At 39.0% G+C, this 131,955-nt stretch overlaps 6 protein-coding genes and 1 pseudogene across 10 annotated transcripts; 6 read left to right on the top strand and 1 right to left on the bottom strand.

Annotated features, from left to right (window-relative positions):
- The first annotated feature begins 40,661 nt into the window (after positions 1 to 40,661).
- On the top strand, positions 40,662 to 45,629 carry LOC114309708 (uncharacterized). Of its 4 annotated transcripts, none has more exons than XM_028255499.2 (3): positions 40,662 to 40,886; positions 41,690 to 42,330; positions 45,220 to 45,629. In XM_028255499.2, the coding sequence occupies exons 2-3, from the start codon at positions 41,771 to 41,773 to the stop codon at positions 45,287 to 45,289; spliced, it is 630 nt and encodes a 209-aa protein (XP_028111300.1). In that variant the 5' UTR covers positions 40,662 to 40,886; positions 41,690 to 41,770; the 3' UTR covers positions 45,290 to 45,629. The 4 variants fall into 4 exon arrangements, with proteins under 4 accessions (XP_028111300.1, XP_028111291.1, XP_028111323.1 ...); XM_028255490.2 differs by having other exon boundaries at positions 40,662 to 40,964; XM_028255522.2 differs by having other exon boundaries at positions 40,668 to 40,886; positions 41,680 to 42,330.
- Positions 45,630 to 49,416: 3,787 nt separating this feature from the next.
- Positions 49,417 to 65,133, top strand: LOC145822028 (uncharacterized). Its single transcript, XM_082918599.1, has 3 exons — positions 49,417 to 51,312; positions 51,832 to 54,423; positions 64,990 to 65,133. The coding sequence occupies exons 1-3, from the start codon at positions 49,417 to 49,419 to the stop codon at positions 65,131 to 65,133; spliced, it is 4,632 nt and encodes a 1,543-aa protein (XP_082774725.1).
- A 6,989-nt stretch (positions 65,134 to 72,122) lies between these two features.
- Positions 72,123 to 78,033, top strand: LOC114309701 (light-harvesting complex-like protein OHP2, chloroplastic; annotated as a pseudogene). The gene is made up of 2 exons (XR_014364768.1): positions 72,123 to 72,653; positions 77,677 to 78,033. The product of XR_014364768.1 is annotated as a light-harvesting complex-like protein OHP2, chloroplastic (transcript).
- Positions 78,034 to 82,495: 4,462 nt separating this feature from the next.
- Positions 82,496 to 86,280, top strand: LOC114309691 (putative serine/threonine-protein kinase At1g54610). Its single transcript, XM_082921455.1, has 7 exons — positions 82,496 to 83,151; positions 83,898 to 84,182; positions 84,263 to 84,580; positions 84,691 to 84,912; positions 85,041 to 85,126; positions 85,329 to 85,437; positions 85,821 to 86,280. Exons 1-7 carry the CDS (start codon positions 82,699 to 82,701, stop codon positions 86,190 to 86,192), a joined length of 1,845 nt encoding a protein of 614 aa, XP_082777581.1. The 5' UTR covers positions 82,496 to 82,698; the 3' UTR covers positions 86,193 to 86,280.
- A 13,060-nt stretch (positions 86,281 to 99,340) lies between these two features.
- Positions 99,341 to 102,204, top strand: LOC114309681 (uncharacterized). The gene is made up of 6 exons (XM_082921453.1): positions 99,341 to 99,720; positions 100,039 to 100,075; positions 101,018 to 101,091; positions 101,185 to 101,278; positions 101,449 to 101,531; positions 101,863 to 102,204. The coding sequence occupies exons 1-6, from the start codon at positions 99,649 to 99,651 to the stop codon at positions 102,037 to 102,039; spliced, it is 537 nt and encodes a 178-aa protein (XP_082777579.1). The 5' UTR covers positions 99,341 to 99,648; the 3' UTR covers positions 102,040 to 102,204.
- Positions 102,205 to 102,649: 445 nt separating this feature from the next.
- Positions 102,650 to 105,020, bottom strand: LOC114309672 (peroxidase 12). Its single transcript, XM_028255456.2, has 3 exons — positions 104,460 to 105,020; positions 103,476 to 103,670; positions 102,650 to 103,375 (listed from the first exon to the last, which is right to left on the bottom strand). Exons 1-3 carry the CDS (start codon positions 104,778 to 104,780, stop codon positions 102,755 to 102,757), a joined length of 1,137 nt encoding a protein of 378 aa, XP_028111257.2. The 5' UTR covers positions 104,781 to 105,020; the 3' UTR covers positions 102,650 to 102,754.
- A 19,668-nt stretch (positions 105,021 to 124,688) lies between these two features.
- LOC145822027 (uncharacterized) lies at positions 124,689 to 126,196 on the top strand. Its single transcript, XM_082918598.1, has 2 exons — positions 124,689 to 125,138; positions 125,501 to 126,196. Exons 1-2 carry the CDS (start codon positions 124,689 to 124,691, stop codon positions 126,194 to 126,196), a joined length of 1,146 nt encoding a protein of 381 aa, XP_082774724.1.
- Positions 126,197 to 131,955: the final 5,759 nt, after the last annotated feature.

Below are 131,955 nucleotides of genomic sequence, written 5' to 3'. Positions count from 1 at the left end.
AGTTTTACAAAGCGGTTGGAAATCATACCTGAATTTACCTAACTGTCCTCATCTTCCCCCTTCTTCACCTTTTTTCCTTTGTAACTCTGGCCAGCAGCCCAGCCCCTCCCCCACCCTCTCCCACCACTCCTAACTCCTCCCCCACCCATTCCCTCCACTCTTCCACCCATACACGCCTCACCACCCTTCCCAATCAACGATCTATTAGAGCCAAACCATAGCCACTAGAACCACACAAACCCTCCGCCACAAGCCCACACCCCCTTCCCTATTGTTGTAATTTTTTGTCAGGAGCAAGTGTAATGTGCGTCCAATTTAAGTGAAAACCGTGTAGGATTGTGCACACTTTTGTCACTTGCATGGTGCAAATACTTAGTGGGCGAAGAATGAGTAATGACTACACAATCGAACAAAGAATGAGCAAAACCAAAATAAAAAGCCAAGTGCTGTACCCCAGTTTCACATTAGAGGCTCTACTAAAACACAAACAAGGCCTCCTTGTGCAATTTCAAAACCTGATCTGAGACAACAATGATGGGGGGGTCCAAACCCATATGAATTTAGTCTCTTTCACATGGGCTTGAAATGAAATGAAAATGCAGTTCTACCTACCTGCCATGTCCTCACGATTAGAAGTTTTGCATCATCACATGACATTACTTACATGGTGTTCTAAATCAATCACGTAATAAATTTTTTTTATGTATATGACTTACATTTGTTAGATAGTTGGGTGACAAAACATGATGCAATTAGTATCTTTCTCGTGGGCTTGAAATGAAATGAAAATAAGTTCTACCCACCTACCATGTCCTCACAATTAGTAATTTTGCATCATCAATGATATTACTTATATGGTGCTTTAAATCAATTACGTAATAAAACTTTTTACGTGACGGATATTCTGACTCATTTTTTTGTTAGATAGTTGAATAACAAAAGATGAAGCAATTATTATGTATTGTGATTTTTCATTTGTCGAGAATATTACATAGACAATCAATTTTTAGAGAACCCCATGTAACTAGTTGCCTTTACGGGTCTTAGAAAATAATTGATGTTTTAACCTCTTAGGTTTGTAATTTACAAATCCTAGACTGACTTCCTAATTGACAATGGTGATATTGTAAACTTTACATGACCCCACAAACTCTCTTTTTCCAAGACCCATATATCAAGTTCACTTTAGAAACAATTCACAATCACTTTGATGATCAAGACAAGTATTAGAAAATTGAATAAAGAGTAGCATACCTTTTTGACCAATCAATCATTCACCCAACAGGTGCCCCTTTATAAAACCTTCTAACAACTTCCACTTGCATTTCCAAAAGTAAAGCATATCCATACTAGAGGCTTCATGTTTAAAACTACTGAAATATAACATTAGATCTTTGTATTGAATATATATATATATATATATTAATTTGTCTGTCCTAATGCATCTAAAACTAGTGTGACAACCTTGGGCATGAAATTCTGTATTCAAATTTAGGCGAATATGTTGGAGTAGCCTATTTGCATATCTATTTTTTTGAATCAAAAAAAAAAAAAATTATTTAGTCAAACGATATAGTGAAAATCTCGAAACATTATTATACAACTTGAAATGTCCCTTAACTGCCTTTTAACTTTCAGGTGGAAATGAAAGGCATTTGATTGGGAACTGATAGAAGTTAATGAAAAATATGACTTTCCTTGATCACATCATTAATGAAAAATGTGAAGGGTTTTGTTGCACATTGTTGGAGAGTCAATCTCGTAGTGAGAAAGTTTTAAAGATGAGATGTTAATGCTCATGATTTAATCCTTGGAAAACCAGTAACAACTGTTTAGGTGGCACCCCAAATAAGAAGCCAATTTGACATATCTCAATTCATTGTGGACCTGTATAAGGATATGATATGGTATGATTTTTGTAATAAAACTGCAAAATTATGTAACATAAGAATAAAATAGTATAATTTTTGTCACCACAAAAAACTACAACTTTTACTTTAGGAGAATAGGGAAGAAAAAGTTTTGTAGAGCACATTGATAAGCCTTCAATTCAAGCATGTGCCTACTAAGAAAGCAGTTCATTCACTAGACTAGATCATTCCCTTGATCTTTAGTTTTAGTTGAAAAAATATATAAAGTTTCCTATATGAAAAAGATTTCAAATGAAAAAAAAAATAAAAATAAAAAAATCATGTGTGATTTTTTAATAATTTTAATGCGTGATCATTTTATAGGGAAATTTGCTGGTGTTTACATGGGGTAATATGAACTATTGGCACTCATGTTGAATGTGTTTAGATTATGAATTTTTGAAATAAAAAGAACAAAGAGTGATCAATAAAGTGGGGAAGCTTTTTTATATGAGGTTTCTTATTTCAATTTTTATTTATTTATTTATTTATTTATTTTGAAGAATATTATGGAAAAAGAGTGGCCATAGGCATTCTCCCTTCAATTGAAGAAATTTCTTTAGATTAAGCAGAAATGTGTGGACCAAACCAATACAGAATGTGCACGATCACATTATTCATTCAAACTAAGCATACTTGAGAAAACGACTCTTTTCCTCATACCAAAAAGTTGGCATTGGTAGCCATCAAATCATTGTGTGACCTAAAAAAAAAAAAAAAAAAAAGCAACAAATTTCTCAATTTTTTTTGTAAACATTAGAAATAATAAAAAAAAGTGTTTTATTTTATTTTTAAAATAGGTTCTTGATTTTACATTCTCCCCAATCATCTCCAGCCACCTCTATTGACTACTTTCCATTACCGACAGCAGTCACCATTTTTAGAACTCGTCCAATATATATATATATATATATATTTTGTTTTAATATGTTTTCAAAATATCTACATCAAACAATTTTCGTTTAGAAAATAAGAAACAAAACTATTTTTTTCTTCAAAAAAAAAAAAAAAAACTTTAAGTAGTCTCAATTATGGTAAGAAGAGAAGAGAATTGATATGAATTTTGACAGAGACTCTCTCTAATCACCACTCCATCACTCTATACACACATGACAGGTGATGACTGGAAGACAAAAAAAAAAAAAACCAATAAAAGAGAGTTTTTTTCCAATTGATATACCTGTAGCAAAGAGGATGGCCTCATGTCAGCCTAGAAATCTAGCATGACAAAAGTACACCTTGGATCCTTCTTCAAACTGTCGGTTACACTCACTTTCACATTTAAAAATAAAATATTAAAAGACATTATTTTTTTCACCACATTTTTTATCACTCGCAACAATAGGGTGGCGTCACGCTATAACATAATGATAAATATAGTGACCTTGTTTGGATTGTGTTTTTTAAAAAATTTTGAAATTTTTTTTCTATAAATAAGTTTTTAAAAGTATTAAATTAAACAAATTTTTTAAAATTTTTTTTTCAAAACTTGTTTGGTTTACAAATTTTTCAAGTAAATCTCTCTCTCATATACATCAAATCAATTACTTTTTTCAAAACTTTCTCTCAAAATAATTTTTCAAAATATCTTTTGAAAAAAAATCAAACCAAACAAATTTTCGTACTTTTTATCTTAAAACATGTTTCTCAAATACAAACCAAACAAGGTGTAAGAGTGTTTTCGCCCGAATTGTCATTTTTGAATCCGTGGTGACACTTTTGACACTGAAAATTAGCATGTAATTATATTCTACCTAAATATATAATGTCAAATTTGACATTACAAAAAAAAAAAATTTAATGTCAAAAAAAATTTATTTTTACAAAGAGATATTGTCAAATCATTTTGTTTTTATTATTTTAATGTTAAGTACGTATAAAAGAGTTAAAAATAATAATAAATTTATGTAGAGTTTTTCTTTTTAATGATGTCAAATTTGCACATCAAAATTTGACACATAAAGCCTTCAAAAAAAAAAATTTTGATATACAATTAAAAAAAACAAATCTGAGTGAAAATGCTCTAATCTTTCTTTCTTTCTTTTTTTCCTTTTTTTTATATAAAAAAAAAACACTGATACTATGAAGCTAATTTCTAATTGTTTATTTATTTATTGAAACCTTTCAAGATTTACATTGTATTTTGGGGAATGCACCAATAAATCCCAAATTAATAACTTATACACTGTTTAGTCCTAAAAGTTTTCTTATAGACTGAAAGGTCTCATTACAATATTTCAAACATCAGATTAATGTTTCGAACATTAGATTTTGAACATCAGATTAATGTTTTGAATATTAGATTTCGAACATCAGATTAATGTTTCAAACATTAGATTGATGTGCAAATGGGACTAAATGGAGCATAAGAAAACTTTTAGGACTAAATGGTTCAACTTTTCAAAAACTTGGACTTATGGGTAAATTTTCCTTGAATTTATCCCTACAAAGTAAATCTCAAATATGTAATCACAAGTATTAAGATTAGATCCAATAAAAAGAACCTGGGGGTGCTGCTGTGACTTGGTCACAGCAGCAATTTGTTGTGCTTTAGTGGAGATTTTTTCGAGTCTTTTTTGATAATCTGAATCGTTGATATCGTAAGATTTGTTAAATAGATTATCCATGAAAAAAATCAAATTGATTGGAAACTATAACTTTATAACAAGAATACATTTGTTTTTAAAAAAATAAACGGTTAACATTATTTTGATAATTTTTGTAAAACAATTTGAATCTGATCATAGGGTTACGAATTTCTGATTAACTTGATTTTTTGTATGGATGATATACTCGACGAACCCTACGAACGGTTTGGATTATCCAAAAAGACTCGGAAAAAGGCCCCACGGTCTTGATTAGTCACAGCAGTAGCCCCAGGTCCCAATAAAAAGGGTTTGGCTTCTCTGAAATTGTTATTTCAACTTGAGAGAGTGTTTGAACTTGATAGGTCCATTTTGGAACTGATTTCAATAATTCAAACCGTTCATTTTTTTGAACTTATTCAGTAGAATATTCATGTAAAAAATTAAGATGACTGGATATCGGTAATTATATGTTTGAGAGCCTGTTTGGGAAGAAGATCTTAGGCTAAATTAGCCACATGTGGACAAAAGAGGCTTTTCTAGCCACATGCGGACAAAAACTAAAAATGGTCTTGGCAACAACCAATGCCAAAGTAGATTTACGAAACTACCCCCTGAAAGAGGGGCATGCGTCAGCACCCACAAAAAAGTTAAAAAAAAAAAAAAAAACATTTTCCCAAAAAACACCTTCTCCCAGAAAAAACAAAGAAAGTTGAAAAGAAAAAAATTAATTTTTTTTTGTTAAAATATTTTGTAAAAATAAATTCAAACTCTATTTTATAAAAATAAATTCAAACTCTATTTTATAAAAATAGTTTTAAGTATTTTAATTTTTTTGTTATGTATTTGGTTATGATTTCAGTGTAGAGTTCTGAAAGTAGCATGGAGTTTCAAGTTATGTGTTTGGTTATGAATTTTAAAAATAATTTATTAATTGAGTTTTATTTTATGTGTTTGGTTACGATTTGAGTGTAGAGTTGTTTTTAAATTTAAAATATTAACATTTTAAATTTTTTAAATTTTTTGAATATTTAAATTATTTAAATTTTTTTGTTAAAATAATTTTTTGAATATTTAAATTATTTAAATTTTTACGATTTAATTTTTTTGAATATTTATTTTAATTTTTTACTTATTAAATTTTTTAGATTATTTACATTACTTAAATATTTAAAATAAAATTAAAAGTAAATTTAAAATAAAATTAAAATTAAATTATTTAAAGTACACAGGACATTAAAATAAAACCTCACTTTTTATCACGTCTTTCACAGAAAATGAAAAAAAAAAATTTAAAAATCAAAATAGAAAAACACATGAAAAAACAGACATCATTTTTTATCATATGCCACGGCAATATATGATTTTTGGCATCATTTTAAATAAATGACATGAAAAAATGTTTTTCCAAAAAACCAAACAAAGTAAAAAATAAAGAATAAAAAATTAAAAACATAAAATAGCAGTTGCCACATAATTTAAAAATAATGAAAACACATGAAAATCATTTTTGAAAACAAAAAATAAATTAATGTATACAAATAAAAAAAAATTTGTAAAGCGTAAATGAAGAAAAAAAGAACCACAAAAATAAGTCTCATCACACAAAAAAAACAAAAAAACAAAAAAAAAAATGTCAAACAAATTAATGTATACAAATAAAAAAATTACAGAAACGTAAATTAAAAAAAAAAAAGAACGACAAAAATACGTCTCATCCAAAAAAAAAAGAAAAAAAAAATTAGCATTTTCCACGTAATAAATTAATGTATAAATAAATAAATTAATTAATGTGTACAAATAAAAAAATGACAAAAACGTAAATTAAAAAAAACTCATCCAAAAATACGCCTCATTCAAAAACATTTCAAAAAAAAAAAAACTTAAATTACCATTCGCCACGTAATTTACAAATAAATAAAACACATGAAAACTCATTTTTGAAAAATAAAAGAAGTTATTGTATACCAATAAAAATAAATGAGAGAAAAAACGTAAATTAAATAACAAGAACTAATTAATGTATAAAAAAATAAAAATGACAAAAACATAAATTTCTTAAAAAAAAAAAAGAAAACATCAAAATCGGCCAAATCCAAACCCAAAATAAAAAAAAAGAAAAAAAAAATTATCCAAATTCGGTCCTCCACGGAGGTTGACGTGGAGGACCACTTTCATTGCCTCACAGGTAAAAGTTAAACATGAAGGGCGGTTTGGTAATTTAACAGTAAAACACATAACCAAAAAGTCAAAAAAGTCAAAAAGTCCTTCCCAAACCAGGCTTTTTACCCCTAGGCTAAAATAGCCAAAAAAGTCAAAAAATCAAAAAGTCAACCCACTTCCCAAACGGAGGCTGAATCATATTTGTTTTAAAAAAATAGATGACAAATATAATTTCAAAAATAATCATCCATTTTTTATAATACAAATTTGATTAAAAAAAATAACTACGATATCTGATCATCTTGATTTTTTTTGCATGAATATTCTATTAAGCAAATCTTAAAAAATGAACGGTTCGGATCATCGAAATGAGACATGTGATGGACTCCATGGTCCCTTCAAATTTTTTCATGTTGAGATATGAACATGATAGAAGCCTAATCCCAATAAAAGATATACAAGTTTATAAATCATCTGAAGACAAGTTAATGGTCATCCTGCAACTCTTTATCTTATTAGAGCATCTCTAATGGTTCACTTTTTTTTTCATTAAATCTGAGTAAAAAAAGGACAATTTTCTTAATTTGATATAAGTTGCTTCAATGGTTGTCATCAAAAGGTAGAGGACGTCCGGAGGGACGACCGATTGGTCGACCGAACAAAACAAATAATTTTTTTTCCCCCTGTTTCCCCAATTTGTTGCCTGACCACTGTCTTCTGGGACTTGATCTCTAACTAATCTTGTACTCCAGACATCATCCAATTTCACACAGATTCTCAGTATCCAAACACCAGGGATCTTTTACTTGGGTCTCCTCCAAAACAATCATAATTTTCACCAAATCTTGAACTGAGTAAAAAAAAGATTATTAGTGTGCATCTATATAAAAGATTCATTATAATTTTCACACAGATTGTTTGATATTTCACACAGATTCCCAGCTTTCTTTGTTTTTCACAAAGATCCGACGGTAGAATGATGTCTTGAAAGATTGTTTGATATTTCACACAATTCTCAGATTTTCTTTATATAGATCCATACATATGGTTGTTGAAAAAAAGATTCTCAGTATCCAAACACCAAGGATCCATTTTCTAACAATTTTTCACTTGGGTCTCCTCCAAAAGAATCCACTCAAATCTTGAACTGGGTCATCTCCAAATCAATCAAAAAGTGTCAAACAACGATAAAAAAAACGAATCACCTACACAAGAATTCACCCAGTTAAGAACTTGACCTTTCATCGGCCTTCCACATCTGGTTCTGAAGAAGAAGACGAAGAGGAAAGAAACCCAAAGCGTGAATGAAGCAACCATTGTTGCTGTTCATTTTCTGTGTAATCCGGACAACCAGGGGGACAACCGGCCGGACAACCGGTAGCCCCACACCCAACGGTCACAAACAGTGAACTGGTGAAAGATGAGCTACGTCCTCAGTTTGGTGTAAGATTTGAGTTATTCTCAATTTGATATCGTTTTGCTGAAACCATTGGAGAGCCAAAAACAGTACTTTTTCACCAAATTTAAATTTGGTGATGGATCTGAGTAAACGTTGGAGATGGTATTAATATGGGATATGTTTTACTTTTTGAAAAATATTTCATCCCTACAATTTCTATTTCACAAACCTTCCCAAATGATGTGGCGAAAAAAGAAAAATTAATTACTTATGCTATAGCACTATTCTCTTCTCTCAAAACTTTCTAGCCAATCTTACCACGTCATTCGAAAGGGTTAATGAGAGAGAAATTGTATTATCATTTTGAATTTATAAAAAGGGAGAGGGGTCTCTCCTGGGCCTCTATGCGCTTACCACGAAACTCGTATCGATATTTGAATCGTTCAATATATAGAGCTCATCAAGTATTTCATTCCTGCAAACAATACATTGATTGAATATCGATAAACACATGATCATACCATATTTGTGTCAACAATTTATTTTAAAAATTATACTTACCATTAACACAAATGAGATCTAAATAAGTAGTTATCAATATCTTATCAATGTGATTTTTTACAAAAATAAAGTACTCGACGAGCTCTACATATTGAACGGTTCGAATTATCGATATGAGCTCCGTGGTAAACCCACGGAGGCCCAGGAGAGAACCCTCTCTCTTTTTATAAATTCAAAATGATAATACAATTTCTCCCTCATAAACCTCTCCGAATGATGTGGTAAGATTGGCTAGAAAATTTTGAGATAAGAGAAAAGTGTAGTAGCATGAGTTATTAATTAGCCTTTTTTGCCATATCATTTGGGAAGGTTTGCGAGAAAGAAATTGTGTGTATGAAGTATTTTTCAAAAAGTAAAACATATCCCATATTAACAAGATAAAGAGTTGTGGGATGACCACTAACTTGTCTTCGAATGAATCATAAACTTGAATATCTTTTATTGGGGTTAGACTTCTCTGATGTTCATATCCCATTTCGATGATTTGAACTGTTCACCTTATAAGATTTGTTGAATAGAATATTTATGCAAAAAATCAATATGATTGGATATCAGTAACAGCTATATGTTTGAATCAAGTTTGTATTACAAAAAATAGACGGTTATTCTTGAAATTATATTTGTTATCCATTTTCTTAAAACAAATATGATTCAAACATATAGTTATCAATACCCAATCATCTTGATTTTTTGCATGAATATTTTACTTAATAAATCCAAAAAAGTGAATGGTTAAGATTATCGATGCGAGTTTTGTGGTGGATCTACGAAAGTCCAATAGCACCCTCCAATTCGATTTGGACTGAAGAAGCCTCTCTCATTATAAAAGCTACACTACGCCACTATCTAGTCATTGAAACATTTTCAGTCAAGTCTAGATCAATGTTATTAGTATGTACAGTTTCAAAAGAAAAACGGTACCTACATAGTCCAATTATGTTCCGCCTAAAATACCGGTCAATGCCTGACAGTACCGACCAATACTGGCCAGTTTTGAAAGCATAATACCGAATAAATGCCGAAAAGTACTTAGCCATATATATATATATATAGGAAAATGTCTCGTAACTCAAATTTTGTGGCTCAAAAGTGGCTCAAATGTCGTTTTGGCCATTTTTATGTTGTTCTGTACTCAAAACGACGTCGTTTTGGCCATTTGAGCCACTTTTGAGCCACAAAATTTGAGCTACGTAGCATTGCCGATATATATATATATGTATATTTTCTTGTGTAGTGGTTTGGAATATTAAAATGTTAGAAATTGGTTCCAAACTCTCTTTTGAAGTACACTTTAATTTGTGTTATTTAGCAGAACTAATATATTTTTAAGACTCTTTTACATATATATTTGTGATTCATAATATTTTTAAGACTCTTTTACATATATATTTGTGATTCATAATATATATTGTTAAATTATTTATTATTAAATAATATTTTTAATACATATATAATATTTATGCGATAAATTCGAAACGGCGTCCGGTAACATACCGCTACCAGTAGGTACCATACCCATAAATAAATAAAAAAAGGTACCTAATCCAGTATACTGTTAACAACTTTGGATAAGTTGCTCATCAACTGAGGTCATTAATGGTCTTTCAACCATGAATGCAACGCCTCTACTATTTGAGAAATTATTGGGTGTGTTTGGTTTAATTTTAAGAGATAAATTTTTAATTTTTTTTGGAAGAGAAAGTTTAAAATTTTTTCTGATTTGTTTGATTGTATATTTTAGAAATAGTTTTAGAGTATGAGAGTTTGTGATAATTTGATATTTTATTGTAGTTGAGTAGATGTATATGAGAGAAAAAATGATTAAAGAGAAAAGATGAAAAAAAAAAGTGATTGGTTGATGAGTAGAAGAGAGAAAGTGATTTAAATTTTTTTTTTCTAAAATCACTAAACCAAACAAAATTTAAATTTTTTTAAAAAAAATTACTCTCTCAAAAACAAATTAAACAAGGCCATTATTTTTTTGCTGCTGGAACAACGCCATGGGTTGCTCCAATACGATATTTATTAGTTAAAACTATCATATTTTTGAAGTATAATTTGACAAGCGTCAAAGGTTTTTTTTTTTTTTTTTTTTTTTTTGAACGGGTCAAAGACTTATTTTGACAAATATCCTTCTCCAACCTGCATTTGTCGTTGAACAAGCAAGACAGTCCCTCAGTCAAAGAAACAAGTCCACTCCATCACGCTCACACCAGCGATTGCCAAAGATCCGTCGCACCCTTCACCTTGCAGCACCATCACAGTCGTAGAAAAGTCGTATCTCGACTCGATCGTGTGACATCAGTAACCGATGGCTATCGAACCATCCGTCGCCAAGAACTGCACCACTGCTGACCAGATACACACCACTCCGGCCCGTTTCCCTCCAAAGTACAAGGTAACATCTCTTCCACGCCAATGAATTTTCGCATTTGAACCAATACCATACAAATCCCTTTTTGTCTAGTTAAAAGTTTATTTTTTGATTTCTTTAAAAAAAATTGTGTAAAAAAAATATATATTCTAAAATGTCAAAATATAAAAAAATTGACTTTTAACAAACTTATTCAAAATAAACCAAAATAATAAATGGTGTTGAGCAATAGGGGTGAAGACTACCAGATAATCACCTGCTATTTACTCAAATGTCCACACTCCACACAGATCTCATTCAATGCTTTTAATGCTACTGGTTACTGACTTGAATAGATGCTACACTGGTACAGAAAATTAATAATAAATTAGTAATTAATTTTATATTTTGTTTGGATGGTAATTTTTTATACAAATTTTAAAAGGGTCAAAAATGAAGAAAAGATTTAACTTATATTTTATTTATTTATATTTTCTTCATTTTTTCTTCTTTTATTTTTGAATTGAGAAATGTTACTATTCAAGATTTATGAGCCGTGAAAATTGTCTAGAAGTAAATGTGTGGTGTAGAGATGTTTGATAATATGATTTAACATTTAAAATTGAATTAATTAAGTGATAATGAATTAAGTTCGTTTTATAATCATGATTGATATTACTTAAAAATTTAAATGTCTCTTAAAATGTAAGTTAAAATTTTTTAAAAATTTAAGTCATATAAAATTTACTTAATACTAAACATAAGTATTAATATGCATTATTATAAATCATCACCACCATCACTAGTACCACCACCATAATGCCACCGCCACTAATACCACCACCATAATGCCACCGCCACTATTACCACCACTACCACTACTACTAGGGATGCAACTCGAGGGCGTTTGGTCGGGTTGGGAGGTTATTCAAGTCTAACCCAAGTTGTACAAAGATTTACCCAGGTCCGCCCAAGCTCGAATTGTAACCTGAGGTTGTCTGCCCAAATCTGACACGAGTTAAACCCGAATTGTCCGAGTTACCGAATTGCTCGAATTGTAAATGAATTTTTGTTTGTTTGTTTGTTTATTTGCTTTTTTTTTGGCAGTGAAATTATTAAATTATTAAAATTAGACTTTATTTTATATTTTTTTAATAAAAAATATTAATAACATTAAAATAAATAATTTATATAATGTAAGAGAGATGCCACTATAATAATTTTTACAATTGATGAGTGAGAATAAAAAATGTAAAATTTCATGTTACTTGTATATATAATATATATTCAATATGATTTAATAATTTAAATTAATATCATGTAACGGCTAATATTTTATATGTATAATATTTTTATATATTTACATATGTATAATTCCGGTTTTGGATTGCTCGGGTTGTTTAATGTTTTTGTCCAAGCCCGTCCAAATTTAATTTGGACTTCTGAATTTTTGTCCAAATCCGTACCGAATTTAAAAATAACTTACCTAAGCCTTACAAAAATTCAAACTGAGTTCAGGTTACATGGGCTGACCTCACCTAAGTTGCATCCCTACCTACCACTACCACTATCACTACCACCACCACCACCACTACCACCATCACCATCACCATCACCATGCCACCGCCACTACTACCACCACTATTATAATCACCATTATCATCATGACACCACCACTACTACCATCACTACCACCGCCATGTCATCGCCGCCACCACTACTACCATCATCTTTATTATCATTGTCATTATTGCCATAAACACCACAATCATTTACTACCGCTACCATCACCATCACCATCACCACCACCACCATGCCACTACCATTACTGTTGCTACTACTACCACCATCACCATCACTACTATGTCACTACCACTACCGCTATTACTACCACCACCACTACCACTATGCCACTGGCATCACTATCACTATCACCATCACAATATAAAAATTAAAATATATAATTTAAAAATAATAAATTTTAAATTTGATTGGTGTTCAAAAAAAAAAAATTAAAAATTTGATTTTATTCATATCATATAAAATAACTTATTTTTAATTTAACACTTAAATTTTTATTAAATAGCACCGAAGAATTATTGTGTTGTGGGCCACATCAATAATTAATCACATCCACACACTTTGAACGTGGGTAAATTTTATTATTATTATTATTTTTTATAGTGTGGCTCTTTTAAATCTCTACTCAAAGGACAATTTTAAAGTTTCACACCATTGTTTACCTAATTTGCAAGTACTTGTATCACAAATTAAATGCACATTCTCTTATATATATATATATATATATATTTGAAAGTAACAAATGATTTCAACACTATATAAAAACAATGTGCTACCAAACCGCCAATAAGGATCCTAAAGACAATAAATGATCCGTATTTGCAGAGCAAAATGCTTTTGTTGTGGTTCAAAGGGATTGAGTAACAAAGCAGAGATATATATATATATTGTGGGGATATAATTTTTGAATAACAACACGTGGTTGAGGTGACATTGAAGTGCCAGTCGAGGTGACATCGAAGTGCCAATCGAGGTGCCACGTGTTCTGGTCATGACGCCGAGATAATCTCGGATAGGCCGAGGTTATCTGTAAGGATACCGGATTCTGGAATAAACGGATAAGGGACGAGAGTCCTAGAATAAGAAAAGACTTCAATTTGGATAAAGATAAGACTCTTAGAGAGTTTATACCAATCTAACTGGGAGTCCAGGATTAGCATTGAGCCAGAATCCATTGAAGCTAGGCTTCTATTAGGATTAGGTCAGTGTTGGCTATAAAAGAGAGGCACCCTCGTGGGTCTAAGGTACGCTTTTTGCATTATGAATAGTGAGTTAAGCACTTTTGCTATCTTTGAGAGATAATTGACTTGATCGTCGGAGTGCTGCCGGGTGGGCGGACCACCGCCGGAATCTTATCTTTCTGTGACAGGTTGTTCTGGCTTAATCTATTATGCCAGTGTTTTCCAACTGAGTACCTGCTTGACAGTGTGATCGAAAATTGACACACAATTTGGCGTCGTCTGTGGGAAAGAAATGAGAATAGATGGCCAACGACGGACAAAAAGAAAAGGTTGGGGACGACATCCCTACTGGGAGTGGTAAGCACTTTGATCCCAATGTAGAGGAGGATAATTGCAACGAAAAAACTCGGGATCAGAATCCCAGAGAGAAAGACGTCGGCCAGAAGGGCGACGTACTAAAAAGGCAGACCGAGACGGGTATTGTAACGAGAACGACCTCCAAGTATGGAAAGATAGATGCCTGTGGAGGGACAGAGAGATAAAGGGAATGGCGAACAAATTGGCGAACCTGCAAACGGTCGTCAATTTCATGATGCAGAACAACGTCATGCAGCCACCGTTCCTGTTACAAGATACGCCGATTCCAGCGGCCAAGAAAGATGCCCGAAAAGGAGGGCAGAAAAACAGTTCCTGCAGTTCCACAGCACGACAGGACCAAGGGACATTCTCACCGGCCTTCACGGGAGGACGGGCATGGGGAATCAACGAGAAGAGAATCCTAGAAGACACGTCGAACCAAAGAAACATGCACCAAAGAACATCAGGATGTTCAAGGGAATGAACTCTGTTTTGACACGACCAATGGAGAGAGGTCCAAAAGGACTCATAATGACACTGAAAGTAGCGCACCGAAAAGACTGAAATTCGATGATAGCCGAGCTCCTGGACGGACTAAGGAGGATCTGAGGGATTACCTCCAGAAGCGACAGGATGCCGAGGTAACCTCCTCGGTTAAGCCGAGAACGCCGTTCTCGGTAGAGTTTGACAAATTGGAGGCCCCGAAAAGGTTCAGTATGCTGAGATTCCAGATATATGACGGTAAGTCGGACCCCAACTTTCACGTCGGCTTGTACCTGAACTCGATGGCACTATACACCAGGAACGAGCCGTTGCTTTGCAAGGTGTTCCCCTCGTCCTTTAGGAAAATTGCATCGGACTGGTTTCACAAGTTGCCGAAAGGAACTGCAAAAACTTGGGAAGGCCTAGCCGAGATGTTCGTGACCAAGTTTGTGACAAACAAGATATAACCATTAATGGTGGACTCCCTGATGGCTCTGAGAATCAGTGAGGATGAAAGCCTTAGGGCTTATGCCAAGAGGTACTATGAGGTATTCAACCGGATACCAAGATGTAACCAAGAGGTGGCGGTCGTGCCTTTTAAGAACGGCCTGAAAGATGATTGTTTGCTTCGAAAATCATTGGCAAAGACACTGCCAAAAAGTATGGAGGAGCTGATGGCCAGAATTGAGAAGTATGCGAGGGCTGAGGAAGACACGTCGGGGACAAAGGCGTCAAAACAAGAGAATGGAAACGGCTCGCAGAAGCGAGGCTGAGGTAATGGCCGATACAATAAGCCAGAAACAGGATTAAGGGCTGCGCAGGCTATCACAACCGTATTCCGAATCCCGATTTACAAAGTCTTGGAAAAAATTTGAAATCAGCCCTATTACAAAGCACTAGTAAGGGTTACGAGCGAATTTATGGGAAGAAGCCTTGGCAAGCACTGTGCTTACCACAGTGAAGATGGGCATCTAACTCAGGGGTGTAGAGCCCTAAAGGCACATCTAGAAGACCTAGTAAGACAAGGTCATTTAAGGGACCTTGTAGACGAGGCTAAGACAAGGGAAGAGCAAGCAAGACTGCCTCAGGCACTGGCAGCACCACCTTCTCCAGCACCACAACCGCATGCAGGCGAACCTTGAGTGATCAATGTGATTCACTCGAAGGTCAATGAGAACGAAATATGTGGGAAGACTCAGAAGGTAAAACACTTGCAACATGTGTACTAGGCCAAGCAGAAAAGACCTAGGGCAGACGGGTGCCAGGGACTAGTGGTGTCCTTTACTGAAGACGACCTAGAGATGGTGCAGCATCCACACAACAATGCCTTGGTAATATCCCTCCAGATTGGAGAATGCCAAGTGAAGCGCATCTTAATCGACCAGGGCAGCTTTTGTGACATCATGTATATCAGGTGTTACAAGGAGCTTGGCCTTCACCAAGATGATCTGGAATAATCCAATGGTCCAATGGTCGGGTTCAATGGAACGCCGACGTGGCCCTTAGGGGCAGTAAGTTTGGAGATGTAGGCTGGCACCAAGAAGGTAAAAATTGAGTTCACAGTAATTGACACTCATTCCCCTTACAATGCTATCCTAGGAAGGCCATGGCTGCATGCAATGAGGGCTATTCCCTCAATGTTACACTAGCTGTTGCGGTTCCCAACAGAGCACGGAATTGAGGAGGTTAGAGGGGATCAAGTGCAGGCAAAGAATTGCTCCATAGTAGCAATGAAATCCACCTGCAACATACGAGAAGCAGAAGCCGCAGAGATTGAAGATGAGGACATGGAGGTCCTAGATGATGTCGGCAAAGAGCTAGTTGAGAAGAGTGAGGAAGCCCTAAAGAAAATCCTTGTCCAGCAAGGGGATGAAGAGCGCTTCTTCCTTCTCGGCTCGGGCTTGGCAGAGGAAGAGGAAAAAAAGCTAGAGGCGTTCTTGAGAGCAAACATTAAGGTGTTTGCCTGGACGCCGTACGAAATGCCTGGCATTGACCCCGAGGTCACTTGCCATAGACTAAATGTGGATAGGTCAGCCAAACTTGTCATCCAGCGAGCAAGAAGGCCGACGTTGATGCATGTCGAGGCAGTAGAAGAGGAAGTGGATAAACTTCTGGAGGCCAGGGCCATTCGAGAGGTAAATTACCAGACATGGTTATCAAACACGGTGGTTGTGAAGAAAAAGAATGGGAAGTGGAGGGTCTGTGTGGATTTCATCAGCCTGAACAAGGCTTGTCCCAAAGACAATTTTCCACTATCCAAGATTGACCAATTAGTGGATGCCACTTCAGGGCATGGAAGGATGAGCTTCCTGGATGCATACAGGGGGTACCATCAGATAGCTATGTATCCCCCATATGAGAAGAAGACTGCATTTATCACCTCAAAAGGGCTGTATTGCTACAGAGTGATGCCGTTTGGGTTGAAAAATACAGGAGTAACTTACCAGAGATTGGTGACCAAGATGTTCGAGCATCTAATAGGCAGAATAGTGGAGGTATACATAAATGACATGGTCGTGAAAACCAAGGAACCTGAGGGTCATCTAGAAGACTTAAATGCAGTTTTTGACATCCTTAGAACAATCGGCTCCGACTCAATACATCGAAGTGTGCATTTGGAGTTGGGTCTTGTAAGTACTTAGGATACTTAGTTACCAGAAGGGGCATTGAGGCTAGCCCTGATCAAATCAAGGCCATTTTAGAGTTAGAGAGCCCAACGTCAGCAAAACAAGTGCAGATGTTGACTGGAAGGGCTGCAGCCCTGAATAGATTCATAAGCAGAAGCTCTAAAAAATGTAAACCTTTCTTCAGCTTAGTGAAGAAAGCCACAGACTTCTTATGGACAGCAGAGTGCGAAGTCGCCTTGGCCGACTTGAAGAAGTATTTGACCACAGCTCCAGTTCTCTCAAATCCAGTACCTGGAGAGGAGTTGTTCTTATACTTGGCAGTCTCAGAGCATGCAGTAGTAATCAGAGAAGGAAAAGGAGAGCAAAAGGCAGTTTACTACGTGAGCAAAACCCTAGCTGATGTTGAGACTAGATACCTACCCTTGGAGAAGCTAACACTGGCCTTAGTAATGACTTCTAAAAAGCTGAATCATTACTTTCAAGCCTACAAAATTGTGGTGTTAACTGAGCATCCCTTGAAGTCTTTGTTGCAGCAGGGAGATCTGGCGGGCAGAATAGCCAGATGGGCAGTGGTGTTGGGCCAATATGACCTCGAATTCAGACCCAGAACAGCAATCAAATGCCAAGTATTGGCCGACTTCATGGCTAAGTTCATACCAGGTGTCATCATACATCGGGCTCCGTTGAGCCGAGGTATACGATGTCCAAGTGAACAAGTAGAAACCCAGCTAGGGAGAGCAGAACAAAAGAAGGAAAAGAAACTCAGGCCATGCAGTATTTACATCGGCGACTCTTTCCGGCTGTTTGTTGATGGGAGTTCAAACCGATAAGGAGCGGGGTAGGAGTAGTGCTAGTATCTCCAGATGGGCAGATACTGGAACAATCCATTCGTTTGGGATTTAAAGCCTCAAACAATGAAACAGAGTATGAAACATTGATTGCAGGATTAAAGCTGGCAGTAGCAATGGAAGCTGACGACGTAATAGTCTTCTGTGACTCCCAGTTTATCGTCAACTAGGCAATAGGCGAATACACAGCCCGAGATGAAAGGATGTCGGCCTATGTAAAAGAGGTGGACAGATTGGTAGCCTTATTCCAGAATTGCCGACTACAGCAGGTTAGCCAAGATGACAACAGCCATGCCGATGCTCTGGCCAACCTAGCTAGTGCAATAAAACCTGGAGAGGCAAGGACGATAATGGTGGACTACTTGTCAAGTCCAAGCATAGAACCATTGAACACAGAGCATGGAGCAATGTGTGTGGAAATGGGACCAAGCTAGATGAATGCAATAATAATATTCTTTAAAGAGGGAAAACTGCCAGATGATCATAAAGAAGCATACAAGATCAGACTGAAGTCGGCAAGATTCAAACTGACAGCAGAAGGACATCTCTACAGAAGATCTTTTACTGGACCCCTTTTGAGGTGTGTACATTGTTCACAAGTTGAAGACTTCTTGTATGAGATGCACGAAGAAATGTGTGGAAGCCACGCAGGGGGCATGTCACTTGCTCGTTGGACCATTACTCAGGGGTATTGGTGGCCCTACATACAAAAAGATGCTGAAGTCAAGAAGTATGAGAAGTTCCAGAGGTTTGCACCTTTGATACATCAACCAGCAGCGGACTTAAACCTGGTGTCCAGCCCTTGGACATTTGTCCAATGGGGCATGGATCTTGTTGGACATCTAAGTTGGCGATGTTTCTAATTAAAACATAACTTAGACTTATTATATGACAGAGTTTCTACTTGCATACAATAGAGTTGAACTAAGTTGGCGATGTTTCTAATTGAAACATGATGAATAACTTAGACTTATTATATGACAGAGTTGAATTATACTTGCATATAATAGAGTTAAACTAAGTTGGCGATGTTTCTGATTGAAACATGATGAATAACTTAAACTTATTACATGGCAGAGTTTCTACTTGCATATAATAGAGTTGAATTAAGCTGGCGATGTTTCTGATTGAAACATGACGAATAACTTAGACTTATTATATGACAGAGTTTTTACTTGCATATAATAGAGTTGAACTAAATTGGCGATGTTTCTGATTGAAACATGATGAATAACTTAGACTTATTATATGGCAGAGTTTCTACTTGTATATAATAGAGTTGAACTAAGTTGGCGATGTTTCTGATTGAAACATGACGAATAACTTAGACTTATTATATGGCAGAGTTGAATTATACTTGCATAAAATAAAGTTGAACTAAGTTAACCCATAACTAAGGGCATTTTAATAAGATTAACAGAAGAGCCAAGATTGGTAAACCTCGGCTAGTCTTTGTTTGAATATTACCTCGGCGACGAGGTCAAAGCCACATGTTTCATGAGAACCCAAGTGGAACTTAAATTCACATTAGGGGGCAGAGGGCTGGAGAATGATGCTTGGGAATTGGAATTTATAAGCTAAGATTGGTTTAACACTTGTTGAAATTTTAAGAAAAATTTACAAGTTGAAGTTAAGCCGAGGTTATGATTAAAGGAAGATTGGTTTAACACTTGTTGAAATTTTTGAGAAAAGTTTACAAGTTAAGCCAAGGTTGTATTGAAAGAAATACTTATGTACTTGCCGAGATTACCATGTTGCCAAGACTTGGAAGATATTTGAAGATAGAAGTCCTGTTAAGTAAAAAGTGAAGTGACAAGTTGTAAATAACACTTGTAAAATATTTTCAAGTGTTAAGCCAAGGCCGAGATAAACTGTTAGCGGGTATAACCAAAGTATTCCACATCGAGAAGATTACACAGTCAAGGTGTGCATTGAAGACATGCAAATTATTCTAAGTATAGAATCATACAAGAGTAAAAAGAACACACATGCAATCACATTGAAAGAAGAATTTTGAGAGTGCATTCAGATAAGGAAGGAAGGCATTTCGGCCTGACAATGAAGAATAATTGCTCAGATTACAAAAGTGGAACATCGGCCGAATTAAAGCTTACATTGTTTTAAAAATAAGAAAAAAAGTACAAGGTACAAAGAAAAACATCAAAACAGACTACTAGGCATCAGCGGCGGACTATGTCTCAGCTCCAGAAGGCAGTTGGGAAGACTTTTCGGCAACCTTCTCAGCCTCGAACTCAGCATCGATCTCCTGTAGATTTTGATCGAGGCTCTTCTTAGCGATTGGCACCTCGGAGTTTGTCTTCTGGGAGGAGGCATCCTTTGAGACCTCACCTTTCTCATCATGAGTCAAGTCCAAGACTTGCTCATTCAGAGTTGGGGACTTGGCCCCAGCAGCCTCTTCGTTCTTCTCGGCCTCAACTTCCTCCTCGGACTCAGCCTCCTCCTCGAATTGGCTTGGAGTAGCGGGGAATGGCAGGACGAGGTTGCTGGCGTTCTTGAGGGGAGAGCCATCAGGGATAGCCAACTCCTTCAGAGCAACCATCCAACCAAGGGAGAAACCCTTGTTACATGCCTGCTTCACTTGTTTCTTGTAATCTTCCTTGACGTCGGCTTCCTCCTCGGCATACGCCTTCTCATCCGCCGCTTTGATCTCGGCGTCCTTTGTGGCAAGGGCAGCAATAAGCTCTGCCTGTTCTTCGGCGATCTTTGTCTCGGCCTCTTTCTTTTCGGATTCGAGGACTTTGGCAATGGCTTCAGCAGCCCCAGTCCTCTTCTCGGCCTCATCCTGAGCTTTGTTAGCTTTCTTGGCTTGGTCTATTAGAGTCTTCATCTTAGCCTCAGCCCTATTAATGGTCTTCTGCAAGCTAATAGCCTCCTTGGTCTTGTCGGTCAACTTATTCCTAATGTTAAAGGCTTGCATCCCGAAGGAGTGGCCATGCTGGATCGCCTAGAAGAAACGGAAAAAACAAATGTTAGTAAAAACTCTCTAAGTATGAAAAAACAGAGAGTGGAGAATCAAAGTAAAATTTTCGTACTTGCTCATCTCGGCGTTGCGATTGAGATCTTTGGAAATGAGCAAGGCGGTAAAGAGGGCAACGCCGACTTCAATGTCGTCGGCACTGTCACCAACTCTGACCGGCTTGTCCTCAATTGTAATTGGCGGAGCCCAAGGGGCATCTGATTTCATAGACCCTGAGGTTGTCGCAGACTCTGACCTCAGCTTCTTTGACTGGGTTGATTCAGAGGGAGTAGCCTCAGCAGGCCTCTTTTCGGCGATTGAGGCACTTTTTTTGGCCTCAGCAATTTTGGAGATCGGCAAGGTGTCCTCAGAGTCGATCTGAGTTACCGTTGCCTTAGGTTGGGCTTTTTTCAGTCTTTTCGGCTTTGGCTTTGACTGAGACTGGGATGGTGAAGGTTGTGCGGTGACAGAGTTGGGGATGTCGGCTAGAAGGTCGTCTGCTACAGCCTTCTTACGACCCATCTCGATGGCGGCTGCAGATCGACGTCGGCGTTTGCGTTGAGAATGCGGGATTAGTTGTGGAGCCGAGGTTAATGGCTATTTTGCGGGATCAGAGGTTGATCCCTGATATGGCCGAGGTGATGAAGTGGTAGGGGGAGTTGTGGCGGAAGGAGGAGACTTACTCTTCTTCGGGGCGTTGGGTAAGACGGATTTATAGGTCGGGATATAGTTTAAAAGCAGAGGAGCCTTGCGTTGATTGATAGGCACGTTAAGTAGCTTCTTAAAATCCTTGCTGGGATAGAAGTTTTTGTGGAAGTCCTTTGAAGGTTGAGGAAGAACTGTAGAATAAAACATACAGACATCATAATATTTAGAAGGAACAAAGTATTAAAGACTGGAAAAACAAGTAAAAGTAAACACTTGTCTCTTACCATCTCCCTCTCTGAACAGTGTATGACTAAGTGTGTAGAGGTGAAGGTCGTCATCTGGAAGGAACTCCCAGTTGCCCGAGACGATGAAATAATCGTCTCCGGCGCCCTTGATGGAATCAGGGAGGTCGGCGATGAGTTTGTATTCTATAGACCTCGGCTTAAGATAATAAATGTAGCTTTTTTCTTACTTAAGGCCACACATGCTGTAGCAGTACTGGATGTCGGCTAGAGTTACCTTAGCATTTTCTCGGCTAGCTAAGGCTATAATACCATTGATGACTCTGTAAGAGTTAATGGCTAGCTGCATTGGGTTCAGTTTATAATAATGAAGGACTTCTTGGAAGAGAATATTGAGAGGGAGCCTAGGACCATACTCTACAAAGGCTACGACTGGAAAAGGCATAGAGTCGTCCTTGGGCATGATGGAGTCCTCTTCTCCAGCCAACCTAAGGTGAACATCGACAGGGATGGCGAACTCCTGCCTGAAATATTCTAGCTTAAGTGGGGTGTCTACCTTCCACCTCCACATACCCATGATGTCAGCTTAAGTGGAAAGTGTTGGATTATAAAAGGAAGTGGTTTGTTAGGATTTACAGGACCTCGGCAAAACCTAAACGAATGCTGGGGTAAGGGTTTTTGAAGATCTAAAGGGAGTTTTGTTTCAATTTTTCTTAAAGTTTGTAAGTCTTAGAACAAGTCCCAAACCTAAGGCTACGGAAACAAGGATTGAGGGCAAGAATCTGGAAAAAGACACAGAAAACAAAAACAAGGACATGATTTAGATTTAAGAAGACGAGCAAGAATTCAAATAACACTGGGTAAAATTTGTGCAAGTGAGCAAGGCCAAGAACAGTGGCAAAATGAACAGCATGTGTGTGTGTGTATGCCAACAACAGATTGTACAAGAGTAGAATCGTGAAACAGGTGACAAATGGTTTAAATCAACACACAAGTAACAAATTAAGAGCATGAATAAAAACACCATGGCAGTGTACAAGCACAACGATTTGAAGCAAAACAAGAAATTGAAATAAGAGAAACAGTGGCTTATTGAGGAAAGCAAGGCCGGCGTGAAGAACGCCGGTGTTAGACGGTTGCAATGAGCAAAGAAATGTAGCAAAAGCCTCGCCGAAGAGGAAGAGTGAATGTGGTTACAGAAAGCTTTGCAAAATCAGCAATGGAGGATTTGGGAGAGAAAGTTAGAGAGAGAAAGTTTGAACGAAAACGAAGATGCAAAAGTGAAAAGACGGAGAGAGAGAGAAAGAGATGATTTTGATCAAACACGTATAATGGCGGCAAAATGGCAATTAGTGTGCCTAGGATAACGTGCTTGTCAGATGGCGCACGCACGTGCGATGCGACTTAATAGCGCGTGTCAAGTACGGTTCAATAGGAAAGAGACGCGTGGCAAAAACGGTTGAAATACTGTGCATGATAGCTCATACGCGTGTTGAAACTCTTGGAGTTCTTGATTTATTGGCGCAGGACCTCTACTAGGGGGACGATCTCGGCTGAGAAATTCGGATAAACTTGGTTATTGGTTCTGAAGCATTGATGAAAACAGATTAAGTCTTGGTTGTATTGAGCCGACGAATGATGACCTCGGTAATGAAGGACAAAGCGAGCTTAGCTGACATGCTAGATGGAAGAAACGATATAGGTTCTATCACCTCAGAATGCCGAGGTAATAGAACCTAGGGGGCAGTTGTGGGGACATAATTTTTGAATGACAACACGTGGCCGAGGTGGCACCGAAGTGCCAGCTGAGGTGCCACGTGTTCTGGTCATGACGCCGAGATAATCTCGAATAGGCCGAGGTTATTTGCAAGGATACCGGAATCCAGGATAAGCGGATAAGGGACAAGAGTCCTAGAATAAGAGAGGACTTCAGTTTGGATAAAGATAAGACTCTTAGAGAGTTTATCCCAATCTAACTGGGAGTCCAGGATTAGCATTGAGCTAGAATCCATTGAAGCTAGGCTTCTATTGAGATTAGGTCAGTGTTGGCTATAAAAGAGAGGCACCCTCGTAGGTCTAAGATACGCTTTTTGCATTCTGAATAGTGAGGCCAAGTTTGGCAAGTTGAAAAAAAGTCAAAAAGTTAAAAAGTTATTACTATTCACCAAAAGTCAAAAATTACGATTGCACAACTCTCAATCCTAATTTTCCCCTACACACTAATTTATACAATTTTTTAATACATATTTTTTCACAAAAAGTCAAAAAGTTAACCCAAACATCCATATTTTTTTCTCAATTTTTTAGTCCAAAAAGACAAAAAGTGCACTTATTTAGGACACCTCAAACAACCCCTGAGTTAAGCACTTTTGCTATCTTTGAGAGATAACTGACTTGATCGTCGGAGTGCTGCCGGGTGGACGAACCACCGTCGGAATCTTATCTTTCTGTGACAGGTTGTTCGAGTTTAATCTATTCTGCCGGTATTCTCCAACTGAGTACCTGTTTAGCAGTGTGGTTGGAAATTGACACACACAATATATATTTTATTTGTAAGCAGTGAGTATTCAAAGATCCTTTTTATGTGCTTTTCAATACTTTTTCATTTCATGTGAATTTGTGGAAGATGAATCTCCGCCTAAATGCTGAGTGGAGGTGAACTGGACAAGAGGGAAGGAGGCTTATGATCATTTGTTCAAATTTGACTAGCTACTAAATCATTTATGAATTAATTTTTTTGAAGTCACCATAATTGAATCAATATGAATTTTATTTTATTTTATTTTTTATAAATAATTTATACATAGGAGCTTATAAAATAAACAACTAAAATCCCTTAAATGAGATATGTAATGGGAGTCCAATCCATAAGACTACACATTTTTATTTATTTTTTATTTTTTTATTTTTGTCTTCTTCCTTCCAAAAGCTAATTCATATAAAAAGAGTTTGGTTAATTTTTTTTTTTTTTGATACATCGGAAATAAAAAGAGTTTGATTAATCAGTGCTTTAAGAGTAGTGGTTAACAATGTTGCACACATTTTAATTCATTATCTATAACTATTTTAAGCTTTTTATTGAGTGTCCAAAAAAATTAAGCATATAAAATATTCATTAATTGAAACCATAAATTCTTATTAATTCCATTCATTAATTGAAACCATAAATTATTATTAGTTCCATCGTGTGATGATGTAATGCAAAATCTTGAATTTAACTGTTTAGTTTTCAAATTAATTTTTGACAGTTCAAAATTCAAAATTTGTTTGGTTTATAATTTTTTTAAAATTGTTTTCAATTAATTTTTCTATCTCCTCTCATTCTCTTAAATTCTACATATCTGTACGGGGAGCAAATATTCAGTCAAGCCCGTACTCCTTTCTTCCAAGCTCCTGTCTGTCCGATCGACCTGCGAGGATAACGGCGTTGAGCTACCTGGCGGTGTGTGGCCGGAAAACCCCTCCGACGATCAAGTTAGTACACATACACAGGGATAGATAGAGAGGAGAGAGTTGAGTGTAAGTGTATATCTCACCAAATGTTCATCTGTCAAGCATGGGGCGCGTAGACTCACTTATATACCTTCTGCGCCCCAAATCTACTCCCATTAGTCTCTCGACACATGGTGTTGCTATCCCATCTGTCAGCACAAATCTAGCTGATCATCACCTAACCAAACTGCCAGCCCACACTACCAGGATCTCGGCAACCGGCCTGCATCATCTTGGCTGCCAACGGCCTTGTTGCACAACAAGCTAGAGCGCTCCGCTCGCCGAGCTCAACGACGACCGAGCTCGGTTGCATTCCAGCATAGCCGAGCTGAAAACTGGTCGAGCTGGTAAACCGAAGACCTTTCCAGCCGAGCTGGAAGTGCGAACCATGGGAACAGGACCGGCTTCCATTATCTCGGCCAAATTACCCCAATTAGCTCGGTTCCCATATAAACAAGCCAAGTAGCTTGGTCCTAGCATGGTCCTGGGCCATTACCGAGCACAACCCTCTCCGGCTAAGCCCAAGCTACCACGGCCCACAACATGTTCGGCCCATAATCTGCCCGGTCATTACCACGGCCCAATCTAGCTCATAAATTTCTCTCTCAATTGTCCCTTAATTCCGTCCGCGCAAGCGTGACTGGGATTACCTGTTCTAACCGGGGTAACTCTTCCTCGGTCCTCAGTTTGCAAGACGGTGACCGGGCTAGTTGACATGCATGTTTTCAAAACTTGCCCGGTCGACGCCTCGATTTGCCATCCTGACTTTTCAGTACTGATGCTGCCGTCAATAGGGACACGTGTCGTACCTGGATTGGCCTCGAGCAGCCAACCATCACGTCCCTTCACATTCAAATTTGGGCGGCCTTTTCACCTATATAAACATGCCATATCTCACTTCTTTTCAATCTTACTGACTCTCTTCAAGCTATCGACGTTCCAGAGCTCCAGCACCCTTCCTTTCTTGCCATTCTTGAGTTCGTGTCCGAAGGAGAAGCTTCCTTTCTTGCCGTTCCAAAGCCCCTTTTTGCTATTTTCACTTGGTATTTCACATTCTAGGGCACAAAATTCGTAGGTTTTAGGATATACCCCTCCAAAAACCCTTACTTGCCCCTATTCTCTTCGCTGTTCTTCAATCCCAGTGATGAACACATGAAGATCTGGAGCGGACTGGGCTCCAAGTCTTCTTTTGATCCCAAATAACATTAAGACCAAGCAACTTACAAGTTTGCCAAAACCTTAGTAAAAATCGAGGTAGACAGAGGACTAGGCCGCTCGACCGGGCTAACATCTGGTCCGTTTGAGCTACCGAGCTCCTTGGTTTACCTTTGCGTCCGAGGTGGTCTGGCACTCTTCATGACTGAGCTAAAGTCAAGCTCGTTTTGCGCGACCGCGCTTCCACTTACACTTGCCATCCTTTTCCTACAAAGTCCAAGGGGACCATAGACCAAATACCGAGGCTCTCAAAGACCGAGCAGCCATCAAACACCAGTCTGTGCGAAACCACCTCAGCCGAGCTAAACCAGTCAGCGACACATGGGGTGCTACTGTTTCCTTGTTGACACTCCGGCCGCCTTGGCCGTATTCCGGGAAGAGTATGGTATCCCGGCTGACGTTCAATTAGAGCTCGACGCCTTAGACATCAACCCTTGGGGCAGATTAGACCAATGCCCCTTCACCGTGCTATCCATCATTGAAGGAGGCCTTCGCTTCCCGGTCAACCCATTGATGATCAAATTCTTACGTCACATCGGGCTAGCACCCACACAAGTCTCAACAAACACATACCGAATAATCAACGGGATCCACGAGCTGAACAACCGGCTTGGAACCAACTTAGGTTTAGCCGAGATACTTCGCCAATATACCCTTGGGCATACAAGCGGTGGCCTCGCCTATTACTTAAAGATTAGACCGGGTAAAGAAAAGATAGTGACCGGCACCCCAGACAAGGACTTGCATGACGATGACTTCTTCTGGGTGTCCGGTAACTATGAAACAACCAACGTACCGGGCTGGTTCATTAGCAAGAACTTCGGTTCCACATGCAAGCCATGCTAACTTGCTCGGTCAATTGTCTTTCTTCACTATTCTATACTTACATTTTTCTTCTTTCCTTTGCAGCAATTGAAGCCCAGCAAGCCAACTATCACTACCCCAATGAAGCAGCCATCAGGACCGTGCTCCGTTACCGCAACCGGGACTGCCACGACCTCCTCGGTTACACACTAACATACCGGTATTCAGCTCCACGCCGGAGTAAGGTCACAGACTTTCTTCGCGCTCCATCTCCGCCTCCAGATCTTACACTTCCATTTATCCGTCTGACCGAAGCAGAAGAGATGGCCAAGAGAAGCCGCATCAAGAACCTGATCACCGCCACCTGCATCGAGATACCGAGCGTCACAACCCGCTCTCCTGCTGCCAGGCAATCCAGCGGAACCGTGGTTGCATTAGCGTCTCCTGCCGCCGGGCAATCCAGCCAAAACACCCGCCGGGCTGGCAAAAGGCCACGTGCAGACCCTTCAGCCGAGCTTGTTACGGAGCTCAACACTGAGCAACCTGCCATGATAGCTGACCCAACTCCTCCATGGAGGCCCCAACTCAAGCACCAGGGTAAAGAGATCCCGGCGACAGCTTCTGTTAAAGGCAACAAGGAACATCTGCTCGCCTTTGATCTTAGCAAAGCCCTTCTCCTATTGAGCGACGTGGTCGGCAGCGACCATGTGTCAGACACCTGGTTGATGAAATCCTCGGTCAAGTCCATGACTAGGGTAAGAATCTCGAACTTTTATTCAAATTTCACAAGTGTTTGCTTGGTTTCTAATCAAACTTTCTTCTTGCAGGCCATCCAGAAGCAGCACTTGGTCATGGAGCGCATTCACCGACTCTGGCAGAAGGCGACCGACTCTGCCGGCCAGGTTGAAAGTCTTCAAGTCGAGCTCGGGCGAGCAAAAGCTTCACTGCAGATGGCCAACTCTGACAACTCTAGGCTGCTCGGCCAGCTTGGATCTGCCGAGAAAGAGAGAGACGCGCTCTGGACTAAGCTAGATGCACTCAAACAATCAGGGGAAAAGGAGCTGAAGGCCGCCAACACCGCCGGTTTCCTTGAGGCCGAGGAGAATTACACAAACTAAGTCCGCGCCACCCAAGACATATTCTTCAAGGCAGGGTGGAAGACTGCTTGTGAACAGCTCGGCCAGAGATCGGGAACCGACATGTTCACCTCTCTCCCAGTTGCCTTTTTACCGAGCTACCTTGTGCCCTACGCCAACGACGTCTTCAGCGCGTTGTAGGCTGAAGCCGAGGAAGAGGAAGCTGAAGATGCCGAGGAAAATGCGGAGAGAGAATACCATCAAAAGTAGTCGGCCAAACTGAGATTGGTGCCCAAGACCAAACACCAACGGTCAACCTAGAGGCAAGCGGGGATGAATTCACTGACCTTTCCCCCCTAGCTTAGTTTTCTTTTGTCTTCTTTCTTTTGTGTTTGAACATGTAACCGAGCTATCTGCCCCTCCTCTTGTAGTTATTTTGCACATCAATGAAAAAGTTCATTTTCCATCAAGTGTTTGCACGGTCTTTAAGCTAAATAACTTCAGCCAAACAAAATACCTCGGCAAAACTAATCATCTTGTTTAACTTATTTAACCGAAAAAGACATCTCGGTTTCAAGCATAAAGTTGAGTAAATCATCAACTGTTTTAACCGGAACAATACATCTCGGTTTAAATATAAAAGTTGAGCAAATCATCAACTCAGTCAGCCGGAATAAAGCTCTACGAAAGTGGAATAAATAATCAACCTAGTCAACCGGAGTAAAACATCTCGGTTGAAATCTCAAAGTTGAGCAAAACATAAACTCATTCAACCGGAGTAAACATCTCGGTTGAGAATCTCAAAGTTGAGCAAAACATCAACTCATTCAACCGAAGTAAATATCTCGGTTGAGAATCTCAAAGTTGAGCAAGAAATCAACTCATTCAACCGGAGTAAACATCTCGGTTGAGAATTTCAAAGTTGCGCAAAACATCAACTCATTCAACTGGTGTAAACATCTCGATTGAGAATCTCAAAGTTGCGCAAAACATCAACTCATTCAACCGGTGTAAACATCTCGGCTGAGAATCTCAAAATTAAAAAGTAACAAGCAGAATGCTAAGGCAAAGATGAGACACTTCTATATATTGAAAAAAAGAATATTACATTCTGAAGTGTAAGGCAAAAAATTTCTTTGCACAAAAAGAAAACAAAAGCTAAAAATAGTACAGTTTGAGGTTGGCCGCATTCCATGGTCGGGGTATTCCTCTTCCCTCTAGGTCCGCCAAGTGGTATGCTCCCTTGCTCGCCAGACCGGTGATCTTGTAGGGTCCTTCCCAGTTTGCTTCTAGTTTGCCTTCACCTGGCACCAGGGTATTGCCCATGACCTTCCTCAAGACCCAGTCATTTACTTTGAACGGTTTGGGGTGCACCATTTTGTTGTATTTTCTTGAAAGCTCTTGTTGGTAGGTGGCCACATAGATGAGAGCCTTTTCCTGGCGTTCTTCCACTAGGTCCAATTCTAGGGCAATGGTTTCGGTGTTCAGCTCAGGCTCAAAACTTTCACTTCTGAGGGTGGGCATACCAACTTCCAAAGGGATGACCGCCTCCATGCCATATGCCAAGGCAAAAGGCGTTTCCCTGGTTAATCGGCGCGGGGTCGTTCGGTATGCCCAAAGGACACTTGGGAGTTCCTTGGCCCATTTGTCTTTGGCTTTCTCAAGCCTTTTCTTCAACCCATCAAGAATGGTCTTGTTTGATGCTTCGACTTGACCATTAGACTGCAGGTAAGCCGGGGTAGAATTGTAGAATTCAATCTTCAAGGCTTCACAAAATCCTCTGAAAAGGCAGCCGTCAAATTGGGTGCCGTTATCCAAGATCAGAATTTTGGAGACACCAAACCGCGTTACCACATTCTGCCAGACAAACCGTTTGGCGTCTTTCTCCTTGTTTGTCGCCAAAGGCTCAGCTTCAACCCATTTGGTGAAGCAGTCTGTGGCCGCGATGAAGAACTTCCGGTTGCCTGGCGCTGTTGGGAGTGGCCCCACTATATCTAGCCCCCACATCGCAAAGGGCCAAGGGCTAGTGAGGGAAAGAAGTTCTCTGGTCGGTTGGTAGATTTGGTGGGCAAACTTCTGGCACTTCTCACATTTGCGAACGTACTTCTGCGCGTCTGCTTGCATGCACAGCCACCAATATCCTTGCGATATAGCTCGGTAGGCCAGAGATCTGCCCCCTATGTGACTGCCACAGATGCCTTCGTGAATTTGTACAGGAAGGCTTTCACGCTGCTTGGGTGCACACACTTTAAATAGGGACAGGTGAAAGACTTCTTGTATAAAGCGCCTGATGGAGAGAGCCAAAACCGCTCTGACTTCACCCGGACTTTATATGCTTTCTTCTTGTCGGCTGGAAGGGTCCGTTCTTTGAAAAAGAGAATAATAGGGTCCATCCAAGAAGGACCTAGCTCGGCGCAGAGTACTTCTATCTGCCCGATTTCCTCAATGTTGGGCCTCAGTAGGAACTCAATCAGGAGAGGGCTGGGAGATGTGTTATCAGCCATGGAAGCAAGGCCGACTAATTCGTCTGCGCGGCCGTTTTCCTCACGGCCAATTTGTTGGTCCCTTATCGCTTGGAATCACTTGATGTGGTCTCTGACCAGAGCTTGGTACTTCACCATTCTGTCATCCTTTGTTTCATAAATCCCGGAAACTTGGTTAACCACAAGCTGGGAATCACTGTAAACCATTAGCTTGGATGCTTGCATCTGTAGTGCGCTCTTAAGCTCGGCCAAAAGCGCCTCGTACTCAGCCTCATTGTTTGAAGCAGGAAATTCAAGGGTGATAGAGTGTTCGATGGTCAGTCCATCTGGCAAAATCAGAACGATGCCTAGCCCCGGCACCGTGGCGGTTAGAAGCCCCATCAACAAAACGTTTCCACATTTCCCCCACAAAGAGCTTCTAACATTCTGAAGGGTCCTGGGAGGCCTGAAGATTGATGTTACCATAGTAGCTCGGCTGTTCGGCTTCAGGTTCAATGCTGATCGGTTCCACTTTCTCCCCCCTTGGTGATGCGGCACCGGACAGAGCAAGTTGGTCGGTGATACCCAACTCCGTCGACGCATCACCGAGCAGAAGTGTCGTACTAGCTGAAGCTTCTTCGGCGGGGCGCGTAATGTCCGCATCACCAACTTCGCCAAGCTGTGTTATTTCGGTCGAGCCTGCATTCACCTCCTCAAGTGCCGCGGAAATATCCACCTGACATACCGGATGAGTTCCAGGTGAGAATTCAGCAACGAAGTCGGCCAATGTCTGGCTTTTATGGCAGTGCGTGGCTGAAACTTGACGTCAAACTGTCCCAGTTCGACTGCCCACTCGAGAATTCGACCAGAGAAATCTGCCCGTTCGAACAAAGCTTTGAGGAAGAACTCTGTCAAAACGATGATGGTATGAGCATGAAAATAGTGCGCCAACTTCCTAGAGGCCATCATCAATGCCAATGCAAGTTTTTCCAGCGGCAAGTATCTCGACTCTGTCGGTAGCAAGGTTTTGCTGACGTAGAAGATGGGAAGGTGCTTGATTCCTTCTGACCGGACAAGCACCACACTAACTGCGTGCTGAGAAATGGCCAAATAAAGGTAGAGTTCTTCGCCGGGTTTCGGTGTGACCAATAGGGGCGCTGAAGAAAGATACTCCTTGAGCTCGGCTAAAGCCTGGTCACATTCTTCATCCTATGAGAGCTTTGATTTCAGAGCTTGAAAGAAAGGGTGGCAGCGATCTGATGATCGACTTATAAATCAGTTAAGCGCGGCGGCCATTCCGGCCAGATGCTGCACATCCTTAGCCGAGCTAGGCTGCTTTAATTCTTGTACAGCTCTGATCTGTGTGGGGTCTGCTTCGATGCCTCGGTTTGTGACTAGGAAACCTAAGAATTTTTCAAATCCCACACCAAAGGCACACTTAGACGCATTCAGGTGTAGCTTGTGTTGTTTGAGAATGGCGAACATCTCGGCCAAGTCAGACAAGTGGTTTGCTTGATGTCGGCTCTTAACCACCATATCATCTATATAAGCCTCCATTGTCCAGCGTAGTAGAGGAGCGAACATCTTGGTCACCATCCTTTGAAAAGTTGTCCCGGCATTCTTCAAACCAAAAGGCATGAATCGGTAGCAGAAGAGTCCCCTCGGTGTAGTGAAGGAGGTGATCTCGCGATCGGGGCCATGCATGGCAATCTGATGATAACCGCGGCAGGCATCCAAGAAACTGAGCCTGTTATGTCCAGCCATTAAGTCCACAAGCTGGTCTATTCTGGGCAGTGGAAAGCCGTCTTTAGGGCAAGCTCGGTTGACGGTCTTGTAGTCGACACAAACTCGCCACTTCCCTTTCTTCTTGGGTATAACAACTGTGTTTGAAATCCACCGAGGGTAGTGCACTTCCTGAATAGCTCGTGCCTCAAGCAAGTTCTTCACCTCTTCCGCAACTACCTCGGCGTGATGCAATGCCGATCTCCTCATTCTCTGAATAACCGACTTTGCACTGGGGAAAACATTCAGGTGATGGCAAATGAAACTCGGATCGATGTCGGGCATGTCGTAAGGTGACCATGCGAAGACTTCGATGTTTGCCATCAAGAATTCCACCATATCGGTCCTTTCTTGGGCGGTAAGGCTTGAACCGAGCAAGAAGAACTTGTTTGGACTTTCTGTGTCAATCCGAACTTCCACCAATTCTTCAACGGCCTTGTCCTCAGCCTGGGTGCCCACATCGCTAATGACTCCCCGGTCTTCCGGTCCCTCAATCATTTGAACGAAGCCTTTGGCAGCTCGGCTCCCGTTGATTGCCACGAAACATTGCTTCGACATGACTTGATCGCCCCAAACTTCCTCGATTGCCCTCATAGCCGAAAGGAATCTCATCACCTGGTGGTAGGTTGATGCTACGACCTGCATAGCGTGAAGCCATCCCCTTCCAAGGATCAGTTTGTATGTGGACGACACTTGCAATACCTAGAACTCCACTTGCTTGACCACGGATCCCGCTCTGACCGGCAGAATAATCTTTCCCAAAGGCCACTCAGGTTGTGAGTTGAAACCAACCAGTGGCGAAGTTGCCGGAGCCAAGTCTGTATCCCGGAGCTTGAGCTGTTTGAATGCGTCGTAATACATGATCTCGACTGAGTTTCCCTGATCGATCAAGATACGTTTGACATCGAATTCTTTGACGCGGAGTGTGACCACTAAGGCATCGTTGTGCGGCGTCTGAATGCGCTCTAGGTCCCTTGTGGAGAAACTGATCACGTTTTTTTCTTCGGTCTTGCCCCTTTTGATCATGGGCTGGACCGACAAAACTTTTCTCATGTGCTCCGCTTTTTCGATCATACCTCGGAGTTCACATACACGCGCTGGTTCCATAAATGCCGTGGATCGCATTAACAATGCCCTGAGGGGGTGCCTCCAAGTCATTCGGTCCACGCGGATCAACCGGAGCAGGATTCGCGGCTTTAACACCCCTATCAATGTAAAGGTCTAAGTGTCCAGCTGCAACTAGCTCCTCTAAGTGTTGCTTCAGAGGCAAACAATCCTCTGTCCGGTGTCCGCGCTCCCGGTGAAATGTGCAGCGGTACCGTGGATTGAAACCCTTCTGCGCATCGCCTAACTAAGCAGGAAACCAGACATAATCCTCGTCATGGATTTCACTAAGTATGCGATAAATTGGAATCTTAAAGACCGTGGTGATGCCTATCCTGGCTTTCAACCTTCTGTTCGCATCAGTAACGTCGTTGTGGGGGCATTCATCTCGGTCATTCCGTCGACCCCTACCCCGGTTTCGACGATTTGAACCTTGGTCAGATTCCTCGCCGCGATCATTTGAACGGTTGGTCTCCTGTTCGACTGCGTGCACCTTGCCAGCCGACCTCTTGTCTGTTACTACCGGAGTTGCCTTTGCGGTAGACGCTGCTGTATCATCTTCTACTCGGAGGTGCTCGTTGATGCGCTACATTAATTGGCCCACGGATATCGGCTGGTACATAGTAAGCGAGTCCCGTAGTTTATGTCCGACCGAGAGACCACGCTTATATTGAGTGATTGTAGGTTGACCGGGCAATCCAAGATCTCATTGAAAGTTTCCCAGTATCTGGAGTTGTATGCCTTGCGCGTGTCACTCGGCTCCATCTTGACACTGAGAAGGTGGTCAACTTCCTTTAGCGTTTTGGTGTTGGTCTTGAAATGTGTCATGAAGGCTTTCGCCAACTGTTGCCACCTTTCGATGCTTCCCTTCGACAACCTCTCGAACCATTTCAACCCCAGCTCGCCCAAACTTGACGAGATGATAAGGCACATAAGAGCGTCATTTCGCCTATGTCCGACCATGACCTGTCGGAAGTGGCTTACATGCATATATGGATCAATTTTTTCGTCGTAGAGCGTGAACTTTGGCTGGTGGAAGCCCGTCGGAAACGGTGTTGTTTCTATCTCCAGGGAGAAAGGAGTGACGCTCAGTCTCACCAAGTCTGTGTCTAAAAGGAGAGGCGCAACTAGGTGGGGTGGAGGCATTCCGACCTCTTCAATGGCGAGAACCCCATAGGATAGCTGCTGGAACGCCGGCACCCTCTGAGCCTCCCGCCGGCAAGCCCGTTCCTTCAAGACTACCCGCAAATCCTCTGAACGAGCGGAATAAGAATACCTCGACGTCGTCGCCGGACGTGAGGGTTGATAAGTGCTGTCTTGCGCGCTGGACTTCTCTACGTGCACGTCGGAATCTCTAACCTTGTAACTTCTGGTGATTGAGATGGACGGAGTACGCCGCTGGCTCTGACTGCCTGAACGGCGGGATTGGATGCGCTCACTATGGTCTCCCACTCCAGCTACACCCTTCCCTTTGACATGCCGCTTAAGATCCTCCATCTCCGTCGCCATTTGCCGGATGACGGCATCTTGGTCCTTTAGCTTGTATTCCAGTCGTCTGGCGTGCGATTCTCTCCGTCGTCGGTGACCGTCTGGACTCCATGAATGACCAGAGCTTCTTTCGCGCGTCCCTTGAATGTCCTCCTGGAGAAGTCTCCAGGTCCGCCATTGGAGGAATGGTGGGATGTCCTTCTCTCCGTCTGGCTAACTCCGGGGTAACTCCGTTGATGGCGGACAACGGAATCTCGTCGTTGTTCGCCATAGACGGCGATCAGATGAGCCTAGAAGATAAGGTTTTGTCTATCAACTTCCCACAGACGACGCCAATTGTACAGGGAGCAAATATTCAGGCAAGCTCGTACTCCTTTCTTCCAAGCTCCTGTCTGTCCGATTGACTTGCGAGCATAACGACGGTGAGCTACCCGGCCGTGTGTGGCCGGAAAACTCCTCCGACGATCAAGTTAGGACACATACACAAGGATAGATAGAAAGGAGAGAGTTGAGTGTAAGTGTATATCTCACCAAATGTTCATCTGTTAAGCGTGGGGGGCGCAGACTTGCTTATATACCTTCTGCGCCCCAAATCTACTCCCATTAGTCTCTCGACACGTGGCGTTGCTATCCTATCTATCAGCACAAATCTAGCTGATCATCACCTAACCAAACTGCCAGCCCACACTACCGGGATCTCGGCAACCGGGCTGCATCATCTCGGCTGCCAACGGCCGTGTTGCACAACAAGCTAGAGCGCTCCGCTTGCCAAGCTCAACGATGACCGAGCTCGGTTGCATTCCAGCATAGCCGAGCTGAAAACTGGTTGAGCTGGTAAACCGAAGACCTTTCCTGCCGGGCTGGAAGCACGAACCATGGGAACAGGACCGGCTTCCATTATCTCGGCCAAATTACCCCAATTAGCTCGGTTCCTACATAAACAAGCCAAGTAGCTTGGTCCTAGCATGTTCCTGGGCCATTATCGAGCACAACCCTCTATCATGGCCCACAACATGTTCGACCCATAATCTGCTCGGTCATTACCACAGCACAATCCAGCTCATAAATTTCCCTCTCAATATTAATCAATCACTTTTTATCTTTTCTCTCTCATTTTTTCACATTTTACATATCAATCAATCACTTTTTCTCTAACACTCATCTATTTAATTACAAAAAATAGTACAAATCATTCCAAACTACAAAAACTATAAACTACAAACTTTAACTACAAAATTATTTTCAAAATACAAAACTAAACAAATTTACAGATTTGGAAAATTCTTTTCAAAAAAAAAAAAAAATCATGAATTTTGGGAAACAATTGAATTAATTCAAACCATTTGATTTGTGTGATTTTTTTTTTTTATCGACAAATATTAGTTGTTAGATTAGCACCTATAAGAGAAAATCTCTTCACTCTTGGTAAAGGGCTTAAGTACTTGCACACCCTTAGGTCCCGTTTGTTTAGAGAGTTAGAGGAGGGATTGGGATTGGTAGTGAGGTGTGACCCACTAATATTGTGTTTGTTTTGAGAGATTGGGAGGGGATTGATAGTGAGCTCTGGATTAGGATGGGCCTTCCCAAGGGGATTCGGATGGGCTCCCAGGACTTGGTATTAGAAAAATAGTCCGGCGGACTAGAAATTTTTTATTTTATTTTTTACATGTCGGGCATTTTTTTTTGAACATTAATGTTTAATTTTTTATTTTTTTTGTTAAGTAAAAATTATTATTTTATTTGTTTATTTTTTTTTGGAAATTTTTTATTTTATTTTTATTTTTTTTAAATTTTTTACATGTTGGGTATTTTTTTTAAAACATTAATGTTTAATTTTTTTTGTATTTTTTTTATTATTTTATATTTATTTTATATAAAAATAATTTTACAGTCTGTACACTAACAACTATCATCAAAACAAGTACAATTTTACTTAATCCCTTCACTATCAATCCCCTCCACGGGGCCTTAATTCAATCCCGTAAGGGGAATTGAACCAATGACCTCATTGGGATTAAGCCCTAAAGAAAGTATGGTGGCTAACTGGGCTAGACCTAGTTGGTTGATTTATGTGAATTTATTCTTATAATTACGCAATTATTGTTAAATTTTGTTAACATTGCTTCTTTAAGAATGATTAGAGCATCCCCAACCCTGAACTTCTTTTTTCATCAAATCTGATAAAAAAAGGATACTTTCCTCAATTTGATATCACTGGCTCCAACGCTTCACTTTTTATCAAATCTGCTCCGGGGACAACCGGTAAGAGGAATTTTAATTAATTTTTTTTTCTAAATTGTTTGAACCAATTTTTTTGAACTGTTTAAACCATTTAGTGGTTGACCGGCTGGTCGACCGGTATGGCAAATTTTTTTTTTTTTAAAACTGTTTGAACCTTTTTTTTGGAACTGTTTGAACCATTTGGTGGTTGACCGGTTGGTCTTTCTAACGGCCGTGCACAGTATTTTGGTGAAATGCGAAGCTTGTCCTCATTTTGATGAAACGTTTGGTGAAATCTCGATTTGATATCAATTTGGTGAAACAGTTAGAGTATGAAAAAATACTTCTTTTACTAAATTTTAAATTTGATAGCAGGTTTAATCCAGGATTGGAGATGGCTTATACATTTTTTTTCTAAAATTGTCGAACTTTGAAAGAAAACAAAAGCAAGCTTTACCTTTCAATTGCACCATACATATATACATTACATTATTACATACGTACTTTACCAATACATATATACATTGCCATATTACATACGTACTTTATCAGAAGTGATGAGAGAGATGAGAGAGAACACCAAAAAAACACACTTATCGCTATCATGCGCCAGCGAACCAGTATCCCTGTCCTTCACTAAGCCTTTTAGCTTTTTATTTATTTATTTATTTATTTTGGCTATTTTAAGACTGATTTAAAAAATTATTTAAAAAAAATTTAAAAATTATCACTATTTATTAAAAAAATATTAAAAAATTAATTTTATAAAAAAAATACAGCTCATATGTCACGTAAGTTGTACTTTAGCTGCTCACTGTTTGTACAAAGGCAACAGACGAAAAAGAAAACAAGGTGGTATTGTTTGGCCTGTGGGGGCCCATTACGGGTCCCATTTTGATAATTTGAACCGTTAAATGTGTATAACTCGTCGAGTAATATATGCCTATAAAAAATCACGTTGATCGAATATTGCTAACTATATGATCAAATCAATTTTGTATAAAAAATGGATGGTGTTATAGTTAACGGTTGACAAAAAATTAATCCGATCAGATAGCTATCGATATCCGATTAACGTGATTTTTTATAGATATATATTACTCAACAAGTTCTACACATTGAACGGTTCCGATTAACAAAACGGGACCTGTGGTGGGCCCCAAGAGCCGAACAACACCATTTAATTCAATATCCAAAAAGGAGGCAAGTTTCTACTATACACTACTCTGCCCACCGCACTGCCTACTCTGCTTCTCTTATTTACTAATTTATATAATTTTTTAATACACATTTTTTCGTAAAAAATTAAAAAATTATCCCAAACAACCATCATATTTTTTCCTCTATTTTTTAGTCTAAAAAGTCAAAAAAAATACACTTGTTTAGAATATCCCAAACAACCCCTTAATCTGAGATTAAAAAGTCTCATTTAAGATGTGACTTTTTAGATTTTTGTGAGAGAAAAAAGAAATGATTATGATTTGGATGTGACATTTTGTAAAGTTTTGAAAAGTTGGTAAAATGTTAATTTTTTTGTCTTTTATGTGACTTTTTTTGGTTTGTTTGTGTAAAAAAGTAAAGAGATAAAATGGCCCAATAAAGCCAAAAATATGAAAAGTTAACTTTTTACTAGCTTTTTAAAAAGAATTTTTTTAACTTATTTTATCTTTTTATAACTAAAATAGCTAAAGTAACCTAGGTCAAACATAACCTTATATTAGAAAAAGACAAAAGAAAAAATACAAAAAAAAAAAAAAAAAATTCAAATTTGACTCTCCTAACAAAATAAATGATGGATTTTTAATTTTATCACTCCGACTAACCCTTTCTCCATCTCTGCCCTTTTTTTTTTTTTTTTTTTTTTTTTTTTTCACCTGCAAAACCCTAAACCATCTTTCACATTCTCTCTCTCTCTCCATCATTATCTTCATCTTCAAACCCAATAACTCTTCATTTCGATTTGAACCAAGCCCTAATTGGATCAGAGGGTCATGAACCCTAATCGCAATCCAAAAATTGCGATAAGAAGCTCCGTCATGATTTGAAATGGCGACAAACCCCATCACTAGTGGTGCTCTCAACGATGACGAGGACTGATTGTAACCACCGAACTCGCGATCTCTCGCTTTCTCTTCGTCTTCATCTTCTTCTTCTTTTTCTTTGCACCTCTCTTTGTTTCACACTCTATGTCAGTGATGGTGAGTTGAGAAAAGAGCACGTGAGATCTAGGGTTACGGTTTTTGGTGGTGATGGCAGCGGCGCAGTGGTGGAAAGGAGGAGAGAGTGCTATCGGAGGGGATGGAATTACGTTGGGATTGGGGTTGGGGTTGGGGTTGGGGTTTGGACAATTAGGGTCAGAGAGTTAGGGATGATAATAGAAATGAAATTTTTATCTTTGGATAAAATTGGAATTAAAAAGAATGAAAGAGTGGAAGGTCAAAAAAAAAAAAAAAAAAAAAAAAAAAAAAAAAAAAAAAAAAAAAAGTATAAATAGCAACCTTTTTATTTTGTTATAAGTATTTTTAACTCACCAGGTATATATGCTTGTTAGTTAAAATGTTTAGCATTTATTTTTTTCAACTCCAATGTAATAGATATATGATTAGACATTTTAATTCAATTCATATTCACTAACTACATGCAGCCAGTCTTCAAAGATTAGACAAAATGTATTTAATTATGAAGATTATTTCCAAAATGTATTTAATTATGAAGATTATTTCTCTTCATCTTTATTGTTGATGTGGTATTCTATAAAGTTAATAATATTTAAATGAATAACTAAAATAAAGAGTAAGATTAGAGTAGAAACATAAAACAGCAATGTTAGGGATATTTACAATTTTACTAATATACTCACAAGACTCACCAGTTTTGATAAGATCAACCATCACTTGATATGAGACCCACATCAACTTGTAAGTGTCTTAGTAAGATTGTAAATATTCTTAACATTACTCAACATAAAATAGTCAATAAACAAAATAAAATATATATTTTATAATAATATTTAGATAAGTAAAATATCTAATAACATTGGAGATGCTCTTAAAAGATCAAATTCATATATTACATATATATATTTTTTGTGTGGTAATTATCCATAGAAAAAAATACATATAAATAAACAATTATTAATTCAAATAGCAGCCCCAAATTCTTTCGACTCTGCAATTCCTCGGCGATCACTCGTCCTCACATACTCTTACTCTCTCTCTCTCTCTCTCAGCCTTTTGATTTTCGTCGCGCTCTCTGTTCCGAAGCTTTTAGTTGGATAGGAGATGACGGAGTCGCCGGTCCGACGAGTTGTCGGCGTCGAGTGAGTGAAGTGAGATCCCTGTCTCTCTCTCTCTCTCTCTCTCTCTCTCTCTATCAGATCCGTGAAATCTCTTTCTCTCTCTCTCTGGTAGGTGACCTTTAGCGAGGATAGTAGTGCTGGTTTCAATGGTGGAGTAGGGGTTTTGTGACTTTGTTTCAGCTTTTGTTGCTTCAGATGATGAGATCTTTCACTTCGTTTTACTCTGTTTGATTTACTTGTGTGTATATATATATATATATAATGAACAACTGTTACTTTTTATTCTCTCTCTGTTTTTTTATCATTGCTTTTGTCTCTCTAATTATAAATTTTTGATCCAATTCATGTCCCCCCAATTTGTGATTAAGCTTGAATGATTTCAGTGACTTTAAGGTTAGACAAATGTGGTGGAAAGTTTTTGAATAAATTGTTGATCCTATTATATGTCAAAGCATTGCTGACTATGAATTATTTATCTGTTTTGATTTTTTATTTGGCAATTTTGTTTTCTTGGTATTTTTTGAGGTATCTCAAGGAACTGGGACAATAAAAAAAAAAATGTGTTTTCTATTGTTTCCATCTCAGTGATGTTTCCTGCCATATGTAGTGCCTGCAATGTTCTTGATTTGGGGGTTATGCAACTGAATTTAACACTTCCTTTATTCTTTTTGAATTTTGATTGGGATGAAGAAAATGATAATTTTTTTAAAAAAAACTATGAAGAGGGCAACTTGGGGGATGTAAAATTGCAAATACTTCACTTTGTTTTTCTCTTCTTTGGTTTAGGTGGCACTGTTTTGATGGCTCATCTTGATGAGAGTAGTTTTATGTAGGTACAGGGCAGGCGGTTTTGGTTGTTTGGAGGTGAAGGGATCTGTAAAAGGAGTTCTATGGTGGCCAGATGAGCAAGACTGATGTTATTGGCAGTGGAAGGGGGAGGATTTTTCTCGTCTTCAGCTTCTGGGTATAGCAAGGGCCTGACCCTTCTTCTCTTGGGTCAGAAGAAGGAAGAAAAACCCATGAGAGTTTCTCCGTGGAATCAATACCAGTTGGTGGACCAAGAATCCCACCCTGACCTCCAGCTGGCTTCTACGAAGAACCGGCTTGTCCGCAGGTGCGCCTCCTTTTTCTGCTTTGGTCGCGCTGCCGCTGGACTTGAGAGCCCATCTCCTTTAAAAGTAGGCCCTACACAACAGCAGGACATCCTTCCTGCCCCCCCTGTTACTGACAAGGGCAAGGATCATATCCATACCACTGACCTTGTTGAAGATGATAGTAATACCGGAAAGCTTGCTCTTAAGAGCAACTTGAAGAAGCCTACAAATACCCTTCCAGTTTCTGGTGGGGTTGTTAGTGAATGTGAGGTATTGTGTGAGAATGGAAGTGACATCCCTGGTCATATGGAAAGAAGGAAAGTACAGTGGACGGATGCTTCAGGAGGAGAGATTGCTCAGATCCGGGAATTTGAGCTCAGGTAAGAGAACTCCAGACCTATTCACAACTTTTTTGAGGATGCAACATTCTGTTTTTAGTTTATTTCCAAGTGGTATGTAGGGTTTTGTTATGATGTTTCCATTCTTGTGTGCGCATAAGTGCATGCACACACACTATTAAAAATTGTTCTTGGTATGCTGTTGTGAATTGCAGTTGGTTTTGAATTTCTTTGCCAATATTCTTTCCGTTTCCATGTGTTTAGTGCATGTTCATGGATGGAAAGATGAAATGAGATTATTCAATATTGGAATTTGATTTGATGTCTAAAATTCCTGCTGCTTCACATGTAGAAAAACTTGTGAGTATCTCATTTTGTATGACATTTGTAGTGTCGATGCCAAATTGATTGGCACAGGCGACTAATCCCCAAGGGTGCACAGGAAAACGGTCACCTTTTCACCCTTAAACTAATAAAGTCTTCCACGCAGTGAACCTCCACTAAAAAATTTCTTCAAGAAGCACCAAGCATGAGACACAAATAAGAAACCCAAATAAGAAGAGGGTAATGCACTAACCTAACACCCCAAATTAGTAGCCAAAATCCCGCCCACCAGAATGAGCTCACTCGTTAGTCTTGAAACTACCTCAAAGTAGATCAAAACACACCTCAAATATCTCAACTCTTCCTCACTGAGCTCCACAGAAGATAATACTGATAGTATCATCTGCAAACAACAATTGTGAAATTGAAATCATAGAACCATCCCATTCTCCCACCACGTAGCTACTAAGATAACCACGACTAACTGTTCCTATCATCCGACTTAGAGCTTCCATGACACAAAGAAACAAAAGAGGCAACAAAGGATCCCCTTGCCACAATCCTATAGAGCTGCTAAAGAAACCTTTTGCAACCCCATTCACAAGGGATAGAAAACCTTACCATAGAAATGCAAAAGGGAATCTACCTTCTCTACGTTTCCACAAAACCACCCATCCTCTGTAGGACAAAAACTAAAATCTAAATCAAGCTTGCAATTTTATCCTCAACAAGTTGCTCTTCAATCTAGAATTCACTCATTCATTGGCAGTTGGACTAAGAAGCATGTACATGTGATACCACACGCGACATGCCTACACAAAAATTTAAAAAAATGTAGTAGGACATGACATGTTGAGGACACAATTGTGTCTTTGTTATTGGAAGGGCAAGACGCAGGAACTCTTCCCTTTAATCTGTATCTGCTAAATCAAATCAAGGTTAATTAAGCTCTCTACCTTCTAGTTAACTCCCAATTGTGTCTTTGCTATTTTCTTGGATAACTTATTATGTATAATCATGCTGTTCAGTATTTGCTGATTGAATTTCCTTCCAATCCTGCTTCAGAACTTTGTCTACACTACTCATTTAAAGGTTTGTGAACTTACGAGTAAACTAGTGACAGAATTGTGCTCCTTCCATGGTAGACTACTCCATTAAGACAAATTTGGTATCCTGAGAAACTCAAGTTTTGTAACCAATGGAAGGTAATTGCAAAACAACCATGAAACTGTCCTAGTAGAATAAAACAATTGTCCATGTCCCATTTTATGTGTCCTAGTTGATTATGCCCAAACTTCAAAGAAGCATATCTTTGAATAATGAATTGACAAAGATTTCCTTGGTCTTGTATTAATGAATTTTTGGGAATTCGAATTGTATTTACTAGTGCATATATATATATATATTGGATAAATAAGAAAACTTTATTGAGAAAGCATCTACTAGTGCAGATACAACTTCAAAGGAGGGTAATAAGAGAAAGTGACGGTTAAAAGATCTAACTTTCAAACTAGGACACATAAAATGAGACTTCGAGAAATGGAATGTTGGATACAAATTGGGATGAAGAGAGTAATTACTTGTTCAGTGATCAAAGTCTATAAGGGTTGTAATACAATAGACTCTCTTGTAATTAATAGTCTATAGCTTAGTAAGCTCTATTGATTAATAACTTTTTTGAGAAACCAACCTCGTTCCATTGTGCAATATTAATAATTTATTACCTAATAATTAGTATGTTTCTGTTGATCAAAAAAAAAAAAAAAAATGTTTCTGAAAAAAAAATCCTGGTTGATAATAATTACGGAGTAGACAAGTTCACATGAGCACATGGCCAGACATATTAAAGAGATAATAATATATATATTTTTTTGATAACAAAAAATAATACCGAGTACTTTGGGGAGTAGGAGTTTTGTAAAACCTAGATTTGATATAGGACATATTATTTGTGAAATAAGTTTATTGTCTTCAACAATATGCATGCATATCCTGTTATTATACTGAAAAATGTGTAACTTTGGGCTGTTTTTTTTTTTTTTTTTTCCTCCGTGGAAAATCATTAAGAAGCTTAATATTAATAGTCCTATCAATTAATAGTTTTTTATTCTGCCAACATTATTAATTATTAGATGGTCTATTGTAGATATTATAGATGTTATTCTTTTTTGTCATTTATATATATATATATTTTTAAAAAATAAGAGTAGAACAAAATCTTGTCCAAACTTTATATTTTCCTGTTCAAAAAAGAAAAAAAAAAAAAAAAAAAAACCTTTGTATTTCCTTAGGTGAGTGCTTCCAATCAAATTCTTTTTGGATGTAGTTGAGTGGAACTCGAAAGGGATTTTTTTGTTTTTTTCAAAATATTTATTTCCCTTTAAACTTTTTTTGGGTTCTTCTCTACCAAAACTCCTTTTTAATATTATGCATCTGAGATAGAATAACAAACCTCATCCTTCTTGGAGATATTTTATGGGCAAGTACTCTGTTGTCAGCTTCTCTATTATAATCTGTTTTGATATTTCACTATTGTAAATTTTGTACATATTCCTCATATATAAACTTAATGCCCTTGTGTCAACTATGAATTATGTGTTATGGCAGTGATGTGGGTGGATCGGATGATGAATTTGACAATGGGGATGAAAGGAACTGTTCATGCAGAATAATGTAGCTTTGGATTTACTAGAAGAGTGAGTCCGCTCAACTTCTATTAGAAGGCAATGAATGAAGTAATTGTTGAGTTACAACCAACGGAGCTTGCTTCATTTCTATCATGTTCTGCTAAAGTTTGGATAAAGGAAAAGCGGGATTTGAATCCAGTACATGCGACCATTTTCGAAACTTTTTAATCTGGGATGGCTTCATCAGAATGATCAGTTGTGTCTATATTTTTTTGGGGATTTTCATTTTTTGTCTATCTGGGTTTTGCTTGTTTGTCTTATATTCATGTTCATACACAATGCCTGCATTGGCCATTGTTTGTCGTAATTAATGTGTTATTTTCAGTATTATTTTTTTGTCTGAAGCGTTTAATGAATTATGTGGAGCTTCACTGGAGTCTTCTAGGTGTCGGTCATCAGCAACCGCATAGTGAAAATTTGGCCTAATTAGTGTGCCTTACATCAATGATTGTCAGAGACCTGCCTGTTGAAACTCGGGGCTATGATGAATAGAGTGGAAGGTTTCTCTAATTCATCATAATAAGAATTAGAGTGTAAAGATTGTCAGTAACTCAAAAAATGGAAAATTATAACCGGGCACCTAGCCCTCCAAATGCGGAAAATCTATGCTTCTGTTTATCATCATCTTAGGCAAAGTGAGGGGTAATTATATGTCCACATATCAAAATCTTTATTCCACATCTTCTCTCAATGCATGCCTCAATTAATTTTGAATTTTGTAATTTTACTTAATTCACAAATTTTTTTTCTTAAAATATCTCTCTTTTCAACATTGAAATCCTTAACCAACACCCATTGTTAATGGCATGGCTTTGAGTTGCCCCTTTCTAGGCCCCCTCCACCACCGTTGTGGCTGCCTTCCCTCTACTCCTTTGCGTCCTTCTCTAGCTCTTCTTCCTCTGACAAACCTTTATCAACTCTCCTCCTCTTTCAGTGAACCATCACAACTCTCGTCCCTCTCGAGCAAGCCTCCCATTGCCTTCTTCCTCCACCATCGCAATTTCTACTCCTCGCGAGTCTCAACCGCTACAGTCTCATCTCCGGCCTTATTGCTTGCACTTGATACTCGCACTAATTGAGAGAGAGAGAGAGAGAGAGAGAGAGAGAGAGAGAGAGAGAGAGAGAGAGAAGATGGGCATTTCGTGGCAAATAAGTTGCAGTGGAAGAGGTTGGTGGTGGTGACGATAATAGCAGGGAGGGAGAGAGAGAGAGAGAGAGAGAGAGAGAGATAGGAGCTTTTGTAGAAAAGAAGTTGTAGCGCAGTTGATGTGTGAAAATAGAATTTTTTCGAAGTGAGAATGAATTCAATTTATGGACATGAAATAGTTACATGGTAGGTCTGGGGCAAGAATTTAGGCTTCGTTTGATAATTTTCAATTTTAGTCAACAAGTCAAAAAGTTATTATAAATTGTTATATCACTCTTCTTATTTTTCTGCATATCTTTTTGTAAAAAATCAAAAAAACTACTAAAATAACGTGTTTCCAAACGAGACTTCAATTTCTGGACATAAAAGTACCCTTTTAAGTAGAGGTGGTCGCGGTTCGGTTTTGGATGGTTTGCGGATCGGTTTGAACCTGCCCACAGGTATGCGGTTTGGAGAAAATTCAACCTGCAATCCCCCACAGTGCGGGTTGCGGTTTGTTGCGGATAAAGTTTGTGGATGTGCGGGCGATTGTGAGCGGTTTGCGGATTGAACTTTTTTCTTTAAAAATTTATTTTGGAGCCTTTTTTTCCCCATTTTGTAAATATTTATTTTGGGCAATTTTTTTCACATTTTTTAAAATGCTCTAACATTAATAATTAATTAATCAAAACTTATAAAATTAAAAACATAACAAAATCAATTCTTAACACAAACAAATCATTCAAAATCCTAAACTTTAAACATCTTTCAAAATCCTAAACTAGATTATCAATCTCATTCATTATCTACTACCCAACAATATAATTAAAGTAAAATAATTCAAAATCCTAAGCTTACCTAAAAGTAATTTTTCATTAACTTTTATATTCATCCAAAATGCAATAATAAAACAACAACGGTCCAAGTTTTTTTTTTAATAAAAGGTCTAAGTGCGGACGTATTCTTATAGATGCGGATTAAATCCGCAACCTGCAATCATGTCATATTTCAAACCGTATCCGGTCACATTATATTGCGAAACTGTCTATTTATATGTGAATCGTTTCGGATTGGGCGGGTTGAGTCGTTGAGGTAACCCTACATCCAGCCTTACTTTTAAGCTTGGTTTATGATAGTTGCATGACAGGTCTGGGGCAAAGTGAAAGTGATTGAGTTTCGATTTCCAATTCAAGTGTTGAGTCAATAACTTGTAGGGTTGGACTACTACTTGGATCTTCTTGCTGTATGGATCAAAAAGTTAGTCCTGCAATATTTAGGGTTCTGGAAAGAGAGGCCGTTTAATGGACATACAGTGGGTGCAAAACCTTGACCGAAAGATAATGAAAATCCATGCAACCTAATTGTGATCACAATTGTGATTAAGAGGGAAGATTTGCGCCGTTAGTACGGCTGAGCTAAGATAGGGCGGGTCGTGACAGACCTCACGGCGCCGTGCTATTTCCTCTACTGAGACAGCCGGTGGGTCTGTTTTGCTCGGTCGAAAAGATCGGCTGACCGGGCGTGAACTAAGCCTGGCCAAGCTGCGACTAGCAAACATTTGGCAGGGCACACAGCCAAAAGGCGAGACTGGGCTACGGGTAGCTCGGGCTAAACTATGGACAAGTGAGGGATGGCACTTCTCTGACCGGTTAGTCGAGATGGGCAGATTCCAGATAACCTCGGATGAAGGTAGAACAGACGGAGGCCGGTATGCCACGATAAACCGGTCAATACCAGCCCGGCCCATGGGCATCACCCCTCTGCCCCTTTGCCAAGGGGCAGTCCGGTGGGGCATAGCTCAGTTGAGTGCCTGTGGTAACAGTTCTTCGAAAGAGATAGGCCGGTCATGGTACTCCGGTCAGGTGTGCCACCTGGGCCAATGGCGCGAGGGAGAGGACATCTGCTCCACGCACGCCTCAATACCGTTGGACAGTTCTGCGTGTACTGGTGGAAGGACTAAGCCTTTACACGCGTAAGATGGTGGGAGACGAGCACGGCCACCTGTCCAGGGAAGGACAGCAGAGGTAGTGTGTGCGCAATCTTGAGGCTGCATGGCCAGCCTAGAAATATGGTGGAAGACGAACGTTAGAGGTATGCAACTTCTCCCCCAAAAGAAAATACTCTCTCTCTATCTGTCTTCTCCTTCCTCAAGTGGACTGACTTGATCGTCGGAGGGTCTATCCGGCACACTACCGCTGGGCAGCTCACCGTTTCTGTGTTGCCAGGTAGACACCCTCAAGAGAAGCTTAGAGCACAAGGAGTACGGAAAGCAGAGGATATTTCGCCCCCGTACAATTGGCGCCGTCTGTGGGAAGTCTTTGATACTCAACCCTTGTTCTTAGAGCTTCTTCAACCATTTCCATGGCCAACAACGGCGAAGCCCCACTGTCCGTCGTTGATGGCGTCACACCTGAGTACGTCCGCTTGAGAGAAGGTCCTCCGAATATTCCAGCCATGGCGGGCTTAGAGACCCCTTCGCGAGATGCGCGAGACAAACACGGGAGGAGTACTGATCGCTCGCTGAGTCCGGAGAGCCGCAGACGCCGGGGGGAGTCCCATTCGCAGCGCCTGGAGCACAAACTCAAGGACCGAGACGCCCTCATTCGCAAGATGGCGGCGGAGATGGAGCTGCTGAAACGCCAGATTAAAGGGAAGGGTGTTGTTGGAGAGGGCAACCTCAGTGAGCGCACCCCGTCCCCTTGTAGTAGCAGTCGCCGTCAGGGGAGGACTCACTCTCTCTCCATCACCAGGAACTATGGGGCTGGGGATTTCGACCTAAGAGAGGGCAGGACCCTCTCTCGCGACAGCACCTACCGCCCCTCACGCCCGACGCCGACGTCGGGATCCTCTTTCTCCACACGTTCCAGGGACTTGAGGGATGTATTGGAGGAGAGGGCGCGCCGTCGGGAGGCTCAGAGAGTGCCGGCATTGCAGAGGTTAAGTGCTCCAGTTCGTTGTAGTGAGGAAGTGGCGATGCCAGCCCCCAAAGTGATGGCCCCTGCGCTGGTGAACAAAGAGCTGGCGCGACTTACAGCCACGCTGCTGTCTCCAGAGATTGAGAGTACGCCACTCCCCGCTAGATTCCACCAGCCAAAGTTCACTTTGTACGACGACAAGACAGATCCGTACATGCATGTGAGCCATTACCGGCAAGTAATGGCTGGACACCGGAGCAATGACGTCTTGATGTGCCTCATATTCCCAGCAAGCTTGGGAGAGCTGGATTTGAAATGGTTCGAAAGGCTCCCGGAAGGGAGTATTGAGGGATGGCAGCAACTAGCAGAAGCCTTCGTCACCAGATTCAAAACCAACACACGAACGCCGAAGGAAGTCGACCATCTCCTGGGCGTCAAGATGGAGTCTGGGTGTTCGTTGAAGGCATACAATGCGAAATACTGGGAAACTTACAATGAGATCCTTGACTGCCCCACCAATTTAGCGATCACTCAATACAAACGGGGTCTCCCAGTCGGACATAGGCTGCGAGATTCACTCACGATGCATCAACCCACAACCATGGAGTCATTGATGCAGCGGATCAACGAGCATATTCGCGTGGAGGATGATGCCGCCTCCACGACCGAGAAGGCTAATCCAGTCGCGGCGGACAGAAAGGTGGCGGGGAAAGTTCACTCGGTTAGGCAGGAGGATAACCGCCCAAACAACCGGTCAAAAGATCAGCGCCACGGATCAAACCGTGATGACAGAAACAAGGGCCGCCGAAATGACCGGGCTGACACTCCCCGTGATGCAGCGGAGGATGCCAAAAGAAAATTGAAGGCACGGACTGAAATCACCACGGTCTTTAAAATCCCCATCTACCGCATTTTGAGAGAGATTCGAGGTGAATCCTTCGTCCGTTGGCCGGCCAAGTTGGGGGCTGCGCAGAGGGGCTTCAATCCAAAATATCGCTGCACCTTTCATGAAGAACGGGGGCACCGAACAGAGGACTGCTTGCCGCTCAAACAACACTTAGAGGAGCTGGTGGCCGCGGGGCATCATGACCAATACATAGATGGGGGCATCAAGGCCACGCCAGCAGATCAAGCCGAGCCGAACGGCCTGGCCGCTCTAGAGGTGCCTCCGCAAGGTGTAATCAACGTCATCCACGGCATCATTGAACCGGCCAGGGTCTGCGAACTGAAAGGGATGATCAAGAAGGCCGAGCACATGAGGGAAGTGCTCTCTGTTCAGCCCGCTGTGAAGAAGGGAAAGACTGAAGAGAGGGACATCCTTTCATTCTCAACCAAGGACTTGGAAAGAGTTCAGATGCCGCACAATGATGCTTTAGTAGTCACTCTTCGCGTCAAAGACTTTGACATCAAGAGGATCTTGATCGACCAGGGGAGTTCGGTAGAAATTATGTATTATGACGCGTTTAAACAAATGAAGTTGGAAGACAAGGACTTGGCCCCCGCAACGTCCCTTTTGGTCGGCTTCAACTCACAGCCAGAATGGCCAATCGGAAAGATTATTTTGCTGGTCAAAGCGGGATCGGTCGTAAAGCAAGTAGAGTTCTGGGTGCTCAAAGTTCCATCGACTTATAACTTGATCTTAGGCAGGGGTTGGCTGCACGCCATGCAAGCAGTTACTTCGACCTTCCACCAAGTCATGCGCTTTCCGGCACCAAGCGGACAAATAGAGGAAGTTTGGGGGGACCAGGTGATGGCGAAACAATGCTTCGTTGCGGTAAATGGCAGCCAAGCGGCCAAAGGGTTCGTCCAAATGATTGAAGGGCCCGAGGGTAAAGAGGTCCTTGAAGACGTAGGACAAAAGGCCGAGGAAAAGTCGGTCGAAGATTTGGTGGAAGTGCACATTGACGAGAACGATCCAACTAAATTCTTCCTCTTGGGATCGTCCTTGTCTAGCGCCGAGCGGATGGATTATGTCAACTTCTTGATTTCTAATTTGGAGGCCTTTGCCTGGACGCCTTACGACATGCCTGGCATTGACCCGAGCTTTATTTGTCATCAGTTGAATGTCTTCCCCAATGCACGGCCAGTCATTCAAAGGACGTGCCGCTCAGCCTTGCACCATGCTGAAGTGGTGGCAGAAGAAGTAAAGAATTTGTTGGAAGCTGGGGCCATAGAGGAGGTGCAATACCCTCGGTGGATATCCAACACGGTGGTTGTTCCGAAGAAGAACGGCAAGTGGCGAGTCTGCGTTGACTACAAGACTGTCAACCGAGCTTGCCCCAAGGATAGCTTTCCTCTCCCACGAATTGACCAGCTGGTGGACTTAACCGCTGGCCATCAGAGGTTTAGCTTCCTGGACGCATATCGCGGCTACTACCAGATAGCCATGTATAAACCGGACAGAGAGATCACGTTGTTCACAACCCCCAGAGGCTTATATTGCTACAAAGTCATGCCGTTTGGACTAAAGAACGTCGGGGCGACTTTTCAGAGGATGGTAACGAAGATGTTCGCTCCTCTTCTGGGCCGAACGATGGAGGCCTATATCGACGACATGGTGGTGAAGAGTAGGGAGAAGTCCCAACACCTCGTCGTCCTAGCAGAAATGTTTGCCATCCTAAAGCGCCACAAGCTTCGTCTGAACGCCTCCAAATGCGCCTTCGGAGTTGGCACTGGGAAGTTCTTGGGTTTTCTGGTTACGAACCGGGGAATCGAGGCCGACCCATCACAAATCAAGGCTATACAAGACCTGGAGCATCCCAACTCCATGAAGGACGTGCAACATCTTGCCGGGATGGCAGCCGTGTTGAACAGATTTATCAGCCGGTCTTCTGATCGTTACAGGCCCTTCTTTAAAACTCTGAAATCCAAGTTCTTCTGGGATAACGAGTGCGACCGCGCACTAGCAGACCTGAAAGCATATCTCTCCTCAGCCCCTATTTTGGTCACACCTCAGCCGGGCGAAGAGTTGTACCTCTACTTGGCTGTCTCTCAACACGCAGTCAGCGCGGTATTGGTGCGTGCTGAAGGCATCCAACACCTACCGATCTTCTATGTAAGCAAGACTCTTCTCCCAGCCGAAACGAGATATCTTCCCTTGGAAAAATTGGCGCTGGCCCTAATGATGGCATCAAGAAAGCTGGCACACTATTTTTATGCCCATACAATAGTTGTGTTAACCGAGTTCCCGCTTAAAGTGCTTTTTGAAATGGCGGATTTCACTGGGAGAATTTTGAAATGGGCAGTGGAATTAGGACAATATGACATCGAGTTTCGACCGCGCACCGCAATCAAGGCTCAAGCACTTGCCGACTTTGTGGCGGAATTTGCCCCTGGGATGCATCCAGTATGCCCGGTTGATTTGGTTGGTGCGGATTTAGCACAACCCATGGTTCTGGCAACAGAAACGAGTGTTGGTTCGCAAGTAGGAAAAGGGACAAGCACGACTGGACTAACAAAGTCCGACGATGATGAACCCAACCAAGACAAGGAAAGGGACCAGAATGAACCGATCAGAGACTTGGAATTGAGAAGCTCCCAGAACCCCTTTGATTGCTGGAAGCTGTTTATTGGCGAGATGTGGAGGCTCTTCGTTGATGGGGCATTCAACAGACATGGGGCCGGGCTGGGCATCGTGCTGAACTCACTGGACAGGCTGATCATCGAGCAGGCAATTACACTCGGCTTCCCAGCATCCAATAACGAGGCTGAGTATGAAGCTTTCCTTGCCGGATTAAGAAGCGCGCTGAGAATGAAAGCCACAGCCCTTATTGTATTCAGTGATTCCAAGTTGGTGGTCAATCAGGTCTCAGGGGAGTATGAGGTAAAGGACGAAAGAATGTCCAAGTATCAGGCGCTGGTACGCGCAGAGATCAAGAAGTTCGCTGCAATAAGGATGGAACAAATCGACTGCGAGGAAAACAGTGCAGCTGATGAATTGGCCGGACTTGCTTCTGCCCAGACAACTTTTCCCAACCCCTTGATGATAGAATTTTTACCTCGGCCAAGCATTGAGGAACCAGAATCAGCCGAGGTACTCTTCACCGACTTGGGCTCTTCTTGGATAGATCCTATCATCGCCTTCCTAAAACATAGAATTCTACCAGAAGAAAAGAAGGCGGCACACAAGATCCGAGCAAAGTCAGAGCAGTTTTGGCTCTCCTCATCCGGGGCCTTGTACAAAAAATCTTTCACCGGGCCGTATTTGAAATGTGTCCGCCCCACCAAGGTGGAGGCTTTTCTCTACGAGATACACGAGGGCATCTGTGGCAGCCATACTGGGGGCAGATCCTTGGCTTACCGAGCAATCGCTCAGGGATATTGGTGGCCGCACATGCAGGCAAATGTGCAAAAATATGTTCGCAGGTGCGAGAAGTGTCAAAAGTTCGCCCACCAGATCCACCAGCCGGTTAGAGATTTGCTCCCTCTCACAAGTCCTTGGTTGTTCGCGCTTTGGGGGTTGGATATTGTTGGGCCACTCCCAGCTGCGCCGGGCAATCGCAAGTTCTTCATCACCGCCACCGACTATTTCACCAAGTGGGTTGAGGCCGAGCCACTAGCGACCATAAAGGAAAAGGACGTGAAGAAGTTTGTATGGCAAAACGTCATCACCCATTTCGGTATACCCAAGGCCCTCATCTCAGATAATGGCACTCAATTTGATGGTAAACTCTTTCGCGGGTTTTGCGAAGAGTTGAAGATCGAGTTCTACAACTCCACACCGACTTACCCACAATCCAACGGTCAAGCCGAGGCGTCGAACAAGACCATCCTGGACGGGTTGAAGAAGCGGCTTGAGAAGGCCAAGGGGAAGTGGGCTGAAGAACTCCCTAATGTGCTTTGGGCATACCGCACCACGCCAAGGCGGTCGACCGGAGAGACACCATTTGCCTTGGCCTATGGCATGGAGGTCGTCATCCCGCTGGAAATTGGCATGCCAACCATCCGGTCTGAGAATTTCGAGCCAGATCTGAACAATGAAGCAGTGGCGTTGGAGCTAGACCTGGCCGAGGAAAGAAGGGAGCGGGCTTTAGTCCACATAGCGGCTTATCAACAGGAACTCTCCAAAAAATACAACAAGGCAGTACACCCCTGTCACGACCCAAACCCGGCCCTATGGGTTTAGCACCGTAACCGGCCAGTAATCCGAGATTACCGAAGGCCTGCAGAACAGTAATACAGTAAAACAGAGTACAGGGCCTGGCGGAAGCCAATACAGTAAATAAATAGTGTCCATTGAGCTGTGACAGTCTGTATGCAAAAAGGCTTTTCATACATTCACACATAAACAGTACAGAACAGTATGTACAATATTCACATCCATTCGACCAGGGACTCAACCCTACAGAACAGTACAGAAAACATTCCGTCTGTACAAAACAGTACGGTCTATACAAAACAGTAAAACAGTACAGAAGGGGGAAAAACAGACAAAACACCCCCAAGCCATAGCATGGCAACTCGGAACCTCGCAGTGAGGCACAAAGGCTGGCTTGACAAAACTGGAGTAACCCTGACGCCTCTAGCTGCGGTCTGGTGCCTGTACACCTACATATATATATGAGCAGTGAGCTAAAGCCCAGTGAATAACATAAAGCGTAAAGGGGTTTAGAATGAATGTCCTTACAGTAATGAAAACAGTTCAATTCAATCAGTATTTCGGTCATTCAGTACAGTAAACAGTCATATGTGGTACATCCATTAGCATAACAGTAACAGTAGGTCTTGAAAGACTGAACAGTAATGATGGCCATCAGTCAGTAAACAGTAGTGGTTCCACGAGGGAACCGACAGAGATCTCGGTAACAGTAACAGTAAACAGTAGGTGCTAAGGATGCCACAGTACAGTTCAGAAATAAAGGACATACATTCATTCAGTTAACAGTAATCAGTTCAGAAAACAGTACAGTTCAGTTGTTCAGAAAATAATCATTTGTGAACATATCTTTACACAATCGTTACTCACAGAGTTTGGGCTACAGTAGGCTAGAGCGTGTCTCCCCAGTTGCCAACCCTACACAGTTAACAGATTGAACACACTAAGCTACACAGTTGGGAAATATCATAACTTAATCCCTAATTTGCCTTGGTGTGTTCTACAACGATATCCTCATCTAAATGTCTTAAACTAGGCCTAAGAATGCCTAGGATGGGATGAGGATGCAAAAATGCACATTTAAAAGCATTTTCAGGATTTTCAGAGAAACAGAGTCCCGCTCGAGCGTAGGTTTCCCTGCTCGAGCGTACAGGCAAACGAAGGTACACGCTCGAGCGTAAACTTTCCCGCTCGAGCGTACTGGATGGGTGAAATCCCCGCTCGACGCCCGCTCGAGCTTGAGACATGACTCCGCTCGAGCGCCCAATACTCCGCTCGAGCGGACTGTAAAACAGTGCAAGATGCTGGAAGCTCGATTTTCCCGCTCGAGCGGCACTTCCCCCGCTCGAGCGGACGACTGAAATCTGGAAATCCCAGATTCGAGCTCCAGGTTCAAAACCAAGCTCAAAAGCATCAAAACCAATCCTCTTGGGCCCATTTTCTGGAAAACATTTATAAACGCATAGAATATCATGTTTCAAAGCTCAATTTTTAGAAATCAAAGCCCAAGGGTGTTTAATTCAAACTCAATTTAAACCATTTTTTCCAAGCACAAGATGAACATGCAAACATGCATGAATTCAAACCATTTCAAAGCTTCGATTTGATGCTCTAAAGAGCCAATTCTTTTCAAAACATGATGAAATCATGGACTACACTCAAGACATGAACATGCGTGTAACATTTTGCTATGAACTCAACTCAAAATCCAACAATACTAACATGCATGCAAAGATTGAGCTTCAATCCACCATTAATGAACCAAATCATGACTTAGCTCTACAAATTAACATGAACCATGCAAGAATCAACTCAAAACATGAACAAGAAGACAATGGAGCTACCTTTAGTCTTGTATTTAGGATAGGGAAGCTCAAATGTACAAAAACTCCTTCAATTCTTCAAGATTCTCAAGCTAAAACAACAAGAACAATTCTCTCTCTCTCTAACTCTCTTCTAGGTCGGCAATGGCAAGGGAAATGGCTGATGAATGTGTATGAAATGAGACTCAAATGTGTTATATTGAGTGGACCACTAAAGGTGGCAATTTGGTAATTAAGTCCAACTCTTTAATTAGCTTGTTTTAATCTAATTTAATCATACCTAATCAGTTTTCAGGTAAGTATACCATAAATTCACATTAATTATGTGGATCATAAAACATCAATCAATTTCTAATTCGGCCGCCGATAAGGCCTTCAATTAGCAGTTTAAACATATAAGCATGAACAGATATTCATACAGTCAAACAGATAGAATGCAATTTAACTAGCATATACTCAATCAATTCGGTTTCCAATTTCAGTCAGTCAGTTCAGTACTTTAATCAGTTCAATTATCAGTCAGTTATCAGTCATTATCAGTTCCGTTTAGCAGTAATCGGTGATTATCGGTAATCAATCAGTCCCTAATCAGTAAACAGTATGAGGGTTGTTACAGTCTCCCCTCCTTATAAAGAGTTTAGTCCTCTAAACTCGAGTTACCTTCATTCTGGAAGAAAACAGGATTCAGTGGAAACAGTTCAGGATATCGTTTGGCCATGTCATCTTCCCTTTCCCAAGTGGCATACACGCCACCGTGGTTTTGCCAGTCAACTTTCACTAACGGGATCTCTTTGTTCCTCAGTTTCTTGATTCGTCGGTTTACAATCTGTATAGGCCGTTCCTCGTAAGTGTAGTCATCACCCAACACTATCCGAGTAGGCTCAATCACATGGAAGGGATCCCGGAGATAATCTCTCAACATGGAGATGTGGAAGACGTTATGCATGTGCTCCATTTCAGGAGGAAGCGCAACTTGATACGCCACCGGATTGATTTTCTCAATGATCTCATATGGTCCGACGTATCTCGGTGCTAACTTGCCTTTGACTCCAAAACGAGTCTGGCCTTTCATTGGTGTCACTTTCACAAAAACGTGATCACCCACTTCATACTCTCTGTCCCGTCTTCTGACATCTGCATAACTTTTCTGTCTACTCTGTGCAGTTTTCAGTCTTTGCTGTATCAGTTTCACTTTTTCAGTTGTTTCATACACAATCTCGGGCCCAAGCAAAGGCACATCTCCGACTTCTGCCCAGCAGATTGGAGATCTACATTTTCTGCCATACAATGCCTCAAAAGGCGCCATACCAATACTCGAATGGTAGCTATTGTTGTAGGCGAATTCAACTAATGGCAGATGACTTTCCCAGTCTCCCTGAAAATCAAGGACACACATTCTCAGTAAATCCTCCAGAGTTTGGATGGTCCTTTCTGATTGGCCATCTGTCTGAGGATGATAGGCACTACTCAGTCTCAGTTCAGTACCCAGTGCAGTTTGTAGGCTTTGCCAAAACCTCGATGTAAACTTCGAATCCCTGTCAGAAACAATAGACACAGGCACTCCATGCAGTCTTACAATTTCATCAATATAGATGACAGCCAATTTGTCCGCGTTATAGATTGTCTTGAAAGGTAAGAAGTGAGCAGATTTGGTTAATCTATCAACAATAACCCAAATTGAATCCATACCTTTTCTGGAGCGAGGTAATCCCACAATAAAATCCATGGTGATATGCTCCCATTTCCACTCTGGTATGGGTAGGGGTTGTAATAGTCCGGCAGGTCGTTGATGTTCCGCTTTGACCTGTTGGCAATGAAGACATTTGGATACAAAATCGGCAATTTCTTTCTTCATTCCCGGCCACCAGAAATTCTGTTTCAGATCTTGGTACATTTTCGTATTCCCCGGATGGATAGACAATTTCGAATTGTGGCCTTCTTGCAGAACTCTTCTTTTCAGTTCAGTGTCATTTGGTACACACAGTCTTTCTTGAAATTTCAGTACATTATTCTCAAATTTGAATCCCGGTCTCTGTTTGGATTCTCTTTCCTCGATGATCTTCTTCAAGAAATCATCCAGTTGCTGTTTTTTTTTAACCTCTTCAATCAGTGCCGGTTGAGCAGAAATAGCAGCTAAGATTCCACCTTGTTCTCTCAAAACAATTTCAATTTTAGATTTTTCAAGGTCACAAAGCAACTCTTTCTGTCCTGTAAGCAAACAGGCTAAGTTTCCAATCGATTTCCGGCTCAATGCATCGGCAACGGTATTGGCTTTTCCCGGATGGTACAATATCTGTAGGTCATAGTCTTTAATCAGTTCCAGCCATCTCCGCTGTCTCATATTCAGTTCTTTCTGTGTGAAGAAATACTTTAAACTCTTGTGGTCGGTGTATACTTCACATGTCACCCCGTACAGATAGTGACGCCAGATTTTCAGTGCAAATACTACTGCAGCAAGTTCCAGATCATGGGTCGGGTAGTTCTTTTCATGTGGTCTCAGTTGTCGGGGAGCATACGCAATAACTCTCCCATTCTGCATTAAAACACACCCCAGACCCTTATGAGAAGCATCACTAAATACAGTATAACCATCCGTACCTGAAGGTAAAGTCAGAACAGGTGCAGTCACTAATCGAGTTTTCAACTCCTGGAAGGCAGATTCCCTTTGGTCAGTCCAGTCAAATGATGTCCCCTTTTGTGTTAACTGTGTCAGTGGTAGGGCAATTTTGGAGAAATCTTTGACAAATCTTCTGTAATATCCAGCCAGTCCCAAAAAGCTTCGGACTTCAGTCACATTGGTCGGTCTAGGCCAGTTCACTACGGCTTCAATTTTCTGCGGATCAACAGAAATTCCATTTTTGCTAACAACATGCCCCAAAAACATAACATGGTCAAGCCAAAATTCACATTTAGACAGCTTAGCATACAGTTTCTGTTCTCTTAAGGTTTGTAGGGCAAGTCTCAGATGATGTTCATGCTGTTCTATACTTTTGGAGTAAATCAATATGTCATCGATAAATACTACAATGAAGTCATCAAGGTATGGTTTAAAAATTCTGTTCATGAGGTCCATAAAAGCAGCTGGTGCATTCGTGACTCCAAAAGGCATAACTAAAAATTCATAATGGCCATACCTTGTTCTAAAAGCAGTTTTATCAATGTCTTCTGGTTTAACCTTCAGTTGATGATACCCTGATCTGAGATCAATCTTACAAAACACTTGTGCACCCTGTAGCTGATCAAATAAATCATCAATACGCGGTAATGGGTATTTATTCTTTACAGTTACCTTATTCAGTTCACGGTAGTCAATGCACAGTCTCAGTGAGCCATCTTTCATCTTGACAAACAAAACAGGAGCACCCCATGGCGAAGTGCTAGGTCTGATGAACTTCTTATCCAGTAGTTCCTGTAGTTGCACTTTCAACTCCTTCAGTTCAGTTGGAGCCATTCGGTAAGGAGCTTTAGAAACTGGTTGTGTTCCGGGAATCACATCAACGGTGAATTCAATCTCCCTATCAATCAAATCTCCTGGAAGGTTATCTGGAAAAACGTCTGGAAATTCTCTGACTATAGGAATACAATTCACATCAGTTTTAATACTATCATCAGTAGACACAGTCAGTACAGAACACAGATATCCTTTACACCCCTTTCTAATTAATTTAACAGCTTTCACTGGCGAAATCAAATACGGAGGAGGTACTACTCCACTCCCATTAAACACAAATTCAGGCAAACCAGGTGGACGGAAAACAACTTGCTTGGTCGCACAGTCAATAGTGGCATAATATTTTTGTAACCAATCCATCCCCAATATTACATCAAAATGATCAATGTTCAATGGCAGTAAATCAATAAACAGATGCATATCCCCAACAATGATTTCACATGCGGGGTACATATAAGTACATGTCATGGATCCCCCTACGGGTGATGATACGGCCAGCAGATAGTTCATAGGTTCTAAGGGTCTATTCAATTTCCGTGAAAAAGCATGCGATACATAAGAATGCGTAGACCCCGAATCAATCAATACATATGCATTTTGCGTACAGATAGAAAGGATACCTGACACAACGGTCTCGGTATTCTGCACATCTCCCGGTACTAGTGCGAACACTCGGCCTTGCCTCACAGGCTCTTTCCCGGTAGCTTTAGAGTTAGGCTTTGGTGGAGCATTTGATGCTGCGCCGCTGGCTGCAGCTTTGCTATTGCCTTGAGGAGCAGAAGGGCAATCTTTAACCATGTGGCCCACCTTGCCACACCTGTAACAGGCTCCAGATAATTTGTGACAAACCCCTTTGTGCCTGTTGCCACACTCAGGACAGGGTGGTATGAAACCACTCCCTTGGCTGGGGCTAGTTGTCAACCCCGTATTCTGTTTCTTGTTGGCTGGGTTGTGCTTGCCTTTCTTGAATTTGAAGCCCTGCCTTTTTCCATGCCATTCAGCTGTTGGTGTTTCAGATTGTTTCATTGCCGCAATGTTCGACTCGGCCATCAATGCCCGGTCGAGAACACCCACAAAAGTCGGTAGTTTCAAAACATTTATCCGGTCAAGTATTGCCACATTAAGGCCACCTTCAAATTTTCTGGCCTTCTTATATTCAGTATCCACCATGTGCGGTGCATAACGGGCAAGCTCAGTAAATTTCGTCTCATATTCCGCAACAGTCATTGTGCCCTGCTTCAGCTGTTCAAATTCAGTCACTTTTCTATCCCTAACACACTGAGGGAAATACTTTTCAAAGAAGGACTCCTTGAACTGAGCCCAAGTCATAACAGCATTTGTATCACGGATCAACATCCACCACCTTCTAGCTTCTTCTTGTAAGGTGAAGGTAGCTAACAGTACTTTATTCGCTTCTGAGCACGGAAACACTTCGAATAATTTTTCTGTTTCCAGAACCCAAGCTTCAGCTTTTAACGGTTCAAGGCCTCCCTGAAAGGATGGCGGTTTCATCTTGCTGAATTTATGGGTGAGAGCAATAATATCCCCATCATCCACATTCACATTAGGCTCCGGCTGTACCGGAGGAGGAGGAGGAGGAGGTGGGGGCGGTTGGTTCTGTTGTTGTTCCAGTCTAGCAGTTATCAGTTCTATCATTCTTTCCATTCTTTCCATTCTTGCCTCGGTAGACGAGGATTCAGGTTCATTTGTATTGTCCATTTCACTATAAGTAGTTATAACAGTTTCAAACATAAGCAGTCATTTGTTTAACAGTTTAACACATTAGCAGATATTCAGTCATAACATAACCACACACTTAACATGCTCATGAGATGCCCTAATAACTTTTCTAGGACACCCTATAGCTCATTTGGACACGTGTGTGCGGTATAACTCGTGGTAAGTATCGCTCTGATACCACTCTGTCACGACCCAAACCCGGCCCTATGGGTTTAGCACCGTAACCGGCCAGTAATCCGAGATTACCGAAGGCCTGCAAAACAGTAATACAGTAAAACAGAGTACAGGGCCTGGCGGAAGCCAATACAGTAAATAAATAGTGTCCATTGAGCTGTGACAGTCTGTATGCAAAAAGGCTTTTCATACATTCACACATAAACAGTACAGAACAGTATGTACAATATTCACATCCATTCGACCAGGGACTCAACCCTACAGAACAGTACAGAAAACATTCCGTCTGTACAAAACAGTACGGTCTATACAAAACAGTAAAACAGTACAGAAGGGGGAAAAACAGACAAAACACCCCCAAGCCATAGCATGGCAACTCGGAACCTCGCAGTGAGGCACAAAGGCTGGCTTGACAAAACTGGAGTAACCCTGACGCCTCTAGCTGCGGTCTGGTGCCTGTACACCTACATAGATATATGAGCAGTGAGCTAAAGCCCAGTGAATAACATAAAGCGTAAAGGGGTTTAGAATGAATGTCCTTACAGTAATGAAAACAGTTCAATTCAATCAGTATTTCGGTCATTCAGTACAGTAAACAGTCATATGTGGTACATCCATTAGCATAACAGTAACAGTAGGTCTTGAAAGACCGAACAGTAATGATGGCCATCAGTCAGTAAACAGTAGTGGTTCCACGAGGGAACCGACAGAGATCTCGGTAACAGTAACAGTAAACAGTAGGTGCTAAGGATGCCACAGTACAGTTCAGAAATAAAGGACATACATTCATTCAGTTAACAGTAATCAGTTCAGAAAACAGTACAGTTCAGTTGTTCAGAAAATAATCATTTGTGAACATATCTTTACACAATCGTTACTCACAGAGTTTGGGCTACAGTAGGCTAGAGCGTGTCTCCCCAGTTGCCAACCCTACACAGTTAACAGATTGAACACACTAAGCTACACAGTTGGGAAATATCATAACTTAATCCCTAATTTGCCTTGGTGTGTTCTACAACGATATCCTCATCTAAATGTCTTAAACTAGGCCTAAGAATGCCTAGGATGGGATGAGGATGCAAAAATGCACATTTAAAAGCATTTTCAGGATTTTCAGAGAAACAGAGTCCCGCTCGAGCGTAGGTTTCCCTGCTCGAGCGTACAGGCAAACGAAGGTACACGCTCGAGCGTAAACTTTCCCGCTCGAGCGTACTGGATGGGTGAAATCCCCGCTCGACGCCCGCTCGAGCTTGAGACATGACTCCGCTCGAGCGCCCAATACTCCGCTCGAGCGGACTGTAAAACAGTGCAAGATGCTGGAAGCTCGATTTTCCCGCTCGAGCGGCACTTCCCCCGCTCGAGCGGACGACTGAAATCTGGAAATCCCAGATTCGAGCTCCAGGTTCAAAACCAAGCTCAAAAGCATCAAAACCAATCCTCTTGGGCCCATTTTCTGGAAAACATTTATAAACGCATAGAATATCATGTTTCAAAGCTCAATTTTTAGAAATCAAAGCCCAAGGGTGTTTAATTCAAACTCAATTTAAACCATTTTTTCCAAGCACAAGATGAACATGCAAACATGCATGAATTCAAACCATTTCAAAGCTTCGATTTGATGCTCTAAAGAGCCAATTCTTTTCAAAACATGATGAAATCATGGACTACACTCAAGACATGAACATGCGTGTAACATTTTGCTATGAACTCAACTCAAAATCCAACAATACTAACATGCATGCAAAGATTGAGCTTCAATCCACCATTAATGAACCAAATCATGACTTAGCTCTACAAATTAACATGAACCATGCAAGAATCAACTCAAAACATGAACAAGAAGACAATGGAGCTACCTTTAGTCTTGTATTTAGGATAGGGAAGCTCAAATGTACAAAAACTCCTTCAATTCTTCAAGATTCTCAAGCTAAAACAACAAGAACAATTCTCTCTCTCTCTAACTCTCTTCTAGGTCGGCAATGGCAAGGGAAATGGCTGATGAATGTGTATGAAATGAGACTCAAATGTGTTATATTGAGTGGACCACTAAAGGTGGCAATTTGGTAATTAAGTCCAACTCTTTAATTAGCTTGTTTTAATCTAATTTAATCATACCTAATCAGTTTTCAGGTAAGTATACCATAAATTCACATTAATTATGTGGATCATAAAACATCAATCAATTTCTAATTCGGCCGCCGATAAGGCCTTCAATTAGCAGTTTAAACATATAAGCATGAACAGATATTCATACAGTCAAACAGATAGAATGCAATTTAACTAGCATATACTCAATCAATTCGGTTTCCAATTTCAGTCAGTCAGTTCAGTACTTTAATCAGTTCAATTATCAGTCAGTTATCAGTCATTATCAGTTCCGTTTAGCAGTAATCGGTGATTATCGGTAATCAATCAGTCCCTAATCAGTAAACAGTATGAGGGTTGTTACAACCCCAGGCTATTCAAGATTGGGGACTGGGTCTGAAGAAAGGTGCTTGGCAATACGGTGGTCCCCGGCGAAGGAAAGCTCGGTGCAAATTGGGAAGGACCATACAAGGTGAGTGGTCTTGCTGGTAAAGGGGCATACCATCTGGAAGATTTAGATGGCAAGGTTGTCCCCAGACCATGGAATGCGGCCAACCTTAAGGTCTTTTACTTTTAGGATGTAATCTATTTGTGTTGTTTAGCTTTTCTAGACCTTTACCCTTTTGACACTTGATGTAAATGATAGCAATGTTTTTGTAATGAAAAATAGCCCTTTTGTTGTTTGGTATTACATCTTTGTACAATGACATCGCAAGGACGCAAGGCAATTATGGATGCCAGGGGCAGGGAGACCGACCTGAATGGGACCGGGCTGATTTTCTCTCGCCGAAATGAATGCAGACTGCACAAACAGTTGGTGCATTGTCCGACGATGTAATTGGCGTATGGCCCAATTCGCATTAGGGTCGAGCTGGTTTTGCTCGCCCGGTTGAAATGTTGGCGTCATGACCGACTTAACTGAAACATTGGTGTTTTGCCCAGTGTAAGGGCTGAGCTGATTTTGCTCGGCCTAGTCGACATATTGGTGTCTTGCTTAATATGGAAAACGAGCGGAGTTTGCTCGGCAGAATTTGCAATGTTGGAGTTTTGTCCAACCGATAAGAAGCCGAGTTGAATTTGCTCGGCCTAAAAGAAATGTTGGTGGCTTACCCAACTTAAAAGGCGAGCTGATTTTGCTCGGTCACGTTGAAATTATATGAAGTGTACAAACGAATTAAGGCCGAGCAGATTTTGCTCGGAAGAGTTAAAATGTTAGTTCATTTGAAAGTTCATGGAACCGAACTACTAGTTCTGATTAGAAAACGTTTGAGGTGATTTCAGCTCGGCAAACTGTACGGCACAGCCGACCTGGCAGTTGTGAATTGTCAACAATTGAATCAAGGAATCCATGCAGATGCAAACCGAACAGAAATAGAAGATGAGCGAGCAAAAAGTTGTAAATTTTCATTGATAAAGGAAATTTAAGTACAAGACGGGGGGGCATAGCCCGGTTACATTCCAAAAAAAAAAAAATGGTCAATCCAACTCTACGTCAACCATTTGTTCGGCAACTTGCACAGTTTGCTCGGCCTCCCCCACATTGTGCTCGGGTAGGTTTTCTTCGGCGTCATCGTCAGTGCCTTCCACCACGGCAACATCCCAATCAGCCTTTTCCTCCGCATCTGGAGATGCTTCGGGAGGATTTTGCTCGGCTTGTTTCGCCGCGACGGTTTCTTCCTCGGCCTTTTTCCTTGCCTCCGCGATGAGCCGGTTTTGGGTGGACTTGGAGTACGCCTGCATGTAGATCGGGATATAGGCAGCAGACGGATTGATGAACATGTCAGAATCCTAACCAAGACCAACTTTCTCCACGGCAGCTTTCCAGCCACACTGGAAAAAGATGTCCTTGGTCGCTTGGACCTGCCGTTCGTAGGTCTTCTCGCCCTGCCCGTATCCCTAGTCTTCTGCATCATCTACGGCCTTGTCCTTCTCGGCTTTGTACGCATCGCGCAGTTTCCTCAGCTTGGCGAGATACCGAGCCTTCATCGACTTCACGGCCCAAAGTTTGTCCTCGTTAGCTCGGTCAACCTTTTGGCTCAGGATATCTCGCTCGGCCTCAACTGCTTCCTGCGCAGCTTTAAGCTTCGCTATCTCGGCCTTTTGTGCCTTATTCTCAGCTATGGCATCCCGCAGGCTCTGCCGCACTTTGATCATTCGGTCGTGGGCCAAATAGTTCTTTTGCGCGGCCTGAAAACAAGCGAGAGATCGTCAGTATTCAAAAAACTGAGCAAAAACCGGGCAAACAATTCGAAGCAAAGAATGGAGAACTTACCAACACTATGGATTTTGCCGCCGAGCGGAGGACCTTGAGGTCGGAAAGTTCGTCGTGTTTTTTCATATCAGCGGGCAAGATCAGCCCCTTGGTCAAATTGAAACCAAGTGAGTAGTCCTTGTCCACATAGACCGAGTCTTCAGCAGAAACTGCTCGGCCCTGATATTTGAACTCGGGCGCCCAGACCGGGGGGGTGGTTGGGCCCTTGGATCTACCGGTCTGCGGTTGCTCAGTCTGGTCCCCGAGCTCGGTAGAATCTTCATCTGCCAGACGTGGCCCGGTTTGCTCCTTCCTCTGCCGCTTCTTGGACCGACCAGCCGGTTGCTCGCTGGCAAGTGCCAGTACTGCCCCTTCTTGTTGCCCGGCGGGTGTGGAGGATGTCACCCCAGTTGCCTCCAGTGTTTGGGACTCGGCCTCTTCACCAGTAATCATGGACTTGATTGCCCTAATCTTCGCCATTTCTTGCTCGGCGGTGAGGGGAACAAGCCTGATCAGTGGTAGGTTTGGATCTGGTTCTGGGGATGGCTCACGCAGAAAGTCGGTAACCCGGCTCTTGCGCGGTGCGGTGTAGTGGTAGGTTTGTTCGAAGCCGAGCAGTTTCGAAGCCTCCCTCTCCTCGGTAGGATGGCGCAGCAGGGCTCTGATGGTCCCTTGGTTGGCCTGGTGGTAGTCTGCTGCTAGGTGCTTATCTGCAAAAAGAAGACAAGTGTTAGATCAGCACGGAAAGTAATTGATGCATAAAGAAAATAGCGCGGTCAGCCGAGTAACTCACCGACACTGCCAAAATCCTTTCTAATATACCATCTCGGTATGGGTGCCTCGGTGTCCTCATAGCGACCGGACACCCACAAGAAGTCCTCGTCGTTGGTCTCCTTGTCCGGGTTACCCTCTATTAATTTTGCTCGGCCCTTCTTCACTTTGAGGTTCCAGCAAAGCCCGTTTTTATTTCTACTAAGACTATACTGATAGAAAATTTCAGCCAGACCGAGCCTCCGGTTCAGCTCGGCGACCTCGTTTATTATTTTGTAAGTGTTATTTGAAACTTGGGTCGGACAAAGCCTTGTCTGTCTCAAAAATTCGCAGATCAAGGGCTGGACCGGGAAGTGGAGCCCTCCCTCTACTATTGACACGACCGCAAAGGGGCACCGGTCTAGATCTCCCCAAGGGGTGTTTCCATTTTTGGCGAGCTCTAAGATGACGTCATCTGGGATGTTGTAATCCGTGCGAAACTCGGCCATCGTACCGGGCGAGCTAACCATATAGTGGTACTTCCCCATCTATCTCGGTTTTATTTGATATAGTGTATATCTCGGTCAAAAATGTTGGTGGGTCTGCTCGGACTTTGAGCTCCACCAATTAGTGCTGGACTGGCTTGGTCGGTCCTATTTGTTCTGCATGTTAAAAAATAATTTCAAGGGTTAGCATGGCATAAATTGCGCGGCCCCTATGGGAATTGGCTCAGTGAAGGGATTATTGGTGTCTGGCCGGTTCGACCCCTACCTCGGCTATGCTACTTGGTCGATTTCCTAGTTCGGTTCTAACTCTCCACTTCTAGCTCGGGTAAGGTCCAGAAAGGAGATTCAAAGAAGTTACAGCTCGGTTAAGGTTTGAAGTGGAGATCTCAAGTTTTAGCTCGGCGAGTTCCTACTTACCGATCTAACTAAGTGTCTAACTCGGTTGAGACCTCAGCAATAAGCCACAAACCATTTTTGATCGGTTGAAGGCATAATTACGAATCTAAATGAGCATTTAGCTCGGTCGTGCACAGTGTTCATCCTGTTCATCTTGTTCATCCTGAGTTCAAGGTTCGTTTGTTCGAACCAAGGAGAATCGGGGGCACGATGGCCCCATATACCCATCCAGTTACAGTTTTCCCTATGATATGCCAAGACCCCACATCAAGGAGATATTGGAAGGTTCCAAGCAAAGAAAATAAAGAACGAAAGCACAAAAAATTGAAGAGCCTATAGGAAAAAGTAGTAAAAGGGTAAACAACTCACCAAGAACGGATGCGAAGTGAAGCAGTCCCTGCGAGCTTGAACGCAGCTTCAGGAGTAATAGAAACGGTGAGTGAAATGAGAGGCAGCGGTGACGGTGGTGAAGGAAATGGAGTTTATGAGGTTAGGGTTTAGGCTCAAAGGAGAGATGAACAATTGTAAGAGTCGAATTGACCCTTCGTTTGTGCATAAAAAGGGGGGGAAAACCCAAACGGCTGCGCCGTTTGAATTTTGCGCGTGCGGAACAGCTGGCTGCACGACCCAATGGCGTGAAGCCACGTGGCACTGAGAACGCGTCTGTCAGTACGGTGGTACGGCGCTTGACAAGACTGCAGTGGAAATGACCGACCAAATGATATAGCTCGGCGACAGATATCGCCCCAATCATGCTCGGCCAGGAAAGGATGCAATTCACTAACCGTTGGCTCGGTTACGGAGATAATCCCAATCACGATAACTCGGATGGGATTAAGGGGCAATTGAGAGGGGAGATTTGCGCCGTTAGTACGGCCGAGCTAAGATAGGACGGGTTGTGACAGACCTCACGGCGCCGTGCTATTTCCTCTACTGAGACGGCCGGTGGGTCTGTTTTGCTCGATCGAAAAGATCGGCTGACCGGGCGTGAACTAAGCCTGGCCGAGCTGCGACTAGCAAACATTTGGCAGGGCACACAGCCAAATGGCGAGACCGGGCTACGGGTAGCTCGGGCTAAACAATGGACAAGTGAGGGATGGCACGTCTCTGACCGGTTAGTCGAGATGGGCAGATTCCAGATAACCTCGGATGAAGGTAGAACGGACGGAGGCCGGTATGCCACGATAAACCGGTCAATACCAGCCCGGCCCATGGGCATCACCCCTCTGCCCCTTTGCCAAGGGGCAGTCCGGTGGGGCATAGCTCGGTTGAGTGCTTGTGGTGACAGTTCTTTGCAAGAGATAGGCCGGTCGTGGTACTCCGGTTAGGTGTGCCACCTGGGCCAATGGCGCGAGGGAGAGGACATCTGCTCCACGCACGCCTCAATACCGTTGGACAGTTCTGCATGTACTAGTGGAAGGACTAAGCCTTTACACGCGTAAGGTGGTGGGAGGCGAGCACGACCACCTGTCCAGAGAAGGACAGCGGATGTAGTGCGTGCGCAATCTTGAGGCTGCATGGCCAGCCTAGAAATATGGTGGAAGACTAACGTTAGAGGTATGCAACTTCTCCCCTAAAAGAAAATACTCTCTCTCTATCTGTCTTCTCCTTCCTCAAGTGGACTGACTTGATCGTCGGAGGGTCTATCCGGCACACCACCGTCGGGTAGCTCACCGTTTCTGTGTTGCCAGGTAGACACCCTCAAGAGAAGCTTGGAGCACAAGGAGTACGGAAAGCAGAGGATATTTCGCCCCTGTACAGTGTTAGACTCCAAAAATTTCATAGGATGAATGTAATGTTGTCAGCATTTTAAAAACCAATCTGGAATTTTTTATTATTGTTGTTATTGTGTTCATATATTTATTGTTGAGAATAAAAAGTAAAAAATAAATAAATGCATGTATAGAGAGCTCACAAATGGCCGATGACTGGACGAATGAGACAATTTTCTCCAGTGTCACCGGTAAGTATGAGAATATTTATTATTTTCTTATCATATAATTTGTGATTTTTGTATTTTAAAATCTGTTAAAATATCTTACAATTTTTTTTATTCAACAAAATATCTTTCAATTGACGCATCAGAGAAGCAGATAAGGAATTATGAGAGAATGCTTAACCTATGTCCACCGCAAATTTACCCTATTATTGAAGGTCACTTGCCTCAATTAATGGGTCGTTCAGTGTAATTATTCTATGTTTATATTATTATTATTATTATTTTTTTAAATTTAACAAATTCATGTTAAATTATTTAATATAATTTATACGTAAAAGTTAAGAGAGAATTTTGATTTCAACTTCTAATTATCTGTACTTTAATTTATAAGGGCCTAGGTTGACATAATATAAAAAAGTCAAAAAATTAAAAAATCACTATCCTATTTAAGTTATATCATTTCATTTAAATAACATCGGGTATCTCATTTAAATCACATCGGGTATGTTTGATTTGCATTTGAGAGATGAGTTTTGGAAAAAAATTTCTAAAAAATTGTTTGGTTTGAGTTTTTCTCAAAAAATTTTCAAAATCATTTTCTCTCTCTTACACATCAATCAATCAATTTTTCTCTGTCATCTCTCATTCTCAATCACTTTTTCTCTCACACACATCTACTCAAATTCTTCCAAAATATCAAATTATTCCAAACTCCCAAAAAAACAACTCTTCCAAAATATACAACCAAACAAACTAAAAAAATTTCTAAACTTGTTCCTAAATTTTTTTTCAAAAACAACTCTCCCAAAAACAAACCAAACAAGCCCATCATCTTTCTACCACATCACTTCAAACTCAATCCATTTTTCACGTTTTTTCGTAAAAAATCAAAAAGTACACTTATTTAGATCATTCCAAACAACAAACAAATCCAATAACCATATCTCTTTCATAAATGCAAATTGAGAGTTGATGATCAGTGACAAGAAACTATAAATGATTATTTATTAATTTTTAAATAATTTATTTTAATTCAAAAATTTAAAATAGAAAACAATCTAGTAAAAGTTTAAAAAAATTAAAATTAAAATTAAACAAAAATTTTTTTAGAACATGGAAAATATTTATATTAAAATGACCATATAGAACAAGACTCCAAAGTAGGGGTGCAACTCGGGCGGGTTCGGTCGGGTTGGGGGTCTGCCCAAGCCCGACCCGAATTGTATTTGGCACTGCCCAAGCCCGCCCAAGCCCGACCATGAACCCGAACATTGTTGCCCAAGCCTGGCCCAAGCTCTGTATTTTGAACTCGGGTTGCCCGAATTGCCCGAATTGCCCGAGTTCAGAAACTTGTAGGTAGATCTAAGGGTAGACATAAAAGATGCTAATCTAATGGTAGAAAACTAACCAAAAAAAAATAAAAAATAAAAATTAAGACTAACTCTTTTACTTAATAGAAGACTAACCAAAAAAAAAAATAAAAATAAAAATTAAGACTAACTCTTTTACTTAATTTATATATATTACATAATTTATTAAATTATATATATATTATATATTATATATTATATAATTTATATAATATATTAAATTGAATTCGGGTTCGGGTTGCTCGGGTTGGCCATTGGTTCTGCCCAAGCCCGGCCCGAATTGCAATTCGGGCATCAAAAATCTGCCCAAGCCCGTCCAGATTACAAGATATAGTTGCCCAAGCCCTAAAAAAACTCGGGCTGGGCTTGGGTTGCTCGGGTTGAGCCCGCCCGAGTTGCACCCCTACTCCAAAGGGCCAAACAAATCATACAACAAAAGGAAAAAAAAAAAAAACTGCCAAAAAGATTAGCTACGATTTAGAAACAATCACCAATCTTTTCAAAGATGTGATTTGAAAGTAAGATCTGTAGCAAATCAAGTAAGATTTACTTGAAAGCTCGCTGCCCCTATCGACATCGTTTCCATCGCCGCTACCTAACTCCTTCACCGCCACCGCCACCGCCACCGCCACCATACTTCAAATGTCGTAAGAAGGAAGTACACCCATAGTGATATAGGAGAACGGTTAAGAGAAGAGGGGACACTCGACTCGGGTTGGTCTGTGTCGGGTCGCGCGAGCTCTTGCCAAAATTTAGACCAGGCCAGCTTAGCCCACGGACCAGAAAATTAAGTCTAGGCCCAAGAAATATTCGGGGCTCAGGTGGGCTGGCGGACTTGACTAGACAATTTATTTATAATTTTTTTCTCTATTAAAAATGGCATTAAGCCTCGAGTAGCCTAAAACGAGTTGATCAGCCGAGTTAAGTGAGCCGGATTGAGCTCCAGAACACCTAACTTAGCCTCAAGGTCAAAATTTCAAGATAAGCTTGAACTCAAACTTGACTAAACCTAATCGAATTGAGTCCACTCAGACCGCAGGTGGACTTCGGGGCCTCGGGCTTGCGGGCAAGATTTACCGCCCTAAACCTACTACACCAAAAACTCAACGGAAACTTGGCCACACCATATCCACAGAAACACTTCCAGCTCTCTAGGCCAGGTTCTGATCATCCAAATCTCTCTCTCTCTCTCTCTCTCTCTCTCTCTCTCTCTCTCTCCAACCCAAAAAATCCAAACAAAACCCAAACCTACAAAATAAAAATAAAAATAAAATATAAAATATAAAAAATAAATTAAAGAAAAAAGGTTGCAAAACTAGAGTGAGGAGAAAAAGATGTCAGTGGCATCGTCTTCAATCGGATTCATCAAATTCTCAACTTCATCATCATCAGCATGTACTTGTTCATCTCATTCACCATCATCATCTTCCACCTTCAGATTCTCTGCAACAAAGCCCACATTTGTCACCATTATTAGAAGCTCTCAAACCGAAGGCCCTCTCAGAAGACCCGTTGCTCCTTCTCCTCCTACTACTCCAAAGCCCGCACCACCCTCCTCGCCGGCAGCGCCTCCGAAGCCGGTGGCAGTGGTGGTGGATAAGAGTGATTACAATGGAGTTTCAGAGGCAAAAGGCCAAAGAGCTTCAGGAGTACTTTAAGCAGAAGAAGCTTGATGAAGCTGATCAAGGCCCCTTCTTTGGTTTCATTGCCAAGAATGAAATCTCCAATGGAAGGTAAAATCATACACTAATTTGTATATTTTGTTGAGGATTTTGTAAATGGGTTTTTGAAATTAAAGTTCAATTATGAAAATTTGAACAGTTTAGATGATGCCCTTTTTCCCTCTGTTTGGTTGTTGAGAGAACTCAGGAAATAAGTAGGAAAAGGAGAATTCAATTTTAATGTTGATTGATAATGTTGTCAATCAAAATTCAATGTAATTAAGCAACCAGTTGAATTGGGCAACATGGTGGTGAAATATCTGAAATTCAAAATTTTGTTATTGATCTGAATGGTGGCTCTGTGTTTACACCAGAGGCCAAAGTGATGGCATTTGCAGATTCTTGGCAAGTTTTTGGCTTCAAACTCATTCCAAGTTCAAGTGAAAATGGGTTTTGTAATGGATTCCATCAACTTAGTTCATGAAGGCATCCTCACTAACTTGAATTTAGGTTGCAATGATATATACCTATCTGAATTATTGTATAATGCAATTGACACTAAAGAATGAAAAGCTAGTACTGGTGTGAACTTTTACTAGAATCCCTACTCAAATTAATCTAACACCACCTTTCAAATTCAGATTTCTAAAATGTTCTGAAATTCTTATGGAAGTGTGAGGATCATTTCAGTACTTGCAATTCTGTGGTTGTAAATGTCTTTTGTTAGAATTTACCATCACCTACCACCACTACCACCTCACCTACTCCACTAAACCTAACCCACTACACCACTACCACCTCACCTACTCCACTAAACCTAACCCACTACACCACTATCACCATCCACTACACACCATCCACTACACCTACATCTATATAAGAAACCATTTGTAATAGACATAAATGTATCAAAAAAATCAATCAATAATACAATTCTCTATTTCTTTTTATACATCAATTTTAACATGGTATCAGAGCAAGGTTAACAACTTAGTCATTCTGCTTCACTGGCGGGCGGCAGTCTCGTTTTGGCCGCCCGCCGGACCTCTACTCATACCTTCCATCCGCTGCCACAAATCCCATAACTGAATCATCGGAATAATCGCCGTCGTCCACGGCTTCACCGGCGAGTCGAGCTGGCTCATTCAGCTCACCTCCGTCCTCTTCGCCAAGTCCGGCTTCGCCACTTGCGCCATATTCAGACCCAAATCAACCTCAGCTTCTCTACCATGGCAAGACATGTTCCGATCTGCCTTCGTTCGCAAACCCGACTGCGTGAAGACCTAAGGTTTTGGATTCTGCTTGCTTCATCTTCAACGAAGAGAGCAGCCCTCAAAATCGAAATGCCCAAGCAAATCCATGAGATCAAGGACTTCCTTCTCACTGCCAGAAGGAAGGATGCACGTTCTGTGAAAATCAAAAGGAGCAAAGAAGTTGCGAAGTTCAAGGTTCGTTACTCCAAGTACCTCTACACACTCTGTGTGTTTGACTCAGAGAAGGCTGACAAGTTGAAGCAATCCCTTCCTCCAGGTTTGAGCGTGCAAGACCTGTGAATCAAGTTGAGATGGAGTTGGAAGCGTAATTTGAAGGCCTTGTTTATTTAGAGTTGTGCTTTTGCAACTTATCAGATTTTATTAAAAAAAAAAAAAAAAAGCACTTGTTTGTGATGGTTGCTATCACCCACTCTCTCAAACAGATTCTCTCTCCCATGTGACCCACTCTCCCACCTATCCTCTTTCTTTCTTTTCCTTTGTTTTATATTTATTTTACTCCATTTTTTTTTGAAAAGCAACCGACACCTCCTCTGGTTTGCACACCCCTCCATTATTTTATGTTTCTTTTATTTTTATTCTTAAACACCACCGCAACATTCCACCCACCAGCCTGCTTTCTCCATTAATACATTTTTATTCTTATTATTTTTATTTTTCTTATTATTCCTCCCCCAAAAAAAAAAAAAAAAAAAAAAAAAAAACATCCACCGCCTAAACTTTATGTTTTATTATCACTTTCTTTTTTATTATCACGTTTCATTGGTGCTCTTGCCAAAATTTCAAATTTGCACAACAACCCATATTTTATTCATCTCAGGGATCACTCCCGATCACCATTTTACACAAAAAAAAAAAAAACAAAAAAAAAAAACAAACCATCACAACAAACCAAACCACCACACCAAAAGAGTTGTTTTCTTTTCTGCAGACGGCCGCCAACCGACCTCACTTCTTCGCCTATTCCGCCGGTCTCTTCTTCTTGCCTCCGTCTTGGGCGGCCCTTGACGGTGCTGCCTCCGTGTTTTCCACGCCGCCGAGCACGTTCACTCCCCCATACTCTTCCACTGCAGCATATGGCGGCCCTCCAAATCGGAACATCACGGTGGCCTTCCGCTTCAGTTCCTTATTTTCTGCTTTCAGCACACTTATCTCTGCTCGCGCATCCTTATACATGCGTTGGAGCAGAGCCAGTTGGGCGTTTAAATGCTGCACCTCATTTGTCCTACTCTGCAGCCGGTTCGACAAATTTGTGACCGCCGTCATGCTTTCCACACATGCCTTCAAAGTATACTGATTGGCCTCCACATCTGACTGCACTGCCATTCTTTGCTCCACCGACCGCATCGGAAAGTTCAACGGAGCAAACTCCGGGGCGCTTGGTTGAGTTTCCAGTGCCACCGCACCAGTTCTCTCTCTCGTTGACTCGTTGAGGTCGGGAAAGAGGGTGAGCAGCCCGCGGGAAGACGATGAAGCCATTTTCTAGGCACCAGAGTGTTACACAGTATCTCTTTCAGAATTCTCTCTCAGAAAACAGAGTGTTACAGAATCTCTCTCAGAAATCTCTCTCAGAATATCTCTCGCAGGTTTTTTGCCTCAGCCTCAGCCTCTGTCTTATAGCCGAGGCAGCCACGCGCATCGCGCGCCTCTTACCACCAGCCGACAAACGGGCACGCAAGCCAAGGCGCCCACGTGCCTCGCCATCATGTCCGGCACAACTTTTTATGGATTGGGCACGCCTTTTGATGGCACGCCTTTTGATAAATTGGGCACACCTTTTGAGGGTGCGACTTTTTAAGGGTCCGACAAGACTCTGTAAACTGTCCCGACATAGATTCCGGTTAGTTTCTACAAGGGTCCGACAAGACTCTGTAAACTGTCCCGACATAGATTCCGGTTAGTTTCTACAAGGGTCCGACAAGACTCTGTAAACTGTCCCGACATAGATTCCGGTTAGTTTCTACAAGGGTCCGACAAGACTCAGTAAACTGTCCCGACATTGATTCCGGTTAGCTCCTTCATGGGTCCGACAAGACTCTGTAAACTGTCCCGACATTGATTTCGGTTAGTTTTTACAAGGGTCCAGCAAGACTCCGTAAACTGTCACAACAACTGTCACAACATTGTCTGCTACAACGGTCCGCCATGACCCCATAAACTGTCTTCTACAACGGTCCGACATGACCCCATAAACTGTCTTCTACATCGGTCTGACACCACCATACAGTGTCCTCTACCACGTTATGACACCCCCATACAGTGTCATCTACAAAGTTTTGACACCACCATACAGTGTCCTCTACAACGTTATGACACCACCATACAGTGTCTTCACCAACGGTCTGACACGACCATACAGTGTCTCCTATCCTTTTTTTTTTTTTTTTTTATGTATTTTCTTGTTTTGTTCCTCTCTTCAAACTCAAGTTGGTTAGTTTCTATCCTCCTTGAGTTTGCGGGGGGCTGTTAGAATTTACCATCACCTACCACCACTACCACCTCACCTACTCCACTAAACCTAACCCACTACACCACTACCACCTCACCTACTCCACTAAACCTAACCCACTACACCACTATCACCATCCACTACACACCATCCACTACACCTACATCTATATAAGAAACCATTTGTAATAGACATAAATGTATCAAAAAAATCAATCAATAATACAATTCTTTATTTCTTTTTATACATCAATTTTAACATCTTTCTTGTTTTTGTATGTCTATTTTATTTATTTATTAATATATGTATATATCACAGTCAAATTATCTGTACTCTGTTTCTAACGAAATGAATAAAACCATTTTCAGTATAAGAGAAGTCAGTTTGCTTTCGCCCAACTGGCTACATCGGTTGAAATGATATAATGGAAGTCAGCTATGTTTTGCCACCAAAGAAAATCCATTAACTTCAAGAACTAAATTCATTCACTTCAAAAAGTAAACAAGAAACTATGATTTAATTCATCATGAACAATAATCAAAAATTAAATTAACGTTTCTTAGGCTGTTCAGTGTGAAGTGACCCATGTGATGAAACTATTGGGCTCCCGAAAATTTATGTTTTCATAGTAGTAAAATGAACCCGAGGGTGTGGAGTAATTTGACGGTGGTATCACATTTCTTTTTCTTTTTGGATACATTGGCGTACATAGCCCATGGGATAGGGAGTCTTGCTTGTGGCAAGACTTGAACCTTGACTTCCTAGTGAGGTACATGGGTTTTGGTGTCACATTTCTGTAGTTGTTTTACTTTAATGCTTTCGTGGAGCTAGTTTTTTAACATGTCTCTCTCTCTCTCTCTCTGTTTACATTTTTGCTTTGTTTCCCTCCTGGCTCGTTATTTTGATGCTCGCGGATTCTAATTTATTTGAACCAAAGTTCTTTCTTAGGATGTTGAACTTTTTAAATTTGACCGTGAAAGAATCATAAGCCACAACGATGCATTTTCTTGTATTGCTACTGACCTAACTTCTGGGTTCAAGTAAGCTGCCAATGGCATCATTTTACAAAGGATTCTACAACTTTTTCATGAAGTTCCTTTTTAAATACTTTCAAGGAATCAAAGTCACGAATCATGTGCTATATATACTTTATTGCTTGGTATTATTCGAATAAAAATTGAAATTTTATTGATTTGTTTGAATGGACTTGCCCAAATTTGAGTTCAGTTGCTCTGATCCTTTATAAATTTGCATTTTGCTCCCTTAATCAATTTATATATTTGTAGGGGTAAGGCAATTTCTTGACCTGGTCTTTTCTTCTCTGTTGTTTTTTGTTTGGGATTTATTTGATTTATTTATTATATATTTTGAGTAGATGGGCAATGTTTGGTTTTGCTGTTGGGATGCTTACAGAGTATGCAACAGGCTCCGATTTTGTTGATCAAGTAAAGATTCTTCTCTCCAATTTTGGTATTGTAGACCTGGAATGATTCACCTGTTTGATCTCCAATGCTACAAATACTCTCTGTTTGATGTAATTGCTGTAATTAAATACAATGTCACGTCTGCCACTGTTTTTATTTTTGGATTAAATTGTTCAATTTCATCTTTTTAAATCCACTTGAATGCCTGTATCCTTGCAATTTGCTTGAATTTCACAAGTTTTTGTAATGCAGTTGGACCAAGAATGTCTCTGCCTTTCATTTTCCAAGTCAAAGGATCTTTTTTCTTTAGATCACTCTATTTTCTTGTTCTAATGCACTTCCAAGTTTTGCATCATATGAAAATGTCAGAACTCGTGAATCTCAAGATTTGGTCTAATGGCTAGGAATGCATTAGGACAGGAGGAGAGAGATTTAAGTAGTGTATATTTTTGTACAAAAATACTAGTACTACTATACCTCTAAAACTCCATCCCAGCTTATGGAGGGTTGTTGAGACAAAGGGTTGTCGTGGTGGATGAGGCTTGCAGGTCTGATGTCCGGGTTTGAGTTTTACTGTTGTGTGATGCATCTTTTCCTTTCTCTATTCTCTTCTTACCTCTTGTAAAAAAAAAAAATTGAAAAATAGAAGTTTTTGGGGGATGTTACATGAATAAATTTTTCCCACCATTTTCACAATGTGAGCCAAATCTTGCATTAAATAAAGGAGTGAGGTGGTATGAAACATGGATGATTTTTTTTTTTCCAACATGATTCGTATGCTATAGTTGTATGGTGTATGCTGTATTTTGATCCTATTTACTTCCTAGATAGAGAAGAGATTACTGGTTCTTTGTGAACACAAGCTATATTAGAATTGGATTGTAAATGGAAGTTGGCTTTGAGCTTTTGCTCTTTTCTCTTTGTTCTAAAGCTTGTTTTAGGTCCCAAAAACATGTAACAACCTCTCTATTTGTTACGGTCATGAGTTTACTTTTGGAAAGTGATAAAGATTTTGAATCTTGCCGGCTAATTTTTTCAAAAAATATTTAATAAATAGAATAGAATAATTTATACAACCAAACAACAGAACAAATGAGATGGAAAATTAGTCTGTGTTCTTATTCCATCGCTCCCTAGTCCATGCCAATTCTTCTCTATTCTTATTTCATTGTCTTACTACAGCTCACGTTGGCTTTTTATTTTTATTATTTATTTAAATGATATTACATTGAATTACAATTATAATAATAAAGATCAAATATAGCACAATTAACATAACAATAACGTCGTATTGATCATATACGAACATAGAAATAGAGTCAATCATTTAAAATAATTTCGATTGTACATATCAGATAGTGAGACCAATCATAATATATACACTTTCATTTATGTTAGGTTTTTGTAATTAGCAATCCCGTTTAACTGAACTCTTTTCAGTTGTAATTTTATTTGCCCTTTTTGTTTCAGTGAGAATGTGAGTGTTTAGATGCGAATCCAATCTGAATTGCACATATGTAGAGGAGTTTGTGATCTTGAGCATTACATGTTTGCCACTTCGCTGATTATGAACGGGAATTGAGCTGCCCGGTCAGTTCGCAAGGGTCTAGGGAACAACACCCCATGGCAGGTCAGGGGCAGGGGTCCAGGGAGCAGCGCCCCATGGCAAGTCCAGGGCAGTGCTCAGGTGGGATCGAGGGGTCGTGCCCCTGAAGCCAAAATTGTTTGACAGCTTAAGTGGTCATTTGCTCGCTCGAGCGGTGAAATTGATCATCCAATATCTTTGTCTACAAATTAAACTTTTGGAAAATATGCTTCACCGTTCAACTAATGAAGTGTGCGCTTGAGGGGTCAGGCTATATGTTTCGCACCGTCATTACTCACACCGCTTTAGCGGTGAAGTGTGCACTCGAGTAGTCTTCATGATCCTGTTTATTATAAAATGCGCCGTTTGTTGTTTTTAGGATTTAAGCCGTCTAAATTCTAAGAGAGCAGAACCAAGGCTTTCTATATTAGAGGGTATTTGTATAAGTGTTTTCTTGATGATTTGAGAGTAATCGATGTATCAACGAGTTTCATATTAACATCATTAATGGGTTTGTCTTTATTATCTTATTCACAATGGTGGATTTTGGAGAAATTGGGGTTTGAAACTTTGGTGGATTCCAGAGTGGCTTATTGTCATAAATTTGACATTAGCGTTGTGGATTAAACGTTAGGCAAGACAATTTCGAGATGAAGACGGTGAAGAGGCACATCGGGATCAGTTCAATTTGGGCGTGGATTTGCTAGGTAATTGAGGGTACACATGTGTAATTCTTTTTTGTCTTTTTAGTGTACTTTTTGTGGCTTTGGCACCTGATTTTTTTTTTTTAATCACAATTGGAGGCACTCTAATTATGATTTTTTTCACGTTAAATCGTTGTGTCGATTTGTTATTAATTATTTGATTGAGATTAATATTTACTATTTAAAAAACATAATCACAAATCAATATATCGGGAATTTAAATTTTTTTAACTTAGATTATTTCACTTATATTTATGTGATTGAATTTTTCAGTTCTGTATCTGTAAACTTAATATATTTTTATATCATATTTTGTCATATTTGTTGAATATTGGTAATATTTAAGTGTATTCAACAAGTATGTGTATGCACATATAAAATATGATACAAAGATGTATAAAAATTCAAACCAATGAGTTCCTAATAAAATACAGAGGCCGGGCAAATGGACTAACCCAATTGATTGGGGCTCATGGTTTTAAAAGCGAGATTATTCGAATTCGATACATGCAATTTCACATAAACTATATATCTAAGTTAAGTTTAAATTAGCAAGAGTCCAACATAAAATGTCTGTTGCTTGCTTGCCATTAAAAATTTAATAATTTTTAATCTTACCTATATTGTTTTATGTGAGGAGCACTTTGGTATAAGCCTCTTATAGGGTCTATATTATGTGCAACAGTTTGTGGCTTTTTTTGGGTGGATAACAGTTTGTGGCTCATATAAATGAAGTATTTTTTTTGATGAAAAATGTGTATCATTCCTATAAAATACACGACATTATTATAAAATATGTAATTTCATTTCTAAATCGTAAATTATCGTAATTTTATTTAAAAATTGTGTAATATTTACTACAAAAATACATAATAAATTACATAGTGCTATTTGCAAAAGATGTCCAAAAAATGGAATTATAAATAATGAGAGAATATTCCATGTATATTTTAAGTGCTCCAAAGCCACAACTTATCACCACCAATTAACAGGCTTAATTTTTCTTGATTTCGGCTTGGTATCTCTCTTTTCTATCACACAATATATATCCAAATTCTCAATTAAAAATAATTAGCTTAGCTTTGGTACATCATACCATTGATTGAGAGCGGATTTTGAATGGTGAACAGCAAAATTGGAGACATCGAATTCCTGTCTCTTCGCTACTATGGTAACACAATTTTAACAGTAGATTATACTAGGTATTTTTGCATTTTAAATTAAATTTTAATTAAATTTCTTATTTTTCAATTCTAACAATTAATTCTTTACATTTTCAGTTAAGGTACAATATAATCCTATTAGTTTGGTGTTTAAATTGGTTAACAAAATTGTTAAGTAACCCTAACATGGATTTATAAATTTAGAACCGGACAAAATCACTCAGATTTTTTTGGATGAATGATTATATGGTGGAGATTAAATTGTATAGTATAGGATTTATATTTAAAATAAATTTGAATCATAAAATGATAATTTTAGATAATTAGTATGAATTTATAGTATTACTGATAAATTTATTCCCTTTTCCTTTTTACCGTATTTTCTAAATTCATCGCCGTTATCTTTGTTTTATAATGGTCAAATGACAATTTTAATTATTAGTAATTTAACACTAGATTTATGAAAATGCCACATTAATTATAACTTGATTGAAAGTATAAATAATTAACGGTTACAATTAAAAAAATTTAATTAGTAATTTTGCATAATAAAAAATGAGAAAAATAAAACGTCAATAAAAAAAAGTTACATTATGAAAAATTAATAACATATATATATATATATATTTAAATGTCAAGAGGCCCTAAGTTCATATCTTACTTTAGGCCTCCAAATTTATTAGTTCTTTCATACTCATATGAAAGGATTGTGTGTTATCTGAATTATTTTAACTTGAAAAAAGTTTAGAAATATAAGAATCACACATTCATGTACAACTTTCTCATATGAGGTAAGTTCTATCTTTTTAAAATTTCACATCTGCATGAAAGAATTTTATAATTAATTTATGTGTAAATAAAAAAAACTATAATTTAGTCTCCTTAGAACACCCTGTCTTTCTAGTTTCCCTCGTCAACCCCACTCAAGATTTCATGGAGTTGTTTATTATACATGCAAAGTTTTGTACACAAATACATGTATTTATAAAGATATTAAATCATAATATTGAACCCATTTTTTTTCAAAAAAGTGATGTATGGTATGGATTCTACTTTTGAATTGGACGACTCATATTATGAATAAACCTCAATTACATAATTAAATTTTTAAATCTTTTTAAATAAATTTTTTAAGTATATAATATTGCTGATATATTTATTATATTTCAATGTTGATACATATATAAATTGGAAATTCTATAATATATAGTATATTGTATGCCTGTAAACGGAGGAAGCCAAGACTGTCTTGAAAGGTCACAAAAAACCTTATTTCATCTCTGTATAGACATTGACATTATTCCAAATGGCCGGCCCCGGACGGCCACCTTGTCATCTTCTTCTTCATCTCTTTCTTTTTCTCCTTCTCTCTCTCTTCTCCACATGTCTTCTTCTCCTCCTCGTACTTCTTGTTGATCTCTTCTTCACTATGTCACCCAATATTTGCTTACAAACTCAACACTTACCAAAAACTAAAAGTGCATCATCACAAGCTGCTGGTGGTGCAGCTACTTAGATATCATGGGGTGTACACAAGGCAAGCCCTCGTCGAATTCGCCGCCTTGGAATTTGCAGAAGTTGAAGATGGAAAATGGGTATGCCAAAGGTAAGTATAATAATAATAATAATGTGGAAGCCCGCAGATCTAGGCCCGAGCCTAGGAAGAGCAGTGCTGCCCGGCCCATGCCCAGGATCAGCAGTGCTGGTCATAGTGGTAGTATTGGTAGTGGTACTGGTGGTAGAGAAGAGCCAAAGTTGATTACTAGAGAGGTAATAAAGAAAGATAGTGGTGGTCGTGGCGGCGGTAGCGGTGGTGGTGGGAATATTCCTAAGAGGATGAGTAGATCATTGAATCTGGGGGGAGAGGAGGAGATGGTGGATGGGTGGCCAAAATGGCTGATTGATAATATACCTAAAGAAGTTCTGGCTGGTATAGTACCTAGAAGTGCTGAGTCTTATGACATGCTTGACAAGGTTAGATTTCCAATTTTAATGTTTATTAATTATCGAAATTCAATACTGCTTCACAAATGCTTTGTATTCCAAAAAAAAAAAATATATCAGAAAAAGCCCAGAATTTCAATTTAGGGAGAAATACAAAATGGGAACTTGGCCAAGAAAATGTAAATTGGTGGGAAATATATGAGAATTAGCTTCCCTCCATTCCACTATTTGGACTAGAACATTCAGCGCCCATCTTGGATCCACTTTGTTTATCTGAACCGTTCAATTTGTAGTTCTTCTAATGTTGATGATCCATGAAAAAAATTAAGTTGATTGAATAACATTAGGCATAAGTTTAGATCACATTTGGCTTAATAACATAGAAGGTCTATTTTTGAATTATAATTATCGTCTATTTTTTAAAAGACAAATGTGATCCAAACATGTGGCTACTGATATTTGTTTAACCTGATTTTTTCTCCATAGATGATCTACTCAGGAGGCACTGAATTGCATGGTTCATATCAACAAAATGGACCTATAATGGGATAAATTGGACCCTGGCACATCCTAGTTTTATTACAGTAGAGGTGGGAAAAAAAAAAAAACAGTAAAAATCACCGATTCAATTTAGCATCCAATATTTTCTATTGTTCCACTTTAAGGCAATCTAGCATCCTATTTTTTCCATTGTATATTTATATTTGGTTCACTAAATAATATTTGGTCCACTTTAATGCAATCTGGATTTGTAAAACAATGTTTTATAAAAACAGGTAGGGCAGGGGACCTATAGCAATGTGTATAAAGCAAGAGACAAGGAAACTGGAAAAATTGTAGCCCTCAAGAAGGTCAAATTCGATACAACAGAACCTGAGAGCGTAAAGTTCATGGCACGAGAGATCGTGATCTTGCAGAAGCTAGATCACCCCAATATCGTAAAACTTGAAGGCCTTGCCACATCAAGAATGCAGTACAGTCTCTATCTGGTTTTCGAGTACATGCATTCTGACTTAGCCAGAATCATCTCCCGGCCTGATGTGAATCTCACCGAACCACAGGTTGAAAATTTCTTCGCTCAACTCTGAGAAATTTCACACTTTTTAGGGAGAAAATGTAACAATATTCCGAATTTATGCAGGTCAAGTCTTATATGCATCAATTGCTTTCAGGACTTGAGCACTGCCACAATAGGGGTATTTTGCACCGTGACATTAAGGGGTCCAATTTGTTGATAGATAAAAATGGGATGTTAAAAATTGCTGATTTTGGGCTAGCAAATTATTTTGATCCTACTAGAAAGCGACATTTGACAAGCCGTGTGGTGACACTTTGGTATAGAGCCCCCGAGCTGCTTTTAGGTGTTACAGCGTACGGAGTTGGAATTGATCTTTGGAGTGCTGGATGCCTTATGGCTGAGATGTTCGGGGGGAGGCCAATCATGCCTGGTAGGACTGAGGTATATAATTCTTTTCAATCAAAGATCCCAAAGTTTATTAAATTTTAGTGAAATAATTTGAATTTGTATAAAATGTGAAATGAAGTGATCAATTTCTTTTTGGAATTCAGGTTGAGCAACTTCATAGGATATTCAAGCTATGTGGTACACCTTCAGAGGAATATTGGAAAAGATTGAAGGTGTCTACGACATTCAGACCGCCACGTGAATATAAACCTAGTCTCCGAGAAGTATTTAGAGACTTCCCTCCATCTTCTCCGGGTCTTTTGAACATTCTTCTTTCCCTAGATCCTGCATTACGCGGCTCTGCAGCCTCTGCTCTTGGAAATGAAGTAAGCACAGATCACTAAATAATGTGTTCGGAACAAGTTGTTTTTAAAACATATTTTCTTAGATCAAAAAACCATGTTTTGTGCTCAAAGGGTTTTATTTATTTTATTTTATTTTATTTTTATTGCAGTTTTTTTATACAAGCCCGTTGGCGTGTGACCTTTCTGGTTTGCCTGTAGTCTACAAAGAGGAAGATGAGCCAATACAAGCTAGAAGGTAAGTTCCTTGTCCAGATTGTTAATTTAGTTGCATGAGCAATCAGTTTAGATGCTGACTCAATGATCAAAATTGAAATGAAATTTAGTAATTTGGGCATTTATGAACGTACATGTAACTTATAACCACACAAAACTTGAAGAACTGAAATTAAAGTGCCTTATGATTATACAACTAGAAGTTACTTTTTTCTTTGTTGTAGGCATAAGAATTTGAAAATGAGGCACCGGTCAAAAACACAACGAGAGCGCTCGAAAAAGGATCTTGTAGCCATGGAGAAACCAGAAGGAGATTTTGGTTCTTCTAAAGAGGTACTAATTTTCACATTCAATTTTAAATTATACAAATTGATATGAAATTCTCAACTTCAATGAAAAATATTATCCAACTTTTGTTGTGCCTAGTCACAAACATTGTCTTGCTTCACTATCAAACCCTTGGCATAGGCTCAGCCTAAGCCTCATTCGAGCCAGGCTGGCCCACCCAGAAGTGACCAGGTAGGCCTTTGGATCAAATGATGACCCTTATCTATCTTCTATCTATACTATATATAAGCAAAGGCTGAACTTGGTGTCCTAAAACTTTTGTTTTTCTTGACCTTGAGTCTGATAAAGCATGCCCTTACCACTTGAACGGAACACAGTATGTGTGCCTTCTATAATATATAATGCATGGATATTAATGTGATTTTCAGGATCCAAAGAAGAGGGAAGAGTTGAACCTCCAACAGGGCAGTAGTACTGGAACTAGTACTTCATCAAGCATGAAGCAAAGCAACCAAGAGGGGAGTCCACCACCACCGCCTCGTTTACTCTCCCCATATGTACTATCATCTCAACAACAAAACATGTTCAATAGATCTGATGCCCATCCTAATGCTACCAAGAACATCAAGAACCTCCCTCCCTTACCCAATGCCAAAACAAGACCTATCAAGTACAATTTTGACAACGACGATGATGACAACATGTACAGATTGAATCAAGTCCAGAGGTCCGTGTCCACTAGAGAATTCCGAAAACTGGATCAGAGAAAGCTCTTTAAACTACATGCAGTAGTTGATTAGGTCACGCAAATGAACCATGAATGGCTGAGAGAATTTTTTGTTTTTTGAGTTGTTTTGAATCGTTATTCTATACAAATTTTTATTTTTATTTTTATTTTCAAATTAGTTGATTTAAGCATGCAGAAGTAGTAAATAATTACATATTACATATACTATATATTTCTAGTTCCATAGTCACCATGCAATGCATGTATTGCTGTTGTGTACTATGCTACTGAACTTGAAATTAATTTGGCAAATTACTTTTTAAGTTTAAAAACTTCTGTCATGTTTTTGGTTCTTGCAAGGCAAACTAGAAGACAGATAGAAGAAATAGAAATGTTGGTGTATTTCCTATTGTATATCGATTTCATAATCTGTCTGAGATATGTTGATCAAAATGTATTGATTACTGAGAATGTCTCTAAAGAGAAGTAAATTGAATTTTTGAATCATAATGGTTGGATACAAATCTATCACCTCATTCTATATGAATTTTCTGTATAATTATTTTGTATATTATTGCTCTATAGAAAAAAGCAAGCTCGAGGTCTTGGGAGACTTTGAGGACAACAGGGAACAAAGGAAAACCTAAATATATTTACATGTGTGGGCATTTTAAGTTCCTAGAGTAATTCAATTACATTAATTAGGATCTTGCTTTTGACAAAACACCAAACAAATAGAAACAAAAATACACCCCCTTTTATTGGTTGTCAAAACGCCATTATGTGGCCATTGGCCAACCTTTATAGTCCTGTTTTAGGTTGTTACAAAGATGAGGTGAGGTAAGATGTCTCTTTATTCAAAGATCACATTGGATTTTCCCTTTCCTTTCAGCTTGTCATTTAGGCTTTGGTTTCATCTTTCACTACAAGAAAAGTGGGTTTATGAGACGGAACTATTTGCGACGGCACACTTGCCGTCTCAAAAAGTCACTTTTTGCGACGGCGGAAAATGCCATCTAAAAAAAGCAGAGTATTTGCAACGGCGTTTGGAGTATTTGCGACGGCGTTTTACCGTCGCAAAAAAGCAATTTTTTTGTAGTGTTTCATTATTGCCTTGTCTAATCAATAACACAGTTGTTCTCTAGGGATTTCAAAAATGTTGCCAAATCTTTGCTGGCTTGGTCATTTTGCAAGTTGTATAATTGAGCCAGTCAAAAATAAATTCATTTATATATGTTATCTCTATATTCGTTTCAGAGAGGCCTATTGAAATGTCGCTTGGTCACTATACATACATGATGGTGGAACATAAGACAGCAAGCACACGGTAAAATGTCACATGAAAGTGTTGCAATTTCATTTTAGCGGTGCTTTTGAAACGCTACCAAGGAGCAAATTTTTTTGTAGTGTATATTTACATATTATAAAATATTATACTCAAATTTGAATCACTTTGTTGGAGACGGCCATTACATCATGAAGGGTTGAAAATTGATTTGGTACTTTCTTATATGAAAATTAATTAAAGCTAATTATTTCAATAAGATTGGGGTACCTCCCAAATTTATCCAAATATTTACCAACTGTCCACATGACGGCTTACTTTAAAGTGGAGACTTTTAAAGAAAAAAATAACAGTCCAATTAATTACGTTATCAAAGCAGTGGTAAATTTTTTGGTAAATTAGACAGACTCTAGACTTATTGTAACTTAAATTCCCTAATTCTCTCTTCATTTCATTGCTGCGTCTCTTTATTGACTACCGTGTTCTATTTTCTCTCCGGATTGAGTCCTCTCCATAAATAGCATATGCTCACACTTATCTTCTGTCTAATTTTTAAATTTGTTTAGCAACACTAAGATTGAGTTTAGTCATTGGAGTACCCATGTATGATTTGAGAGGCTAAAGATCACATGTTCCCTTCTTCTTTGTGTCAAATTATTTCTCTATCACTTGATCAGATAAAAATTAATTATATGTTAGAAAAGAGATTAGGCAAAAAAAAAAAAAAAAAAAGTCAAAAAAAATGAAAGGGAAAGGGGATTTGTACTCAATTTCAGAAGCCGAGATCTAATCAATGAAACATTAGGATATAAGATTCAAAAAAAATAAAATAAAAAATAAAAAGAAAGAAAGAGAAACTATTTAATTTTCACCAAAACAAAATAAAACCTATAACCATTCTTAGATGCATGGCATTGCATGTTCTTCCCATGCAACACGGCTAAAAAAAAAAAAACAAATATATATCCAATACCTTGACACACCCTTCTTCACAAAACCATGAAACAAACAGTGCACATGACATATTAATAATGGCTGAGAAAATTTTTGCTTCAAAACAAACTCACAGACCGTAACTGGTATCGGTGAACTTGCTCTTGACCCACTTGAAACTGTCCCTCAGAGATGATTTGAGCTTGCCTTCTGTAGTAAACATGTTGTAAGATGCTATTCTCTTCTTCCTCTTCAGCTCTGGATCGTTTGACGGCGCAAAACCTTCACCCTTGTTGCTCGGCCCGTTGAAAGTATACGAGGAATTTGATCGGTCTCCGAACTCGAACTCGCCGGAGTAGGAGCATGAGTACTCCGGAAATGACCTGCTTTTCTCCATCATCAAAGGTGATCTCAACTTCTCTTCTTTTTTTTAGTGGCTACATTTTCTTTCTTTCAATGGTTTATATACACACGCAAAAATTATTATTATTTTTAATCCGTGTAATGTGAACCTGATATTTTTGTAACAAACTTTATCAAAACAAAATAATGTTACATCTTGTTGTGCAGCAAATTCTATTAAAATAAACTGATGGCATTTTTATAATTAAATTTAATCTATTTCGATTATTTTTTACTTTTTAGAGTAAAAGTTTCAGATTCAAACACAACATTATAAACAAAAATTCTATATTATTTTTTAAAATTTGTTTATGTTAGATACGCAGCACAATTTCTATATGGAAGTATTGCTTTGAAATTAATAATTTAACCATACAAACTACACACTCATCAAATTAGTTGTGGTGTGTATTTTTTTTTTATAATATATATATATATATATATGAGTTGTTCAAATTTTAAATTACATTAATTAAATTAAGTTTTAATGATTACTTATTTGCATAAAATAATACTTTTACCTAATAAATCAAGCTTCAACAGGTATTGATTTATACAAGATTTTCCAATTGAGCAGTGTATATATAGACAAAGAGTGTGTTTGTTTAGAGAGATTATTTCATAGGATTGGACTATTAATCCAACTAATAGTCTATTGCTTGGTTCAATTTTTTTGCTCCAGATTAATAATCCCTTCGGACTATTATTCCCTCATGGGATTAGTATCCTATGGGACTAATGTGTGAAATATCCATTTTACCCTCATGCTATTACTTAATAAACAATTGAAAAAGGGTAAAATAATATTTTGAACATTTATAAATTATTTTTTTAGTGTTGTTAATTTAAAATTATATATTATATATTAAATTTAATTAAAAATAATAAATTAAAAATTGTGGCCTTATAATTTTTTTGTGTTGTTAAAAAATTAAATTTATATATTAAATAAAATTATTTTTTTAGTGTTGTTAATTTAAAATTATATATTAAATAAAAAATATAAATCATAAATTATAAATTATAAATTTAATTTAATTAAAAATAATAAATTAAAAATTATGGTCTTATAAATTAAATTTTTTTAGTGTTGTTAAAAAGTTAAATTTATATATTAAATTAAATTATTTTTTTAGTGTTGTCAATTTAAAATTATATATTAAATAAAAAATATAAATTATAAATTTGATTTAATTGAAAATAATAAATTAAAAATCATGGCCTTATAAATTAAAATTTTTTAGTGTTGTTAAATTATAAATTATAGATTACAAATTTAAAATTATATATTAAATAAAAATTATAAATTACAAGGGTAAAATAGTCTTTTGAACATTTATTTTTATCCCGTCTGTCCAACCAAACATTAGATTCACTAAAAATAGTAATCACATAACTAAACAAACATAGGATACAAATTCAGTCCAACCAAATAATCCGAATACAATGTATCCCATGACTAACAATTCGATGGATTACAATCCCCCTATCCAATCCGTCTAAATAAACACACCCAAAATTAATTATTTAAAAATGAAATAGACAAAAAGATGATAGTTTAGAGAGATAAAAGTAAAATTAACCCTTTTAAGTTTTATTTGTAAATTTCATTAACATACTCATCATAGATCAATATAATATTTGTAAATTTCATTAACATACTTATCTAGGAGAAAATGGGTGTACTATAATACAGTGTGGGAGCAACCGTTCAATGTGAAGTTGGAGAGTTATCCCAAAAAAAAAAAAAAAAAAATTGGAAGTTGGAGGGAAGCATTTTTGTTTTCCAAGTATCACGCTGAGAATCAAGAGAGCCAGTGGTGGGAAAATTATTCAGTGCCCTAGGACATTATGTGATTATATTACTTACTAATCACTAAGTATGATATCTCATATTATTTGTCCTGTTTTAACATAAAATCATGAGTCATATTTGAGAGGGAAGTTTATGCTGAATAAATGGATCCGGCTAAGTGGGCCATGATGTTGGGCCGAGCTAGGAAGGGCTTGGACCATAATCGTGGACCGAGGCAGTGTGGGACCAAACTAGAGCGGGACCTATGCCTTTGCGGTAGGCCGAGCTTGGTTGGGTTTGGATCGTAAGCGTAGACCGAGCTACACTGTGAACCGTGCCTTGGTCATGGGCTAAGTTAAGTTGAGGGTGAGCCCATCACCTCTAACCGAGTAAAAGATTACGGATGTGCTAAACAGCAATCCCATGGCGGGTTTGGCCGAACTAGGAAGCCGATCGGGGTACTAACCTGTGTTAGCTTAGTACGAAGACTTCTGGAGCTAGCATGATTGAGATTGATAGAAATGTTTGTCCAATAAGTGCATTCCACGTGGCCTAATAGAAGATGGAGTGGAATCTACTTAAGATACGCGGTAATACTGTTTGGCGGTTTGGCCGATACTGTTTGGCAGTATTGACATGCACATGTGTAAAGAAGAAAAAGGGCAGTACAACCACACATCCAGTAAAGAAAGACATAAATAGTGTGCACAATCTTAGGCTACAAGGGCTAGCCTAAATAAAGGGCGCGACCAGACTTTGAAAGGGTAGGCAAACTTTAGCTATTCTCTCTCTACATTCCTTCTTCTTCCTCAGTAGGGATGGCAATTTGAAACTGACCCAACAGGGACTTGCCCTTCCGACTCCTGATTTGAGCAGTTGTTTTCCAAAAAATACTCCCAACAGGGCGGAGATGGTATTCGAAAATCAATCCCCGATTAGTTTTGGGCTGGGGACGGTGATAAGTGTCCAAGCCCCGGCTCCGGTCCGGCTCCGGCCCCGAACCTGTCCCCAGTCCCGTTTGTCCCTGAAATAAAATTACTATTTTACCCATCTCTATATATATGTGTGTGTCTTGACTGATTTTAGGGTTAGGGTTCACATTCACACAACATAAACACATCGCCTTCCTCTCTCTCTCTCTCTTCTCTCCACAGCAAGTGACGCAGTCACTGCCGTTGCCTCCTCCACCGCGCCACCTTTACTCTCTCTTCTCTTCGCAGCAATGCCATTGTCAACGCTGTTTCGTTCTTTGACCAGTAGCGGTGGCAATGAAGACGGATCTGAGTTGGACTGGCCGGATCTGAGTTGGACTTGCCTAGATCTGAACTTGAATCCATATATAATGCTCTACTAAAGGCTAACATGGTAAAATAGCTCTACTTTAAGTATTTCTTTTCGTTTTCTCCTTATTTTGAAGATCTGATCTAAAGTTTTAACTCCGATCACCACTGATGTGATCGCTACCATAGAAGTCTTCTACTCTCTCGGTGGGTAGTGATGATGAATCCAGTGGTGGTGGAGAGCATAAGACAGAGCAAGACCCCAGGAAAATAGCAAGAAAGTAAAGTCTTTTTTTGTTATTGTTTTTGTGGTTCATTTGTGTAGTTGTATTTTGTTTTATGGGTTTACTTTGAAATTTGTTTATGTCCAAGTTAGTTTGCTGATTGGATGTTGAGAAAATATAGGAAAATGAAAGAAAATAGAAGTGTAAGTCTCACATTAAAAAAAGAAATTTCTGGGTTTGAATGTTTTATGGGTTAAATCTTTTTTTTTTCCCCTTCTATTTATGGAGCTGTTGAATTTTGTGCTTGACTGTTGGGAAAAAGAAGGAAAATAAATGAAAAGAAAAAGAATTGAATTATGTCCTAACTTGAATCGAGTCGGGGATTTTTTGGGGTCGTCGAAACCAGATCCTCGTTAGGGGACTGGGGCGGAGGGGCTAATGGGTTCTCTGTTGGGGATCGGGGGTGACGGGGATTTTTTTACTTTCGGGGATCGGGGACGGGGAGTGTAATCCCCAGCCCTGGCCCAGCCCGTTGCCATTCCTATTCCTTATGGTGACATTTATTTGGCGGATTAAGTTGAATAAGATTCACCACAAGAAATAACACATTTGCCGACCAAAAAATTGGTCGCTAAAAGTTCATTTTTGGTCGGCAAAAGTTATCCGCGACCAATTTTTTTGGTCGCTACTTTGGTCGCCAATTGAGGGTCGACAAAAGTAATTCGCGACCAAAATTTTGTTTGGTCGGGAAAAGTAGGATTTGCCGACTAAATTTTTGATCGCTAAATATGTCATTACTGCGACTAATCCATTTTGTCGCTAAAACACTTTGGTTGCGGAAAGTGATATTTTCCCGACCAAATATCTTAGTCACCAATTATCACATTCCACGACCAAAAAGTGTGGCTGCCAAAAGTCAAGAAATCGCTGACTAACAATTTAGTCGCCAAAAGGCAATGAATTGCCGACCAATGATTTTAGTCGCAAAAGTGTAGAATTTGGCGACCAATTTTTTAGTCGCCAAATCTCTCTATTTTTTTTTTGAGAACATTCAATTTTTGTTTTTAAACATTCAATCCAATATCGAACAAAATTCATTCAACCCAACCACAATTAAGGAACAATAACATTTAAAAAATTAAAAATTGCTCACAGTTTCGGTACCACAATTAAGGAACAAAATTCATTCAACATAGCCAAAGAATTTAACTAAGAAGAAAACTTGAGAATTTAACATGTATACAAGAGTAATAGTACGTACAATCTGTGATTTGGCAAAAACAATCACTAAAAATTCAATCTCAAACTACACTTTGCTCTTACCAAAAATTAAAAGAACAAAGAAACCAAAGAAAACAGCAAGGTATGAGGCTATTGGCACAGTTCTTCAGCTCTTCCTGTAGTATGCTCATACCACAATGACATCCTATTGCAATTTCATCCAATCTGGACGGGCATACTTAGGATTCAAGCCCAACAACTTGTTGTCTTCATCACTTATACGCTTCAGGACATTTAAAACTTGTAAAAATGTCATATAATGCTCGCTTTGTAAGTCTTGATCAGCTAGAAATTGACAAGAACAAAACATAGAAAATACATAGCTAGAAACATTTCTTCATTGAAGCTACCCTTTCAGCGGAGAGCTATTGTTTCCTTTCAACAAGTTTAGGAAGCTGTTCTGGGTCATCATTTTTCTTCTTCTGAAACTTGTATTCAGCAATCATTTTCATACCTTCAATAGTGAGCTTAGGTTGTTGAGCACCACAACCCCTTCGACTCTTCTTAACTGGTTCATTAGTATCTTGACCTTGGGTGTCAATTTCATCGCCACCTTCACATTTTGTTTTGCTCTTGCTAGCATCTAGGATCTTTTTAAGTCTGTTTTTTGGATTTCTAATTTTCTAAGCTTGCTTAAATTTGTGTTCCTCCTACAAAAGTAACAATTGAATAAGAAATGGAAGCTCCACCAGTATATACTTCAAACAGTGGGGAAGAAAATAAGGGAAATACATCGACTTTAATATGGTGATTAATACAGTCACCAAAGAGACCTTCTCAACCAAATAAGGTAGCTTTGGAAAATAAACAGGTTTTTGAAAAGCAAAGTACAAGCAGTTGTAATAGATTTAGAGTAAATGCAGAGGAGGATTAAGGGTGGTTGATACAAGCATACATGAAAATATAGACCATCAAACATATATATAGATAATTGTGGCAAGATATATGCATTTAGCACGTGTCTAATTCCGCTATATAGCATTTGAAATTCTAGATTTCAAGAAACAAACATGATGGTTTAAACACTGGTAAGATAGAATTTATGCCCTCTGAAGATAATACTAAAAATGATAATTATAATGAACAACTCATTCCATGACTCATCACAGCGAAATCACACTAAAATAGTAAAGTACTAGTATTTCACCCTCTAGGCACTGTTATCTATTCTATGCTAATTAAAATTTCTATTAATTCTGTTCATGCAAAGTAATGATCCTAAACAAGACAACCCGAAGTCAGAACCAAAAGCGATCAATTCCATGACCAGTGTTATCACTTGTCAGAATGCAAATTCAGCATACTGCAGTCATCATCAATTCCACAAGAGCTCAGTATCGAATAAAAGATCCAATTCCCAATCCACCAATCAGAGATTCCCATGTGGGTTTTGGATTTCAATTTGAAGATACCACCTTAACTCATAAGCTTAAGAAAAAACCCAAAAAAACTCCACACAAGTTAGTGATATAAGTGAAGAAATTGAAGCAAAAAAACTACCTCATCGGCCAGAATTTTGGAGCAGTTGAAGCAAACGCATCGCATAATACTAAGTACAGTTTTCAAAAACCCAATATGGAACATGGGTTTGGCAAGCTCGAGGTGCTCAAAATGGCCAGGACACTCAGCCATGTTGGCCATACAGGTCTCACACTTCATCTTTCGATCAATAGTACCCAACCGAGGGTCGCTGAGGCCACCGAGCTTCGGCTTCCCTCGCTCCATCGTCTCACTGTGCTCGATTTGCACCACTGACATTTGCCTCTGCCAGAAATAAACACAACATCAAGAAATTAAAACTCCTTTGAAACCCTAACAACCAAAGAGATGAAGATGAATGGGTCTTTCTTTCGTTTTTTGGAAAATTCTCAATAAAAATACATGGAAAGCATAAATTGATTGAAGATTGAAGAAAAAGATTACGATCTCATCAGGGTTAAGGATGCCAAACTGGACTATCTGGACCTTGGCGACTTCCGCTGGAGATGGAAATCGGATATCCATGGCTACAACAACTACTACTACTACAACAGATCATTGAGGATTTCAATCAAAATCAAAATCAAAACATGATGAAAGTTTGACCAGTGGATGGAACCGACTCTCATAGCCGGAAGCATGTCTTCTCAAAAGCTATTCAAGTCATATTCATATCTTCTAGAGAGGGAGATAGCGAGAAACAGAGAGAGAGAGACAGAGACAGACAGACAGACCGAGAGTGAGAGAGAACCTGTGAGGATATGGCGGCGGCAGTGGCGGTGGCGGTGGCGCCAGTAGTGGCGTGCAACCCTGGTCAGCGATAAGGTGAGATTGGGTGAGAATCCCCCAGAAATGAAGAGTCCATTAGACAGAGGGTGATGGCGATGTGTGACAGACGTGAGCAATGGTGGTAAGGGACTTCGGTGAGCTAGAGAGAGTGGGCACCGATTGAGAGAGAGAACACAGAAAGAGGGAAAGGGCGGATCAACATACTACACAGAGAGCGAGTTGGAGACAGAGGAGATCAGGGCCTTTTTTTAATTTTTTTTTTCTGTTTTCCTAGTACAAAATGACGTCGTTTTATAATTGGTGACCAAATTTTTTTTGTCGCCAAAAAATTTCATTTCCCCCTTCCATGTTTCAAATTTCCCTCCCAAACTTTTGGCGACCAAAACACCATATTAGTTACAGAAAAGGTACCTTCGCCAACAAACTTTTTTAGTCGCCAAATCTCAATCAACGGCGACTAAAATATTAGTCGCTAAAAGTACTAATTTGGCGACTAATTTTTTTTGGTCACCAAAATGTAACCTTCTGCGACCAAATTTGTAGTTGGTCGCCAAAAGCATATCAATTTCTGCGACGAACTCATTTTTGGTCGCCAAAATGTGACCTTCTGCGACCAACTCATATTTGGTCGCCAAAAATATTGATCATTCGCGACTAATTAATATTTGGTTGCCAAAAGATAACTTTTAGCTATTAACTTTTATATTGATCGCAGAAAGTGGTCGCTAAAAGTGCAGATTCTTGTAGTGATTGTTAGTGAGAGGATGGTTAATGAGGAAATTGTTAATGTGAAAATTGTTAGCGAGGGAATTAAATAAAATGTGTTTGTTTTGATAATAGTGTGAGAGATGATTAGTGATGAGATTGTTAAATTATTTTTATATAAAATAAATAAAAAATTATTTCTACATTAAAAAACTAAAACAAATATTAAAACAAACCGGTGCACTTGGTAAAAAAAAAAAAATTATATAAAATAGACTTAATCTCCTCACTATTTTCTTAATTCCACCAAAACCTAACCAAGTTAATCTCCCTACTAAGGGGGATTACGAAGCCCGTTGGACTATTAATTCGCCAACTCATTTTACTACCAATCATGCTATGGATAGGACCCACAACCATGGTAGTCTAATCTGGCCACTCAAACCACGAAACAAACATGACCCAAGTGAACTAACTTGACCGTTGGAGGGTTTTCAGACAAACCACCAGCCGGATAACTCACCATTGTTCTGTTTGCCATAGGCGAGACGTCATTAGGAGAGAAGTAAGCTTGGCAGTAAGGTATACGGGTGAGGACGAATATTTCTCCCGCGCACAATATCCCTTTCATCAGTCACAACACTTTTAGAACATCACATGATCATGGGTGTTTGGTGGGAATTATACAAGCAGATTATAGTTTATTTTAATTTAGAAATTTATATCAGATTATTTAGTATAATTTCTACTTATAATTTATTAGACAAAAATAACTTAAATAAGTTAAAAAAATATAATTTTCTAAAACTTAAAGGAGAGACAATTTTAATTTTTACTTTCTAATTATTAACTTTTAATTTAAAATAATTTTTACCAAACACCCACTCCATATCCTATCAACAATGATTCATCTCAGTAAAAATATCACCACTAATAGCACTAATGCATTAAAAAAATAAAAAAAACAAAAAAAAACACAACTCCAAAACTAAAATATCACATCATTAATGACGAGACCCACTGTCACCTAATTAGTGGGAGCACTAATTAGTGCTCCCAAGCATTTTTCATATCCTATAACTACTGAAGAACTTCTGCAGTGGGGTGATGGTGGTGGGACCTAGCTGTGGAAGATGCTATCAAGGGTGGCTCATGTGGTTTCACAAAGTGGTGGACAAGTGGGGACCCATTACCCATCTAACGTGGTGGCCCCAAATTAGCAAAGTTGTGTCTTCAATAGGATATACCCCCCAATTGCCACTGTCCAGTGTAAGTAGGCTAGACACACTTTAATCAAAACCCCATTCCTTTTTGAAAAAGCACCGTTTTGCTTTTTAATAAAGTGCTTTTCATTGCATTGGCTCGGGGTGGGAGATTCTATTTACACCCAAAAAAAATAAAATAAAATAAATAAATAAATAAATATTTTCAATTTTAAATATATTTTATTTAATTATTTAAAATTTTATTTTACTCTCCTTAGACACTATTATTTTTTTCAAATTAAAAACTAAATTATTTTAAAACTTTTTAATACAAAAAATAATTCTCAAATACAAAAAAAAAAAACTAAACTTATAAGTACATACGCATAATAAAATGACGAAATAAAAATAACTCTAATATATGATATTGTTAATCTAATTACTGGTTTTTTAATTTTTGTCAAAAAAATGATATAAAAAATAATTGATGGTGCTCTACAAAAATTGTAAAACCCCTTTATATGAGTACTTGTCTCATTTTTGATGAGTTACTTTAAAAAATTATTTTGATTATTATTCTCATTCATTATTTGATTTTATTTAAACTTTCTTCTAGGGTTTAGAGTTTCAAAATAATAAAAAAAACAATGATATTGATGATGATGGTGAGTTTTGGTAGGGTGTATTAAAGTTTTGGAGGGAGAATGAAGAAGAAGAAGAAGAAATAACTTTGATCTCTTGAGAAAGAATATACAAAGATTTGAATTGAAATAACTAATCAAGGTATACCATGAAGAAAAAAAAATATTTTAAAATTTAATATATGTTGCCCTTATTAACATATTAAGATTTAATTAAAATTAAAATTTATAAATTAAAATTGAACGTATTGAAATATATTTTGCGTTCAAATAGAATCCCCTAAGGGTGGCGGCTTTTTGGAGTGCTTTGCATTGTATTGGGTCTTATCATCATTCTTCTCTCTAGAATTGATGGAAAATAATTAAATATTATGTGATATTATTCATTAATAAAAAAAATTGTAATATATACTAAGCCTCCGTTTGGCAAGGGCTTTTTCAGGCTTTTTTGGCTATTTTAGCCACAAAAAACAAAATAGGCTATTTTAGCCATAACAAACAAAACATCACATCCAACCCATAATCATTACATTCTTCTCTCACAAAAAAAAGTCAAAAAAACCAAAAAGCCAAAAAGCCCTTCCCAAACCAAGCTTTTTAGCCCAGGCTAAAATAGCCAAAAAAGCCAAAAAGCCAAAAAGCCAACCCACTTCCCAAACGGAGGCTAAGCGGATTATATAATTTTTTTAATTGCTTAGCAAAGGTAAATCAATATTTTTTACTCAATTTTTTTTGTTACACTATTACTTTAGGGCATTACGTTGATAATGTAACAATATTCTAAAATTATTAAATAATTATTTTGAATAAAATACAATAAGATGTAACATGATATGTGTGAGCTACCCCATTCTCACAGATCCTGGGCCCAATTCAATCCAAAAAAAAAAAGAAAAAGACCTTAATTAGGTGGAGGCATGCAAGTGTCATGATAAGTTGAAAGAATAATGTATGATTGTTTAAAACAATAGGAAGTAGGATCATTGTTTTGTTGTGGAGCAATGCTTCACACCATCATCATTAACAATCAATCTCAAAACATTAAAAGTGACACATTCAGCTATATAAGTCAACCACTATTAAGTTAGGCACATCTATTACCAAAAAACAAAAAAGTTAGGCACATCAAGAGTAAGGAATAGTCTTTTTTAGATAAACACTGAACAACTTTTTATAAAGATCTCACCATTGAAAAAAAAAAAAAAAATGTTTCACACTCAAATCATTTCATCCATATTTTCAATAATTGGGCTTGTTGGGCTACCATTTGCGAAATTGGGCTTGTTGAGTTTGCAATCCCAGGCCCAAATCCACTTCAGCACTGGTTTACGGTTTATCGGAATACCCACCCACTCGGCGATTCGATTTTGCAAATCGGACCCTCTCTCTCTCTCTCTCTGAAAACCTAATTCTAGCCCTAGTTTGAATGATCGTTATTTGCAGAATTGTGATAAATAAAGGGGACTAGTTGGTTGGTTGTGATTTCAATGATAAACAGTGTGTGTCTATTATGTTCACCAATAGTCAGAGGCAAGAAGAGCGTACTGGCAAATATGGAACTCCAAGGCTTCAATACCTTCAGGTCCATTACTTCACACACTTAGACCCAGATTGTTATCACATTAATTCTCTCCTTTTATTGTTTATATTAGTGCCCTTATCAATTTTCAGTGTTTTCCCAAAAACCCAATTATTTCAAGTAAATAGTTTTGAATGTTGCTTCTTCAAATCAATTAAAAAAAGAAAAAGAAAAAATTGAATTAAAACTCAGATTTTGTTGCAGAAATAAGTAATTTAGAAATTGGTCAAGTGTTTTGTAAGGATGGAATAGTTAAATGCATGACTAGTGAAGTAGTTTTATGTACGTGGGTGTTGATTAAATTTCACCTTTTGGTTACAGGAGTTAGTGTCTCAGTTTCAGAATGCAACTAGTGAAGGTATATGCTCTGTGTCAACATTGTTGTATTTCTGTGATTTTTCCATTTGTATTCTCTTTTGAAATCTTGAAATTGGCTTTGCCTTTTTTAACACAAATAAGAGTTGATAAGATTGCAATTTCGTGGATGTGAATTTAGTGGCAAGTCTTGAGTCCACCTCCCCTTTTTCCAATCACTAGAAAGGCTCTGAGTAATAACTCAGCATTGCGGATTGTTCACATAAGGGGTCCATTTTAAAACAAAATGGACCATATTTTAATTTTAGTAATTAGTAGTATAGAGGGTAGTTTGGGTTTTGATTACCTAGTGTGGTAGTATATTGAGGTGGATGTTTGGCAATATTAGGAGAAAGAGTTCGGAACGAATGAATTCATGAGACGGTAGAGGTAACACCTTAAATTAGGATAAATTGAGTAAAATGGTTTGGTCGTGTGTTATGAAGACCAATAAGTGCCTCAGTTAGCAAGGGTGACACCATCCATGTTGAGGGTAATGTTAGGAAACAAGGGGAGACCAAAATTAATTTGGGTTGACAGAAAGACATGTTAGCTTGTAGTTTAACTGAAATTCTGACCCTTAATTGAGTGGAATGAAAAAATACAAGTCCTGGGGACATGCGTGCTTTTGAACACATTACCTAAGGTGAAAAGAATTTCCAGATTTTCTCATCCTTCTTGATACTTGTTTTTAGAGTGATATATGAGAGTATTGCATACCTCATTTGAAATAATATGATGATAACTGGTTCAGGATCGGTTCTGGTGGAAAAGTTCCATGAATTAGTAATTCATGCCACTCAGTTCATGTAGTTGTAGAAATTCTTGGTTGAATATTTAAGTGAATGAAGTCAATTGCAGTGTTCCAGTTTCTTTTACTTAATCGTGCTTTCCAAAAACCTAAACCATTACCATTAACATGACTGATTGATGCTTATGTTTGCAGAATCAAAAGAGAGGATCGTTGCTAATTTGGCAAACTTTGCATATGATCCTTACAATTATACCTTCTTGCGTCAGGTTCAGAGTCCTTAAATGAATGGTGAACAGCTTGTAATTTATTTCTTTATCTTGTTTTATTGCATAATAACTTCTATTTGTGATTTTAAACAGCTCAACATTTTGGAACTTTTTCTAGACTGCCTAACAGAACCAAATGAGAAGCTTGTAGAGTTTGGTGTTGCAGGGATTTGCAATTCTTGCGTTGGTAGCCAAAAGATCTAAAACTTTTGCTAGATACTTTTATATTAACTCAAAACATTTCAATTTTCTTGCTCATGTTTTTCGACTTGTTTCAAAGTAATAAGTGCTATTAGTGGGGGGTGTGTGTGTGTGCGGGCACATAATGGTGTCTAACTTATTGAATTATCTCTGCAGATCCAGCAAATACTGCCATTGTCAGTCAGTGTGGTGGGATTCCTCTTATCATTCAATGTTTATCAAGTCCTGTTAGAAACACTGTAAGGCGTAAAACTTTTTCCTGGGTTATTTTAAACTGAATGAATACATCATTTCAATTGTCGTTGCTTCTTCACTTCTTGAAGTTGGGGTCCATCATAGATTGGAAGGAACTCTGAATTAGATATTAAACCACCATGATTTCATAATTTGAAGGAAAACAAAATAATTTACATTTTGTTTGTAGAGAACAACATATTTGAGATAGTTTTTTTTTTTTTTCTTTGTAGATACTAATCAAATTATGTTTATAATTTTTTTTTTTAATTTATACATACGGTGTAGAAATCATATTCATCTATGTTTCTAATTCAAGTAAATTACAATTTGTAGGTAAATTATGCTCTTGGGGCTCTGTATTATCTGTGTAATGCTTCTAACAAGGAAGAGATATTGAAGCCAGAGGTGGTGGATGTCATCAGAAGGTATGCAGCAGCTGGTGCAGTTAGTGTAAGCTTCGGTAATCTAGCTCAGGCATTTCTAGATAAGCACGTTGATGAACACGAGTGACAGATAAATTCTACTCTTTGGTACTAATTCATTCAATGATTACATTCATATTTGGTATAATTTGTGTCACATTAATATCGTAACTTGACTTCTTTGTTGTTTTAAACACCTTGTAAATATGTACTTGCCTTTGTTAATAGTTATTACCTCTGTTTTCATTGAGAATTACTAGTATTGTACTTTTGTAGTGGTTACTAGTTAGGTTATCGTGCACTGAGCCGCCCTTTTTACAGTTCTTTTCTGTTAAATATTTCAACTTGGGGTTTAAAAAATTCCCATCAGTGCACGCCCTTTACAGTTCTTTTCTGCTAAATATTTCAACTTGGGTTTTAAAAAATTCCCATGACTGAATTTAGATAAGAATTTAAAAAGAGAAAGTGTGCAAAACATATGTAAAATATAATTTACATTTTATTCACATTTTACCTATTTTTTCTCTTTCGCTGTCCAAATCCCTCTCCATATCCAACTTTAAAATTCTAGTTAATTTTTTTTGTTTATCTGGGAAACTAGGCTTACTGTATTTTGGTTGCATAGCAAGAATTGCACTATCATGTTGTTTTGCTAAATCAAACAGGTGAAGAGCACTTCATTAGAGAACACAAACTCATTCACAACAAAACCTGCTATTTTATTTCAAAAGTGATCTTACACTAAACACAGGAACAGAACACACTAACAAGCACAAACACAAGTCACTAGTCACAAGCCACTCTCAAAATCCAGACAAGGTCACCACTTCTTGTTCCTGTCCCACCACAGATGCCAGGTATGAATTATCCGAATTCCTCACAGAACAATTCGCCCGAATCTCCCCTTCCGTCCCCGTCAACACTGTCAACTGGCCCATCTTTGTCATCGACAACACAAACTTCTCAAAAAACAGAGTCTCATTCACAGCAAAGCTCTTCACAATGTCCCGAGTCCTTTTATCTGTGTACAAATCTTGGTCCGAGGTAAACAGCCCCTGCCGATTCATGAGATCAACATAGTACTTGTTATCAAATTTGTTGGGACTCCGAATATCCAAAACTGTAGTGTTGTCAGTATCTAGTGCTGGACATGTGACTTTGAGGTTGTTGGCAAATGTTTTGTCCATGGTTGTGTCTTGAGGGTAGAGGCGGTCGGTGAAGGAGGAGCAGTGGCTGATACCGATGGTGTGACCACCCGAGAGTGCCACGACGTCGGTGGCATCGAATTTTTTTGTCGCAAGAGAGGAGAGGAGGGTGGTGGTGTTTGATGATGGTGCGGGGAGGTTGGCCAGTGTTACGTTTGTTGTTGCGAAGGTGAGTCCGTCTCGCCTTCCCAATGGGACATCATAGTCAGGGCCACCTGACTGCAATTGCAAAGAAGTCAAACATTTGTTAGTGTTTTTTTAAAACCACCTATCTGATTAAAAATTGGAGAGGACTCATCAGAGAGCATAAAAAGTTTACCAGAAAAACAGCATCGCGAGCGGCAAGTGCAGTGATGTCGGCACAGGAGACAATCCTCCCGCACTTCTTGTGAACGCGTCGACGCAGGTCATTGATGATCTCGAATGCCTCCGCTCTCAGACTCAGGTTCGGAGGTGCCTCTTGCTCGCTTGGCCCACTAGCTGATCCATCGAGCAGTACTGAACCATCACATCCCTACCACCACCATCACATATATATGCTAAAATGAAATAATTATATATATTAAAGATCACTCAAAATCCATCTCTTGCTCTCTGTGATAAATGAAAAGCCCCGATATGTTTATTTTTACAGTCATGCTAGGTATCATGAAAATAATCATGAAAGGTTTGTGACCTTTGAATTACACTTAGAATGAAGCACCACACACTAATCAAGGTAATCCAATGATCATAATTCTTTCATGATCATTTTCATGAAAAAAATTTCATGATTCCTAACTTTTCTCTTATTTTTAATTTTATTTTAAAATTTTGAAATTTTTTCCCTCTTATTTCTTAATTGTTTACAAATAATTTCTTCTGGATTTTTTTTTTTTTTAAAATCTTAAAACAGATCCTTCATAGGGTCTGATCTCAAATGACAAGGTCTTTCATCTATAGTGTCCTATCAATCTCTTCAGCCAGTGAGTAGTTTTATCAAAACATTTCTCAAAGGGACCTGTAGCTCTCTAATTATTAACCAACCATCTCCTTTAACATTAGTAAGTTTAGAAAGTGAATTTTTACATCATTTTTTCTTTTCTTTTCTTTTTCCGCTATGTTTAGATCCTAGATTTGCCCTCACATTTTCTTTTTTTGTTTTTTTGGGTTCTTCTTTCAAATTCTTATACAACTTCATTATCTAAACACAATCTCATTAAAACTTGCCTGTACGGAAAGTCTAGAAAAGATGAATAACTGAAAAGCTAAAAAGCTTTTAAAGAATGAGAATGCTATATATGAAACGTGAAATTGTATGAACCTGAACAAAGCAGTCATGGAAGTGAAGGCGAAGCAAGCCAGCAGCTTGGCCAATATCATCTTTGAAGACCTTCTTGAGCTGTTTTCTGATAATGGATTCCAATTTAGGACAGCTTGATTCATAGAATGTCCATGATAGTCCCTTCACTATAGGTGGGTCATCACCAGCCTCTGAAATATCAAAGTAACAAGAACTCAGCAAGACTGAAGAGAAGATCACTACTAGCATAGAGCTGGTTAAAGAAACTGCATTATTGAAGGCCATGCTTGGCTTGGCTTGGTTTGGTCTGATTGTTTGCTTGATTTTGTGATTGGCCAACATGCGACAAGATATTTATAGGCAGATATAAACTATAAAGTCATGTGGGTTGGTAAAAATCCTATCCTCTCGTAAAAAACGTAATTTTGTCACAATGGTAATAAATTGGTATAAATTTTTTGTTCAAGAAAAATTAATTTGTGGCGAGATTACTTATTTTATTAATCACAAAATTTTAAATATTTTGTTATATTAATTTATAATAAAATTACGTATTTTATAATTAATATTATAAAATTTTATAATAAAATTATACATTTTTATGTTGAGATGTGTATATATATATCCCTTTAAGATTTTTCATGTGGGTTCTCAACTTTTTTTCTCCTTCTTTTTTTTTTTTCTTTAATTTTTTAATTTTTAATTTTTTTTTTATAAAATTATTTCAATAGTCTCTTTCCTTCTTCAGCCTGGGAATTTCCAGGACACCACGTGGTCGTCACATCCTTACTACGTAATGATGCCCCCGTCTGATGCCCCTTTTAAGATTTTGAAAAATGGTTTGGAACTTTAATTTTTGAGCTCTAAAGATAGTTCTAATGAGTTGACAGTGGGCTCCATCCACACTCATGTGATGTTTTGATCTTGGTTTGTTTTTATTTTATTTTCTTTGTTCATTGTCATGTCATTAGTGTTCCATTAGAGCACCAAAATTAGTGATTTGAATCATTGCTGTAAGATTTTTCATATGGGTTCTCGATTTTTTTTCCTTCTTTTGTTTTTTTAAATTTATTTTTTTTACTCTCTGTCTTAAAATATTAGTCTTTTTTGGGGAATCAAATTTTTTTTTGGTAATACAATTATTACATTTAAAAAAAAGTTAATTTTTCAAAATAATCTTTTTGATAGTATATTTTTTAAAAATATTAATGTCATAATTATACTTTTTATATTATTTATTAATTTAAAAGAATGACAAAATAAAAAATTTATAGTATTTTTGTACTTAATTTTTGAAGAGAAATTAATATTTTAAAACAATAAAAAATAAAATAAAAGACTAATATTTTAAGACCGAAAGAGTATAAAATTATTTCAATAGTCCCTTTCCTTCTTCAGCCTGCGAATTTCAGGACACCACGTGGTGGTCACATCCTCACTAAGTAATGGCCGGCAGCTTATAAATTATAATTTTAATTATATTTTATTAATTTATTTAGTGTAATTGTTAAATTATAAATTTAAATTGATGAGTAATATTTATTAAATAAGATATGAAATAATTTTCTCCTTTAATTTTTAATTTTTGTTATTCTTTACTTGTTTAGATTTCTTATAAAAAAAATAATAATAATCTATAGTCAATTGGATCTTTTTCTATTTTTAAAAAAATAAAAAAAAAATTAAAAGTATAATTGTAAATTAACATGTTCAGAGCAGAAGCTGATAATCAGAAATAAGGGGTGAACAGTTTCTTAAAATCAGTTTTTTTTGGATTAAAATAAGTTGTTAAAGCATCTCCAATGGTTGTCGCTATAATACCATTGTTATTGCTATAATTTAGCAATGAATAGTATTATTTTGCCAAATTATAGCAATGGTACTCCAATGGTCATTTGCTATTTTGACAATTCTCAACCAACTTTCCCTTCTAGTTTGTAGGTGTTGTTTGAATATAGTTTTTTGTGATTTTATTTTTATTTATTTTTTGTCTTTTATGACTTTTTTTAACAAACTATTTGTAAAAAAAATTATATATTTATATTATTCCTGATTAGACAAATATAAAAAATGATTTTTTTTTGAAAAATTAGAATTTTTTTTAAATATAATTCAATTTGAAAAATTAAATAGAAAAATTAAATTTGAAAAATTATTTGGTTTTCTACTATTTCAATTTTGTTTTTTCAATTGAATTTAGAGCCACAAATATGTTCATATTTGATAATGTGACATGTTTGGCAGTTGCTATTTTACTTGCCAAATTTGAGAATAGATATGGCATATGCCATATTTGGCAAGTAAAATAGCAAGCCATTGGAGACCCACTTTTTATCACTATTGTTAAATTATAGCTTTGGCAAGTGTTTTGAGAGCTCCATTGGAAACTGTTTGAAATAAGTTTAACCAAACAGTCCAAAATAAGTTTAGCTAAACAGTCCAAAATAACTTTTCGAAAGTTATAAGTTATAAATTGGTTCAAAAAAATCCAAACAAACACCCCAATATATGGTTGGTTAAATTAATATATTGATAAAAAATTATATAATACCCACTATTTTTGTGATTTTTTATTATAATTTTTTAGGTTAATTATAAATTAATTATAACTCACTATAATACTAATTATATGATTTATAGTTATGATTTATTGTGCTTATTGTTTTCATTATAACAAAAGAAAAATTCTTGTAGTTCAAATTTGTATAGTCCGAATGACTCAGAAATCTCAAATCGAACAACGTCGTTTTGAGATATTCCAGTCATTTGAGTCACGAAAGTTCGGACCATCAAGTATTGCTGATAACAAAAATAGTTAGTTATACTTAAAAAAATGTTTGGTTATGATTGATTGTTATTTTAATTATAAAAGAGCATGCTTTTAATTATGGATCAAGTAGATGTATTCTCATCATTTTGATTATCATCGAAAGTAATTTGATTATAATATAAATTGTTATCAAAATTACTCTTTATGTTTTAAAATATTAGTCTCTTATTTCATTTTTTGTTGTCTTAAAATATTAGTTTATTTTCAAAATCAAGAACTAAAATAATATGAATTTTCTATTTTAAATTCATTAATAATACAAAAAGTACAATTATGACAATTAATATTTCCCTAAAAAATGTACTATCAAAGTGTAATTTTGAAAAATCAATATTTTTAAAGTGCAATAATTATACTTCAAAAAAAAGTTAGATTTTTCAAAAGAAACTATTATTTTGGGACAGAAGGAATATAAAATATCATAATTTGTATATAGTACACTCAAAATAAGAATGTGTATTGTAATTGATTATCAAATTAAAAGAAGAGTGATTTTAACCTTTTTTTTTTTTTTTTTTTCAACTTAAAAGTTTGTATCGAAATGGCTCAACAAATAAATATATAACAGTGAAAATAGACCAACAAGTATTTCTCACCAGGGTCACAAGAATACCTTTCTTCCTCATCCCAGATTAGCTCCCAAGTTTTGCATTGCTTGCCAAAGTGATTTAACAACCATCAAAAAAGAATTTATATCTTATTTTCTTCTTGCATTAAAAATGAAAAAAAATATCACTTATGTGGTTGACATGTATATTGAGGTCCAGCACTTCATGTTGATGTTCAGTTTAGAAGTTAAATATTTTTTGAAATTCTTTACTTTTTTTTAATCATAATTCAAGCACAATTTAAGAATTAAAAGTAAATGGCATCAATAGAGATGAGGGCTAGTTTTGGCTCAAAGTTGGCAAAGGTACCGCTTTAAACCCTGAAAAATGTTTTAAAAAAAGAGAGGCTTCTCTTTAGTTGGGTACTGAAGGGTGCTGTTGGGTCTCCGTAGATCCACGATGGAATCTGTTTTGATGATCCAAAGCGTTCAATATATAAGGTTCGTTGAGTACTCCATCTTTATAAAAAATCATATTGATCTGATATCGATAGTTACTTGATCAGATCACATTTCAATAAACAAATTAGGATAAATTACAAAAAAAAAAAAAAAAAAAAATTTCGCGTGTTTTTCAATTTAAACCACAAAGTTTTAATTTTGACAAATTAACTCTGAAATTTTATTCGTGTTTCAATATAAACCCTTCGTCCATATTGTTTGATTGAATTAACGGAATCTAGGCAACATTTTCAGATTCAAACACATATGTTTAAGTATTTGTATTTCTCTCGTCATAACTCCGTTTCGCCTCTTTTTTGAGTCATTAGATTTACCTCATGGCCTAGTTTTTATTTTAACCCTCATACGCCCTGTTCCACCTTTTTTTTGCATGCCATCGGAGCTGTGAAAGATAGCCAAAATAAAAAATTTCTCTCTTTGGACAAAATTTTCGTATTCAAACCCACATATTGAAGCCCTTGTGTCTCCCTTATCGTAACTTCGTTTCGCTTCATTTTTGCATCATTGGATTCATCTCATGACCTAATTTTCACTCCACCCCTTATATGCCTTGTTCCACCTCTTTTTGTATGCTATTAGAGATTCAAAAGTTTGCCAAAAATAATTTTTTTCTCTTTTTGGACAAAATTTTATATTTAAACCTACATGTTCAAACCTTTGTATCTTCCTCATCGTAATTCCGTTTGGCCTCATTTTTGCGTTGTTGGATTTGCTTCATGGCCTAATTTTCATTTCATCCCTCATGTGTCTTGTTCCACCTCTTTTTGCATGTCGTCAAAGCTCCAAAAGTTGGCCAAAAATAAAAATTTCTCCTTTTTTTTTTCCTATCTCCATACTTCTTCCTTCCTTATTCATTTTCAAAATTATTCTCTCTCTCTCTTTTTCCCTTTTTCTTTTCCTTTTCCTTCATGGCCCTTCCATCGAGCTCGTGGTGGCCACCAAACCTCCGATGGTGGTGGTGCCATCGAGAGGAAAAGAGAGAATAATTGTAGAAAGGAATGAGGAAGGAAGAAGCATGGAGATAGAAGATAGACGCAAGAAAGAAAAAAGAGAGAGAGAGAGAGAGATCTTATTTTTAGCCAAATTTTGGAGCCCCAGCGGCACCCAAAACGAAGTGGAACAAAGCATATGAGGGATGAAATAAAAACTAGGCCATAAAGAGAATTCAATGACGTGAAAATGAATCTAAATGGAATTACGATGAGGGAGATACAGGTTTGAACATATGGGTTTGAATCTAAAAATTTTACCCAAAGAGAAAAATTCTTATTTTTTACCAACTTTTGGAGCTCCAACAACATTTAAGAAGAGATGGAACAAGGCATATGAGAAATGGAATGAAAACTAGGCCATAAGATAAATCAATGATGCAAAAATGAAGCGAAACGGAGTGACGACGAGGGAGATATAAGTGTTTGAACATATGTGTTTGAATCTGAAAATTTTATCCACATTCCGTTAGTTCAATCAGACGGATATGGACAGAGGGTTCACATTGAAACACAGATAAAACTCCAAGATTTAATTTGTCGAAATTGAAACTCTGATGTTTAAATTGAAAAACATGCAAAAACCCTGGAGTTTTTTTTTTGTAATTTGCCCAACAAATTATTTTAAAACTCATACATACCGTTGACACAAATGTGATAGAATCAAGTGGCTATTAATATTTGATCAACATGATTTTTGCAATGATGAAATACTCGACGAGCCCTATATATTAACTGGTTCGGATTATTGATGTGGGCTCTGTGGTGGGCCCACAGATGCCCAATAACACCTTTTAGTTCGATTTGGACTGGAAAAAAGCCTTGCCCTTAAAAGAAATGGACTCAATTTTTTTTAAACTATTATCCTAGTTGACAAAAAAAATCCACCTGAATTTAAAAGTCTCGACAAAGTTCGATAAAAAATTAAAACTAATAGATGGTTGATGTGGTGAATTATTTAAAACTAATGAATAATTATTTGAAAGGGAGGATTGTTTCTCAAATGCATGAATTATATATTGAGTATGATTAATTATATCTTGTGAGAAGAAACTTTTCGAATTTAAAGTTGATTAACTATTACCTTCGATCAACTGTCAAAAAAAAGATTAAATGAATTAATAATTTTGCAGTTAAAATTGCAATAATGGTGATATTAAAATGGTATTTTGTTAAGATTTATTCACTTTTTATTTAATACTTGAACTCGGATATGGGTGTAAATCTGGCCTGGCCCGGCCTATGTCGGGCCTCGCAGGCTCCTACCAAAATTCGGGTCGGTAAATTAGGCACAAGCATAGGTTTAGGAATATTCGGGCCTTGGGTGGGCTGATGGGCCGGGTTTGGGCGAGCCTGATGATTTTTTTTTGTTTCTTTAAATTTTTTCTACTAAAATTTTATTAGTTTCCATTAAAAAAGACACTGGGCCTCTAGCTGGGCCTTGAGTGGGCCTTAAACTGACCGATGGACTGGGCCATGGGTCGGGCCTACGGGGTCGGGCCAAGCTTCAAAATGATACCCTAGTCCCAAGGGCTTGGGCTTGAGCTGGGCTCAGGCCCAGGCCCAAATGGGCCTAAACGGGTTAGGCTCACACAGGGCCGTAGGCGGACTTCGGGCCCCCCATGGACTGCGGGGCCATTTTTACACTCCTAAATTCAGATTATTTTGATCATTTTTTTATTATAAGTTTTATTATATATTTAAATATATTTTAAAAATTATATATAAAAACAATCTTTTCGGAAGTACTGTAAAAACAATATTTAAAAAATAAATATATATTCTTTTGATTACAATTATTTTTATTTTTATTTTTATTTTTTGTATTGTTCGGGATATGCTATATAAGCATATTTTTTTATCTTTTTATATTTTTTGTATCACATTACCTGTTTACTTTTTATACTTTTTTTTTATAAAAAATTAAAAAATATACTTATGTAAATAATCTCAAATTAATAATTGATGTTAGATAGGAAAATGTCGGTGATAGAGATACTCCACTCCATTATTGACTGGACACAATTCACTTGAAAATATTAATCACTTCTACTAGAAAACCATTTTTTTTCAATCAACTGTCAAGACAAGATTAAATGAATTAATAATTTTGCAGTTAAAATTACAATAATAGTGATATCAAAATGATATTTTGTTAAAATTTATTCACTTTTTATTTCATACTTGAACTAGTAGTTTGATCATTTTTTTTATTATAAGTTTTATTATATATTTAAATAAAATATAAAAATTATATATAAAAACAATCTTTTCGGAAGTACTGTAAAAAAATATTTAAAAAATAAATATATACTCTTTTGATTACAATTTTTTTTTTAAATGTAAGAAAAATTTTAAATTAAGAGCTTGTTTAGGGCGTGTTAAATAAGCAAACTTTATTATTATTATTTTTTTAATCATTTTTAGATTACATCATTTTTTTTAATTTTTTTACATATTTTTTTTATAAAATATTTAAAAAATATATTTATTTAGATCATTTTAAACGATTCTTAAAAATTCACTTTAGATACGAAAGTGTCGGTAATAGAGATATTTCACTCCATTATTGACTAGAGACAATTCACTTGAAAATATTAGTCACTTCTTCTAGAAAACCATTTTTCAAAAGAAATCATTCCGTTGAAGAATAAAGTAGATCATCCAACTATGGAAAATGATTGGTGGCCCTAAAAAATTTGTCCCTAATGCCCCTAATTTCTAATTTTGGAAACTGTTTTCTTTTTTTCTTTCTTTTTTCCTTTTTTTTTTTTTTTTTTTTTACCTGAAGTGGAAATACGGGGCATTCGAGCCCCTGTTTTCGGGCCCTGAAGCACGGCCGATCCAACTATATTATGTACTAGCTACCACCATAATAACTATTAGTGCTAGCAACCTCCCTTGTTTATTACTTCTTTTTAAACTACACTATTCTCATGAGTGCTGTATTTTAAATAGGGAGAATTATATATAGTTGGGAGAAGAGAGAAAATATTATTAATATATAAGGAGTGTAAGTATATTTATGATAGGGTATAAATCAAAGATTGTAGGGTCACTTACGCACTTTTATACATTTATTATTATTTTTTTCTCACTCTTCTACTTATATATAATTCACCTTTTACATTTAACAACACTAAAGGTATCAATTTTTTTATTAAAAAATTTACCAAATACTCATATAAGTGAGTAATTTAGTAAATTCCTTAATAATTTTATTAGTATATATTTGTTCATCTATGTGCTGCCCAATTGCTATTTTCTCACTTATAAGAGCTACTCTAACCCTCATAGGCATTATTATGCTTATTAAAAATATTTATTTTATATTTTACTTAATCACTTTACATATTATTAGCATTAATTTTTTACTTCTAAAATTAATTTATTTAATTTCTGTTGGCGGTATAAATTGTATAAGCCAATCACGATTCAACACGTGACATGAGCAGGACAATTTGGAAAGGTAATATAAATCGCCAATCATAGTCAGACACGTGTCAACCCATACTAATAGTAATAGGTCTGCATAGCACCGGAATGATCGATGAATATAAGATGATGTGGCCTAACAGTTACTCACAAAGTTCAAATTTAAAATTAAGAGGGAAGCCTAACTACAAATATGGCGTAGTGGAGCTAACTGTGAGAGAGCATGATCAGCGATCATGGAGGGATGTTTCGACGGTTAGAAGCCCATTTCGACAGTTATCATTGAAAAGTATAAATAGCATAGAAGGCCCTAGAAAGAAAGATCTAGACTCAGATCCAGAAACCAGTTTTTATCTACTTTATTTTCCTTTCAATTTTTACATTTCTTTACATTTTTGCACTTCAAATTCTTGTATTACACTTTATTCATAGGAGTAGTTTCGAATAGCTTGTTGTTGTAAACCTCTATGAGACTAGGTCAAATCATTGTAAATTTTTCATTTTTACTTAATAAAATGCTGCATTTGTTCTTCATTTAATTGTTATTTACTAAATTCTCCTAAAAAAGTCACTAGTAAAAGTCCTTTTCATTGAGGCTGAAAAAATTAGAACACAATCATCTGATAATTGGTTGACAATTAATCTTTTGTAAGGACTGATTGATCCTTACTGGCACGCTTAAAAATTACAATACTAACCTTCGAAAGCCAAAAAAGTCAACATATATTTTTGGCATGCCCAGTGGGACTAATTGAAATGGCTAGACGTAGGAGACAATGAAAAAATGAATGCCTAGAATAAGGTGTGGAAGGAGGTAAAGGTACCTGATCTAGAGGATAATGTGATAACGCATCCTATGGAAACATCTATCTCAACAGAACCTATGGTCAAACAGACCAGTAATGCAGAACATGCACCACGTGTCCAGAATAATGGACGAGACCATGAAATTGGACCATTCACTGTTCCATCTACTTAGCTAATGAATCCGTGGGGAGCCCTAGCAGATGGCATGGGACAGCAGTTAATGAACACAATGGAAAGATGGGCAATATCTTTTATGGATTGGATGAATACCCATCAACCAACTAACATAAGGCATATAGAGGAAATTTCAAATGTCCCTTAGCAAAGATTGACTAGAGATAAACAACCTATGCAAAGTAATGGACCTACTAATGGTCAAACTAGTAATCAAAATTATGAAAGACCATCACCTTAGCCTTGATATGAACCTTTTTCGAGGCCTATGATAAATCAAAATGCCTCATTACTTAACAGTGAAGCCATGCAAATTGGTGGATCTGGGCCAACACAAGAAAATGGCATGAGGATGTTTCCAAATCCCATGTTCGAAGCCATACCTGGCACGAGGGGGTTCACCAATCCTTTGTGAATCTAATTTTTTTTTCTTTTTCTTTTTCCTTTGCGAACATAAATCAAAATGCTTACTAATTTTTTTTTTTTTTTTTTTTTTTTTTTTTTTTTTTTTTTTTTTCTCCTCTAATCATCACCCGTCAAAGAAGTGGTGAGGGTGATGATTGGAAGGTTTTCAATCTAACAACTTATACCAACTTTTAATTTAACACAGCAACTTGCCAAAGAAGGCCATGCACCTAAAAGCTTAAAGATTCTTCTGATTACTTCAGAAAAAGATGACACATTTGCGCAATCACAATTGACATAGCACAAAGCATCCAATTCAAGCCGCCCTCGTGCATACCTTTTCCATGTCCTGTTTTTAATTTTGAAAATTCGTTTGGGAAGTTATGGTTTGAGTTTTTTTGGTTATTTTAGTCACAAAAAATAAAATAGGCTATTTTAGTTATAACAAACAAAACATCACATCCAACCCATAATCATTACATTCTTCTCTCACAAAAAAACTTAAAAAAGTCAAAAAGTCAAAAAGTCCTTCTCAAATCAAGCTTTTAAGCCCAGACTAAAATAGTCAAAAAAGTCAAAAAGTCAAAAAGCGAACTCACTTCCCAAACGGAGGCTACAAATTAAAAAAAATTATCTCAAACATGCGCATACCCGGAAATGGGATTGCAACTTTGTCTTTGACACAATAATAACTGTTGTATTTTAATTTGAAATTTATTATAAATTTATTTTTATAATTGAAATTATTTATTTTATAAGATTCGTAATTTATGTATATCAAAAATTATATTAATCGGATATCAATAGTTAGGCGATTGAATTATATATTTTTTATACTATTTTTCAAAAGAAAACTTATTATTATTTTTTTTATAATAAATATAATTTGATCATATAATTATCAATATCTGATTATATAATTTTTGAAATATTTAAAATGCTCAATAAATCTTAAAAAATAAATAATTTAAATTATAAAAATAAATTCATCATAAATCTCAAATCAAAACACCAAAGAGTGTGTTTGGTTTGAGTTTTTTGAATTAGGTTTTTTGAAAACTCAATTTTTTTGTTTTCATGTTTTTTTTGTTTTTAGTAAATATTTTTAAAATTTTAAACATTTTTTTTTTACATTTTTAGATGCACTTCACTTAGATGTATCTAAAAAGTAAAAAGTTTATAAAAAAATATTTTAAAATTTTAATAAATACATAAAAATATAAAAAATGTGCTGAATTCTCGTATTTTTTTGTATTTTTAGTATTTAATGAATTTTTAAAAGATTTTTTTTAGAAATTTTTTACTTTTTAAATATATTTATGTTAAGTATGTCTAAAAAGTGAAAAAAATTACTTAAAATATTAAAAAAATTTAATAAAAATAAAAAAATACGAAAAATAAAAAAATAAATTTTTTTGAAAAATACTTTTAAAAAAACACAACAAAGCAAGCTGAAAGTTATTGCTTGGGTAGGTACACAGCAGCAACCATTCATCCCACACAATTAGTTTCCACTTTTATGGTCGGGTCAGACTCCTTTTTCGAAAAAGTATTGTATAGCCAAAATAATCAAAGGTTATGTAGCATCTCATCATCATAATTCTATCAACCACTTTAGTTTATTGCTGACAAATCATCATGGACACACACACACACAAATAAATAGATAAAGACATAGTTTTTATTAATTTCAAAATGTTTAAAACTTATTCATACGTAATATTAAAAAAAAAAATACTTTTATTTAAAAAATATTGTTCACCCAAAAAATTAAATGTAAACCAATGTCTAGCATTTCAGCAAAAATATTTAAATGGATACAAACAAACTATGAAGTGAGTCATTAATGAAGAAAGCGACCACACACGTTTTCCCATCATTTTATTTAGGCCAGGGTTTTTCCCCAGTTTTTTATGGACGGGAGAGGTGTTGTTGGATTGTGTAATCTCATTTTTAGGTTTTTTTTAAATAATTTATATTTTAAAATTTATTAAATATATTATTTTTAAAAAAAAGTAAGTCGATCGGATAAAGAAAGTCATGTATTTGAATTAGTTTTATATAAAAAAATAGACGATAAGAAAATAAACAGTTTATACAAAATTGATTTGAACATATGATTTCCGTTATCAAATTGATTTAATGTTTTGCAAGAATTATATACTTCACAAATTTTAAAAGGTTCTGTCTTTGGTCCAGTCCGCCATCGGACTGGACCGTGCTGTTGGGCCCGTGGGGGCCCACCACGGGTCCCGTTTTGAAAATTTAAATCGTTTAATGTGTAGAACTCGTTGAGTACTATATGCCTATGAAAAACCACGTTGATCGAATATCGATAGCTATGTGATCAAATCAGTTTTGTATAAAAAAAAATAGACGGTGAATAAATTAATGGTTGATAAAAAACTGTTATGATCACATAGCTATCGATATCTAATCAACGTGATTTTTCACAAGTATATAGTACTTGACGAGTTCTACATATTAAACGGTTCAGATTTTCAAAACAGGACCCGTGGTGGGCTCCCACGGGCCCAACAGCATGGTCCAGTCCGATGGTGGACTGGACCAAAGCCAGGCCCATTTTAAAATGTGAACGGTTCAAATTATTAAAATAGAATTAAAAAATAAATTCATTAGATCAAACTAAACTGCCCAATCCGATTAAAAACGAAAGACGTCCAATCCCTTTTATTTACCCATTAGACTCGGATAAGATATAAATTGTTGACTGACCCCTCCTTACTATTTTGTTTTTGTTATTTTTTTAATAAATAATTTGGTTTTATCCTTTTTATTATTATTATTTTTTTAATATTGATTTACACTAACTTCATTTACGATTTTTTAAAAAAAAGTTACTAAGGCAAATTACACTTTACCCTCAACTATTATCATTTTTTACTACCCCTCAAACTAAAAATTAGAACAACATACCCTCATCTTTTAAATTTTTTTAATCTAATTCTTATGTCTCAATATTTTTAATAAAACAGACAGAAAATGTGTATATAATGTTCACATATTATATTTGTTAGTACTGGGACAAAAAAGAGGGATGAGTCGAGCTGGTCCACGCTTCTAACGGATCTGCTGGCCTTGACGTCCACAAAGCATACTTGTAAAACAATCCAAAGGGGGAGGTAGTCCCCCGACGGGCATTCCGACGACCAAGTTAGATTAGGGCGGATTGATTGGAAAGGGAGAGAGAAAACAAGTGATGATCAGAAAACTTAACCTTTAGCGTGTCTCCAAAGCTTCCTTATATCCTTCGCTCATTATTTTCTTGTCCACTCCAAACTGTCTTGTCTGCTGAAAGTCTATAGCTTAGTTGACATCGTTCATGGTGATTCTACGCACTCTGACGTGAGGGGTCTTGCCGCATTTAATACTATGGTGGCCTTATTAAATGACTGATGCGGGTGCAATAACTTTATAGGATCTTTGTCTGCTTACGTGGCTAATTCCTTACATGATAGGTGTTTAAATGCAAATGGTCCTGACCTAGCATTGACTTCTCAGAACTATTGGGCTTTCAATATCTGGGCTGTAGGCTGGACCCTATTGTGAGTTGGGCCTTCTAGGGTGCCCATCAGTAGCAATATTTATGACAAAAATATTCGTTAAAGATCTGTCATAAAAATGACATATGCACATTACATGCACATTTTTCGTCTATTTTGTTAACAAAATTGAAACATAAGGGTTAGATTGAAAATTTTCAGAAGATCAGTGGTACATTGTTTTAATTTTCAATTTTTAGTTTCAGGGGATTAAAAAAAGCAAAAAGAAAAAAGTAATAGTTGAGGAAGTAAAGTGTAATTTGCCTAAAATATAATGGCTACACAAAATTAACATAATTATACTATACTCTCTTAAAATTTAAATTATTGTGGTCAATTTGAAAATTTGTGAAATTTTCAACCCTCTACCAAAGCATCCATTCTCAAAATTAATAGGTTAATTAAATATTTTTACATTTTCAAATAAAAAGTTTAGGTGAGTTAAAAATGCAAAATAAAATTCTCATCATTAATTAGAATCTAGGACTAACAATTTTATTTTTTATAATTTCAAAACAAAATTTTATTAGGAAAATTTACCTATAAACCCTATCTTGAGGAATGATAATTCATTTAGTCCCAAGAATTTTCTTATAAACCAGATAGTCCTATTGATTTTGAAAATGTAGATTTAATATATTATTTAGAAATTGGATCTACGGTTATACCTTATTTCTATTATGTTTCTTTCTTTTTGCTTTTGTGCTAGAAAGGTAAGGTACACAATTTTTTGGGAATTAAATTTAGGATTAATTTTTATATGAGAATATTTTTATTTGGAAAATATTTCAACATGAGTATAAAAATGACTTAAAATATGTGATCTTTCAAACATTCCAAGAGGATGTGGGATTCTTCAAATATTTCAAAAGGAGCACAAAAACTCATTAGTAAACTTTGGGCAAATGTATAATTTTAAACTGTAATAGTCCAATGTAACACTTCAAAAAAAAAAAAAAAAAAATCATTAGTATACTTTTATCAAACGTAACACTAAAAAAAAACTCTTTAGTGTAACACTCCAATGTAATGCACAAAAAAATTCATTAGTGTTCCCAAATGTAATATTCTAATGTAACACTCTAAAAAGGATATGAGATTCTTCAAACCATTCCAAAAAGAGTACAAAAATCTGTTAGTAAGCTTTGGATAAATGTATAATTTTTAAACTGTGAGTGTTATGTTTAGAAAAAGTATATTAAATAGTTTTTTGTATTTTTTTATGTGTTATATTGGAGTGTTATGTTTTGGAATTATATTGATTAGAGTGTTACATTTGGGAAAAGTACACTAAAGAGCATTTTTTGTGTGTTACATTGGAGTGTTACGTTTGAAAAAAATACAATAAGGAGGAAAAAGTACACTAAAGAGTTTTTTTTGGAGCGTTTTTTTGTTGCATTTGGGAAAAGTATAGTAAGAAGTGTTTTTTGGAGTGGCACATTGTTACGTTTGGAGAGTTTTTATGGAGTGTTATGTTATTACGTTTGGAAAAAGTACACTAAAAAGTTTTTTTTCGGAGTCTCACGTTGTTACGTTTGTAAAAAGCATACCAAGAAATTTTTTAATGTGTTACATTGCAGTATTACATTATTAGAATGTTACATTAGAATATTAAGTTTTTGTTTGTGTAGAGGGTCAGAAATTAAGCCTCAAACTAAGTATGGACCCAAGCACTAAGATCGCCTTAAAAAGGTGACTAGGGATAAAAAGGAGCATAGGCCAAAGCCCAAGGGAAGTGGGCCAACAAGTGGGCTGAGGCAGGTCCGACCCACCAGGGCTTCAGATAGACTTCGCAAAGCAAAATGCCCAAGTCAAGTTGCAGAGGCAACACCTGTAGCGATGAAGTTGACGAGGGAATATGTGCAGTGGCAAAGTTGCTGAGGCACTTTGCCTTAGTGCCGCCATTTGTAATTACTTCGGTCCCGCCGCCATCTGAAGTTGCGGAGGGAGCATGTGCAACGGGAAAGTTGCTGAGGCACTTTGCTTCAGTGCCGCCATTCCTAATATCTTCGGTTCCGCAGCCGTTCGAAGTTGCTGAGGGAAAGAGAAAACCGAAGCAACTAAGTTGCAAAGGCAACACTTGCAACGACCAAGTTACGGAGGCACTTTGTCTCAGCGCCGCCATTCCAAGTATCTTTGGCTCTGTCACCATTCCAAGTAATGTTGGTTCCTCCGTCATCTGAAGTTGCTGAAGGAAAGAGAAAGCCGTTGCAACTAAGTTGCAGAGGCGATACTTGTAGCGCCCAAGTTGCGGAGGCATTCTATTGGCGCCGTCATCTCCAATATCTTCGGTTCTGCCGTCTGAACTTGCCACGGGAAATGACTACCGCAGCAACTACTACCGTAGCAACTAAGTTGTAGAGGGAATATCCTGCGAAGGTGATAGCAGCCTTTGAGAGAGAGGTTTTCCTCTGCAAGTAGAGGCTAATGCTTGGCGTTGACAGCAGGCCCCAAGGCATTACTAGCCTAGGGCTGATAGTAGGCCCTACAGTTCATTTAACTTGGCGCTGATAGCAGGCCCCAAGACTTACTGGTTGGAGCTAATAGCAAGCCCAGAGATACCAGTTTACCGCAGCAATCCCACGAAGATGGGAGTAGAGTAGCCCGAACATAAGGGACTCCCTTTCCATTACTCAGGTCATGGACCTGCCTTACTAAGGCACAACATGGCTGATTACAGGCTTGGTTGTGGCCTTCGCCCTGGAAAGTTGGGGAGTTTGTGGTTAGGTGGCTAAGGGTGGAGGCTTCGCTGAGGTGAACGCGAACGTAGTCGATAGTAGACTAATGGAGTCCTGAGAATGCATGTACTGGCTAAATAGAACTGAGAAGGCAAGTGCAACGACAAGGTTCACTGTTACAAGTGTACTTGCTGAGGTTCAAACTCAGAGGGCAAGTGTAGAGGTAAGCATTCCCGTTGCAACTGCACTTGTTGAGGCTCAAAAGGGAGTTGTAGCGCCAAACGCTCCCGTCACAACTACACTTGTTGGGGTTCAAAAAGGTAGTTGCGGAGGCAAACAGATAGTACACAGTATATGCAGAGGGACACATGGCACCTTTAGCCTGGTGGCTCAAGGTAGAATATTCCATGTGATCCTCTAGGACACATGTCTTCTCTCTATTTGGCCACTTGGTGTCCTTTTGGCACCAAGGAAAAGCCTATAAATAGGACCCATTTCCCAAGGTTCAACAAGAGGAATTTTTGAGATTTGGGGAGATGTTGCCCAATTTGGTATTGCCATACACTTCTCCTTGAGCCATTTGCTTTACCTTCACCCAGCTATACACTCTTCAACTCCCAGATAGCTACTGCTGCTCATTCTCCAGCCACTTCCACTATTATTGGACCATTAACATAGTTTTGCCTCTCTAATCACCTCCCTAACCTTGAACCCCCTTACATTTCTAGCGACTCTGCTGGGGAGGCTGCTTTGTTGATGGTTCATACCCGCAGTGGCTTTTATACTTCACTGGAAAAAATAGCAAATGATGAAGTTCAGCAACCCCCACGGCAACAAGGCTCTTCTAATGGCGGAGCAGCACATGCAAAGGACCGTGACCACAGTGTTGTGATTGAGGCAATTCAGTCACTCCAGGATACGTAGAGGGAGATCCTGCCAGCTTTGCAAACTCTCACTAAGGCTATTATGGCCATGGCTTCTAAACCAGCTCTAGTGCAAGCACCTCCGCCTGTAGCAGTCCCAAACCCAGCACCTAACTTGTTCTCTGAGGTTCAGGCTCCGATCCAGGTGCCTCTGGTGGTACCTTAGGTGAACGATACGGCTGCTGGTTTAGCTACCCAGGAGCAGACTGGACCATTCCAGCCCACTCACTTTGTTACTCTAGCCGATGTACAAGCTATGCTCGAGCAAGAGCGCAACAAGAAGCAACTGCCATCTTTTCCAAACCCAGATGTGAAGCCCCCATACTCACAGGAGATATTAACCATGCCGTATCCAACTGAGTATACATGACCCAAGTTTATTAAGTTTGATGGAAAACAAGGCAATGCCAGAGAACATGTGGTGAGGTTTATTGAAACTCTTGGTGTCCATGGCAGTGACCACTCTCTGTGCCTTCGGGAGTTCTCCAAATCACTCACCAAAAGGGCTTATAGTTGGTATGTGAACTTGGCTCCCAACTTGATCTAGAGTTGGGAGGAGATGGTGAACAAGTTCTACACGAAGTTCTTCCAAGTCTAAGAGAAAATCACAACCCTCACACTTGAGCGAGATGTCCAAAAAGAAGGCGAAGATATATTGGACTATGTTATGCGGTTCCAAGACAAGGCTATTGACTGTCATGAACCAGTGGATGAAGCTTACTTAGTTATCATATGTGTGGAGGGTGCCATACGCGACTACAAAATTTTCTTGGTGAACCATAATCTGCCTACCTTTTCAACCTTGATTGAGGTAGCTAGAAACCTCAGCACCATTGGTCCTTTACACAGATCTTGCGATAGCCACCGCTACTCTCGTAGTAGCAAAGTTGCTGTGGTAACCTCTATAGAAGGGAGCCGCTCACAAGCAGAGGCCTTGTCCTCTCGAAAGAGAAAGAGTTATGATGACAGGAATCCATATCCTTGCAGCCTTGAGAATGTTAAGGCCTTGGTTAAAGAATGGGTCGCTGATGGTGAACTTACTTTGCCTCCCGTTGATGTTACTCCAACCAAGAAGGACAAAGAAAGCCCAGATTATTGTGTCTATCACAGAACCACCAGACACCTTACTAGGGACTGTTGGACGTTGAAAAGTATCTTCAAGAAGAAAGTTGATGTGAATGAGTTGAAGTTCAAAGATGTCGGTAATCGTGACGTACGGAAGGACCCTTATCCTAACCACAAGGAGAAGGGGAAGAATGTGCACATGATTGGCTATCTTGGGCGTGTGTGCGATCAAGTGCACATGGCATCCTACTATGATGAGTTAGAAGAAATCACAACTAGCCAGCTCCCTGAAACAGTACTTGCAGAGGCAAAATTCGTAGAGGATACTCATGCTCAAGCCTTGTAAAATTCTGTTAAGTTTCGCACCTTTTTTGATCAACTGGGGCTGAGCCAAGCCGCTAGGGTGGAAGCAACAAAGGCCCTCATCGACATCTTTGAAGTGCACCATGTTAAAGTTGCTGAGGCTAAGAAGAATGTGCCTCGGCTCATCCAGAAAGATTATGGGGCCATTACTTTTTCAGAAGCAGACAGAGCATATCCATTTCCTCATAACTGCCATTTTTTTGTCACAACTTACATCAATGATGTAGAGTTCAAGCGTGCTTTCCTCGATGGTGGGGCATCCATAAACATTATTACCGTTGACACCTTTGCAAAGGCTGGTATCCCAGAGCCCAGAATGGTTCGCCAACCCATTATTGTAACGGGTTTTGGTGGTGAGAAAAAGGTCACTAAGGGCCATGTTGTAGTGGACTTAGCAGTTGCAAGATTCGTTCTGCGACTAAGTTCCATGTGATTGAAGCAGATACAAATTACCACATGATACTTGGCAGAGCTTGGATGCACCGATATGGGGCTATCCTGTCCAGTTATCACCAATATGTGAAGGCAAAGTTGGGAAAACGCACAGTTACCATAAACGCGTCTGAAAAGCCATTCGGAGTGGAAGAGGCACACTATTCGGATACAGTTTTCTTTGCTGAGTTGTCAACGGATGAAACTCCAAGGACTGGTAAAATTGCAGGGGTAAAATTGCCGAAGTGGGAAGACATTCGAGATGCAGAGGTTGCTCCAGAAAGCAGTGGACAGAAAAGGAGTAGCAAATCCACAAGTCCTCTGCCCAAGATTGTCAGGGTGCGTAAGGACGACAAGACAGTTTACTACCTATGACGGTCTTGGGGGCCAGACTTCATACCTTGGGAGGATGGCCCTGAGACAAATAAATGTGACAGTAATGAGTCCCAAGAAGGGTTGGTGGAGACGCCTGAGCCCGTCCCTGAATGCATGCAAGATACGCCCAAACCCTAATAGGAGGTACTTGCTGAGGTCAACCTTAGTGACTTACCTGGGCAGAGCAAGCCGGTGTTTGTCAGTGATATAATGGCTCCAGCAGCTAAGGAAGAATTGATAACACTACTAAAGCAATACAATGATGTCTTTGCTTGGACATATGATGAGATGCCTGGTCTTGACCCATCCCTCGTCACTCATCATCTAGACACTTTTCCTAACTCTAAACCAATCAAGCAGCACGCTCGAAAGTATTACCCTGATCTTGAAGCAAAGATTAAAGCACAGGTAGAAAAGTTGCAGAGGGCTAAGTTCATTGAGCCTATATAGTACCCAACTTGGCTTGCAAATATTGTTCCTGTGCAGAAGAAGAATGGTCAGATCAAGGTTTGCGCAGACTTTCGCGACCTGAATAAGGCCTGCCCGAAAGATAAGCTTCCATTGCCCCATGTTGATACACTTGTTGATTCAATTGCGGGCCATCAGATGTTCTCTTTCATGAATGGGTTCAGTGGTTATAACGAGATCAAAAAGGCACCAGAAGATGCAGAAAAGACAGCTTTCAGAACGACCTTGGAAAATTTTTTCTATACGGTGATGCCCCTCGGTTTGAAAAATGCGGGGGCAACCTACCAACGGGCTATGACTACAGTGTTCCATGACATGTTGCATCATGAAGTGGAAGTATATGTGGATGATATGGTGGTCAAGTCTACTAAGGCAAACCGCCACCTTTGTGACTTGGAAAATGTTTTTCAACGTTACCTCAAATTCTGCCTTAAGATGAACCCTCTCAAGTGTGCCTTTGGAGTTATCGCTGGCAAGTTCCTTGGCTTCCTTGTACACCAGCGGGGGATTGAAGTTGATGGGGATAAGGTCAAGTCAATCATGGAGATGCCACCGCCACACTCTCAAAAACTTTGAAGAAATTTCTAGGCAAAGGGATAACCTTTTCCTTTGGGACATTGCTGAAAGGGAATCACAAGTTTAAATGGTTGCAAGAACACTAACAAGCATTTGATATGGTGAAGAAAGCACTTACCTCCCCACTTACAATGATTGCCCCACAGCCTGAAAAGCCTCTGCTACTGTACCTGACCTCTACTCCTTGGTTTATTGGAGCTCTACTTGTACAAGACATAAATGGAATTGAGAAGCCAGTTTATTACATCAGTCGCAAAGTCAATGGTGCCGAGTCGCGATATACTCCAATTGAGAGGCATTGTTTAGCCTTAATCTTCACAGTGCAAAAGTTGTGCCACTACTTTTTGGCACACCCGATCCAGGTTGTGACCCGGAGTGATCCAATTCGCTATTTGCTAAGCAAGCCCACTCTGACTGGGAGAATGGCAAGATGGCTCTTGGCTCTAGTGGAATATGACATCACTTGTGTCACTCCTAAGGCTATTAAGAGCCAAACACTTGCAGACTTACTGGCCCAGTTCCCATCTGGTGAACATGAACCTGCAGAGGTACCCCTACCGAGTGAGGTCCATGTCTCAGCAGCTGCAATTGAGACTTAAAGTTTAATGGAGCTTCTGGAGCTGGGAAAGGTGGAGCTGGTGTAACACTAACCAGTCAAGAAGGAGAAAAGTTTCATCTATCATATAAGCTTGCCTTTGAGTGTTCAAACAACGAGGCTGAATATGAAGCGTTGATACTGGGCCTGATAGTTGCCCAAAAGAAGGGCATCCGCAAGTTGAAAATCTGGGGCGACTCCAAGTTAGTTGTCAAGAAAACGATGGGTGATTTCGCCTTGAAGGAGCCCCTGTTGGGCCCATATCGCACTATAGTTCAAAGGTTACTCACTCAGTTTGATGATATCCAAATCTAGCATACCCCTCGAACACATAACTGTTTCCTCGATGCCTTGGCTACACTAGGGGCAAAGGTGGAGATACTAGATGATAGTATAGCCATCGTCATCGAGAAAAGAACAACACCAGCGGTGCTAACTGCAGAACATGCAGAGCAAGATACTGAGGGGTGGAGAGCAGATATAATCCAGCAGCTGAAAACTGGCCAGGGAACAATCAGACCAGCAGAACGTGCATCATTTCTACTCCTCAGAGGAGAGTTGTATTTTCGTGGTCCCAACAACCTGCTGGTAAGGTGCGTCGGTAGACAAGAAGCAACTTACAGACTTAAGCAGATCCATGCTAAGTCTCGTGGAGATGGAGATATTAGTCTATACCGACGGATACAAAGGCAAGGGTACTACTGGCCAGAAATGGAAAAGGAAAGTACTGAGTTGCAAAGGCAATGTGCAAAGTGTCAGTCCCATCCTAAGGAAGAGGAAGCCCATTTCTTAAGCAGTGATGAATGGAGGCAGCCATATTTTGACTACCTTGGGAACAACACACTCCCTAAGAACAAAGCCAACGTAATCAGAGTCAAGAGGCGAGCCCTCCGCTTCTTCCTTGATCAAGGCAAGCTGTATCGAAGAAGCTTCGAGGGGGAACCTTTAGCATGCTTATCAAAAGATGAGGCAAATATGGTGCTAAGGGAAGCCCACAAGATAGAGCAGTAAGGAGGACAGTGATTATATGGACATCTCATTCACCTCGACTATTACTGGCCAACAATTGAAGAAGATGCTAAAAACTTTGTGAGGAGATGCCAATCATGTCAAAAGTTTGGGAATTTGATACATGCACCGGCAGTTGAACTGCACAACATCAAGACCCCTTATCCATTCCATACTTGGGCATTTGACTTGGTAGGTACTATAGCACAGCAGTCCAAAGGCTACAGATGGATACTTGCAGCAACCGAAGTTAGCCCCAAGTGGGTACAGGCTATACCAATGAGGAAGGCAGATAGGGCAGGAGTAGCCAACTTCATTAGAGAGAACATAATCTGCAGGTTTGGCATATCCAAAGTGATGTTGTCTGACAACAGAACTCCTTTTGTAAATTGCCATGTTGGAAGGCTGCGAGATACTTACCAGATCAAGTACCACAAGTCTAGTCCATACTACCCCCAAGGGAATGGACAAGCAGAGGCGACTAGCAAAACCCTCATCTAAATAATGAGTAAAATGATGGATGAAGCAGGGGGCACATGGTCTGAACAACTCCCCGTAGCACTCTGGGCTTATAGAACGTCAAAGAGAAAGCCAACTCCGGCAATCCCATTTTCCCTAGTGTATGGGTTCGAAGTTGTGTTACCAGTTGAATTGGCAGTACCCTCAGCAAGAATGGCTATGTTAGCACACTTAGTTCCAGACAGCAGGAAGAATGACATAGAGGCAGCTAAAGAAAGAAAAGATCGGGCCTCACAGGCAATGGAAAAGTATCATCAATCCATAGCTCGTGCCTACAATCAATCTATTCAACACAGAAAGTTCAAGGAAGGGGACTTAGTATGAAAAACAGTGCATGCAATCATGTGGGGGCAGCCAATTCCCAAGTTCTCACCCAGATGGGAAGGCCCCTACAAAGTTGCTGAAGCAAGCAGCAACGGGTACTACAAGTTGGCAAGAGTAGATGATGGGTTCAGAACTGGCCCTGTCAACGCCAAGTATGTCAAAGAATATTTTCCTTAATTTCTTTTGAAAAGAGTTGTAAGTTTCTTTGTTAATACTTCCAAAGTAAAGTGTAAAGAAAGGGTCATACACTTAATAAACCGGTTACTCTCATATACACTTAGTGTAAGGAAAGTTTTCCATACTTTGTGAAAGTTTATCCTTGTAAAAAGCTTAGTCATGATAAAGTTTTGTTCACTGTAAAACTTTTGCTTATCTTTAGAAGTTATGTGAGAAGCAATGTAAAGAAAATCAATGAAATGAAGCCCAAAAGTACTACCAAACGTCCATGCTTTCCATTAAAGTCAAACTTCTAGAACATGATTACAATGTTTGAAAAGAAGTTATAACAGAGAAATAGAAAAGAAAAGGCGCACCAAGCACGATGCAACAACAAAATAAAGTAAGAAAAAATGAAAGAAATCATAACAAAGTCATAGAGTTACATCAAATCAAATCAAACCCTTCAAAAGGGAGTCCATCAGAGTCACATCTTGAGGCAACTGTGCAACCAATGCAAAGTCTTTCTCTTTGAACCGAGCCAGGTTTTGCCGATGCTGCTCCAGGGGACCCTCACACTCCTTAATAGTCTCCTCCAAGGACGCAATCATCGCAACATTCTCGACGTGCTTAAGGAAACCATCAACTGCCTGAAGCCTGTCCCTCATCCATGATAGGTTCAAACCATTCCTCTCAAAGCAGTTCAAATTGGCCTCGGCACTCTCCACGAACTTGCTAGGAGTCGTCAGGATCTATCTAGTGGCAAGGTCACGAATAAAGCCAGTGAGTGACTCCAACAGCGCCGTTTGTACTATAGATCCGGGGACATTAAAGACAGTAAAGGTGTCCAGATGCTGTGCTTGGATACAAGTAAGGGTGGAAGTAGCTTCGGAAGAAATCTAGTAACTTAGGAAGAAAACTTTCTTTGAGGAGTAGGGGGACTCTTTCACACCACCGCCAGCTTCAATCACTGGTGGGAGATTAATGGAGCAACTAAAGGTCTGAGGACGATGCACTTCCCCTGAAGATGACTGCCCAGCGGCAATGGAGTAGGTAGACGCTGGCTGGCGACCGGGTGAACTGGCTTCGCAAGAAAGACCAAAACTACCTGCACCATTATGTCACTCTGAAAAGAGGTCATCCATCTGGTAATATCCAATGTTTAGATCTGGGACAGCAATGGTATCTATCACAGTATAAAAATCTCGAGATAGCCCAAGGTCAACAGGCACCTCTGGAAAATGAGTGGGGTACAAGTCTACCAGCTGTTCAGAGGTTGTCGAAGCAATTGGATCAGAGGTCCCAGTAGCAGTAGTAATAGTGTGGGCAGCTAAGGTGACAACTACCTCTACAAGTCGGTCCAAATTCAGAGGGGTCACAGCAGGAACAGTGGCAGCAACCGCTATACCTACACTCCCCTCAGCCACTTGAACGTCTGGAAGTGGAGCCTGCTGAATTAACGGAGACTTAGTAGATTGGGAGGAACTGCCAGATGTAGCTCCAAGGGGAGGTGGTGCAACTTCCAGCTGCTCTCTCATGCCGCGATCTTCACTAGGGGTATTAGGTACGAAATCATCTTCGCCAACAGAGGAACGGCCGGAGTGCACAGAGTCAGAAGGATGTGGAGGCTCTAAACCCTCAGCAGCTATATCACCCGCTGTAACTTCCACAGCAAGGGAAACTTGCACATTGCCTGCGGCTTCCACAACTGGCTCAGCCTCGGCAACTGGCTCGGCCTCAGCGGTCAGTTTGCCTCTCACACTTGGTTTCTCTTCAACGTCTGGAAGAACTGCCCTGCGAGTCCTGAATCGTTTCAACCTAGTAGCAATGGGAAGGTTGTCATCGTTGTCTGAGTATGAAGAAATGCCAATGGCAGTAGAAGTACCCCTTGGACCAGAGGGCAGTATGGTCTGTGGTCCCTAAAAAGAGGAAGAAGATCATGTGGTTATTACAGTGAACATAATAAGTATAAAGAAATAATACAAAATATTTTTTTAAGTATGGATACCTTTCGGAGTCTCTTCTTACTGGGCGAGGCATGTGCCTCAGGAATTGACGTCGCTACTGCTTGGGCTGCCTTCAGCTTGGAACGGGTCATGCGTACTGTTGCACTTACTTCGAGGGGAGTAATCTGCAAGGGTTGAACAGACATTTCCCCAGATGGGTGAGGCTCATCCACAGTGGGCAGGGATAAAAGTTTAAAACGACAAAATATGCTGGATTGTTTCCCTCGGCCAGAAGGCAGACGAAGGGATAAGTCGGGCTACGAGATAGGTTCCATTGTAGGAATGACCGGAGCACTATTGTAAAAATTGAAGAAAGAATTGAGATTGCAGTGCCAGAATAGCCTATTGTCAAGAGTACAGGCACCGTCTCTCCCAAGTGAAGGAAGCTCTAAAAATCCTAAGCCCTCCACAAGTAGAGCGGTATAATCACGGGTAAATCGTTGAAAACTCTAGTGGAAATCAATTTGAGGCGGGGGAGCATATGGGACGCCCTGATCCATCTCGAATTGCATGAGGACCCTGTCCGGTCGGTAAATGACGCTGGACATGCCTTCTTCATTCCACATGGGCAGAAATCCAAGGCGAATCATGGCAGCAATAAGGAGAGAATTAGCCTGGACACTGTCGAGAGAAAAATCGACGTGACGGGCCTCTGAAAAATAAAAAGGGACAACAGAAATGCCTGGGAGAGGCTAGGTGACAGGACGGAACATGCACTCCTCCATACGGTCAATATAGTCTGAAAAGGGCTTGTTGTTGCCAAGGCCAGACCACCGAGAGATGCGAGGGAGGGATTGACGCACTTGCCTCGTGACAGGCCGACCCTCTGCATCTAGAACATGGTGGCCCTCTGCATCAAAGACTTCATCAGTAAAGAAGGGCTCGTGTTCCTTAGGGATGGGGCCCATGGTAGGAAATCTCTCATAGAAAAAGGCAGTCAGGAACTGGGTATGCACAAAGCTTCACACGTCATAGCGACCCATGGATCGCCCCATGTCCGAATGGATGAGGTCAAGACGGAAATATAAGTTACCCAGGAATAGGGAAGCCAGAGGAATTTGATTACCACTGCAAAGCTTTACAGCTAAGGGAAATACCAAGGGATTGATGCTTTTGGCAGGGTTACTAGGTAGAACAAAGAATGAGATAAAATAACTGATGAACGCCGCCAAGTACAAGTCACCTCAGTAGCACGGACCAATTACGGAGTCACGTCTCTCCTCTGTGATGTCCTCTACAACCGGTTGCAAGTCCTTAGAGAAATGCTTCAACCAAAAAAGATAAGTAGTCTTATCTCTTTTAGGCCTCTCTTGGAGCAGTTCCTCAGTTCTAAGAATATACTAGGAACCAAACTTCCGCGCCTCCTGAAAGGCGGTTTGAAGAGCAGTGACGTTGACTTGTTCTGCAGGGGTCAAAGACGCTGGGTTAAAAGGGTGATCTCCATGGATGCTGAGGCGTAGGAGGACAGTAACATCTTCCAGGGTTGGGGTTATCTCCCCCCATGCCAAGGCAAAAGTGTGGGTGTCACGACTCCAATGGGAGACGATCATATTAGTGTTGGTCTGCACCTTACGCACCAATAACTCCCTCGAGACCAAAATGGCATTGAAAAGGCGGGCATCACGCAGACGTTGCTCGAAGCTGCCATCCACAATGATGTCATCGACCCAAAAGGACCAATCTACTGGAGGGCCCGAATGAGTGCAATAGTAGATGTAAGAATGTGGAAAGTCTCCGCGCTCTACACGAAACTGTAGCACAGAGATCGGGTTCACCATGTCCGTGTCATCCAAAGTGGCCTCCCCAAAAGGAAGCAGGGGCTCCTCTAGAGAAGGGGCGTCAGGAATGAAGGAGTCAAATGCCTTCCAGAAGGGGTCAGCCAGCCCTTCGAAGTAAGGAGCCCGCCTCCACTCAATAGGGGGTGGGGCAGCCCTGTCGGGAAGAAACCTCGTGCTGGCCATGGAAAAGAATAAAGAAAAGGCAAGAAGGCTTTAGAAAGTGGGGACAAGAGAGAGAATGAGACAAATGAGACAACAAGGTGTGTTAGGAAGAAGTGGGGGAGCAGTGGACCAAAGGGCATTATTTATAAAGAAAATAAGCAAAGAGCGCCGGTACGTAGCCCTGGGTCATTATGACCTGGCAGTCAAAATGATACATTTTCAAAGCCGACGCAACTTTTGACCCAACCGACACAACCCTTGGGTTGTTCGCTGAAGTCATGCACGCGCGGGAAACAGGGAGCCTATCTTCCACGTGCGCAGGGGGCAAAATGTAGAGGGTCAGAAATTAAGCACTAAACTAAGTATGGACCCAAGAACTAAGATCACCCTAAAAAGGCGACCAGGGATAAAAAAGAGCACGGGCCAAAGCTCAAGGGAAGTGGTTCAACAAGTGGGCCAAGGCAGGTCCAACCCGCCAGGGCTCCAAATAGACTCCGCAAAGCAAAATGCCCAAGTCAAGTTGCAGAGGCAACACTTGCAGCGGTGAAGTTGTTGAGGGAACATGTGCAGTGAAAAAGTTGCTGAGGCACTTTGCCTCAGTGCCGTCATTTCTAATAACTTTGGTCCCGCCGTCATCTAAAGTTGCACAGAGAGCATGTACAGCGGGAAAGGTACTGAGGCACTTTGCCTCAGCGCCGCCATTCCTAATATCTTCGGTTTCTACCGCCGTCCAAAGTTGCTAAGGGAAAGAGAAAGCCGAAGCTACTAAGTTGCGGAGGCAACACTTGTAACGACCAAGTTGCGGAGGCACTTTGTC

Source organism: Camellia sinensis, chromosome 3, assembly GCF_055761805.1.
Source record: "Camellia sinensis isolate YWXY chromosome 3, ASM5576180v1, whole genome shotgun sequence".
NCBI classification, from domain to species: Eukaryota; Viridiplantae; Streptophyta; class Magnoliopsida; order Ericales; family Theaceae; genus Camellia; species Camellia sinensis.
Note: the sequence above shows the minus strand (reverse complement) of the source record. Positions and strands in the feature narration are given on the sequence as shown.

Coding starts and splice junctions, on each gene's coding strand:
- LOC114309672 (XM_028255456.2), bottom strand. CDS start 104,780: ATGTTGGCCAATCACAAAATCAAGCAAACAATCAGACCAAACCAAGCC. Junction 103,671..104,459: donor TCCATGACTGCTTTGTTCAG/GTTCATACAATT, acceptor TGGTGGTGGTAG/GGATGTGATGGTTCAGTACT. Junction 103,376..103,475: donor CTCGCGATGCTGTTTTTCTG/GTAAACTTTTTA, acceptor TTGCAATTGCAG/TCAGGTGGCCCTGACTATGA.
- LOC114309691 (XM_082921455.1), top strand. CDS start 82,699: ATGGGGTGTACACAAGGCAAGCCCTCGTCGAATTCGCCGCCTTGGAAT. Junction 84,183..84,262: donor TGAATCTCACCGAACCACAG/GTTGAAAATTTC, acceptor GAATTTATGCAG/GTCAAGTCTTATATGCATCA. Junction 84,913..85,040: donor CCTCTGCTCTTGGAAATGAA/GTAAGCACAGAT, acceptor TTTTTATTGCAG/TTTTTTTATACAAGCCCGTT.
- LOC145822028 (XM_082918599.1), top strand. CDS start 49,417: ATGGCCCCTGCGCTGGTGAACAAAGAGCTGGCGCGACTTACAGCCACG. Junction 51,313..51,831: donor GCGCCGAGCGGATGGATTAT/GTCAACTTCTTG, acceptor GCGACTTTTCAG/AGGATGGTAACGAAGATGTT. Junction 54,424..64,989: donor CCAAAAAATACAACAAGGCA/GTACACCCCTGT, acceptor AGGTGATTTCAG/CTCGGCAAACTGTACGGCAC.
- LOC114309681 (XM_082921453.1), top strand. CDS start 99,649: ATGTTCACCAATAGTCAGAGGCAAGAAGAGCGTACTGGCAAATATGGA. Junction 100,076..101,017: donor TCAGAATGCAACTAGTGAAG/GTATATGCTCTG, acceptor TTATGTTTGCAG/AATCAAAAGAGAGGATCGTT. Junction 101,532..101,862: donor CAAGTCCTGTTAGAAACACT/GTAAGGCGTAAA, acceptor TACAATTTGTAG/GTAAATTATGCTCTTGGGGC.
- LOC114309708 (XM_028255499.2), top strand. CDS start 41,771: ATGTTATTGGCAGTGGAAGGGGGAGGATTTTTCTCGTCTTCAGCTTCT. Junction 42,331..45,219: donor ATCCGGGAATTTGAGCTCAG/GTAAGAGAACTC, acceptor GTGTTATGGCAG/TGATGTGGGTGGATCGGATG.
- LOC145822027 (XM_082918598.1), top strand. CDS start 124,689: ATGGTGAAGAAAGCACTTACCTCCCCACTTACAATGATTGCCCCACAG. Junction 125,139..125,500: donor GTGAACATGAACCTGCAGAG/GTACCCCTACCG, acceptor ATCCAAATCTAG/CATACCCCTCGAACACATAA.